Genomic DNA, 144,179 nt, shown 5'->3' with positions numbered 1-144,179 from the left:
ACCACTTGGAGTCATCAAATCCTATATGAAGGATGTTTAACAATATCTAAATGCAGTACTCAAGTGATTTAGTATTGCACTTCCATAAAGTTAGGGGACTCATAAGAGACTAAATGTAAGAAGGCAGAGATCTCCTGACTTTTACTCCCCAGTGTAGGTAAAGATGACAACAAGGCTGCATCCAGCATCTTTTGTCCTGTGTGTAACAGGCTGTCTTTTATACATTTGTAGTCTCCAATCTCTAGCTGAAATTCTTTTCTCAGAAAGCTCTTCCAGGGCCACAGAAGACACAGGCTGAGTAGTACTCCTCATGACTATGACAAGTTCCTATCCTTTTTAAGATGCTACTGGCCTTTTATCATCTCATAAACCATACACTATGCATGTCCCACATGAAGTATTCAACTTTAAATATTTGGTGGAGAATACCTTGAATGTTTTTGCTGTTTTTGTCAGTGTTTAGCACTTTTACAGCTACTCTAATCACTTGTCTGATTTAGTGTTAGATGCATATTCAAAAGGCACTTTTTGGTATTTTTTCAAGAGCGCTTGCTTGCCAAGTTCATCATAGCCCAGGGTATGGATTTGATATGGGGGGGGGGGGGGGGCGTTGAAAGAGAGAGGAGAGGGAAGCTAGAGAGAGACAGAGGAGGGGGGGGGGGGGAGGAGGAGGAGGAGACCAGGAGACATCCCAGCCCATTTATCTGACAGCCATTTACCACAGCGAGCCAATGTGCCATCAGCTCTGTGCCTGCTTCATGGTAGACTGGCTGTCCCTCCCCTTCTCTGTCCAAAGTTGTATAGGCATACTCTGTGTCTATACTTAGCATTAGGCTGAGAGTGGGGAACACATCAGAGCCTGCAGGGTATCTGAGGGGACAGATCAGCGTCTGTGAGCCAGAGTCATGGCTCTGCTGCTGGACAGCTCTCGCACCACAGCAGCCTACTGCTGCCTGATCCGCCGCAGGTTCAAGAGGAGGAGGAAGAAACGGTCCGAGCGTAAAGGTATTCCTCCGTACTGCACCTGGTGCGTCCCTCTGGCGTCTGTCAGTCTGTTGTGTGTGTGTTAGAGGACTAGAGTGTACTCTATACTGACTTTGGAACAGCGCTGCCGTTTGGAAGATTGTGTAAGCCCATCGTGGGAAGGTCAGATGAATCCCAGAGGGCTGCTGTTTGAAATGATCGGTGTGTTTCGGAGCTGCTTGTTGTCCTACACTTTATGTTGTGATGATTCCTGCTGTATGAATGCGCTGGTTAGAACAAGGCAAAACTCTGAAGTATCTGACATTTTAAGTTTTCATTGATCTAATCTCTCATGTCACTGGTTACTGTGTTTTTTCTTTGCTTTTTTGGTGGTTGTCTTTTTTTAAACTTATTTTACCTGTAGGCATCAACTTTAATGGCTTTATCATGGAAATTGCACAAGATAATAGTTTTCATCGAAACCCAGTGTATTTAAGGTCTTTACAAGGCATTTATGCTTCTGCGACTATACAACATCAAAACAAACATGCAAAGAGAAGCATTTTTGTTATTATGTCAGTTATTTATTTATAACGTGTCTTGATTTCTTAATTTACTGCACAAAGTCAAATAACAGAAACATAAAATGTGATATCAAAACAGAAAAATAAATCATTTGAAGTGTATTGCATTGACATTAGTACCCAGCAGGTACTGCATATAAAGTTTAAGAATGTGATAACAACGGCCCATATTTCTTTCTAAACATGAACACATGAGGTAAACATTTTTGTTACAGACCCTCTCAGAAAAAAAAGATGGATTTTATTTTCTTAGTTTTTTAGTTATACATCTCGTTTAATTTAACAAAATTAAATATGTTACATATAAAAGGTATTTTTGTATGCAGATAGATCATCTTTTTGTGGTTTTATACAAACCATGGCTGACTTGTTTTCCTATTAGTATTTCCCATACACTTCAATCTCCCTAGTGATCAGAGTGAAGTTTGTCCAGTTTGAAGTTTGTGTTATTGTGTTTGAATTTGAAGCTTTGTTGAATTATTATTGCCAGTATTATCAGTATCAACCTGGATTGACCTGATTACTGAATGTATTGAAGTTCAAAATATCATAATGAGGTAACAGCTTTAACAAATATACAATCAAATAACATAGGATTTGTCGTAATATTCAGTTTTAGTTCAAAATAAATTTGGAATACCACCTTTAACATTAATGGATATTTCTACCAATAAGTCAAGCATGCGTTTGAAAAACGATTACAAAGTCATCGGAGTGTTTGCGGGGTATTCAGTTACATTGTTCTGTAAAAATGTAGTTAGTTAGTTATGAAAACAGGACACATGCTTAGAGTGATTTTTCTGCTGCTAACTTCCTGGACCAGGACCAGACCGAAAAAGGTCTGGTCCTGAAAACTGCAGTGCAATCTGGGAATTCTTTTGGCCTCACATACTTCAACCAAGTACTGGAGGGAGCTCACAGATATCACACCTCAAACACTGAGATGACCATAAAGGGTTAGAGAATTGTGGCCAACGTATCTACTCAGCAGGACATTTTAAAGTGTAAAAATCTACTTGTCAGAGCTCTCTGGTGGACAAAGTCATGGAGACGTGTTTCCGTTTCTGGCATTTCTTCACTGGCATTCCTTGTTACTATTGGCTGACACATGGGGCAATATGATGTACTGTATTTGTGATAAGCTAATATGTGCCAGGGTTCACCTGCCATGTTGCACTTGAAAATAAGTGTCCTTCTTGTAGATGTGAACTCAGAGGTTATACATGCATGTGCCCTGGTGAGGATTTTAGAACTGATATGGGTCAATTAAAGAAAACAAAAAATGCTCTTGATCCTGAGCCTGATCTTGCAGATCAACTGGCAACATTCCTACTGAAAACTATACCTAGATCACTTGTGCCAAGCACGGTCGCCTTCCTCTGACATACAGGATGAGTCCCTGAAGTAACCAACTTCTGGGTAAAGGGTTTCATTGCATTCATTCCAGCTTTCTACAGTTGAAAAGTAACTCAAACATCTGCACAAAAGATGTTTTGTGCAGGCAGTCTGCCCCTTGTGTATTGACCATTATTGCAAGAATACAAACTACCACTATCCTATAAATCCAAGGGATTGTGATATACTGTATTGCAGAATGGCTTATTGTCCCTTCCCTAGTGTGTGTATATAAATGTTAAAAGTTTGATGCCTAATATCTGACCTGCATGTCACCCAGATATACCCTCATAATTCCAGACTGATAACAAATAATGGGCATAAGGAAATGACATTTAAGAGTTGCTGAATTTAAAGCTGCCTTCTCAGTATCACACGTTTGATGTGAAACTCAATAAAAGCTGATAGACAGTCACAGCTCGTTTGAGGTTTGACTCCTATTAAAGCTCTGAAGTTGAAATGTGAACCAGAGAGAGGATTGGCTTCAACACTTAAAAGTATTCAGACTACTAACCAGTGATCACCTGCTTTATATATAATGGGTTAGGGTTAGGGTTAACACTGAATTAAGCATTAGCCAGTAGTATTACTGCATTTCCTTGCTTTACTAGTACTGACAGAAACCCTGCTGCTCCCTGCAGCCACTTTAAGTGTTACATCCTGTTTTAATTTGTTTTTTCCTGTTGATCCCTCTAGGTTGAGGGTAGGTCTTCTGACTGGCAGGCACCTGTGCTGACTATTGGGCTGAGTCTGTACCGGCAGGCCCCGTTGTTCAGCTCTTTATCTCACTCCATCCTGTTGGAATCTGTTTTTTTTCAGTTATTCATTAATAATAAACATGCAGTAAACTTCTCTCCTGGTATTGTGTCCATTGTTATGTTCAGTGTTATAGCCGGCCATCACCGGGACCTAAACCAAGTTTCTGGTTAGTTTGTGAGGTCATCTTTGCACAGCCTCATGAGGTGGTTTGTTGAACTTGCCCAATTGAGTAAGCAGGCGGGTGCTGCAGAGGCTAGCACCACTTTCTTATTTTTTTGTGTGATAGCCTCACTGACGATAAATAGGTAAAGTAAGGTAGTAATCCTGCAGGTAAATGGGGAACTGGGTATAGTTCTAGAGTAGTTTTGCAGAGCCAGACCTATCTCCACACTTCGGAGAAAGGTCAGGTCTGGCTCAACTCTTTGTCATTCTGGGATAGAGGAAAATATGCTAGTTTATATTTCTTAAAACCAATCACAATCGTCTTGGGTGGCACTAGCCCAGGATGCAGCGATGGTGCCCTCCCAAAACAATAACACATAGATTGCTGAAGGGGAGGAGAATTCCGACTGAAATAGTCGCCCAATGGCAGACTTATCCCGACAGCCTACATTGGGTGAGTCAGACTAGCTTTAGAGTTAGACGTGTCTTAAGGGCAGCATGTGGCATGATGAATATTTGGGGTTTAGCGTTGAGCATTCAAAGTAAAGCTGTTTCACATGTTTAACCCTTGCACCTTTTGTGCGAGGCTGGTAATTTAGAAGCAATTTTGGATTGTGCTCACTTTTCCTTGTGAGTTTATTGTGTAGTCTGAATGTGTGTTGTACTTCAAGGGGTATTGAAAGTACTGACGGTACTTTAGTTTGGGTGACAGGTTCTTGACACTCATTTGTGCTTGTTAGCTGTGATTTGCTTGTGGCTTATACTCGCCACTCGTACAGCTTTTGTAACCCCTTTGCAAGCTTGGAGTCCCAGTGGAGACATTTGTGGTTTGGTGGCATTTGTAGTTGATGAAACGTGACATTGCATGGTTTAGCAGGCCTGAGTGTTTAACTTCAATGTATATGCTACTATCGTGTCGCTCATAGAGTAGAACTACAGATTGAGGCAAAGGAAGGGGAGCAGGTAAGGCATCATGAGCTGGAACGTGAAAAACTGAGACTTGCACGTGATACAGAACTCAGGGAGATAGAGTTACAAGCAAAGGCGGAAAGTAGAACGACTGATAAATACACAACTGGACATTGCTGTTGCAGTGTGTTCTTGGTGGTAAAGCTCAGGAGCTAACTTTGGATAAAATCACAGACTATGACACTGTTAAAGCTATTTTGCATTCCTATGAGTCAGTGTCAGAAGCCTATAGACAGCGTTTTTGTAGCCACTCCAAAGGTGAAAAGCAAACCTTTTGTTTGGTGCACCTCACAAAACGTGGAGACGAAAGAGCAGCTGCTACAGTTGATTCTTCTGGAATAGAATAAAAACTGTAGAGCACGCTGCTGCATATGCTGGTGAGTATGGAGGAGTTCCAGCCTGACACTAAAACCCATACTCTCTCTCAGCGTTCACGCTTTTCCAGCAAAGCTCCTTGTGGTAATTCTACTCTTTATGTTTCCGGTAGCAAAGCCTCCAGTTCTAGAAGTGGAAGCTCGGTTAGCGCTTGTTTCTACTGCAAAGCGGAAGAAGCAGAAACCTAAACTTGTGGCTTTAACGTGCTCCGCCAGCTCCCTGCTGTTGACCCTGAGCAAGAGCCATGCTGCTCAGACGCTTCTGAACCCTCAGGCTTTGAGTCATTTTTCACTGAAGGCTTTGTAGCGATGTCTGAGTCTGACCGCGCCATACCCTTTGTAAATTGCAGGATACGTCTATACTCCTGCATGGAGTGTTACTCCTGTCTGAATAGACTTTCTCTGGGCACCTCTGTATGCAGTTTACTGAGTACTGGTCCATGCATTGTTGGCTACACAGCCCGCAAGAATGCTACCAGACAAGAACATCTCCTACCCATTCTTTCTCGCCGTCACCTCCTGCCAGCGTGTGCAACAAGTGACAACCTTACTCCTCTTCATGACCACACACATCTGCTCAGCTACTAGATTAACATATCAGAAATATTTTGGGGGTCTGAATGCCCACTTACTTCACAATGGCAGATAAAGAGCAGCACACAGACTTTCCCCCAATCTTTTCAATAGGAAGCATCTGATACTGTGTTATACAGTGGCTGACAGTCCCAATCTACAGTGTCAATTGCAAGAGTGACTCGCACTTCTGAGTGATGTGAGTAGTTTTTATCAAGAAACAGATTTCTTACAAAAACACTGATATCATCGCTCTAATGGCAAAGTCTACAAATGCTCAGAAGTCTGTCACCACCTCACCACATCCCTGTCGAACCCTGCGCACTCCTCACAGCATTCATATCATCGAACTGTGCCAGATATTTTGAAAAAGAATCAATTAATTAAGAAAATTTTGCAGAAGTATTTACTTCATCACTTAGTAAATGCAAGATGTGTGTGTGTCTAGTCTTTGGTGGAGTGTCCCTGGTTGAACATGCGTTTGCTCTTGAGATACTGTCCTGAGGCACAGACCAGCACTCCAGCTCTGCTCACATCATTTTCTGTTCCAGCCTGCTTCATTGGCTCTGTGCATGATTGCAAACGTCTGCTAATATTTTCACTGGCTGCAAAACTCAAGTGCACTTAATCCTCACATTAATTCAAATTTCAGCTATCGCCACGAAAAGCCAAAGCAGCAGGTGCACTGCAATTTTTCATCTTTTTATCCCACTCGGGAATATTCAATTTAGCCTAACTGTTATTCATGGAGAATGTGGTAAACAGTATTAATGTGTTTAAAAAAAAAAATAAAAAGCCATTGTACATACTTTGCATGCGGGGCGAGTAAGAAGCCCATCATTTCCGTGTCCCTGCTAAGCGGGGTGTTGTGAGATGAACTGAAGTGTGAGTTTAATCTACTGGGAGCAAAAGTGAATTTCAGACGAGGTATAAGCCGATGTGCTCTGTGAGGCGTGTACGGCACGCCGCTGCTAAGGGATGTGTCTGTCGGCCCAAAACCGCAGCCGCAGATCTCTGTCTGGCAAACAGCCGCTGCTCTGTGATGTGGAGGAGTTGATACAGTCCCCCACCTCCCCTTACCACTCCTCACCCCCCACCCCACCCCTCCCTCTGCCCTGCAGCTGGGGTTTGGCCTGAAGCTCTGCTGATAACCCAGACTCTCTTCTGAAACCCCCGAGGCTCAGGGATGTGAGCTCTGCTGGGGGCTCTGACACCCCCCTCCACCCCCACAGTCCATCCAACGCTGCATCAGACAGGTAGAGAAGGAGGCAGCGCCACAGCATGACAGACTCATGTATCAGTTTTACTAATATTGACTTTTAATTTAAGACAAGATTTCCATTTACAATACACTCATTTTATCAGTTGAAATCAGATGAGCCGTGACAGCAGATTATTCCACTCGTCACTAATAAAGATACACCATATGTAGTTAAATTGTCCTGTCGGGCGTCAAATCCTCTGCACCAACATAATAATGAATCAGAACTGAAGAGTAAAATACAAAGGTAGCTGCAGTCACATGAACCAGTTTTCTCTGAAGTTTCAGACTGTAAATCATGCAAAAGTGCTCAAAAGTAAAACCCAAGGGGATTTTTGGTGATATGAGAAGTATTGTGGCCAAAATGGAAACACTTTTAACTGTTACCTTTAAGCTCTCGGTCTCTCTGAAACGTGGCTAACTCCAACAACTCCATCAGGTGTTTTTTAGCATTCCAGGTTATAGTGCCTATAGACGAGCAAACATGATGTTATGATCTATGTTAATGAAGGCATTCGGTGTAAACAAACTGCCGTATGATACTCCAGAATGTGCTGGAGTTACCAGTACTCTCTCCCCTGAAATGTCCTGTAATGTAATTGCACTGCATCGACCACAAACTGGACAAGATGTGTTTATCTGATGCTCTCAAAAAATTGAATGGCAAAGAGGTGCTGAGATGATATATAAGCATGAATTACGTTCTCTAAATCAGCATGAGATAAAGACGACTTTTGATAAATTTCTGAGTTGAAGAAAGCAGGACTGCATGACTCTCTTTACCTGCTCCTCAAAGGTTCGGTTACTGTCAAAAAACGCTTATATTATCCTACCTAAATCTAAACCTACCATTACCATGAGACTGTGACAGAGCGGCTTATAACTAATTACTGCACAGTGGCAGAAATTACACTAAGTTTTACAAATATAAAAGCTCCATGGATTAAAAAATGAATGGACTAATTAATGACCGGGTTAATGGACCTTGAATGCAGTTGGAGGTGTCCTGTCAACAGTTTTACAGACGTCTCTTTATAATGGTGGTCTAGGGGGCTGAGTAGCTGCGCTGTGTCCAGCTCTCTTAATGCATCCATGATCCATCTGCCCGACCTGCTCCCTACATGGACTTTGTTGCTCTGTAACATCACCTGACTTCCTCCTTTGCTCTCGTCATCATTACTATGACCACTAGGTGGGCTGTCACTTGACAAGAAACGGTTTTGGGGCACTTGCTGAAACGGCGTTCTTCTTGGGAGGACAGTCTCACTTTTTTTCCATCCTTCATAGAGACACCTGGTCACCATAACCAGGCAGCTCCCAACTCGCGTTTAAACTCAGGTGGGGAGGAGGGTCACGATGGAGAGATGGCTGACATGCATTGACCTATTCTGATCCGCTGCAGCAGAAACCAAACTATTGTTTTTAAATCACTGAGCAGAGAAATCTGTCCTTTTGTGGTATCGGAGGGGTTAACTCAACAGTGTGTAAAACCGGCAGTGAAATCAGCATCTTTGGTCCATGAATCTGTGTGACCATGTGTCCGCCTTTAAAGAACGTAGAAACAAAAGAAAAAAAGAGAATAACTGGCAAAACATAAATGGCATGTTCATTAATGTTCTAACTGCCTAAGTTGATCACAGCTGAGACATAGACAGTAACTTTGAAGCGTGCAGAGACATACCCTGCTTGTTAGGCATCAGTAGATAGCACCACCACCCTCCACCTCCACCTGCCCGTCCATCAGCTCCCGGTCTCGCTAATCCTGAGGCCGTGGGGTGTGAAATTCAACATCAGCCCTGAGCTTCCCGTCCTAACCCCTCTCTCTCCCTCTCTCTCTGGGAGATAGCGGAGGACCTGGCCTTGCCTTGACTGGGGTGAGGAGAACAGTGATAGCCATCTGTCGTGCGCGGCGAGGCCGGTGATGCAGAGAGAATGGGGTGGAGGAGGGTCAGCGAGTGCAAGGGGGAACTTGAATCTGTCGCGCCGACCTTCTGAGACCTTCTGAAAAATAAGAAAAAGTCAGGAAAACAACTGAGTTAAGCAAAGGCAAAGCATGCCGCCTCAGGTCAGCTGGTCAGAGGGGGCATTGATAGACATCTGTCACACGGGCATTAAAGCCATCAGAGTACAACAGTTTCATTATGCAACTGATGCTCATGTACAGAGTGACTGCAGCGGCAGAATTAGCTTCATTTTGTAGAATAGTGCTACAAACTGTTGAATTGGTGAAAAGTCAGGCTCTAGAACTCCCACAGATCTCTTTCATAGTTGTTAAGGAATATGAAAAAGCTGCATTTCATATAAGTGTCAGTTTTGGTGTTCTCAAAGCAATGCTTCAACAATTTGGGAAATTAACTTACCTGCATTCAGAAAAAAGAATCCAGTGTGTGCCAGACTTCAGTCAATTCCTAGTCACCACTTACATCAAAGAGTCAGCTAGATTTTGTTCAGAGTTATGATGGTGTACAAACCTGGCAGCACCCCAGTCCTGTTCGGACCTTTGTTATGTTGAGCTACTGTAGGTCTAGGAAACATTTCAAAGCCTAAGCTTATTGCTCCTGAAACCAAAACAAATTCTCGTTTTTGATTTCAACACGTGTTGAATACGTCTTTATTAATTTATGTAATGGCAACCCCTTGGCCTGTCAGAGAAAATAACCCTATAGCCCAACAGACTGACTTCTCAATTGAGCTGAAACCTGAGGCTAAAAACCTTTTCTTTTACAAAGCGGGAGTTGTAAAATTACCCCTCTAAGGAGATGTACTCCCATGGGGAAACACTCTTGCTCTACTGGTTCCTCAGCATGCGTGTCTCCATGTCCCAGTTGGCCACCACAGGCGGAGCTTTCACAAGCATGTAGTCGACAGCAATTTTCAGGCCCAGGAGGCCCAGGCTACCTGTGCTAGCGTTAAATGAGAGTGTGTGCTAGGGGAACAGTAGGGTGGAGGGGGAATAAACTGGCAAAGTATCTCGAAGTAGACAGCAGAGAGGCCTGAGGCTGACAGGAAAATATCTCACTGCAACACAAGCGTTCACAGCTGCAATAGAATTATTGAAGGTTTACAAACCATAGCATACCAACGTTTTGGTCGATTAAGGGATGTAGGATGTGCTGCACATTTTTGTTTTGCAGCTATGCATGCTTTATACATTCAAACATGGAGAAAGAAAGCCTTTGTATATCCAGAAAGGAGCATTCACTTTACAAAGGGACCTCCAGCTTGACTCTGTCAAAATTAGGTGACAGATTGGGTTCAAGCTACAAAAAAAAAAAAAAAATGGTGAAAAGCTGTATGAAAAAAGCAGCAAGGCTCAATTGGTGTGTTCATATTTGCTTAAGTCATTGAGTCTGTATTCATGGTAGGAAATTGAAGAAACCCAATTAGATTTCTTCTGGAGAATAATAGTTTATTTGACAGAAACACACATAACTGAGTTTCTAATTGTCATGCACATGGGTCACATGTCAAAAGCCAAAGACTTCAGACAGGGTAAGTGACAGCAGTGCAACAAAATGAAAGATAATTACAGCATTTAGCAGTAAAGCATTTCAAATAAAATGTAGTTTAATTTAATATTCTGACTTAAACTGACACGTAACTCATTTAGTTCAGTTTCTTTTGCGCATTTAACAATACGGAATGTTAAAACTACACTAAACAATGTTTTTATATTAACAATGGATCGAATGACCTATGTGTAATGTGAAAGGAGTAGCTTGTAGTGGTCTGTGAATTCACAGAGAATTATCACCAATTCTGCAGGTTTAGCCACTTTCAGCTCATTGTTTTGGTTTTATGGCCGTGATCTGCAACATCCCCACCTCAGATGACTTTGAGCTAAATACATAAGCTTATAAGAGACGCATAAGTCACTCATGTGCTCATTGGCCCTGAGGTTTCATTTAAAATGCGCTATCAAAGCCCTCTCTCTTTCTCGGTCCCCTCTGCAGTATGGAAGTAGATAATCCACTTAATTGCTTTACCTTCAGGAAGGCTGGCACTTCTCCTTGGCCCCCAGTGGAGAGGGCACTACAATGGTTTGAATAGTTTGCTGTCAGCAGCACAAATGTCTCTGGGAGGGCAGGGGAGGGTGGGCAGTGCGATGGTCTGCATGGAAGCCCTGTTGGTTAAGTGAGTCGCATTAGCGTGTGGAATTGATACAGCATTCGCCCTGCCCCTCCAGCTACTGCCAGGGCCACACGGCAAATTAAAGCCGTCATAAAGATTTCACAGAGTCCCTGTGAAAATGTTAGAAAGATGGCCGAAGCCTGCAAGTGTCCTTGGGAGGCAGTGGGGGATTTATTTTCTGTAGTTCAGCAGCGCTGGTGCAACACAGCTAAATTAGAGGGCTGTTTTAACACTTAACACCAAAGTTTTTCTAATATACAGAGACGCAGTGGAGACAAAACCCACCTGAAGTTATTGTAAGCATATTTTTATTATTACAGTAGAGTTAAATGAGATACTACCTTTTAAGTCTTTATGACATTAGAATTGTAGCATCAGATTACTAGTGATAAATGAGTAGAAGCAAATGAATGATTGTAAATATATACTGTATATACCCTGATACAAATAAGCTATACATCAGCTGGGTAGATACAGAGATCAAATCTGCAAAGGTGACCTCTAGTCACTATTCTGTCCTAATGTCAAGGCAAACCACTGTGAAATAGGATAAGGTAAAATAAAATGAACACTTATAACTGCCAGTGTTTAACCAGTGGCTGTGTGATTAATGGCTGTTTACACACAAAAGTCACATTGTTATAACCCCTCAAAAACAGTCTTAGGGGAGTTATTCGGTGAAGATGTTTTGGCATGCAAAAGGCTTTGGTCCTAGAAATGATCTTTATAGAATACTACATTGTTCTCCCAATTCCCAATCCAATGTGGGTGTTTTGACTTGCATCATGTGTTGGCCTTGAGGTATTGATCCAGTGTCACTTTCCCACATTGTGAGGCTGAAAATGATTCACAGCTATGTGTTTTTGTGTTACGCCTGCTGCTTTATTCATTTATTTCCTCCTGTGATTGAATATAATGATTTTGCAGTTACATTAGGCAGATTCCGTTATGATTTTCTTGTAATCTGCTGCAAATGTCAAATTTCCATCCAGCTCCAGACGCCTGTGAAAAGTTAAGTGAATTTAAAACAGAAACTTCTGGAGAGGTGCAGGTTAATAAGCTTTCTATTTGTACCTTCTAAGCTGAAAAGGTCAGGCAATCATTTGTTGAATTGAGAAAACTTTACTGAAATGTCTTAATTTTGTGATAGTCAAAATGTCATGTTTTTCCAAAGTTGAATTACATTTATATTCTGGTACAATACCAAGCTGAAGATCCTATTTGATTTAGGGCAGTTAGATTATGGAAAGTTAGCCCTATCCAGTTTTTAAGCTCAATCTAATTGAGTTAAAAACTCAATTAGCTTGAGTTTTGTAAAGGATAAACAACATTTTCACCATGTGATGTGACTGTATGATACTGCCAGAAACTTCCCTCCAGTGTTTCCAGGTTTTTCCTCTCTGTTCCCTCTCATCCACCATCTCATCACCTCTCCCTGGCCTATCAATATGTCACACTCCGCTCCGTCAGGGTCCAATTTCTGCACGTCTCAAAATGCCATTTCATGGGGAGAAAATGGAGTTTGTGTGTGAGCACAGTGCTGCCGGCAATGTTAAAGAAAGTTTTTTTTTTTTTGTCTGCATCACATGTTTGAGGCCACCGCTTTTCCCCCTCATTGCTGTCTGCTTCTCCTCAGGATCAATCCATCTGCATTAGGCCACTAAAAGAGTTCTCTGACAGCTGTTTGCAGTTGTTTTCCCTCTCGGGCTGTGAGTGTAACTCGCTTCAAGCACCAGAAAAAAGCTCCAAAATCCATTTATCACTGTCGGCTCAGTCGCTGGTTACCGCTGATGGCTGATGTCCAAATCCTCTGTTCTTGCTGATGGGGTTCCCCGAGGGCTGCACGAGAGGCTGACATAGGCTATTGCCCCAGAGGTCGTGTTTCTGACATGTCTACGAATGTATGTGAGTGTATTATTTGAATTTCTCTCCCCACAGGAGTGATTAACAAAGCCATGACAGAAGGCATTTGATTCATTGGTATATTTAACAGGGACAGTGCACATTAATAAACATTACTGTAAATGCACCAGAGTTAGCCAAGAGGCTATTTTTCCTCTGTAGTCCCTGGGAAGATGTTACAAAACCCTAAAAACTGAATATTATAATATATATAGATTAAAATTAGAACGTTATTGAGATAATTTATAAGCATGCACAGCAATAATAAAGAGAGAAGAAAAAAAGTTAAAAAAATAAAAACATCATGCATGACATTAGATAACATTGTGAGGTAATATTTAAAAATGCAATACAGAGGCTCATAATACAAAGACATACAAAACAATGAATGGGGGATATTAATCTTAATAGAAATATGCACCGAATAAGACAACGTTTTGCTGCGTTAATAGACACTAACTGAAACATGCAAAGCACATGCAATATATAAAATACATAAATCTCTCTGGCACAATAAAAAACAAAGCCACAGGTACATGAGGGCAGACTTGCGATAGCAAGATAGCGACAGGTGACAGCAGACAGACGGGCACGTTCACAGCACAGACAGGCTGAGGTGCCAGTGAGTTTTAGTGCTGTCAGAGTTGAGTGCTAATTAGCCAGCTTAGAGCACATTTAAAGAAATGGTATGTGTCCAGTGGAGCCACTCCCAGTTAATAAGCCTCCCATCAATTCTCAGATTGATTTCCTTTCCAGGCAGCCGTTAGTTTCCATGAATTTCCGTAGACCATGAAAATCCACCCACAGGAATTTACTAGATCTATATTATTATATTATCAATCCTCGACGTCCGAAGTTCAAAGAGTAATTACAATGTATTATAACTTCTTATAAGAGTCTTATTTTTGTACTTTTGGCCATCATCTTTAATAGTAACATTATTCTCACTGAGTTTCAATTACTGGGCTCTTAGAATGTGGCAAAGTAGCTCAAATTAAGTCCAACAGGTCAAGAAACACAAGCAGTCAGACACTCGCAGGTTAGACAAACTTATTTGAATGAAAAAAGTGAAGATGAACAGTAAAATTACAACAGTCTGTTGTAAACATCAATCGCAGTTTACAGCCTGACTGCCTGCTTCACATTTGACTGACTACTTGTGCACTCTTCGTTTTCTTATTCAGTGCTGTGTTACTAGTTACATTGCTCGTGGTTCTTGCTCTGTTGGACCCGTTTTTAGTGATTTGCAGTGTTCCCAGATCTCAGCAACTGCTGCAAGTACAGTGTTATCATAACAGACAAATGATGGAAAAAAGCTAAGGAGACACATCTAAGACACCAGATGTGTTTGATGCAGTCGGCCCTCGTTGTGATATGACAACACATCTGCTCGACCAATCACGGTCGACAGCATTGCCAACTACCCCTGAAAGTATCTGGAACTTGGTTTTAGTATCGCCTCCTGAGCAACAAATTTAGTTCCAGGAACTTATCCTCAAAGCAGGCGGAGGACAGTGGAGACAAAAGCACAAACGGTGACAATGGATAGACAGATCTGCCTTGTGATAGATAGATCTGTCCAAGGTGCACCCCTGGGCGTCTCTCACAATGTGAACTGGGATGGGCTCCGGTCTCCGATGACCCTGAATAGGATAAGTAGAAAAATGGATGGATTTTCACCACATCCATGTTTGCTTGTTGCTTGTTTTTACTTGAAGTAGTATATAAGGGTTTCTAACTCAAGTTTATTCCACATCATAGTTGATTTTCTCCTGTTCCAGCTGTTTAAATGTACACAGTGTCTGTCTTCTCTACTCAGAGTATAAATGTGTTTAGTTCTGAGGGCTGTTGTGGTTAGTGTGCTGTGATGCATGATCTGAGGCTGGAGTGTGTCGGAGCGTGGAAGTAGGCAGCGTAAAGAGATTTTTATTTATTTTGTCCTGCTTGTCTGATAAACGTATTCTCCATAAGACATGGATGGTAGGCAGTGAATTCCTTTAATATACATGCCCCTTTCCATTCCCGGCTGTTTATTCTCCCCAATTACATTTTCTTTCCAATTTGTTGATGGCGCTTTGTGTTGCTGCTCAACAAATAATGGTCCATATGTATGTATATGTGAAACAGTGCATGTAAAACAGTCTGCATCAGATAAATCAGATCATGTAGCGAATGGCAACAAGTCACCATAACCTACAGTATGTGATTCAGACAGTAATGAGGTAAACAAGGTTGAATGAGCATAATACAATTTTCAAACCCTCAAAAGTTTCTGTTTCTGTGACAAGCCTTCCTGATAACTACATTTGTTGACATTTTACTTCCTCTGAGTTAATTTTGTTCTTCCGTTATCTTAAGAAAGGAAACCTAAGCCCTGTTCTCCTTCCACCCGTTTCACACAATAGAGCCAGAGAAGCCTGATAACATTGTCATTTCTAATGTTTGGAGCCACACAGCTGAGTGGCAGCGGGGCAGGAGGCCATATCTGCCAACAGAGGAGCGATTATACAGACCAAGTACGAAGCCTTTCCTGTCAATCCCATTGGTTTGGAGTTTCGCTCTGTTCTTCTTCCAGAGGAAAGCTGATTAGCCATTTCATTGGGTCTAATTGAGGTCTTCTTACTTGTAGCCGAGTATAGCAAACATTGTGAACCAACAACTTCTGTAAATGGATTTCCTACAGAGACAAAAAAAAAAAACATAGCATCACAGAATTTCATGAAATAGGCTCAACTCTGTAGACATATTGCTCACATAAATAGTGCAAAAGTTTCTTCACCATGAAACATTAACAAAGTTAGCTAATGGGTTGAGTTTAACTAACTCAAACTATTTGGTTCTGGTTGAATGGGTAAAGAGACTTAAGTTATCTTCAGTCTAAACATTAAAGGCTTAGTTAGATTGACTCACACCAAGTTGTTTTCATGTATTTGCAGTCACTCTGAAGAGTAGGTCTGAAAGTAGTGTTCATGGTTTTAAAATGTCATCAAGGGACCTGTTAAAGGGGCACTCCACTCAGTTATGTGAACATCAGTTTACAGTAATGGTCACTATGGCTCAACCTGTAAAAAGAGTTGTATATCTTCTGTGACTATTGAAGAGATTTGTCAAATTCTTGACCTTGATGACATCATTTTCTCAGCTTGGATTTGAAGACCACAATAGGTGCTGTAAAGTTTTAAGACTGGGAGCCTGACAGGGAGGGTGTGGTGTGGTCTTGACCCCTACTAGTGACTAAAAGTGTGTATGTACAGTATGTCCAGCTACCTCTGCAGCTGGATCGTGGCAACTCTTTTTGTATCCGTTTAAGTGCCCCAACTGGAGTACTTTTAAAGGTGCCCTGTGGAGTTACATTCAGTGTTCCTCAGCAAAATGCATTGTGTGTATCATTGAGGCCTAATTAACATTTTAAATGCATTTCCCTCCTCATGAAACAATTGCAAAACAGATTTTTTTATTTTATACCTGTATTGTTTACAACCATGTTCACATTGGCTAGTAGTCTTATTCTTCCCAGCCTTTGCTGGTGCATTGCTACGCCTGTTGGCGCATTACTGCCACCAACTGCCCATCAGTAGAATAACAATCGTCGGCAGGAGCGACTCTTTATGCTCATGCACATGCATGGGAATCCATGCTCTCATGTGGGAGATGCAAACAAAACGGGGACCTGTTTATTAAAACATTGAATTCAGCCTTGTTTGATTGTGTAATATCCACTCATCCATGTTAATGGATGGTCTAAAAGCACATCCTGTTTGGTACACTGCCATTGTTTGGCAGAAATGCACAACTAACTTAAATACTCGTCTAAAAATATCCACTTTAATCAAATTAGCAAAACTGGACATATTCCAGTAAAAACCGACACTGTCCAACCAGTTAGATCCCCACATGATTGTATAGCAGCACAGCTGACCATGTCATCTCTGTAAATCGATGATAATTATCACGTAATTTCTGCCGGCGTCAGTTTGTTTATTCATGTCCAAGGATGGCACGTTGAGTGACAGTTTCCTGATTAGACTGGAGGAAATAATGGCAGCTCAGTGTCTCTTATCAGCCTGAGAGACGAGTACCTCTGTTTGACAGGAGTAGCTTAGGGCAGGGTGGAGGTGGAGGGGGGAGAAGAAGCCGGGTGATGACTTGTGACATATGAGCAAAGGAGGTGTTGAGGGAACGGGGATGGATTGGTTCAATGTTAGATTTGTTATAACAATATTTCTCAAAGGTCTGTAAAGAAATCTACACCATTGACCATATAGCATGATGAAAGTGATTGCTCTATTTTGTGTCATTTGAATGGATCTCGCAAAGAAAAATGTCAAGCAAGGAAGTGTCTTAATTAAAATGTCTTTGATTTGAGTTGACATGATGGGATGTTTTTACAATACAGTATATTTTATAAAAAACAAATGTATAATGGTGGTAAACTGGCAGTAACAGCCAGTAACACCACAAACGTGTGAGTTCTCTCTGACTGGGTGCAGTGTTACGAATAATTCACCGACTCTCAATGGGATGCCCAGACACACAGTCTGTAGAATTTTAAACCGATGCTTTGGCTTACACTGTATAAGAGAAAAATATTATAAATGTATGTTGAAATATACTGTATAATGAACTGATGTTAGAATATCACAAAATTGTACTGGGCGGCATGGTGGTGCAGTGGTTAGCACTGTCACACGGGAGGTAAAGCTGGTTCGAGCATGTTGTCATGTCGAAGTGTACTTGAGCAAGACACTGAACCCTAAGTTGCTCCTGATGGAGACCAGCACCTTGCCCGTGTAATCGGAAATGACTGTCTGCTGGAAAGAAAGCGTGGCGATGGAAGAGATGTGCATTCTCTGTCGGCCAATCAGAGTCGGCTTAGATCATGCCCTCTCAGACGACACTGGGCAAGAACAGAAATAAAAGTACTCTGATTTTCTATTATTGATTAAGATTCATCCTCTAGGCATGTGAGGTAATCCATCCAATAGTTGTTGAGCATTCCAGTCTGGACCAAGGCGACTATGCTGATGTCTATGTTGAAAACAGCAATCAAACAAATGAGGCATAGTGTCAGTTCAAATAGAGCACTTGCAGTAGTTCACACTGGCATCATCTGCTTCATTCATGCTGCATAATCACTGACTTGATTATCAGCTGCTTGGCTATCAGCTGATTAGTCACATCCAATCATACATGCAAGCAGGTGTACAGTGCGGCTATTATAACTTGATACTTGTTGAGTATCTGTAACTGTTTGTTACTCATTCTGAAGTTTGCTTCCTTGATGAAAGCATCTCTGACGTCAACTTTGTGTGTTTCCTCAAGGTCGAGTGGGAGCTCGGCAACCTCGAAACCAACCGAGGCTGCTCACCATAGAAGGGGACGAAGTAGAAAGCATGAGTGAGTCAGAATTTCCATTTCAAGTCTAAACAAGATGTCAATATCTGATGTCAACATGTGACTTTTACCAAAAGTGTCTTTTTCAGCTCAAAATATAGATTTAGTTTTTATGAACTTCCTCTATGCCTGAGAATGATACTGGACCTCTGCTTATGTCCAGGTTGTGTATGAGATGCATGCATATTCGTGAAGGAAATACAGAATCCTGAGCTTAAATAGTATTAAATTGTATTCCTCTTGGACTGTCCTTGAAAATGTCCCATCCCATTCCTTTCAGCCAGCTCAGGAGGCAGGATCAGAGCTTAATCTCAGGGTCAGAGTGTATCTACTGTGAGATTTCAGTCCATTTTGACGGCCGATTCTAAACTTGTTCCCTTGCTCTCAACAAAAAAAGCTTCCTAAAGCCCCTGAGAGCCACCTCTGGATTTGGAACGTAGGTCTATTTCGGCCCTAAAACCACCTGACCCATGATAAGCCTCAATAGGATTTCATGGAAAACATGGCTATAGCACAGTTCTAAGTGAAGTTAATATGCAGGGCAAAACGCATAGCTTTACTTTCATCTGACACCATTCACGTGCCTGTTTTTGCCTCTAAAAGCTGATGGTTTACTCACAGGGAAAGGACGTGTGGTTTGATAAGTTGGCTATTTATTTGCAAAAATGATACGATCAAGCATCAGGGCTGAGGCGACATTCCATTTTCAAGAGTGAGCGAATCAGGCTGTTTGTCAGGTTAAACTGAAAGGAGTCAGTGTGCTTGAAGACATGAACCAGATAGCCAATTTTGCATCGTGATTCGGCCTGCTGATGCTTTACCCCAAGACTAACTGATGGGGCCTCTTTAAACACTTTTTTATTTGTCTTCAGACAGCAGTAATCCTGTCCCTGCTCTGTGTAAGCCAAAGTGAAACCAGTCGGGAGAACATGTGGATTATGGCTGACAGTGTAGGGAGAGTTGGTCATAGGCTGATGATGGAGTTGTTCAAGGTTGTTCAAGGGCTTTTTGCTAAAATTATAAACAGTAAGTCTTGGAAGAAATCAAATATAGACGCCAGGTAACGCATTTAGTACTGACCTTCCAATTGGACATGCCAAGACACATTTAGGCTCATAGACAGTTGACCTTGCAGTTGGACTTGCCCAGTGGATTCACTTCTGCTGCAATCTAATGAAGGGAATTTCTGTTTCTGCTTCGAGTGAATGTTTTTGCTTGCTGAGCCACAGTACTGGCTGTTTCAGTGGAGTAATAATAACAATATGCTCCCTCTTCGCCAACAGACTTATAATCACTCTCCCCCTCTTGCTGCTGAGGGCATTATCTGCTATTGTGTTTTTCATGTTCCATGTCCCCCTCTTGCATGCTTGTTACTTACTTTGCCTTCAGTAGTCAACTGGCTGTGACTGAATGCCAAACTCAACTCTGTCCACGCACTGTACACTTTGGTTAAGGAGGAAGTGACTTACAATTCATGTTGGAATGCATAAAGCTAAACTTGGCTTATAATGACAGTCGGCTGGGGATAGGGTTCTATAGCATGTTATCCAAACTGAGTCCGCTAATCGAATCCAAACCCTTTCTAATCCCTTATCGAATCTTTTTAGATAGTTCGTTTGGTCGGGAATGAAGACATCTTATTTAAAAACTATGTACTGTGAGGGGCTATACTACAGCTGCAGAAGCCATTGATGCTTAAGTAAAATCAACACAGTGGAAATATTAGTCCACTTTATTTTTATTTTTGTCGTGAGTTGCTTGGTTGACTTTGGTGAAGCTAGCTAGCACGTGAATGCCATTTTTTCCTTTTGGGTCAGAAAGAGGCTAAAGCGTCTGTCAAAGATGGATTGTGAATGAAAGATTTGATAAGGGATTCGTTGGCTGTGTAAATCTGTGTATTTCACCAACTTGGAACAAGATTCAAAATGGAACTGGTTATCAGAACCCATCCCTACAGTTGCCACATAAATGTGTCAAATTACATACTGTTGGTTTTACATGCTGAAAACACTGCAGTGCCTGAACTGTGATTGATTGTTTTTTAAAATATTTTTTAGCACATTATCATTAACTACTATTCTGTATTTATACCAACAATTATTACAATGTACAGTAGCTTCTGTTTTATGTCTGAAGTGTCCATATTTAACCAATCAAATGCTCAAAGCTAATATGATTTCTGGTATCTTCCTTCAGGCTCAGTTGAAATACAGAATTATTTTGGGAAACGTTGACACCCTTTTTTGCACCCCCATCTTCCCCCACAACTCCTCTAAACCTGCATTTTATAGGATTGTTTTCTGTCCTGAGCACCGAAAGGAGTAACCTATCGAGCTTTTGCTGGAGGATGTTATAAATGGAAATTTACATTAAGTTCCATCGGCTTTGTTAACAGGGCCTAGTGATATGTGTTCCCAACACACAAAAGATTGTCCAGATGGAAAATAAGGAAATATATATTTTTGAAGCTCTTTGTGTATACACAGTTTGTCCTGTAATTTGTTAAATTTTGGCATTGCGTACTGCAACAAATAGCTGAAATTAATATTTTGCTTTTCATACCAATTTCATGCCTTACTTTGGTCAGGAGCATATTAAATGTTGACGGTTTCCATTGCTTAAATGTAATTTCATCAAAATTCTCTCCCAGCACTGTACACAGAGTAGTCCTGCTTGTGTTTTTGTTGTCATAAATTAATGAATGTGTCTAGAATAAACTATGAATAAACAATGTAATTTACTGCCATATATTTTTATAATTCCACCACAAGTATTGATTAAGGAACACACATCACTTGTTCAGTTGCAAAGAGAGATAAAGGAATCTCTAAATTTTACATTTACAAGATCCTGCAACGAAGGCATTGTAAGTTACTCTTTCTGGGCACCGCAGGTTCATGCAGCACAGATGTTAAGGAAAATCGGAACTTGGACAACCTCTTCTCCAAAGAGGGAGTTGCAGCTGAGGCTGCTCAACTCCCCAATGGGAGTGCTGGGGGTGGGAGGAAACGTCCCTTAGAGGAGGGCAATAATGGGCATACACATTCAAAGTACAGGCCCAAGAAGCGTAAGAAAGTCCCCGGACCCATTCTGCCTAAGAATGCCCTAATGCAACTGAATGAGATCAAGCCAGGGCTGCAGTACAAACTGCTCTCTCAGACCGGGCCAGTCCATGCACCCGTTTTTGTGATGACTGTGGAGGTCAACGGGCAGCTCTTCGAGGGTTCAGGTCCAACCAAGAAGAAAGCCAAGCTAAACGCTGCAGAGAAGGCCCTGCGCTCCTTCGTCCAGTTCCCCAACGCATCTGAAGCCCACATGGCCATGGGCCGGACTCTGTCTGTTCACACGGACTTCACCTCAGACCAGGCTGACTTTCCGGACATGCTCTTTAATGCCTTTGAGACATCCACTCCTGTAGATGACCCATTTTACCTCGCATCCAACAGTAATGGTTCCTTCAGCTCATTGGGAATAGAGTACCCGTTGCTACCCTCCCCAGTTCCAAACCTGGTCCAGGGTCCCTTACCGCCAGCCCCCTCCACTTTCATCTCCCCTCCAAGCGGCAAGAATCCTGTCATGATCCTCAATGAGTTGCGCCCGGGCCTCAAGTATGACTTTGTGTCAGAGAGTGGGGAGAGCCATGCCAAGAACTTTGTCATGTCAGTGACGGTAGATGCTCAGAATTTCCAGGGTTCTGGACGAAACAAGAAGCTGGCCAAGGCCCGGGCTGCCCAGGCTGCTCTGTCTGCTCTGTTTAACATGCAGCTGGATCAGGCTCCATCAAGACAGCCTATACCCAGAGAAGGACTGCAGCTTCACCTGCCACAGGTAAGCATGGAGGAAGGTAAATGACTATTGAAAGACTCCATTAATTTGAGAGTATGTGAGTGTTACTTGATGAATGGCACCAGCAACGTGTTCCATTTCTTTTCAATTGTTCTGCGCTGCTCAGTTGTTCTCTCTGCTCTGCATGCCCTGGGTGCTACAAGTTGAAAATATACAATGCAAAGCCCATTATGTATCATGTGTCAGACATCTGGAAGAAAGTGGAAGTGGAAGTAATTTCTGACAGTTGAGTAACTTTAAAGTTCTGTTCCTGTTCCCTGATGCATAGAAGTATATAGGGACTGATGAATGTCAGTATTGTGTTATTGTGTGGTTACATGAACTTGATTTATGTGAATTCACTAGATTACTTAATTCAAAAAGCCTCAGTACCTCTTCTAGAAACTCTGGTAAATTATGTTTTTTTCATTGCTGCATCCCATTTAAGTTGTTTTCTCTTGGTTTTCTCTGTCACCCTAAGTCCATTGAGGTCTTTTTGTCAGGCATTCTTTCTTTCTGTTCTATTCTCATGGTGGACTGGAGTCATTTAATAGTGTAATACGTTCATGTTACATCCACACTATAAACATAAATGTAGACACACTTTCACGTCCACATCTATAAGCTATATAGGGCTGGGTATCTAACCTTTTTTGGTACCAACTGTCATAGAACAGCAGTACTGGCAAAATGACTTGTTAGGTCTAGGGGATTTAATTACCACCAAGCCTTACGACTGTACCAGCTACTGACTGTGTTCATTTGAGCCAGAGTCACATCTGGTATCACAAAATTTATATATATTATATACTTGTTGTTAACATCATAACTAGCCGTGGTAGTCGTAGTCAGGGCTTTTGTTGATGTATTGCCAAAGTTAGCGTGCTTAGACAGATACTGGTCTGCACTCAGTACTGCTTGGGTAGAATTTATAACTCTTGCTGTGTCATCGTTTGACTATCTTGACTGGCTCTCTTTACCCTTTTGTAATTTGCCCATTAATGTAACCTTACTAACGTGACCTACTGTAGACAACTAGCAGACAGCAGGCATGCAAGCGTCACATAGTCATCACACAATGCTCCCAAGGTAACATGATATCATGTTAGTTATCAGTTATCATGAACCAGATTTTTTTTTTTTATTGAAAAAGATGGTTTTATAAAAAAAAGCTGTAACAAAATAATAGAAGCTCAAAGCAAAGATACTTTTATACTGGCTTTAGAAGCTTTTGCTGCATTTTCGTGTGTTCAATGTATTGTTTTGGTATCGGCACTGAAACATGCCCTATAACATTACAGCTTGTGAAAATACGATAGCACATGTGAGCCATTACAAAATCAGCATTACAAGAGAAATGCATGGAAATTGTTACATATAAAGATTTTTTTTTTTTTAAGAAAAGCCGTAGCCTGAAAGGTGCAGTGGCTTGTTTTGCTCGTATGCTGCAAAACACTTACTTGTTAGATCTCTGTCGTCTACAAAAGGCTGGTCTACAAATACCTGACCATGTCTGATTGAAGATGGAGACGGCTTCAGGAGAGACACGTTCGATACGCTGGGAATCTATTTACACATAAACTAATCCCTGCCTGTAATCCCTGCACTCTGATAACAAAGCTGCTATCTTAATTACCATCACCCTCTGAGTGCTATTCAAACACCGCTGTTCATTATACCAGCCTTTCCAAGTCTCTCTGCTTTACTTCCAGAGCAGTCAGTGAAGCAGAGGATTTGACTGTTTTAAGCTGCTAAGATCCCTGCCTGTCATTCACACCAGTGCAGCATTTCAAATTGAAATATTCAGTAATATTTTCTAGTGTGGATAAGACAAGCTTGCACTTGCTTTTTATCACAGTTTGGCATTGTTGTCGCCTCCTTTTTGGTCATTTGTATTACGTAAAATCAGATGACGAGAGTCAGAGTGGACCCACATTTTCAATCTGGTTTCCTCTGTTCAAACAGCTCTACCTTAATTTTATGTCATCCTGTCATTTTGCTACACCTGTAATTCTTTTTCATGCTTGACCTCAGGTCCTGGCAGATGCCGTCTCTCGTCTGGTCGTCGACAGGTTCAGCGAACTGACGGAAAACTTCACGTCCCCACATGCTCGACGGAAAGTATTGGCAGGTGTCGTCATGACAACAGGTAATTTTCTTTCGTCAGTCAAACAGTTGGTTTGGAAAACCTCCAACCCTCATCCAAGAAGATTTTAGAAGCTCTTAAAGGGGATTGGATATTGTGACACTGCAGCAGAGTATTTACATAGAGTCAAGTGATTAAAGACATGAGACGTGTCTCAACTCTGTAAGTATCAGCATGGACCTGATTCACTGCATTATTTGTGAGCTGTAAAATGTTAAAGCTAACCTGACTGGTATCCCAGATTTTCTTTCACATATGTAAGGAGACTATATAAACATTCTGTCAGTCTCTGGTTTCAGTTTGAGTTGGAACCTCAGAGTCAAAGACACAGTTTGTCACACTAAAAACAGACTGATGCTCAAAAAAATATATTTTTCCTTGTTTCTGAAAAGGCTATGACATGATACTTGGGTTTTCTGTATATCTTCTTAAGCCAAGTGGGTATCTACTGCTTTGCTGGATGATAAAAGTGTTGAGTGTTGACCGAGGGTGGTTATTGACCGCATGTTCAGCATCAGCCACGGGTGTGTATTTTAGTGCCGGCAGGCAGGCTTTAGGAAGTCAGATGACATATTATAAAAAACGACATTTACTGTTCATTTACTGTTCAAGTCCTGTGTGTAACTGAAAGTTAATGTTGTTGTTTTTTAACCCAAACCATGGTCTTTTCCTAAACCTGACTAGAGGCTTTCTAACACGTGGCTTGTAAAATGGTCGCACTTTGGTCAGATTCCACCCCAGGTGCAAATAGCATTGTTGGTTACTGACACCTGGGCGCAAATAAAACTGACTTGACTTACTGAATCGGCTAAAACCTGCAGATGAGCTATGAGTCAAAACCTTACAACGTACCTACACCGGGACTCCCTTTAACACCTTGTGAAAAGTATAAACACAGCTGAATAGATGTAATCAAAACCTCATGGGAAAGGCTGGATTATCTTGCTGGTCCCACAAGGGACCTTGAAAGTCTAAGGTTTACTGACTGTCTGTTGGTTTCTGGACATTTGATTAACTGAATATTTGGTTGAAAATATGCACCACAAAACTATATTATTAACTAAAATGATAAGGGGTTTTAGGTGGGTCTTACATTATGTCCTAATCGTGAGGCCCTGTCTGGTTGAGGAGATTAGTCTATCTAGTTTCACATATTGCGAGGGCTCCAGCTAAATTTGATTCATTGGTGAAGATTTTCACATTTGAGAAGCAGAATTTAAAGGATTAATTGATTATCAAAATGGTTCTGAATGTTCTGTCAGCCGATTAATCAACCAATAGTTTTGAAAGTACCTTACTTAAAGAGTTCCTTAGCAGCAGGCTGAAACACTGTGTCTTGCTGGTTGAAAGTTTCAGTCCCGTCCATCTCTGATGGATGTAACCAAACCCGACAGTAAATGGTAAATGATCTCACTTATATAGCGCCTTTCAACCTTCACGGTTCCCAAAGCGCTTTACAGCTAAGTCTCATCTGCTGGTCTCCATCAGGAGCAACTTAGGGTTCAGTGTCTTGCTCAAGGACACTTCGACATGACGGGGGCAGCCGGGGATCGAACCCCCCCCAACCCGCTCGAACCAGCTTTACCTCCCGTGTGACAGTGCTAACCACTGCGCCACCATGCCGCCCAGTGACATGTCCCCTCCAGGACCCCATGACAGTGATGTCATGGGGTCCTGGAGTCCACCAGTATTGAAAAGTTAAACCACTAGAGGTCAGAATGTTACAGTACACGTCAAGCACAGATAGCAGCAGGGGCGCACAGGCCTTGAGAGCTTAGGATGCCCAGAATCATGTTCCTGCTTTTTTGGAGAACTGTTGAAATAAGGTGAATATGATATGGCAAATTATATTGTCTGGATGAGGTTAGCATTGAAGGTCACTGATCTTTTGGTCTCTGTACAGCAGTTTTTGTATGGTGAAACCAAATCAATGTCCATTTTTAGACTTAAATCTTCATACTTTCTTGGGCAGGTACTAATGTGAAGGAGGCTGAGGTCATCTGCGTATCCACGGGGACAAAGTGCATCAATGGTGAATACATGAGCGATAGAGGTTTGGCCCTCAATGACTGCCATGCTGAGATTGTGGCTCGTCGGTCCCTCATCAGGTACCTGTACTCCCAGTTGGAGCATTTCCTCAGGTGAGTCGTAGCACAGCAGAGAGCTGATGGCTGTGTTAGTTTGTAACATGCATCCTGTACATTTACGCCAAAGTTTGCATCCACCTGCCAGGTCTACAATGTTAGTGACATTAAAACCGTTTTAAAGATTTGGAATTTCTTTGAAATATGGAATTTTGAGTGAATTTCGAAATGAGAAAGTCTCAGGGAATATCAGAGAATTATATTAATGTTTACATTACATTAATTAATGTATATATTCAATGTATTGCACAAACACGTTAAATAAATAAACATGTTTCAGAATGAAAAAGTCTTGAATCCAGTAAAATAAAGTCTTATCATGCAACACAGGGTTTTTTTTTCTACTGCGTGTCAAACCATGACCTGATATGTGTGAGCCATTCTCAAATATAGGCCATCTGACAGCCAATCAGAAACTTTCGTTTGTGTTCCATATGGTATAATGTCACTTGATTTCACATTTGTGTCTCCAGTAACCACGAAGAGGAGCAGCAGAAATCCATCTTTAGCAGGTGTGACAACAGACAAGGCTTCAGACTGAAGGAAAATGTTCAGTTCCACCTGTACATCAGTACCTCCCCCTGTGGAGACGCCCGCATCTTCTCTCCTCATGAGGCTGGAGTGGAGGGTGAGCGGATGAAGAGCAAAAGAAAGGCTGTGCATGTTCAGTATGGCCCTGATTTGATTTGAAGTTTCTCAGATTAAAAAGAACATATTACCTAAATGTTCGTGTGTTTTTTTTCTCCTGAAAATGAATCGTTCACTATAAGATCCTGAGTGTGCCTGACCTTGGTTTTCTATCTCAGATCAGGGAGACAGACACCCGAACAGAAAAGCCCGTGGGCAGCTCCGCACTAAAATCGAGTCTGGTGAAGGAACCATCCCAGTACGCTCCAGTAACACCATTCAGACGTGGGATGGGGTTCTTCAGGGGGAGAGGTTGCTCACCATGTCCTGCAGTGATAAGATAGCCAGGTATGTATTGTTTCACTACCTGTTCACACACATTGTTACAGATGGCAAATACCTTGCTTATACAGTCAGGAGCTACAACTCAACGTCTACACAGGCTGGTTAGTGAAACATTACCAGGATAGCAGCAGTGTCGGAGGAGCTCGACCCCCCTGCCAGCTCACCTGTTTGTACATAAGCAACGCCTTTCCTAAAACGGACTAAATTCTGGCTATTTAGGACATGGCTTGTGATCACTTGCGATGTTGAAATTGTAAATGAACTTCTCTTACACAGCACTTTTCAACCTTAACGATTCCCAAAGCACTTTACAGCTTGGTCTCATTCACACACACATTCAACACCGATGGCCACCAAGCTGCCATGTAAGGTGCTGGCCTCCATCGGGAGCAGCTTGGGGTCCAGTGTCTTGCCCTAGGACACTTCGGCGTGTGGACCGGGGGAGTGAACCACCAACCCGCTCTACCCTCTGCACCACCATGCCATAAATTTACTTGATCTGCTAAATTTTAGAAAAGCTAAATTTACTTGATCTGGCCAGTCACCTTGTGTTTGGGACAGAGTATAACCTCTACTGTAGTATTGCCGGCATGAGCAATAATAGCAACACTGGCTCAACACACAAAAAGAGCGCCTTTTGCTCTGCCTAAATTTGGCATTGGGTCCATTAGTGTCCAATAGAGTAATGGTGCATCCATTAGGGTGAATACATCATGTTCTGATTAAGGGGTGTGTGTGTTTACATTGAAATGTTCCCCTGTGCACCTTTTAAAATGTCTTTGTAAAGGAAAACATACAATATGACTATACAGTATACAGTGAGAGGAAATGAATCAACATTACCTGTAATCTATTATCTAGCTGTAGTCTCCACCTTCAACATATTAAACATAGCCCTGCAGACTCACTTGAGGAGTTGAAGGGTGTTTCTGAGCAGACCAGCAGGAATCCTGATGATTATCTGCATGTGTAAAGAGGCTGAATTATCTCGGTGCCATGCTGCAATCACTCACACACACATCCCTGTCAGCTGCAGTCCTCAGGTGTCATTAGGCCACTGGAGCCTTGATTGGGCTTCTTGATGAATCAGCAGGAGGCCGCTAACAGCTCGCGACTCCTCTGAGCTGGAATCAGATTTGTATTTTCAGGAGAATTAGTCAGAACAATAATGTTGATTTTTGCAGATTGAATGCTTGCTCAGGCTCCCTCAGCTTTAACGTCCTTTGTCTCTTTGTCTCTCTAACCATAATCCATAAGTCTGGTGACAAACTGGACGGGTGTTGGCCTGACTGAATGAAATTTTTTGTTCTGTCTCTCTCCAGGTGGAACGTGGTTGGATTCCAAGGCTCTCTGATGAGCTACTTCACTGAGCCCATCTACTTCTCCAGCATCATTCTGGGCAGCCTGTACCACGCTGACCACCTCTCCAGGGCCATGTACCAGAGGATTACCGAGATCGAGGACCTGCCACAGTCCTTCAGCTTAAACAGACCACTGCTCAGCGGTGAGAAACACTGCACTTTCACAAATGACTGATTTATACTGATCTGTCGCCTGTTTTCCACACTGACAGTAGTATACCAGGGCATCTGTAGGTCCCTCAGAAATCTGAAAGGCAGGGTTCTCACTGGTCATGGGTTTTATAGAATATCAGGGGAGCTTGAGGGTTGTATTTCAGGCAGAGATAGTAATAATTCTGTGGGAAAGTCAGAGTCAGTTCATTGTATTAAATGAATCAACCAACTGGAATTAAAACAACAAAGTTTTAAGAGATTAGGGCTCAGACTTAAAATCATAAAAATGTATGTCATGAAATTTTGATAAATGGCTATGGTGAAAACCCTGTGTGGTGATCCTGTCAAATCTCTTGAAATATGTGATTCAATGCAAAGCTATTTGAGCTATGTACAATATACAATAAAGCAGAATCTCAATTCTGGATGGTAGCTTATAGTCATTCTTGTTCATGTCCATGTCCACTGAGAACTGACACCCGGTCATGTTTCCATGTTCTGCAGGAATAAGTAACGCAGAGGCTCGTCAGCCAGGAAAAGCACCCAACTTCAGTGTGAACTGGACAGTGGGAGACCAAGGCTTAGAGGTGATCAACGCCACCACAGGGAAAGATGATCTGGGTCGACCCTCCAGGCTCTGTAAACACGCTCTCTACAGCCGCTGGATGCGCCTGCACTGCAAGGTACCATACTGCTGACACTCGGCATACTTTTACGTTGTTTAATGCAATGTGGACCTGCCAGAATGATGCAGAATGACAACTAGTCCTACCATCACTGCCAGGCGGGATATCCCAATCCAAACTCTTGTCCTGTGTGCTCCCTCGGTGTTGGAATGAGTTACCAACCAGTCAGCAGAATCCCTTTCTGTCTATAATATCGTCCCCCACTTCAATAGACCCACCTCTTCCGAGAGCACCTCTTTCTCTCTATCTCTCTCTCTCTCAGAAAGAATTGGTCATTTGCAAGGCACTTCCATGTTCCGTCATGCACATGCAGCCTTGTGACACATTTGTCAGGTGGAACATGGAACTGACTGTTGAGGCGCTTATTCTGTGAGGCTTCTCCTTGATCTACTGTGGCTTGGATTGTACCTCATGTACGTCGCTTTGGACAAAAGTGTCTGTCAAATGAATAAATGAAATACTGGTACATTACCAGCAAGCAAGCAAAGGGATTATGTAGAACATTTCATCCCAGGGAAGTTAAAGTTTTAGTAGATGTATTTCTATATACTCTACATCAGCTGATTTGTCCCCATGAATGTAAAAGGAAGAAAAAGATAAGTCAGTCAAACTGTAGTAGATTTATGTCAATGTCTGGCCACTTTACCGTTTTCAATCAAACAGCTAGCAGAAATGTAAGCTTAAGGGAAATAACAACAGTTAGGCCGAGGTAAGCATCCTCTATTTGGCAATCATGATTCTTACAGATAAGAACATTTTGTTGTCTTTCCAACTTCTGTCCATGTCCCGTAGCTCTCCTCCACCCTGCGGATCCGAACAGTGAGGCCCAGCAGCTACCACGAGGCCAAGCAGGCAGCGGTGGAGTACCACAGCACCAAGCAGACGCTCTTCAGAGCCTTCCACAAAGCCGGACTGGGCGCCTGGGTGAAGAAACCCATAGAGCAGGACCAGTTTGCACTCCCCACCTGAGTTAGTACTGGGCTGCTGCCGGTGGTCTTTGACAGAAAATGTCACACTGTCACACTGCTCGCTTTACTTTCTGAAACAGTTTTGGTCAGTTTCAGTGGTGGAATAATTTCCCTCTGGATTGTCATGGAGTGGACTGTGTGTGTGTTACTGGGAAGAAAGCCGCACCAAATCCAGATGTCACAATCCATGGATATAACATTCCTACTTCATTTTTACAGCCTCATGCTACTCTCAGCCAGCACTACACATTAAAACAAGATTATTATTCAGTCAGTTATGCAACTTTATACAAAGGACAAATGTAAAAAGAGACTTTGGGAATGGAAACTTGTAAACAGCATTGTTAGTTAAAGTGGCAGTTGTTTATATAAGAATAGTGATATATTCATTTTGCATGTGTGATTATACCAAATTCCTACAGTAGGAAGTCTACAGTAAAAGGTTTGTTATCATGTTCAGTATTGTGATCTCAAATTATCCGTGTTGTGATAACTTGAGAATGTCCTCCTGCAGTTTGTTTCAGGTCACAAGGATATTTTCTTTTATTTGAAGGTAAAATGTCTAAAATGACAGAAAAGACTGTAGACATTAGAAGAAAGTCATCCACAGCTCCACGCTCTATTTCAAAGACTTTACTGTGATGTATTTTTTGTCTGTGGTACAAACAAAATGTACTGGACGATCCTGCCACATTAGGTGGCGGGAAGGTCAAAACAAATTTGATTCCATTTGATTCTAGCTAAGTATGGTGGACTTGCTTGTGCTGGTCTTGTTCAGAATTGCTTCTATGCTGTAAATGAGTTTCAGTCCAGACTGTAAGATTACATAGATGAAGTGTCTGTGGCATGACACACAGGTTTCTGAAGAGATCTTTTAAAGGCTCTGCTGCTATCTTGCCAGAAAATCCAAATTTGGTCAAAGGGGAGGAAGCCTGGGGTCGAGCTGATTAGAGGTGCAAATGGCAACCATCACGGCTGACTGGGATAGGCTGACACACCTGTCAATCAAAAACATTGTTCTGTTAAAGCGAGACTAGGCCTTTCTTAATCTGCGTTCTTATCTGTACTTCAACATTTAGGCGAGTTTACTCTCCCTAGTCCACATTTAGTCAAGACCTTACAAATGCCCTCAAGTGTTCTTGCTTTGTCCCTTTTTTATCCAGGGTGCGTTGGGACTTGACTTGTGTGTGTGAACTTGGGGTAGACAAGTATCCCAGCATGCTTTTCACATCAAGCACAAGCGATGGCAGAGGACAGCCAAACGCACAACTGTTACAATTTTTCATCCTACCACTGTTATTGTGGCACCAAATTTTGTTCATTTTTGTCAATTGACCGTTTAGATTTCGAATAAGTTGTTGACTTGTTAACATAATGCCTAGTCGGAAAGTTGCTATGACAGATTTGGATATGTGAGGAAGCCCGCCAAGTTTCAATTCCCGAGTAGTTCAAACTTGACGCACTCTGTATTGAAAAGGGCTTTATGTGACTCTTGGTGAGTAGTAGCCAGTGTAGCGGCAATTATGAGATAATGGTAAATACTAAAACGCAGTATAAGAGTAGTGCATGAAGAGATGAGTCAGTGAACTGACTCAGCAATGTCAGTTACAATACAAATTACAATTACAGTAAGACTGTAGCAGTGAAAACCCCTGAGTGTATTGAACTGAGCAAGGGTTTGTTGTATTTCTTATGGATCCAATTTTCATTCACAAAAGGGAAATTTTGTTGTTTCTCCTTTAAAAGTTACACAGTCTCATTTTAAAGTGATAGTAATGCAATAATGATAATCAATTTCGCCGCTAAGATGGTTCAAAGGAAGTGAAATGAGCTACCGAGACCCCAGCCCTATGTATGACCATTACAAGTTTTTGTATGAGAACATGAAATATTGGAAAAAAACAGCAATATAAATAATAAATAAAACATCAACTTTGGGAAAGGACATATGTCATTTAGGCTACCATGTTTGCTTGGGTAAGGAAATGGAGTCGCAACTTGGCAAACAGTAAAAAAAAAAAAAAAAAAAACGTCAATATTTTTTCATCCAGATGGTTAGAGGAGTCTCTGTGGATTCCGGAAATAAATGCTTTCTAAACAGCGGTAATTGTTGTTAAACGACCTTTTGGGTTTATCAAAGCTTGCTGGAAACTTATTTTGTAGAGAAATTGGAGAAACGGACGCCTAGTGCTGTGATTTGAATGTAATGGTACAAACTGTGGCTACTGAGATCCAAACTCCAAACACAAATTGTGACTATTTCGAAAGAGGAGCCGGGACCTTTGACTACAATTAAATACAATTTTATTGTCATACTTTTCTTGCAGCCACAGGTAGAGGCACTCAGCCATGGTGGTTGGTCCAGATAGATGCTTCACTTGGTTCGGTTTGCTAGTCAAAGCAAACAAATTGTTGACCGTCTGTCTCCTCGTACCCTTTAATTCTTGCAGTTTGGGGTCATTTCCTCTGTTGTATTACGCCAAACAGGAGTGACACTTTAAGGCCTCCTCATGCAGACAGTCAAGTATGAATAGCCTTGTTCACATCTAACCGAACAAAGGAAACACTCCATAGGTTGAACGAACATGTCGGGGGTGAACACACCCTTAATCGTCTCTCCTAATATGAGCCCTGTTGCACTAGATTAGGGTAACAACCCTTATGCACGTGAATCTCTAACTACAGTAAACCCAAATCCCAGGGCCCAGATCCTGCTAGTGTTGTTGGTCACATTTACCACCAGTCAAAGCTCACCAAAGATGATGTCAGCATCTGTCAAACTTTTAATTTTTTTTCTTTTCTGTGTTGTTTTCCACACATTCAAATGTTTGTTTTTATTACTGTAATCTGCCTCTGCAAATCTTGTATCTCAAACCACTCAGATGTACGTGTGTGATGATGTGTGAAGTGGTGTTTTATCTGTGATGTTCTACTCTTTCAAACCAAACAAGACAGAATCCCAAATCACCTGTTTTCTCTATAGCAAATGTAAATTTTAACTTTCGAATATGTTTTTAATTTTCTAAATTCTTTGCTGCAAATGTCTTCTGGATGTAAACCTCCAGCCTCAAACACACATAGGGCATATTTAACTTATTTACTTCTAATGTAGGTTGAGTTTATTTCTTTGTATATTTTGAATGTGTATCCTCTGCTTGTATTTAATTGCTAAAAAAAAATGTCTTAACTTTGAGCATGTGCAGACCTGTTCCTTTCTCAACATACCTGGCTCCAGGATCGGCCCCTCACGGTTTTTGGAGGTGCCAGCCAATTACGTGTCCACAGGATATGCACATTTTAAAAAGGGAAACAATAATTTTTTTCATGGACTCTGAGGCAAAGCAAAAGTAAATGGCGCAATGGAAAAAGATGGTCCACTGTATGTCGATGCTCCCTATCCATATGTTGGTGGTTGGTGAGCCTCTACAGTTCTGATGGGTTCATGTACTATGTTATTGATTTGCCCCAAAAAATATAGCAAAACTGTGGGGCCGAATGCATGAGCTCTACATGTAAAGCATGGAAACTATAATAAAAGAACTAATATAAAATATGTAGAAACTGAGTCAAGTCACTGAGCTAGGGATTTAATAAAATGCTATTACAGTCCTATTTTATGGTTGTCTTTGGTTTTAAATAAGGATATGGCTATGGTGCTTTGACATGAATGTTCATGGGATACCCTTGGATGTTTTCAGTATTGAATATTTATTGTGGTTGTGGGAAAGGTGTACATTCACTTAAGAGCTACTTCCAGACAAATAGGAGGTATTAAGAAATTTACAAGCAAAGAGAAAAACATATATTTATTGTTCATTTGACCAACATCGTATGCAGCTTTAATACTGCTCCATTTGCAAACATATGACTGTGAAGGTGTAATGTCAAAATGATTGCATTAAGTAAAATCTAGTGAATGCTGCACTGCTTTTGTTGTTGTTGGCATAATGTCAGGCAGCTGCTGTTTATCTGCTGCTATCTAAAGCTGTCCTGACCGCCATCTCCACATGCTGTTAGAGGCCTATTACTTTGTGTCATATCAGCCACCGGCACCTGTGCAACATGAGAGAGCCAGATAATCTCACTGTGGATTACCTGTCCGCTCTGCATCACCAGGGGACATCCAGTCCCTCTGCAAAAAGACAGACCTTTCTATGTTGACAGGGTCTTTTTCTGCAAGAACCTCTGGCTCCATTCCCCTCCCTAGTCCACGTACAACTTTAGAAGTTGATTTCCGGGCCGTGGGAATTGAGCTGATGGAGTGAGGCTAAAAATTCAAGAAAAGAGAAGTCAAACAGCTTCAAGGTGAAGTGGGATTAGTGAAAACAGCTCCTCATACTTCTCCACCTTCCCCAATTTATCAGCAAATGATGTTCCCGAGCTAAGTCTTTGATAGGAGCCACGTAAAACAGACCTTGTCCTCGATGAAGTCCCCCCCTCAACCACTTTGTAATACTTTTGTTCTGAGGTGGTTCCAGTTTTTTTTTTTTTCATATAAATGCAGATTTACACCACTATATGGTTAAATAATCTGCATCTGTCGCAGTTTCTCATGCATGACCTCGTCGAGCAGGTAAATTTGCAGGTTTGTGCCCATTGCAAGGCCCGCCTCCTGCTCTTCCATTGGTCAGAACTGCCCTATCACAGCTCAGCCACTGTGAATCCAAGCCGACCACACTCTACTGTCCCTGAAAAAGCAAACGGCAAACCTTTGATCCAGGTGGTGAGTGTTTCACATACAGCACCAGCGGTAGTGGCATATTGTTGCAGGTAAATATATTTCTAAAGGCTACTGGTGAATAAAAAGGCATCACTTTTAAAAAATTACAGTTTATAGTTTGGGTTTGGAATTAATATCTAAAGAAGCATTTACATCTGATTAACACTGATTTTAAAAAATAAGGTAGGTATTATTCTACGTTCCTAAGGTCAACAAATCTCATGGAAAGGCTCACACCAGCAATGTGTTAGTCCGTCTGTCAATAATTTATGACTTACCTAGCCAATCATAGACTGTATATAAAGATGGACGACGTGACAGCTCCACAAAAGTGAAGCCAAAACGGCCCTCCATAAAACTACGTGACTCAGTGGCTAAAGTTGTCCATCCATTAGAGCATCTCCTCATTTGAAAGGGCTCGTTTCTGCAGCTCTGCACATGGGATTTGTGAATCAAACCAAAATTGGCCATTCTTTGCCATAGAATAGGACTATCTTATTGCCTGTTTTGTTCAGAGAACTCAGTTTTTTTAAATGAAAGACTGAGACTCCTGTGATTCATCCTCTTTGTAAATAGAATATTGTGGCAGAAGAATCAGATTTGGAGCAGAGCCTGAGAGTCCCACCCCCCTCCATAAAGCTATCTGGCTCAGTGGCTGAAGTTGTCCATCCATTAGAACATCTCCTCATTTGTCACGGCTCGTTTCTGCGGCAATCAAACCCCATTAGCCACTTAATGAGCCTCTGCATGAATTTAATGTACATACAGTCCGGCAGCACTCAGCAGATAGACAGAAAAATGCTCCAGCCACAGTTTGTTTTATGTAAAACCACAGTGGTGTTATCAGAACACACCAAGCATTGATAACTTACTTACTTTTACAACAACAGTAGGTCACACATTAATTTTTCTTCCCCTTTAAAATTAGGATACACGTGGCTAGGCTACCACACCTTTCATGAGGTGGTGTGATTAAAGTGGCAATAGATGTAGATAATCTGTTTTAAAGAATCTTTAGCCTCTCTGGGATAATGTAGTCCAGATTTGACAAGACAGTTAATATATATATTGTACTGAAAGATTGCTATATCTCAAATGTTGGATTGTGTGCCACTCTTTATTAATTAAGCACTATTAACAATCTGTTTAATGGTGACAAATTCAATTCAGTTTCATTTATATAGCGCCAATTCACAAGTTCACAAGTTATCTCATGACACTTATAAAGCAGGTCTAGACTGTACACAGTTCCCACCATGAGCAAGTTCGACTTTGGCGAAGATCATTTTTAATAAAGAGTGGCAAACAATTCAATATTCAAGATGTAGCAATCTTTCTGTATAATTTTGGCGAGCACATGCTGACATGGTATCTGTGCTCAGTCAGTGACAATTAAAGCAAAACACTTGTGATAGTGAGAAGCCCTTGTTATCAAATTCGGCACAAAGACAGTTCGCCTCATTAATACCGGGGGACGCCTCATTGGTGTTGATTGGTGATCAGTTTGCAGGCATGGCCAGTGAAATTGATCAGTCGCCATTGCCAGTGTAATATTTTGTCATCTGCTTGTAAACGTGGAAGACAGCAGACACAAACAGTTCTGTTTTTAGGCCACAACTCTTTTCATACTGAGCGGCAGATTATATCCACTAATGACACAAAAAGGTGACATGAGTCATGTGTCTCGTGCTCTGTGCCCTCAAGATGAGCTTACTATGGCGTCTATCAAGACGCCTCAGTATCAAGCCTATTTTAATGAAAAATTCCCCTTTTCTGTCCATGTTTGGACAGCACCTCTATCAAACACAGCTCACTGACAAACTGACCAATGCTGGGCCAGACTGGGGGAGAAATTAACTTAGTTTACTAATTTCAGGGTCAAGTTACCTGGATAGCTACAGTATATAGCTGTGGTCATACCAGAAAGTGGTATTCGCTCGTCCATGCGAAAGAGGCGTGGCGGGAAGCTTGGTGAATGGAATGGAATTCATTGAAATTGTGGCAACATTTCTCCGTTTAAAGTTCTGGTGTGACTGGGCTTTAAAACAAACGGGTAGGTGGGCACAGCCACAGGTGTTTTAGAGTAGTAGTTTGACATTTTGGGAAATACAGTTGTTGGCTTTCTTGCCAAGATTTTGATGAGAAAAAAACCCAATGTGCAATACTATATAATTCCTTCACCTTTATTACTTTTGTTTTGTAAATTTGTAAATTTCTAAATTATAGTTGTTTTTTTTAGTTTTAGTAGCTTTTTTGTAACAGTCTCTATTGTTTTTATTTATTATATCTGGATTTTTCTATTGCACTTGTATGCTGCTGTAAAAATGCAAATTTCCCCGCTGAGGGATTAATAAAGGATTCTTTTATTTTATCTTATCTTGAAGGGTACTCAGACTTGCAGTCACTGAGATCAGCTATATCTCGCACTGTTGGCCAGTGAGGATCGCATTGATACTAGGTTATCAATTCGGAAAATTCTCATTTGCTCCCGTAAAACCACAGCTAGTTGTGTTTGTATATGGATTAAACGAACAAGATCCGATATGTTAATCAGTGAGCTTTAGAGACATTGGTAGTCATATGTTTGAACTTTGGACATAGCCAGGGTGGTCCTTAAATTGACTCCAACTGACTGCAATCTGCAACACATTTTAACAATGTGCAACTTTGAAGATAATCCTGATAATCAGTGGAGGATACATATACACCAGTATGATTACTAGAAATACAAGGCATGCAGTCATGCTTCCAGAAACATAGTGAGTGAATATTGAATAGTGAAATGCAGCAATATTTGATCAAACAAAACATAAAAAGATAGATTGACATTAATGCATGAATGTCAAACAGCAGTTGACAATCCTCCTTGGGAACTCTTTTTAATGAACAAGAATGTCACAGAGCATACATGCTAAGATAACTTACCAACAGCATAATTTTGTCACCGTTTCTGTCCTCTTGTGCTTGTTGCGTTTCCAAATCATTGCAGTGATATCGCTGTGTTCCCAGATCTCAGCAGTTACTTTGGTGAGTTTAGCGTTGTCATCAACTGACAAATATGAGAAATCTACGAAAATAAGAGCTACGTTTTAATTAAGCGAGAATTGTTCTTAAGCGGCTGATGCTGGTCAGTTTCTGAAAGTGTCAGTGTGTGAAAAGCAAAGGAGCAGAAGAGAAAGTTTACTGTGAACATTACCAAGTGTAAGAAATGGTAAAGCTGTGGACATGCTGCCACGCTTGTTGCTACACTGTTATGCTCACATGAGAATTTATGTCCTCTTACCTGATTTTCATGGCGTGATGAGGGGGATGAAGAAGGTAATGAGGCATCACTCACTCCTGTTCAATATCCCAACACACTGCTACTGCATCAGCTGTATGATACTGCTGCTTCTCTTCAGTGCAGACGGTCACAGCTGAGACAGTTAATACATTTACATAATAAATGTACATGGAAATAATGTGTATTGGTAATTAATGGTTAATCTTAAGCTTGCATGTTTTCCATGAAACCACATCGCATAAAACCACCATTAATGGCGATGGCAGAATAAATGTTAGTCGTAGATGATATCAAAAATTGGCTTTGATATGATTATAACTAAAAAGAAAAGAAAAGACTGACAGGGGACTGAGTTTGGTCTACTTGACAGACAATGACTGACATCTGATCAAATACTGTAAGTGAGGACGCTTTCCCTTTAAGGACTTTATTATTATGACTGTGGTTTTAGGTTTTCCTAAACTTATTAATGATCAAACAGAAGACCAAAGGTACATTTTAGTGCTCCACTCATATTCAACCACAGAACATGATGAGCCAAAGTACTTCTCAGCACCACAGGACAATCAATGAGTAATGTAATGTAAGAAAGCCTCTCTAGCCATTTAACAAGCAGTGACGTCTTCACAGCCTGTGTCTACACCATGTGCATGCAGAGCAGAGGCAGAGCGCAGGTGGTAAGTCTGAATACTTCCTCCAAGTTTTTCCCACTATTTGTGTGAGTGTGAGCGAATGGGAATCATGTGAGCTGATTTCATGTTGTGTTGTGTGTTTTCACTTAGCACTTACAGCTGATGCTGTAAAGCTACATTATTGTTTAAGCCTAATTGTCTAATTGGTGTGGAGGGCACTGCACAGTTGTTATTTATCCTAGTTATTTTAGTGTGCTATAGTTATTTAGCCTTAACTATTTGTATTGTGTTTATGGACGGTAATGTTAAGAAATATGCAGTAATTGCCACAATGTTTAGTAATGTGCAGTTAACTGCAATGCCTACAAACGCCTGTGATTTGAAGGGCTACAGTAAATAGCTTTATTGCTTTGAATGTCATGTTAACTCCCATTTGTTGTAATTATGGAACATACTGTTATGTCTCTTTGTAGACCACAAACACATACAGATGCAACCTCTTGCTACCACAATGTATGTCTACTGCACGTCCTAAATAATGCATTCACCCGAAGATCCTCTCCTGCTCTGAATTTCTGACTGGAATCATCTCCATTATCTGCTAACCTAAACCAATTGAATTTAAGAATGTATATTAAAAAGTGTTTATTGTTGTGTATAATTCTCCTCCCCTTCCGCTATTTGCGCGTTACCGTTTTGCTAGGGCACCATTTTTTCCTTTATCCCTGAATGATAATGGGTTGAGCGACACCTTTCCGTGTGGAGATACAGTTAGGCCCACAAATATTTGGACAGTGACACAATCTTCGTGATTTGGGCTCTGCATGCCACCACATTGGATTTGAAATGAAACAACTAAGATGCAATTGAAGTGCAGACTTTCAGATTTAATTCAAGGGGTTGAACAAAAATATCCTATGAAACATTTAGGAATTGTAACCATTTTTATACAAAGTCTCCTCATTTCAGGGGCTCAAAAGTAATTGGACAAATTAACATTACCATAAGCAAAATGTTCATTTTTAATACTTTGTTGAGAATCCTTTGCAGGCAATGACTGCCTGAAGTCTGGAACCCATGGACATCACCAAACGCTGGGTTTTACAGAAGATGTGGTGTGCTTTGGATCATGAGCTGTTCCAATTCTTCTCCATACTTTCTTCTTCCCATCATTCTGGTACAGGTTGATCTTAGTCTCATCTGTCCAAAGAATGCTGTTCCAGAACTGGGCTGGCTTCTTCAGATGTTTTTTGGCAAAGTCTAATCTGGCCTTTCTATTTTTGAGGCTGATTAATGGTTTGCACCTTGTGGTAAACCCTCTGTATTTACTCTCATTAAGTCTTCTCTTTATGGTAGACTTCGATACTGATACACCTACTTCCTGGAGGGTGTTCTTCACTTGGGTGGATGTTGTGAAGGGGTTTTTCTTCACCATGGAAAGGATCCTGCGACCATCCACCACTGTTGTCCTCCGTGGACGTTCAGGCCTTTTTGAGTTCCCAAGCTCACCAGTGCGCTCTTTTTTTCTCAGAATGTACCAAACTGTTGATTTGGCCACTTTGGATTTGGATTTCTTCTTTTTTTTCAGCCTAAGGATGGTCTGTTTCACTTCCATTGAGAGCTCCTTTGACCGCATGTTGTGGGTTCACAGCAACAGCTTCCAAACACCTGGAATCAACAAAAAAGAGGTGGCTACATATTAAAGAGCTGTAATTCCTAAACCCTTCCTCCAATTTGGATGTGAATACTCTCAAATTACAGCTGAGAGTCTGCAGTTTAAGAGCCCACATTGATTATATAACTGTATCCTGAATATGTTTTCGTAAACAGCTAGAATAACAAAACTTGTGTCACTGTCCAAATATTTCTGGGCCTAACTGTAGGTCTGGCCAGGCGAGACTAATTGTTGTGTAGATACAGGCACATTAGTGACCAAGCTGTGTGATTGTATTTTGACATAATATCATCATCATGACTATTTTGTAGATACTCAGAAGCAGCAATTTATCTTTAACACAAACCAACTTCTAGACTTTTACCAGGTTTGGACTATTTTTAGCAATATGATCATATGTTCTGCCAAAGTTCAAAATTTTCATTCCGAAAGATTACAAGAAATAATTTCCAAAGAACTGTATTTGTATTACAATTTTGAGGAATACCTTTGGTAATTTCATGAAGTGGAAAATCTTTCAAATAGATTCGGTTTGTCTGTTATAGTATTCCGGAGGAACACCTGATTGGTCTGCTTGATCTTGGTCTTGATCTTAGTCAGTTAGATGCAGAATGTATGGCCACTAAAATCCTTCAGCATCCTTCTGACTCAGGCTACAGTGACAATAGTCAATATACAACTTTATTTATTTGCCTAATGTATCACTAACAGTAGAATAATGAATTTTACATCCAGTCTCTGACTAATAATCAATTAAAAAAGGATCAAAATGATATTCTAAACAATCTATTTTGAAATCCATGGTTATGAGTTGGAGCATCAAATGAGCTCAGTAGTCCAGGTAGCATTGGGGTGATATAATCACCTGCCATAAATCATACAGCACAGGTCAATGGGACCCTCGACTCTGTTCAAGGCCTTAATTTCCATTTTAATTTTCTGCTCAGTGGAGTTGATGTATGCAGGGATACAGTGAGTAGCCAGGCTCTTCAGTCCCTTCTATTCATTATTAAAGGACGATGACCTTTCCTTTCTGGATCCATGAAAACTAGACTCTCTCACATGAGGAGACAAGTAGGTGTGTGTACACACCAGACATCTCCTATCCAATGAATAGACATGTCAAACATCACGTACGCCTGGTTCTAGGTGTGGGCCCAGGGGGCAAAGCCCCACCAAATTCTCTGACTGCCCCACCAAATCGACCCTCTTCATCCCGAAATTCAAAAAGTATTGTATTTTGTCCTTGCCAATTTGGCATCATAAACATGCCACATCAAGTTTACTTATATCTGATTGGTTGGTCTGGCCATATAAGAAATGGAGGGGAGAGCACTTACTTCACTATAGTTTCACTTCTTTCACGTCACAAGTTGCTTATACTCTGGTTATCAGCCTAGTTTGCTCAAACTCAGTTAATCCCTGAGATTTGATTTGTTGCTGCATGTACAGATTTCTGGTTGCTAAACCTCGTAACGCCACTGTTACTATAACGGGGCCGCAGTCAACAGAGGCAGTTGTCAATGGTGTCATTTCACGGTACTGCTCTTCGACCCGACTCCTGAACCAGTAGCGCAATCACTGCACCCCTAGAGAGCATATGTGATGCAGCAATGGCTGATAACAACCATGGCTTGAACAGCCTAGCACTGTTGCAGCCCACCCTTGTTTTCTTGCAAGCACATTCAACTCAGTCCGGTGCTGTGGGAGACGATGGCTGGAGTACACTGCAAAGCCAGGTGTGTGCTTTTGTTTCCCCTGTTGCGAATTTGGCGCAAATAATGACTTGAGATTTTGCTTTTACCAAGCAAGGTTTTAATAATCGGAAAACTGCATTGGAGAAAGACTAGAGAATCAGGATCAGGATGCTTTCTGTATACTTTCAGACACTACCTGTGAGCAGTAAATGCACAGGTGGTGCTGTTCTGTCCACTGTAGGCCACGCCCAAGACCCTGTGACTCTTAGCCAGTCTCTGACAGGTAGTGTATGCAGTGACAGACTTTCTAATGAAATTCTTGTGGCAAAAGTCATGTTGGAGAAGAAGTTCACCTCTGTTGTTGCAGAATTCTCCACCGCCAAGGGTTTAAGGGTGCCTTTCCTGAGCTCCATCGTCTCATCGCTTAATCGTCATGTAACTTCCCTTGTGATTGGAGTCTCATCTGCAGCATACAAGAGCTCTTTCTCCACTTTGTCTTGTGTCCTTTCCCCGCATATTATTTACAAAAGTGATATAGGTCTATCAGCAGAGTTGTGCCGAGTTGCAGTGTACCAATTAGGTAAGTTACTTTTGTAGCTAAAATTCAAAACAAACACTTTAGAGTAGATAATTTAGGAGGACTCAACACAATAATAAATAGGGACATGGCTGATTTTACAAACCAATATCATTAAGTTAATGGTACTAATGTTTTAAGCTTGTCCTTGTGCTTCTTTTTCTGACCTCCAGGTGCCCGCTGGCCTAGCTTGTCATTGGGAGTTGAAGATCTGTTTAGGTACATGTGAGATAGGCATTCCTACTACATGGTCAGTCCATCTGACCAGTGGCAATGTAGTCAGTGCTTGATTCCTCTAGCACATTGATATTTGAGTGTTTGTCTTTCCAGCTGCATTTTTCTGAGACATCTTTAATGGTAGGACTTCTGGGCTCCGATGTGTATAGTAGCGGTGATCCAGGTCTCTGATCCATACAGTAAATTGGGGAAAAGCTCTTCAGTTTTCCAACAGGTCTTCCATGAGTCACACTTTATCTGGAACCTTCCCCTGCACCTTACCACCATGGGTGACCCTACCAGGAACTGAGCTCCAGGTGGCATTGTTCTAAAGTTCAAAGGAACACAGAAGATATCTACCACAACAAGGTAGTGACTCTCAAGTCGAGACCACATTGAAACGACTGACTCAGTTTGTTGTGTGATGAAATTGATAATCAGCAGCTGAAAAGCATGATTTGATTTGATATACTGCTGGAAAATCAAATCCACAAAATAAACATTAAAGCAACTACAAGGAGTTTTAACTGGTTATGAAACGGTCTCAATTTAATACTGATGCCTCTAGATGACCTACATAAGCAAAGAGACCATCAGCGAGAAGATTGGCTATTTCTACATGGTAGTTCTTAATGCCTGTCGCCTAGTTAAAAGGAAGCAGCAGGAGATTTTTCTTTAGAGAATTTTATTTTTCACGTTATATTTTGTGGTTATGGCTGATACTGGGGCAGGATCAGCAAAGAGAAAAAGGAAAGAATTGACCGAAGAACAAAAAGCTAAAAAGGACAGTGATAGAGCGCGGGCGAAAACAAAAGTCAGCCTTGGTCGGCCATTCAACAGATGGGGAGTATTGCAGGATTTGAAAGGATTCTGAACCAATCCTGAATTGGCCCTCTTCCTCCTAGACAGTTATCTATTTTATTCATGAATTACATTGCGAGACGTGGTTTTACATCAATATATGAATTCACGTTGGTGGCTAAAACAAAGCAAATAAGCACCGCAAAGCTTTCTGTGACCATGAGCATGATGACCAACATGCACCAGGCAATCGACAGAAGTGCATTTTTGTTGTTGCAAAGTAGACATGCAAAGTCTAATGCAAGGGTTGCGTTGCATCTTTCTTTCTCTCACATCCAAAACAAATTCACACACTAGCCAGATCAAGATCTATGTCACGACAATTCTAAACAAACCAATATCACAATATTACTGCAAAGAATTTGACACTAAAACCGTTTTGTGATGTTGCTTAAGGGTTTCCAAACCTTTTTTTGGTTGATTTATGTTCAATTCACAAATAAAATCCAGATTGTCCTTCTCAAACTCAATCATGCCTTTAATTTATATGGTCAAACAAACACTGATGTGATCATTAACATGATTCAGAGAAGATAATATTAAGAATAAATAATGTTTGACCTTTCCACTCAGCATGGTTGTCCACCAGTGGGTGCAAATGTCACCAATTTCAAGATAAATAAGTAACATCTCTGTGTATTCTTAGTGACATTAGAGTATTAGACATACACGACAAAGTCAAACGCTATTGGGATATTTACTGTACCATGCCACAATCTGTTGGAGTGGATATGTGAGTGTGATGTGAGACATGATGCTGAGATGAAATTGCAAACCAGACACCCATTTAAGGACATTTTCACATTTTGCTGCCTACTACACCTGCTGACCTGTCTGGGTATACATTGTTTTGAAATTATCATGTTTAATACATGATTAATAACCCACCACTGGCTCCCCCTGTAGAGATGATCTGAACAGATTTTGCATTCATTTGCACATTAATGAGGAAAAATTAATGAAACGTCTGCAGTGGCTCAAGGTTCAGTCAGTGTTAATACAAACAAAACAAGCATATTGTAAAGTACAGACATATGTTAATTAAAGCATCACTCAGCTTATTAAATGTCTTAATTAGCATGTTTTGTTTAACAGAATATGCGGGACAAAAGTCAGTTCAAGTCTCTTTTGTTTTACATGTGGCTGTCTAATTAGTGTGTGAGCCCTGAGGTGATGTCATCTGATATTTTTTCAACTCCGTATGCTTTCATGCAGCCTCACTGCACCTTTATTACGTTTTTTTTTCCAAGCACAGCTCTCTGTATTGGAAATTACATAATTATATAATAATTATCTGTACCAATTTCAGACTGAACGGATTGGAACATTTTCACATTGAGTGGTGAGATATTTGTTTAAAGGAGACAATGTTGCATTTTGAAGAAGAGCTGGAACGTGTTTGCCATCTTATGGTTACTAATGTTTATTACAGCGACAGTGTCACTGTGAACGTGCTTTGCTTTCCGTATTGCTGTGTAGTTCAAGGAGTTCTGACATAAATGCAATTAATGTCTTTTTGTTGTGATATTTTATTTCTATGTGAGGGTGTTTGTGTGTGTCCTAAAAGTGCTTTTTTATCTAAGGGATTTCTTTTTTCCTTTTTTGTTCCTTTTTTGCTTTGCTGTTTGTTATGTATTTTGTGTATAATGTTTGTAAAATGCGAACTTTTCATAATAAAAGATGATAGATGATGGCCTTGTTCATACCTGGAAAGTGGACAGCCAACTACGTCTGTGCACACTTGGCATTAACATGTGTCTTCACATATGTCTCCAGTGACCACTTGTGATCGAATCTCACAATAAACACAATTTTGAATTAGATTGGAAAAACAATATTGCTTTCTTTTAGTGTACACACTGCTAAAAGAATGTGGCCATATTTGGCCCTTAGAGCTGTCCAACTGTAATCAGATCACCCAGGACCAGGTATGAACAGGGCCTTTCTCTCCCCCTTTTCCTTTTCATACCAACATACACCACACGGCCCTCAGCTCTCCACCAGCTCGTCACTGAGTCTGCCATCCTTCCTTTTCACTCGCACACACACTGTCACACACATATGTATATACACTATATTGCCAAAAGTATTCACTCACCCATCCAAATAATTGAAATCAGGTGTTCCAATCACTTCCATGGCCACAGGTGTATAAAATCATGCACCAAGGCATGCAGACTGTTTCTACAAACATTTGTGAAAGAATGGGTCGCTCTCAGGATCTCAGTGAATTCCAGCGTGGTACTGTGATAGGATACCATCACCATATGCAAAAGTTTACTTTTTTATGCATTCAGAACAGTGGGATCTGCTTAAAAACCCATTTGTATTTATTACAGTCCCTGTAACATCCAACATCATTTTTGTGCAAAGGAATTTGCCTTTATCAGGACAAAAAAAAAATGAAATAAAAGTGCTTTCAGGATTCTTAGATGAACAAATTGAGAAAAAATAAATACAGGTGAACATGTCTCAGGTCCTTTTAACTTGGATTTCGCATCATTCCAGTTTGTATGTATGCCAGTACTTATTTTTTAATGTCAAGGTTTTTGTGGAGGAAGATGAGCTGGTCAACATGCATAGCTTTCAGGACACTAATCTGTGCGGTTACGATGTCTCCCGCCGTGGAAAAAACTCTCTCCGCACTAACTCTTGTGCCAGGAATGAACAGGAAATGCTTTGCTACTCTGGATATCTGAGGACACTCATGTTCGTGTTCCTTCCACCAACTGAGAGGATTTTCTGAGAGTGGCAAAGGTGCTCCCTCTCTATACCTTTCAATCTCAGCTGCAGCAGCATCATGTGCAGATTTTGGTGCAGCATTGTCTTTGGCAGAGGCAAACGTAGCTCCAAGCAACTCGGCTCAGGCAATGCACATGAACTCCTTGGTCTCTTTATGGGAGGCTGTGGGGTCTGGGCAGGGCCATCCTCATAGGTAGGTGGGTGATCAACCTCTTCTGACTGGTCAGTCTCCTCCAGCGGACTGTCTACCTCCTCTTGCTGCTGAAATACATAAAATCAAAACTAGTATTAATTTTACAATAAATGTACATAAATTACCACAACACACATTTCTATTTTTCTACATAATTATCCAAGTCGAACTATTAAAACTAAATGGTCATATATTTCATTGGTATTTATTTACTCAGATTCATACATTTATAACTTTTAATGTGTGTAATAAAAACAAATAGCCTAATTTATTAATTAATTTGCTTACATTCTGTTTCTTTATGTCAGCCACCACAGTTTGGAATAGGTCTCATTGGTCTCTACTTCAGGGAGAAAGGCCTCTGTTGAAAGGAGTGCTGCATAGATTGGTTGTTGTTCTAAAAATCTTCCTATCCTATCACAAGAGCTGTTCCACCTTGTGACAACGTCCGGGATCAGTCTGTGTTTTGATAGCTGGAGCAGGTCTTGCTTGTGTTTTAGCTACTCTACTGTTGGCAAATTTGCTTTCTGCGAGGCGAAATTCAGGCTGTGTGCAAAACATCTTACGTGGGTCATGTCTGCAAGTCCAGCTGCAATATTCATATTGGATGCACATATGAGTCCAGCTTCCACACATCCGTTATGTGATGCGCTGTTATGGTTAAGTACAATTCAGTGGCCCTTGATGTCCAAGATGTCCATTTTTAGCTCTTTGTACAACTGTGAACTTATTCCTGGGTAATAACTGGATATTTACATCCGACCCCAGAGACTATCTTAGAACAGAGATAGGGGGTATCATCTAAACATCATCTAAACTACAATTATTATCATTTTCCCCATTTTGGAAAGTCCCAGTCCCCTGTCCTGCATCCCCTGTGTATGCTGGAGCTGATTCTGGCTTATGTCAAAATTAAAAATATACTAATAAAATGTTAGTATAGTATATGTCCAACCGGTCAAGGCAGATGACCGCCCACCAAGAGCCCGGTTCTGCTTGAGGTTTCGGCCTATTAAAAGGAAGTTTGCAGCTCTCGCCAAGTGATTGCTCATGGTAGGTAAATAATATTGTAAAGAGTACAGTCTAAATGTCCAATTTTGTGCAGTTACAGAGAGTTTGCTGAATCCGACTTGGAACACTCATATGAGCAAAAATAATTAAGAGAGCTTTAGGATTAGAATAGAAGCATGTTCTTGCATGAGGTCCATGTAGAACAATAAAAAGTTTGAAAAGTGACAAACTTAGTTTATACAGAGCACTGTGTCCTCTATCCATCTCAGCTATCACTCTCTCTAGTATACCAAGCTGGGTAGGTGGATACTATGACACATTCTGTTCATATACGTATAATGTCCTTGATACATGTAGAGATTCATCCAAGGTTGCATTTTAGACAAGGCATTGATTTCACATTAATGAGACAGCAAGTTAAAGCCAAATCTACCTTTTAAAATGCTGCTGTCTTGACATGGTCTTCTTGTTAAAGATATTTTATAATTATAATCCTAATAATAAACACAATTATCTGTAGTTTTGTAGAAGTTAAAGTAAAAGAGAAAATGTCTCAACTATTCCAAGAGGCTCCAGTTTTACTCACTGCTGGGGAATCCTAGGCATTTAAACATCACCGGTCCTTAACACAGATTAGAGTCACTGAGGTCAAAGGAGTGATATGTATTGTGGTGTGAATTGCCCAGGAATTGCACGTATGGACAGGACAAAAAACTATAACACATCACAAAAATGTACTGAAATTAACTAGTCTATTTTCTTATAAGAGAAAGTAAATACATAGCTACAAATCGCAAACTGGTACTATAATTAACCCCAGCTCATAACAGTGAGTGTCAAATAAGTAATATGAAGCAGTATTGTGACGGTGGCTCACTCTATACTTGCTGTACTGACAGAGAGGTGATTGAAAACTGATTTGGTGCTGAGGGTTATATGGCTTATATAACTGCCTTATACAGCACAGTTTGGCACAGAGTCATTTCTATATCAAATGTCATTCTAAGCTGTATGCACCTGTTCCTCATTCCTAACCAGAGAGGGATCCGCTCCTGTCTTCTACGCATGGACCCTAAAGACACAGTCAGATGTCATCAAGCAAACATGAACCAGTGTTTCAGCAGTGCAATCATGTTGAAATCAGTCACACACACACATACATACAATGATTCTTTTCCATTTCCATGGTTGCTAATTCTTATAAACTTCTAATCTATCTGTTTTAAGGGATGAAGTCAATTAAATTATGTCAAATAAGTATGAGACACTGTGACACACTTTGTCTGAATTGCATCACACAATGTGAATAATGACACTGTACAAAATATATAGTAATGAATAAATCGGCATTTATGTTGTCCTATTGTATAATGACAAATAAAGCTTGAATGACGATAATAATGGTGTAAAAATGTACAATATGCTGAACATATTAACAATTGTGTTGTAGTACAGGTAATTCCTCTTCAGTAGCCATTTAAAGTGGACCAAATATAACCAGGATACAGTACATCAACTTGCTGTTCTTCTGGACTTGGTCCTCCTGCCAACAACATCACAAATATTTTCATACTAACACTCTCAAGGACTGACATATGGCTTGCCTACAGGTACTATTTCCTCATATTGTAGGTAATTTACAGGATTTGAGTCGTTGGGTAATTCTGATAACCAAATTCTAAGCTCCAAAATATGTACTTGTTAATAGCTTGTATATTCTCCACATTCACAGTCTAGTTTCAACCCCAGATCATCTGTGGTGAGCCCAACCACAGTAACCCCTTTCTTCAAACAAGGAAGCTCTTCCTTGTGTACCCAGCTCAGAACCCAACTCACATTCTCTCAAGTATGTGGGTCAGCTGAATGGCAGAGGTGGGAATCCATCTATCCTGCTTTATCTATTACATTTTCCGTAGAGCTCCCAGAATGTACAGGACCACCGCTGTGACCAGCAAGACTCCAGTAATAAGTCCAATCCGAATCCATGGGAGAGTGTCCCACTGGAGAGACTCAGATGTTGTCTCTGGGGTGCCTTGAAGAAAAGGGTGGGTAAATGGATGGAGAGCACACATTAAAGCATCTTTCTATCTTTATCTGTCTTTATACTCTTGCAACATAAAAATTGTGGCACGTGATATCTGTATTGAGGCCAATGTTCCATTTATGCATGATCATGATGAAATATCGTGTGGATATGTTTATTGATGCTTGATGGTTGATGCTAGCCTGAATTGGCGGGAAGCATCATTTGTGTGAGAGTGTTGGCTGTACACCATGTGTATGAATGCACAGACTGTTGGACAACGCTTTTAACTTGTGGACATGTTTGTGTTTATATATTCCTGGGTGAGACCGAAGACAATTTTTTTGCCTCGGCTGGACAATGAAGTTTATTCATTTCTATTCTATCACATCATAGAGAATACACAGATACATACAGAAAACACAACCAAATACAGAAAAAATGACTAAATACAGAAAAAATGACTAAATACAGAAAACACAACCACATAAAATACATGCTTAAAATACAGAAAAAACAACCAAATGCAGTAAACGCAACTAAATACAGAAACACAACAAAATACAGAAACATGCTTAAAATAAATAAGAAAAAACACAAACTATAAATACTTCTACGAACGTATAATTCACTGTAGGAGTTAAAGTTTAAGATACAATATCCTGGAGTCTATAAAGCTGCACTAATCAATATTTACTTATTTCAATCAAGGATCAAATTACTATCTGTAGCGTAAAAGGGATCACTCATAGTGATGAACCCACAGAGAATTACCACCAACTCTGCAGTTCCCCTCATGTCTACGGAGGGTTAAGTGTCTTTTAGCTCATTGTTTTGGTTGTATGGCCTGGAAATTTAACTTTCATCAGCGGTAGCAGGCAACTGGTTTCAGTAAAATAAAAAACACTGAACAAACCCACTGTACAATACCTGCTCAGCACCAAATTGGACATGGTGGTGACCAAAAAAAGACATGGTGGTGACTAAAAGAGAGTCCAAATGAATGCTGATGCTGTGTTTGCTGGATGTGTAAATAGACTAAATAAATCTGTTTACTCAAATGGTCACAATTCCAACAAGTGTTGTTTTCACAGCTTGTTCCATTGCCCCCGTGTGGCCAACAAAATAAAATCAATCAATCGAGTAATTCCTAGTTTTTGCAACAAAGGTGCTTGATTGGTAAGGTATCTTCTTCCACTTATCTACTGTATAAGTATCCACTTTTTCATATACATACTGACTGTGAATTTTTGGTTTATTGCTGAATGAAACTGGCCTCTTGTAACCTGCTTTTGTTTCATATCAAATTTTCATTCTTACTGAGCAAGGTTCACCTTTCATTGGCTGCGTGGAATCTTCCAGGAGAACGGGTGTAAGAACAAGTGGGGATTCAGTGGTTTCAACATCAGTCACCTCTTCTGTCCAAGGTAATGTAAGCATGTGTGGTGTACTGGTCCAGTCCTCTGTTCCTATGGTTGTCTCGTCAGGGTGAAAAACTGTATGAAAAAAGTGACCAAAACATTTATGTTTTAACAGCAGATGTCTATGAAAGTATGTGTTTATGGTTATACTAGTCCAATATACTACTGATGAAAATACATTGTGTTGCTGCAATTGGAAGAATAAGAATGGAGATTACCAAGACCTGTGGGGTTTGTCTCTAGCACAGTCAAAGTGATACTCTCTGGTATCCCAGGCCTGGGATCATCGGAATCCCTAAAAATATAATGAATGGTTATTAGTAGCATAAAGCCCATTTTTACTGCTGCATTTTCAGTGATATTCTATGTGCACTTATATAATGACTTCATGCTGAGGTACATTTTAAATGTCATTTGCCCTGTTGTTTAATCCTGTTTGATTTTTTTTTTATCCTACTTTGAAACACATCACTAAAAAATAAATGAAATTTATTTATTTTTTTCAACACAGTCCAAATTTCCTTTTTCTCAGATTTACATTTTCCCTTCTTTATCAAGCGGTAGCTAGTTACATGCGTTAGCCAAACCAACAGTTATCTTGTTGTAGCAGCCCCGAAGGACTGTTAAGCTAAAGGCAAGGATGGATTTGGACTGGCGGGAACAGATGGAGAGCTCCGCTCTGCTGGTGCAGCCTTGGGCTTCGCTGCCTCAGCTGTCCAGGCTGGACCCACGGAGGTGGCCTGGCGTGCTGCTGCACTACGTTCACCCGGGAATGGATCCCAGTATGGGTGATGGACTGCTGCATGGAGAATGTTCAGATGAGTCTGGTTTAACGTTACTTTAGCTACTCAGAGGTATGTTAATAATTAACCGTTTAACCATTAACCGATAAAATAGGAATTTTGACCGATTAATCAGTTGAACAACAAAAAAATAAAGCTTTACTCAATACCCGAGAAGTTCCTCTGTCTTGCTTCCCATCTACTGGGTAAAAGTTAAGGGGGTTAGCCCCGAACTCTCTGCCTCCCGGCGGTCCAAAGCTCCTGTACTAGCGATGTGAAAACACCAACACTCCTCCGGTGCTTTGAACTAACTGAGCTAACAGCAGGTATTATTACCAGCAGTTAGGGTTTACTGTAAAGCTATCATGAAGAAACTCTGTAAATCAGAGGGGGGGGGGCATTGGTGCATTGAGTGTACCATACAACCACATTTGTCAACATTATTATGGTGCCAGGGTGTGACTCACATTTACTAATGAATAACAACTCAGTCCTTATGCAAAAACAATATAAAACAAATACTCAACCGAACATTTTGTAGTCGGAGAACCAGAAAACTGCTTAATAAGGAAGTATTATGGTAACTATTATTTGCCGCCACAAAAATAACCCACTTTTAATTTTGCAAATAAAGGAGTCCATCAAACATACCTGGTTTTATACAAACAGCGATATTCTCCACTGTCACTCATTATTGTTGAGCTCATATGAAGATGAAATGCTTCTTTAGTCTCAGCAAAAAGATCAATCCGAGATATATCCTCAGAATTAGACACTACTGCAGTAGAGAACAAAGCCTGTGAGTGAAGAGAGATGATCAGATGAAAACATTGATGACAGAATACAAACCAACAACAGTATGCAATCCTAACAAAGAAGGCATTTAACATATAAGGTGTGTAAAGTGGTAAAGGCTGTGTGAGAATCTGAGGTCTGCCCAAACCAAAGATACTGTATCTACTTTACATTCTACCCTTTTCTTTGTTTTTGGGGTCTTCACAACTGCCACTATATGAGAGACAGAATCAGGTTCTTGGAATACATGTGGGCTGTGTTGCTGGATGACATTATTGTACTATGCAGCCTGAAAAAAGGTTTAGGGGGACTGTAAGAGGTTCTAGATAAAATAATAAAAAAATAGATAAATAAAATAAACCTAACCTAAATATAGTGGTGGATTGTCCTGACATGCACTGATCACTATTACACTAAAAACACTGCAATCCAGATTATTCCAGTGGAAAGGTTTGGAATTAATGCAATTCGATTTACCAGTACTGTCTGTATTGGGAAATTACCAACACCAAACCAATGGAATAAGGTGGACCTTAAGGTATGGTTTGAGAACTGCAAAGGTTTCACCTTGACAAGCATGTATGAATAATAATGGGTGGCATAAAATGCAGAGTTTAATGTGTGGTCAGGGCATTGGGTACAGAGAGGTGTAAGTGCTAACTGTACTATAACTTGTGATAATGGCTTGGAGTCTTTAAGACACCTCACATACAAATCATCAAACAATAGATAAAACATACCTGGACATTTATGAAAATATAATTGCATCTACAGTATGCATGATTGGCCATGTGCAGTATACAGAACCTCCTTTTCTGTTGACACTATCGTGCTGCCATTCCTGGTCCACCAGACTTGAAGATCGTTGGGGGACTGGCTTCTGGAGGTCTGAATATAGCATGCTAGATCCACCATGTCACCAGCAGACACCTCTAGGGAGCGCTCAACATGGGGCACTTGGGGGAGAAACCAAGAAAGTGGCAACAGGATAGCAGATGTGAAGAATAAACAGCGATCACGTCAATCTTATACATTTGCAATACATGAAAAATGTATACATCTATTGCTAATTTTGTCTTGAGACTACTTGAAGTCACTTTGAGAACCAATGCACTAGACCAGTCAACTATTCCAATTTCAGAACCATTTATTAATTTTACCCTTTGTAGGGAATTAATGCTTTGAAAAAATTCCTTCCAGTGTGGGAGGGACTGGGTTTCAATTAATTTTATGTATGTAGCAATTTTGAGAGCAGCTTGCTGTGAAATTAGACTGATAGGTCTGTAGGAGCCACACATGTCAAATGCCACAAATGACAGAGCTAGGCTTAAAGTAAGGGACAACTAAAGGAATCTGAGTGCATACCCGTGAGGTGCCCTACTAGCATCTTACTGAACTTTTTGTAAAACCGAAACCAACCGTTCCCAGAGCTTTTAACACCCAGTTTTCAATTCGTTGTAAAAGAATTGTATGTTCCACAGTTTCAAAAGCAGCACTAAGATCCAGCAATACTAAAACAGAGAGTTTGCCTGAGTCATTGTTCAGGCAAATGTCATTTGGCACCTTTATGACATCTGCTCGATAAACACAAAATATATTGCAGACATTCATGGTTCCTAGGTGAATCATACTGACTTTGTTAATCCCCTGATTTTTCCTCTAGCATCACCATTTGTGATTTTCTGTGACATGACTGTTGGATGGATTGCCATGAAATTTTCTATAGACATTCATGTTTCCCTCAGGATAAACACATTTCTGTACTTCAACATATGATTAAGATATGTTTCAAACTAAGTACATACAATGTGTCGTCCAACCACGTCTCAACTAAAACGTTTTTAAAGATGTTTTGAACAGCAAAATTTGGGGGGGGGGGGGCAAATAGGGATAATGGCACACAAATTTGTCTGTCCTTCAAGGCATTCATGTTGATGGAAGGGTAGAAAATTGAGGGTATCAATGCCTTCAGAAAAATTGGAGCCATAGTTCACTTTGTTTGACAGCCATCTTTCATCCAGGCATGTTGCAGATCTCCTACTTGATTCTAGGGAAGATGAGACACATTTTTATGTGGAACTGAATGTTGATAATGCTTATAATTAGGGGCTGGCTCCAGGGCCCTGGACCAGCACCTAGCTATGCTGCTATAGGCCTAGACTGCTGGGGGACTTCCCATGATGCACTGAGCTTTCCTCCTCTCCCTCTCCATCTTTACACATTCATGTCCCATCAGTGCATGTTAGGTTCCTATGGGTCGTGGTCCTGGTACACCTGGCTGCTGTCGCTATGGGCCTGCTTGACTCTCATGGCTACAATTATTACTGTTAGTCATAGTGCTGTTATTATTAAAGCTGTTATTGCTATTATTAGTCATATTTCAGTTATTATTACGGCTGTAACTACTATTATCAGTCATATTTCCATTATTATTATAGTTGCTATGGCTACTACTGGTGCTGCTATACATCTCTGCCTGTCTATCTGTCTGTCTGTGTCTCTCTCTCCCTCTCTGTCTCTCTCCCCAACCCAACCGGTCAAAGCATATGAGTGGCCACCTAGAGTCTGGTTCTGCTCAAGGTTTCTGCCTTTTAAAAGGAAATTTGTCCTTTTAAGAGTTTCGCTCACGGTGGGGGAACTGTTGGGTAATGATATTATAAAGAGCACAGTTTAGACCTGCTCCATTTGTAAAGTGTCATGAGATGACTTTTGTTGTGATTTGGCGCTATATATATAAAATTGAATTGAAATTGAATTGAAATGTGGATTAGGGACACACACACACACACACACACACACACACACACACACACACTGGATGAATTGATTTTGGGGAGCAGTTTCAACACCATTCATCCAAATCTGGCAAAACACAAAATCATTTCGTAACTAATGAACAAAGTCAGAGCAAACAACACAAGTTTTTTTTTACTGTGTATTTAGTCTGTAACTGAGAACAACCTCTTCCCCCCTCCAACTCACCCATGACTCTGAGCCACACTGTTGATATGGTTTTTCTTCCTTGCCAAATACACTCGTACATGTCAGTGTCACTGAGCATCGTGTTCTGAATGACCACAGACCAGTCTCCTTCCATGAGCTTCTCTTCTGAGGTTAACTGGACCCGGTCCTGAAAAGAATTATGGGGCTGTAAATCACAACTCTCAACTTTTCTGTCTCATCTGGGACCATAGACTGTATAAAGATGGACGACAGGACAGCTCCCCAAAAGTGAAGCCAAAACGTCTCAATCGCCCCCTGGTGGCTGGCTGCAGTATAGGTCATAAACCCCTCCATGTTAGCGGATGGGACATGGGCCAAACAAAAAAATCAATAATAATAAAAGTACATATCAAATACATTTTTCCCAAAGATGGGTTCTGTCATCTTAGGTAGTTCTTATCATGCTGATGTTTGTTCAAGTGTTTGTTTTTCTGATAAGTTTGGTTTCAATTTGATGCTAGAAAAACGTGGTGAAACATCATGATTCATAGCTGAGATTGACTGTGGTGTGCTCGCGATTGGGTCGGGCGGCTGTATGGGCGGGACCTTGCACCGCGGCTCCACTCGCAGACTCTGGCTACCAAGATGGCAGCGTCCGTGGAGGGAAATGGGAGGAAATGGAGACATGTCGTCCATCTTTATATACATTCTATGTTTGAGACAAAGTGGACTTGCAGCCTGTTAAAGTGGAGTTCAAACATGGGCTGGTTTGAATTTAATTACAATTACAGTTAATTACAGTTCATGTATTGCTTAATTTTACTAGTTGAATCATCTTTATCATCGTCACCATCAGATTAAAGTTTCTCAATATTCTTTTGTAATATTCTTTTATCTTGTTAAAGCATAAATAATTTCTCTTTTCTCAGCTGTCAAAAGGTTATTTTCATTGTATACAACAATGTTTAATACATTTCCTTGAAGGGAGGTTTATAGCTTAATTTTTCTCTCTATCACAGATCCTGGGACACAAACATTTTTATTCAAAATTGTACATAAGATATCCCTTGAGGTAAATGAGAGAACTTTTTTAACTAAAATACATTGTAAAATGAGTCATAATATAAAGACTCCATTAAAACACTCAAACACACCAAAACAAACTTAATGAAACTACAGCAGATTCCAGATGGTAAATAAAAGATAGACAGCACTAACCTTAAATTTGTCCCCCTGTCTTAGCTCCCCTTCCTGCAGAATTGCCACATCCTCCCCCATTGCCTCCCACTGGACACTCCCTTCCTCCTCTGGGTAGGCTGAGCCGTTACAGGGCAAGATGGTCGACTCACCGTACTCCACCTGAAGGTTCACTGTCTGCACTATATGAAGGGCTAGACAAAGGGAAGTGGGGTGTAAAGAGTAAAAAAGGAAGGTGGGAAAAGTGAGGATACAGATATAAGATTGAGGCCCAAAGAGGGTGAAAGGAAGACTGATGAAAAAGGATGGAATGGGGAGGAACGGTAAAAGGGGATGAACAGTTGGAGAGAAAAGGGAGGGGCAAAGAAGGCAAAATGAGTCATGGGAGTAAAGAAAATGTGAGGAAGAGGGAAGGAAAAGATCAGTAAGGCTGCATTCAGACCTAATCCAGCGTTATGGCGAGTAAGGCAGGGTTGTGCGGTGGCGCTGCATCTCTCCAAAAGTTGAACTGCTGCGTTTTTTCCTGACTACCCACATTTCAAAATGATTGGGAGGACTGCCGCTTTCGCCGCAACGCTGGATTTGGTCTGAATGCAGCTTAAGACAAGGGAGAGAGAATGATGTAGGAAGAAAAGCAAAGAGAGGCCTCCTTACAGTTATGGCTATATTTGATATTTTATTAAAAAGTCAAGCAAGCCCACTTCCACAGGCGCCTTGCAGGTGTTGGGTAAAAGGCTTTCAAACTGGCAACAGCACACTGGAAAACAATTCAAGGATATATACATCTCTTACATGCCCACATGCAGCCACTGATGTGGGCATGTAAGTGATGTACGCATGTGTGTTTGGATTTATGTATGTTTCCCCACTGAATTATGGTGTAAATAAAACATGGTCACCACACAAGTAAAGCTAAGTGGGAGGGGAGAGGAGGACGGACATAATGCAATGATGAACAGATAGAGTTAAGAGAGTATGGAACCTCAAAGTGTTTTGGGGCATTATGGAATAGAGAATGATATCAATAAATTGTACAGAATGTATAAATGAACCAACAGTTTTGTAAAATCATTGAATAAATTATCAATTCAACTGCGAAATGTTATTTCATCATTGATTTTTATATTACAGTTTTATTGGATAATATCTTCAGTAAATTTTTCATCTTAACATTTTAAAAAGTTTAAAAGTTTTTATTTCGCAACAGCATTTCCCCAATGACACTTTTATTTCATAATGTCACTTTTCATGACCCTCTCACCTTCCAGTGTAGGTTTGTCATGAGTGACCACTCTCAGAGAATAGTAGGGAGTGACAAGAAGGTACCGTAGATACATATATAGGTATTAAGTGAGTTTTATGGAGATGTGTCAGTAAGAGAAATGTAAACCCATTTGAAATTCTGTTTTATATGAAGCTATGCCACAAAGGATAATATTTGATTAAACATTGGTTCTGTTGAAGAAAACCCGATGTGTAAACCTTACAAAACATACTAAAATGTCTCCATGTCTCCCGGGCAGGAATTCCATAAAACATAACGACTCACCATTGCAGACCCGTCCACACCGAAGACACAGCAACATCATCAAACTCCACAGAGGAAACATCGCGTCCCTCCTCCTACACTGCTGAAACAGAAAAGCCTCACTCAGGATCCAGTGAACCTACCGTAGGCTGATATGGATTCTTTAAAGAAAGAAAACAAAACGATGCATAGTGAAAATAGCAGCCAGAAAAGTAAAACTAACCGGTTTATTTTATCAATAGCGTGTAGTCGTAGAACGTTAGGCGATGTGTTGCATTGTTGTCATTTCAGCACGCCGAACTCCCTTCTACACATCAGTCATAATGATGGATCCTCTTTTGGCAATTGCGCTCACATTAAAAATAAATAAATAAATAAATAAAACCTCTACCATAGCCTTTAAAAGTGGATATAAGGCCCTCCTCTTAAATCGGCATGGGAAAATAATCACAAAGCAATAGGTTTCTTACTCAAATAAATTTTAAGTCGTCCATTTTTAAAGTCTTTCCTAAAAAAGTAAACCTAAGTCGGAAGTGCGGCAGTTATGCAAACCACTTCCAACAAAGTTTATTGCTTCGTGATGCCAGATTAGCTATTGTTGAGAAAGTATTTTATGATATTCTATAGGCCTACTTATGTAACTGTAGCTAAGAGGGCAAACATTTAACTGTTGGATTTTTAAATGAAGTTCGGCGTAACTTTGCGGCATAGACGCAAAGGAATAAGTAAAACAAAAACTGGTCTTACCGAATAATGTAGACGAGATTGAAAAAATACACTGAGACGGGAAGATTACAGCACTGATGACACCACAGCCCTATGTGTTTTAAATAACCGCAGGTGCCTCCTGTCCTGTCACCTCTCCCATTACAAGACAGGCTTTAAATCTCAACGGCACCAGATGCCGCCTTCACGTACTGTGGGAAATATCGACATTATATAGTAAATTACTCAAAAACATGTTAGTGGGTACTTGGCGGATTAGCAGAGAGTAACACACACACACACACACACACACACACACACACACACACACACACACAAAGAACTGGGCATGAATTTATGGAGTTTCTCATGCCATATTTTTCGCGGTGCCCCAAATCCGTGTAGGCCTACACATACAAACTTATTCTTCAACACAAGTATAAATTGTATTGTAGCCTAATGCAAAGTGGTATAAAATGCAATTAGCTACTACCCTGGTTGGTTGGCAACTGGTTGGCCCAGGTACCCTGAAGTGCCCCTGTCCTGTTTGTTAGTAGGTCTATGTGTCTGTGACACTGGCTTTCTTGAAAATAGACACATAAACCTGTTGTTTAAATATATTCCATTTAACATACAGCCTACTTGCCCGCACTGCCAAACCCAGAGTAAACAAGGCCGCACAAGACCTCCACATTGTGCTTAGTTGGCAACCTGTACATGGGAACCGGACACCAAGGCACGTGGCAGAATTCACACTTGTCCATACTGGGGAATGTGAAGTGCACACGAAGCATCTGGATGGCAGTTTTGGACAAATGCAGTTTACAGTGTTGCAATATGACCTCTATCAGTTTTAATACAGCATACAGAAAATACAGCCGTATATATATATATATATATATATATATATACTGTATATACAGTATAGGAGTGAGGGAGGTTATGTGTCATATGTATGTAGATCATATCAGTTTTCTGAAATGTTAGAAGGCACAAGGCCAGTGCTGGAGTTCCACCACATGTGAATCCTCAGGGACGCTCACTGATGATGCATTCATGTTCCATGGGGAAAAGAGCACATACAAACTTTTAACCAAAAAGTGGGCTACTGTTCGCCTCCGCTATAGGGTTATTGTAGCTATCTCTGGTATCTGTTTGTGTTCATTGGCATTACTGACTGAACTCTTATGATTATAGTTATTCTTTTTTCACTTTGTCTTGCTAGTATTAATTTGTATACTCATATCTATTCTAATTTTCCTCTCAATCCTCACCCTTCTTTGTAAATTCACAGAGACGTATCTTTAAAGAAGCATAATTCAAGCTAAAACATGTCTCTTAAAGGTCCCATATTGTAGAAAGTGAGATTTTTAAAAATATAATGCAGGTCTAGGTGCTATATAAACACTGTGAAAGTATCAAAAATGCTCAGACCACGGAGAAATGCCACACAGTCCGTATTCAGACACAGTGCCTTTAAACGAGCCGTCAGGACTTCCATAAGGTTGTGATGTCACAACTATACAGTCAGCGCATTCAGCCACGCCCCCCAGCAGGTCATCTGCTCCAGGCACAGCACGGCCACCAAGTACAGGGACGCTCATCCACCTGTCTGTCTCTGTTATTTGACTCCTCTGCTCAGGACTACTTTTCAAGTTTTTGGAGGTTGCTCAGTTTGTCTAAAATGGCTTGTTTCAGACAGACGGTGAATTGAGGGGCTGCATAAAGGGCCAGTATAAGATAGATGAGGACTTTTTTGAAATGTGAATCATGCAAAGTTAGTCTAGTGGAATCCTAGAAACAAAAATATAGAGCTAAAATGAGCATAGCATGGGACCTTTAAATCTCTATAAGGGAGTTGAGTCGATGACCAGAGCATGCTGCCTGGATGGGTTTTAGTTTAGTGGTTTTAGTGGACCCTTGATGAACTTGATGAGGATGTCTTACCATCACTACTCCACCTAGTGCCTCAATAAAACAAAGGCCACACGCAAAGCTGGAGGGTGGCTGGTTTTAGGTGCCTCATTATATTCCTCTTTCTCAGAATCTTTACAGCCATATGTTAAATATGGTCTCTTTGAGCTCTTTAGAAAAGCCAAAAGGACCTATAATGCTTGCCTATAATTCATAGCCTAGCAACAGCCAGCCACATTGATTGATTGACACACATACAGACAAATCAGTCTTGAATTCAGACATGCCCTCTGCCGTTTCTGCAAAAGAAGCGAAAAAGCTTTCAGCATCCGGTATTCCCAGGAGGTCTCCAAGTACTAACCTGGCCCGACCCTGCTTAGCTTCTGAGATTGGACGGGCTCAGGGTGGTATGGCTGTAAGCAACACCTACAAGCTGCCTTTTAAAGATGCTGTGACATCACAGCATATGGCATATAAAGTAGCATAAAATTTAAATGAATTTGATTAATTTGAATTTAACTGGAGTACAAACCTGCACTCAAGTACAGTACCGCTGTAACAGACAGTCTTTATCAATCATGTGGGGAAATTGTATCACAACTTACACATTTGTTCATGTCCCTATGGACAGATACGCACAAGGATGTGTATATAAAAGCCCTTTATAGATCATCATCATCACATCTATTAATGTGATGATCGACATCTATAAAGGGCCTTTTTGTTAAGGTTGTGCCGCTTCAAGAGATCGGGTGTGTTTTTTGTTTTTTTAATCTTTTACTAGCAAACGCCAGAATGATGTTGAAGAGATTTGTATTTAGATCCTCCTTTCCCCCACACAGTCCTCAACTACAGGCTTCGTTATACACAGAGCATTCAGAGAAAAAGTGGCAAACTGGCCAAAGATCCAGCCATGATCCAGGATGCTGAGGGATTCAGACATGCGTGTCAGTAAGCCATGCCTCATGTTTAAGGTCCTGACATTTTGAATGATTGTGAAGAAAATCAGAAACTGGTTTAAATGTTACCTGACAAGCAAGAATTTCCAAATTGGAATGTTAAATGTTAATGGAAGCAGAGATCACCTGTAATCCTATGAGCTACTTTTTTTGCTCATCAGTCACTGACAGAGAAACACTATCTTAAGAGATGAAGACTAAATCCAGTGGCTGCAGTCGAAGACCAAAGCCACCATATACACTCTGTCAAGACATTAAACATAGCCTACACTGCTAATGCATTGTCTGTCTGTCTGGAGACTGAGGAGCCATCTTCTAACACCTCTGTGATTGTGCCAGTATTGCGTTTCTTCTATCAGAAATTCAGGTATGAAAAAAGCTTATTTATGCCATACTTGACATTCAAAGTGATATGTCTTTATTGACCAAAAAGTTAGCCATAGCTTACAGAAAAGGTTTACAGCACCGGGTATTCCCAGGCGGTCTCCCATCCCAATACTAACTTGGCTTCCGAGATTGAGTGTTTTGTTTTATTTTTATTTTTTAAATTTGATCAATTCAATAATATAAGAATGGGAAAGAATAGTGACGAGCTTGGAGAACAGAGTGATAAGAAGCAGTGTCCAGTCAGAACGTTCCAAGTTTAATGAATCACACAGAATATTTATAATCAGAAGCACACAACTCACACAAGGCTGGAGGGGACACAAGAGACTCAGGAGACCAGATAAGAAAGAAGCACCTCTATTATCCTGCAAGGATAAACTAAAGCCATTCCATGGTTGGACCATGTTTCCTTTACCCAGAATGAGGATAATCATTTCCCAATAACACAGTAACAACTTCTTACATGTGATTATATTTGTCCAAATAAAGTGTCCCCTATGATTAAGGATAGTATATTTACAATGTAGGTGATAATCAATCTTTTCAACATTAAACCTTGGCATGAGGCATTATGAGCTATATGTTTATCTTCTCCTATAAATAAAACCTGCCCTGGACAAGCACTCTGTATATAGTTTGTTTTCTTGGGAGTCGTGTCTGTGATCAGTACACTTCGCTAAACACAGTTGTTACACGGTGTCCTACACCAAGACTTGTTGGAATGGGTGATTCACCCAGTGTCTTCATCAGTTGAGTTGGAGACTGATGTTTGTGACGTTCTGGTGTCCTCTTCAGGCGGGTTGCATGGATCCACAGTGGTTGGGCCTCAGTCAGTAGTGAAGTCCTGGTTCCTGCCATGGCCTTGGTTGGTAGACTATAGGCTGCGTCTCCAAGCTTCATTCAGGATTCAGGGATTTGACCAGAACCAGGTATCATTTCTACAGAAGATTGACTTGTATTCATCATGGCTTTAGTCAGCTTTTCTTTAATACTCCTGTTCATCCTCTCCACTATGCCAGATGAGTGAGGATGGTAGGGACCGTGAAATGTCCAATCAACGAGACTGATTGAGTTCCTTTATCACAATTTGCCATGATTGGTATTCCATATCTTGGAATAATTAATTTAGCCAGAATTTTTGCCACTGTTTTAGACTTTTCTCTGTTGACTATGGAAAAGCTTCGCTTATGCATAACTAACAAGTATTTAAACTGCCCTCTTTGAGGCATGTGTCAAATCAATTTGCAGATTCTAAAATGGACCATTAGGTGGTGGTAGAGAGTCATGTGACACTGGCTGTTTTGTTACACTTACTCTCGCACAGGTTAGACATGCTGTCAAGGTAAGCTTTACTGTTGCTAAAACCTTTGGAATACAAAAATGCTGTTTTATAAGCCCGACGTGAGAAACACCATGAAAATGGCGGACAAGAATAGGCCAAATACACTGAGGAAGGCCTTCTGAGCAACGACATAGTCCTCTTCTGAAGGGTTAAGAACACCTTTAGAATGCCAGTATTCAATATCTGTCTTTTGTGCTTGAGACTGCAGTACTTTAAGATCAATAGTATGTTCTAAATAATGGCATAAAGGCAAGGAGGATGAGAGTGATGACAGCAGCATATTTGGCCACTGCGTCTGCAAAAGCTAGACTTCTCGCCTCCTCAGTGCTTGATGAACAAGGCAATGTTAGCAGGTAATGTTACAGCATGGAGAAGATCTGTTATCACAGAGCTGTGAGAAATAGGTTTACCATCTGCAGATATAAAACCCACTGGCTACTTCTTGTAAAAACTGCCATTTTGAATTTTGAAAATGTCAATGCCAACATTGTCCAAATTGGCTGACTTGGATGGGAGACCACCTGGGAATACCAGGTGCTGTAAACTTTTTCACTTCTCTCGCCAGACAGCGGAGGGTGCTGCTCATAGCAATGAAAAATGCAATAAAATGTAGTGGATTTCTAGAAATCTTTGCTTCTTACAAACTTCTCATCCAAATATGTATTATAAAAAGGGTTTTAACAATTTAAATGAAATTAAATACATTCCATGTTGACAATCTGTGTAAGTTTTATATTTTATAAGACCATGATACTGTTGAGCTTGAAGGTTCATTCTTGATGGTGGAAATGGTACTTTTTATAAACAGTTATTTACCCAAGGTCCACTTTCTTCCTGAACTTTCAGCATCATGTTGGGGTCTTCATCAGCAGATGGCGAACCAATCCTCTTCGATCTCTTTCGGAACTATCTCCATGGTAACTGGGCAAACTACATCTGCTGCTGAAGGCCACAACATGTGGTCCAACTTGAGTCAAGACTTCAAACATCATACTGTTGCTCATTTAACACCTGCACCCAGTGACATACTCTGAGGGAAAACCACTGGCTGTAAGCTGATGCACGCCTGTTGGTCTTGTTTGGAAATTGAAAGTGAATATATAAAGACACACAGATCACATTTTGATACTTGACAACACTTTTAACTGAACAAACCGCAGAGACACATGAACTTAGATGGTCAAATCTTTATTTAATGGTAATTCAATAACGTTAAATGACTTGTTTTCAAGATAAATGAACTTAAAATACCAGTAGTAAAAAAGTAGCTAAACTAACAGCCTTATGCAACCTCCAATCCTCTAATGTGGGAAAGATGAGCCGTCTGACTGGCTGGCAGTGCGTCATGTGCTTCACAGTGCTGCTTCCACAAGCAAACATCCCCTCGCCCTGAATGAAGAGGAAAAACTTGACACAAACATTGTTTTAAGCTTCACAAGTAAAACAACTGATAATGACTAGAAATAATTCTACAAGATGTATCTGTTAATCTACTGCGTACCAGTTTGATGATGCTTTTATTTCATTTTCAACTCATTTTCAGTTTCAAGTGGCATTTTAATCTGATCCATTAGAAGTTGTTACCACAAAAACACAGCTTCTTCAAGCCAAGACATGAGACAATACTGGCCACAGAAAAAGAAAAGAACCATTTTAATACACATGCAAAGTGTGTTCTCATTCATGTCATGAAAGTGGTCAACTGAAGACAGACTAGTTCCAGTCTTGAACAGTGTGCTGGACCATCAGGGTTTTCTGGTCGTTGTACACACCTGACTGACCGTCACTTTCTCACTATCTCTATTAATGTATGTACATGAACCACGTTGTAGTGAGGAACTTGTTCGAGGGTGTGGTACTATAAAATAACAGGCCTGCAGGTCCAGTTTTATTTCCCACAAGAAACTATTTTACACTTTTTTGACTGTTTCTATGAACTATGCTGACAGTTTCATCATTTGTTGAACTAGCAGGAAATATCAGAGCCTCTTCGAAAAATTTTCCAAACTCTACAAGTGATCAACACAAGTATGATGATTTGTGATGTGAGATGATCTTCCCTGTCAGCAGCATTTATTTATTTGTGCAGGGCCGAAACAACCCAAATAGGGTCCCCTAAGGAAACCCTGCTTGTCCTCCTCTCTGTGCATTTTGGATGTACTAAGAACAATTTTAGAATGTAGTGAAATGCACCATATAAGCACAATATACATTGAAATAATTGAAATATACAATTCAGGGCCTCAGGATTATGCAATAATGCAGAAAGTTCAATCATTTCTGTTTATAATGTGCTTTAGTGGTGCACAAACACAGACCAGTTAACACACAGTGAACCTGGAGCCTTGGGGGGCACTGTGTGTCTAGGGCTCCGGGGCAGTTACGCGCTTTCCCGGTTGGCAAACCAGCCTCGTTTTTTCCACCAAAGAAACTGATTTTTGTCGACTAAAATATAACTGAACATTAGGGGACTGGTCTTTCCATTTTACACTCTTCTTTTGTTGAGGTGACAATAGAGTGTTGTGTGAGATATTATTAAGATTTAGCTTGAAACTAATAAAGAAACAGATGGGAAGAATACAGTAGTAAGTCCAGAAAAGCTAATTGCAATGACAAACACATTTATCACCAGACACACACATCTGTGAAACCTTCAGAGGTGTTTTCACTCAAGTATTTAAAGAAACTAGCTGCAACATGTTAGTTTCTACACCATTTGATAAAACTTAAACATCATGTCATATGGTGGTCTGTGGTCTAATGCGGTCTACTCTAACCTCTGATGTAACTGTAATGTAACACTAATAAAAGCAGACACCTCCAATGCTAATGGGGAAGCAACAGTTAACACACCGGTCCGAACAGAAATAGACTCACACACTCCACATACACATTTCCCAACAGCCTGTGTGAATACAATAAGACATGAACTATGGGCAACACACTAATCTCCTCTCCTTAAAACATACAAGCACTCTTATCAAATGGGGACCCACCAGAAGAGGCCAGCAAGTGCATTGGGCCCTGAGTCATAAGTTGAATAACAGTGCTTCAGTTGTATTTTCCCACAATTTGCAGACTTTGCTTTTGGAATACTATTCAGCGCAATAATTACCTAAAAAAGGTTAGCCCTGTTTTGTTTAGTCTTTTTTACTGACAAGATACCATGGTCCTCAGAATAACCAGGGCTGGGTGTGCGCGTGGTCTACATTCAAAAATAAAACGCCTTGTAAAGCGAGCAAAGAGTAATTTAGCTCCATTAAATGTCAAATAGCAACAGTTCTTTGCAACACTACAACAAAAACACAGACAGACAGAGCACCAAAACTGAAATAATCCTCAAACAACACGGTTAGAAGTCATTACAGGAACAACACTGTGGGTGTTTCAATATAAGCACTACACAGCAGGGGCTTGCCTGTAAAATGTGAGGAAGGCGAGCTTTGACTTGAATACATGTCCACCACAGAACAGCTGCAAAGGTCAAACAGCAGTGAGGAGTAATGGGGAGCGGCAGCACCAACATGACCTCTTCGGTAATGACCACGCAGGCGAGGGAGATGTGAAAAAGCACATGCCAGCAGTGTGTAAACTCTACAGCGGACTGACATACTTATGCAGCATCCTAGCAGAAATCAACAGTGGGGAAGTTATGTTTGACATAAACCCATTCAAAAGTCGTTTCCCTCCTCAGTCTGTCAGTTACGTGAGGAAAACAAAACACGACCTGTCAGAATGATGCTGCATTCATGTCATGTGGGAATAACCAACATCCAAATATCTTTGGTGGTCTTTCACCGTCTTTATTTGCACCTGACTGGCTTCCTCTCACAAACACACACACTTAGTCATAGTACATTTCAGGTTTATTTTTTTTTTGTTGCAAAAATATCACCACAAATCAAACATCCAGCAAAGTCTTCTGCCACTGTACTTAAGTACAATGACCAAAACATTAGTCTACATTATTTCCTACACTTCAAAACTAATATTTCCTTCAGTTCAATCTCCAGACAATCTCCAATTCACACACAGTAAATAGCATCTGATGGCTAAACTGAGCAGTATTTTTCACTAGGATGTTCATATCTCCTGTCTTTCCCATGGGACATGAATGCAGCATTGGACACTATGTTTTCTCTCTCTGTCTTATGAAATGCTCATCTACAGGGCATCGCAGCACCCTCAGGCACCTTCCCAAAGTCCCCAAATCTTCTTCAAAGCTCTGAGAGCGTTTTCAGCTCTTGAACAATCGCTTCAGGATGAAACGTTACAGCCGTCACACTGACGCTCACTGCTCGACTCCGGGTGTGTAGTCGGGACGTCGCGTCTGGATGATCTTCGGTCGCGGGGGGCGGGGCTTGTCGTCTTGGTCACTGTCGTCAGGGGCCGAGCTGTCGTCGCGCTCGTCCTCGCAGACATGGACGACCACGCTGGGGGTGGTGGGCGTGGCAGTGTGGAGCTCGTACTTGTCCCCTGGGAATCACACATAGAAGAAAGCATAGTCACAATGCTGCAGCTTTTCAGATGTGGGACAGTATGTATGTATGAAGTGAAGAGATTACAGAAGACAAGAGAAGAACAGAAACTCCACAGGTTTGATGACTGCGGTACACTCTCAAGGCAAGAGACACAAGAGGGCAATGACTGATTAAAAAGATACAAGGTCTTCCCTCAACATTAAAAAGATGGCTGTGGAGCTCCTCATCATATGTGCTGTTTTTTTCTTAAGAAAGCATCACTACTTTACAGAGTTACTTCTTTGCCAGCTACTTTTAGTATGTGGGCCCTGATAATCCAATGATCGCACACATCTGAGTTCAGCGTAGAAGAATGTGCTTATCTACCTCTGTGATGTCAGGTGATGGTCTATGAAAATTACATTCACGTATGATAATTATTTGTAATCTGACCTCGTATTCAGACAGCAGGCTTGAAAAAGGAAAGCAGTGCGTGCAAGGCTTCTCTTGTAGCTGGTACACCAGAAAGGCCTGGCTAGTTGGATGCAGTCATGCTAATGTCTTATTTGGCTTTCCGTGCTTGCTTTTTAAAACAACAAGGACAGATCCAGCATGAACAGCTATGGGAGTGAGGATTTGAAGCACCTGTCTTCCTGAAAGTAAGGAAGCACGAGGACACCAGGGCACACATAAATAATTCTGTCAAGCTAACCATGTTAGGCAGAGTGAGCATCGCTACACAGCTGGCGACGGACACAGAACTACAGTAAGAAAACACAAAGAGGAGGTGGATAAAGACATATTTGATTGTGGGACTTTTGAGTTGGCCTTGTGTGGGCATGATGATGTCAAAAACAATACGAAACGAGCTGTTGGACTGCATGCTGTCAGTGCTAAAGGATTACATTCAGGAGGAAGTAAAGAGCACTGATTTTATCGCCATTCAAGCAGACGAGATGACTGACATTTCCACCCACTGCCATACCTCGACGCCAACAGTAACATCCAAGAGAAGTTTTTCGACCACACTCCCAAATGGACAAAAGGCCAACTTATCGCTCAGACTTTCGACGGGCTACTGTAATGAGGGGAGCATAAGCAGATGTACTCAAACTTTGACTGGTAGTGCACCTTTGTTCATGTTCAGCCCCAGTGTGGTGTTTTTATGCATAGTTATTTATGCATGTGCACAGTGTAAAACAAATCTCAAATAATTCCATGTGTGAAAGGTCAATTGATATTTACAAGATTGTTTATGTTTATTATTTGGGGAATTTCCTTCTGTTAATCTGTTTTGTATTGGTTATATGGTATAATTCAATTTAATTAATTTCTATGTAGGCCATGTTTATATTACAAGATGTTTTCAAGGATCCAGTGTTCATAATTTAGTATTTTATGCAGTTAATTAATGTTTGTGGATGTGTGGCTTCCGCCACCAGATGGTGCATTTTGAGTGAGGTGAAAGAGTTTTGAAGCAGAAGTTTGCTGGAGTTTACTATCTCTTTGTAATAGAAATTACACACGTTTGAATACCTTCACTGCACATGTAATCATGTTAATTTACATTATGTTTGATCATGCAGAATCTCAAACAATGTAACCTTAACAACTGGTCAGGTGTTAAGACTTAAAGTGAGACCACATACAGGCAGAGACTTCTGATGAGGGATGTTATGTCATGAGAACCAGGGCTGATGAAATGTAGGAGGGTAACACCACAGCTGGGAGGACAGAGCCAACGTATGAAGGGGATGAACAGCTTCTCATCTGTGTGCACATTACAAACTAACATTTGCCTTGTGCACCATGCTCTGAGCATTAAAAGTGTGACAATACTGCAAGAGATGTTTGTCTCATTCCTCGTTGTCAGAGTAGGATTACAAAATTGCCAGGACGGACACTCTACACCTCAGAGCCCTCGACTCCCATGCTTATTCAAGTCTTAATAACTTTATTCCGAATTGCACTTCATGTTTACTTATCTTATACTACTTAATATTTTCTATTACATGGTTTATATTATACTGAATTCACCTGTGTGGGTGACCACAATAATGTGTCATATACTGCTTTATTTCATATTGGAATAAAATCATTTTTAAATATTTAAGTACGTAAGTAGTTTAGTAGATGTGGCACAGTCCTACCTAGAACATTTTCCACCAGCCGCCACTGGCTATGTGGCAGCTGAACAAAGTCTTCATACCTTCACTTCAGCATGTGAACGTACCACCAGCAAGGCTTCACAGATCACTCCACCCCCTTTAACACTATTAAAACTCTAGAATTAAGTCACTTACTTTCTTTAAACAAAGCTCCAGAGCCCTACTTTTTGCTAAAAATGATTTGACTCATAAGTCAAAGGACCATTCTGAAGAACATTTCTAGTAGTAAGTCTCCCTCCAACTTCTATGTCCAACCTAAACGTAATATTGTTAGACCCTTTTACTCTAGCTCTAGAAAGTGTTAAGCTGTTACTATACCAAAATTATACCAATTATCAATATAACTGACCTTGTGTTCCTCTCACCAAAGTTTCTCATGAAATGAAAGAAACAATCCTTTTACTGTGGATGTTATGCCAACCTTTATCATTGCCTGTATGTGATGAGGACATTATGTTCAGACATGTGCTCCCCTACATCCCATGACGCACAGCTACAGCTAGGTCTGAATGACTACTATTTCAGCATGCTAATGTTGTGTGCCAACATAATACAGAATGTACACCAATCTTGGGTGGTCTGGACAGGTTGCCTTGAAAATAGAGCAAGCGCTGATGGATTTTGCACCATGTTTTGGTCAATAATCCCATCATTAAAGAAATGGAGATAAGACTGAGACGAAGTGGAGTAATCTGTTAACCATGCTCTATTCAAGAAAGTCCTGGCAGCATGCTGACTCTTCTTACTGTTCATTGCAGTTTTGACTGTAACTGACAGCTGTATGACTTGCAGGCTGTACTCTCTATGCTTGACATGATCAGACCTACACAGAGACAGATGTAGTACATCCTGATCAGACCTACAGACAGACATATGTAGTACAGCTTTTGAAATTTGAGGATGTTGTGTGATCAAAGAGAACTCCGTTATACTGTTTAATATACCTGGTCCTAACTTTGAGATGGCACACAGCAGGTCGTAGTTGACGACTGGCGTGGCATCTTGAGACTGTTCCCAGCCGACTGGAGGGGAGGCAGGGGGTGAGATCAGGAACTGCTTCTCTGGCTTGGGGGGCTCCAGCCGAGGACTCCCTATGTGGACAGACTGCAGACAAAAGGGCAGATGTGAGTCTTGCTGGCAGTTTGACTGAAAATACACTAAACAACAATGTAGGTCGCTCAAAACTATAGAGCCCCAAATGTTCAACATTAAATACATAAAAAGACAAAAAATAATAAAATTAGTCAGTTGAGTAAATGAACAGATGAATCATTCTTGAAATAATTTAGGAATCTATTGAAATTCATTATTGGTGTGGAAGCATTCAAAAACCTACATTATGACATGTTATTTTTTCACATATTTCTGTAATAACAGATTTATTGGAGTTCATTTTATATATTTACATTTTTATTTCGAGCTGCCCCTTTTCCAAAGTCTGATTTTATTTAATGTCAGCGATGCTGTCACCACTCATGCACTCCCTCAACTTTCAGCCAATTACAGCCCCCTTACAATCAAAACTCTGCTGAGAAGAATTGTGAATTAACTGGGTAATTGTTGTTGTTAACATCATCCAAACTCACAACCTAGCCTAGCTCCACTGTCATGAAAAGTGGCATTATCAAATACAAACAGATTTTTGAAAAGGGGCATGTTGCAGTAATGTTGTCTACAAAAATATGTAGAATGAAATAACATGTCATAATAATGCATTGAGTTATTTCAGAAATGATTGGTTAATTGATACAGTATATTTCACATTATCTATTCATGTGATTATTTATTTCGTTTTTTCAATCAAACACTTTAAAATGGCAGCCAGAGATGACTCTGAAAACCTTGTACAAAAAACAGCAAAGGCCTAGACAGATTCAAATGTCTGACTTGGCTTTTGTTTTGGTCAATGCAGCAAGTGGAAAAAGATGAATTTCAAAGGCATTACCTGGGCGAAGTACAGTCTCATCTCTTTGCCGTTGAAGTCAGTCTTGTGGAGTCGGAGTCTCGCCTCAGCTGCAGCCAGAGCATCACTGAAACTGATCCTGACCCGCCGGAAAGATTTGAAGTACTGGAACTGCACCTCCGGGTCGAATGAACGGAACAAGGCCTCAAAACTGGCCTGGAAAGACAGAGGGAGAGGGATGAGAACAGGGGGAGGAGACTGAGGAAAAGGAGACCAGCTTCTGCACCTTCTCCTCCAGTTCCATTCAATTTGTTCCCTTCAGCTCTTCTTATCTAAAAATACTAAACACTGTGAGCCAGAGGCAGCCATGAATACAGTTCAGAGACTTGAAGTCGCTATGAATAAAATGTATAAAAATAGCCTGTATAACCAGACACTATATCAGTGCCCCCTCTTCGCCAGAGAGAGCCTGCAGCCTGTGTGTGTGTGTCTGACTGTGTGTGTGTCTTACGTCAGAGAGGGAGAGCTATGGCCTCGATTTTAGATGACCAATTATTGTTACAGAAGCTAATTAATAGAAAAATGGACTAGACGGCTGACCTTGGCTATCATTTCCAAGAGGAGATACACACAAACAGACAGAAGTCCATTAATATAGACACACTTCAGATGGCAGCACATCTGAAATTATGGATGCAACTAATTACACCCACACCTTGAAGCAGCAGCTACTCACACACACTCAGTTGTTTAATGAAACGGTTGCCGTTGTAGAAACCATCCATCAAAAGCAGCCCAAAACAGACCACTCAAGTCTTCTCAATCTGAGGCTTGTTTGGTCAGTGTGTACACAAGACTAAATGACCCCAGCAGATAGCTGTAACAGTGCTGGAGTGCAAGGTTCCCCACATAATGATCATGTCTGCAGAGCCCAGCCACAGGAACGACTCCCCGCCTTAGTTAACTGCTGGTTTCTCTTCACTTCATGTCTCAACAAACTAGTTAAAAATATATAATACAATTAAAAAGGAACATTTTGGGAAACATCAGATGAGAATGTCATTTCAGACTCTGTTAGCACAGAAACTGGAAACAAAGGGGAACCCACATGCCTTGTTCCATCAAAGTGTAAAAATATCACAGCTTGTTTCATATAGATTATTAGTCAAGTAAAGGTGTAGTCAGACTGAACGCAAAGCAAATTTTAGAGGTGGTACGATTGCAAATAAAATCAATCCAGACAAATTGAGGTATAGACAGATCTGTGAGAGTTGAAAAAATGTTTTTTCACTTCTTAAAAGGAAGAGAAACTTAATGGATCTACAATTTACTAACACTTACTCCAAAAGGTCTGATTGATGAATAGCTATTTACTGACTAACTAGAAACAAAACAAAAAAGAATGATCAGAAGCGAGGCATCAGAGGCTTAGATATCCTGACTTTTAGTCCCTATGGGTCAAGCTGGATCCTACAAACTGATTAGCATCTTTTAGTTAAACCCTCCCCCTGCCCACATCTTTCAAACTCCATGCCCCCAGTTCATAGGGCAGGTTCCTTGTTGTAAAATTGTAGTCTCCAAGCCGAGACTATAACATCATCATGGTTATTTTCTCAAAATTTAGAAGACATGATACTGTTTCCACAGGCTATGCTCCTCACCATGAGTAAACTGTCCGTTGTGTGTCAAATCAGTGGAGTGCCAGCTTAATTACAAAAATAAAATGATAGATTAATCGGTAATGAAAATAGTTAGCTGTAGCCCTTGTTAATGCTGACAAAAACTAGTAAAGACTGATGGCCTCAATCCAAAAATAACACTATTTGTTGCAGTTTTCAGAAAATAAATGCACCTTTGCAAAAGGAGCAATAGAAGCAGACCGCCCTGTTACCTGTGCCTCAGGACGGGTGAACACTTCCTGGTTGGTCACTGAGGCGACCAGGCAGAAGCGGTTACACTTGGTGGTCTTGATGTGCATGACGGGCGATCCGGGGAGCCGAAACCTTTTCCACCTGGTACCTGAGGTCAGGGTGCAACGGGACGCTGACACAGTCTTCAACGGCGGCGAGGATGACGGTGATGAAGAGGAAGGGGGAAATCGGGGAGATCGGAGGAGCGTTGCCTTCCCCAGGGTGACAGAGGAGAAGGAAGTAATAGATGCTCCTTAACAGGAAACAGGTCAGTTTTTATCCAGCACCGCCTTTTTAACGTGGATCTTCTTTTGTCGCAGTGAAGCGGTAGTTTCTCTTCTTTTGTCTTCACACTGAACCAGTCCACAATGTTTAATAAACACTATGCTAGTTGTTGGTCAACACATAGCCTCCTAACCCACATTCCAAGGTTATCTAGTCTGGATCTCCTGCCGCACACTGCAACTGAAACACAAAATCCAACGTTCAGCGTTTGGCTTCTTCAGCAATCTGTCCGGTTAAATGTAGCCTTTTCTTTCCTGCCTCGGGGGCCTCAGCTAGCTGGCTCTGCAGCAGCCTGCAAACTGAAGGAATTTTCCAGAGATTTGGGTGTGGAGAGCTGAAAATGTCATTCAGCCTCCTCTAAGCTCACTCTATCTCCCCTCTCTCTCTCCTACTGCTCCACAGCTGCTTAAATGAGCCCCTGCCAGCCGATGACGCATTACCCACAATCCCCTCCCTTTCCTCATCCTGGTCTCATTCATTCGTTCATTCACTGCAAGCCAATTGGCTGTGGAAGAGGGAGGGACAGCCTCTCTTTATTTTTTTTCTTCCTATCCCTCTACTGACCGATACTAGCCAATGCTGACTGATCAGACAGAAAGAAGGGCAATGTGTGTGTGTGCCAGAGAGAGAGTGATCGAGAGATACTGGAAAATGACACAACCACTGAGCAAACTGACGCATTAATCTGCTTTCTGTTGCATTTGAACTCAGACAAAACTCCTTTGTTGAATGGAAAATATGTGACAATGAGCCTTTCATCTTGATTTCACACACACACACACACACACACACACACACCAAAGACGTATCAGCTGACCCCCGAGTGCATGGAGCAAGACGTGGAAAACGCGTGATGAAGCCGAGAGAGACAGACAGAGGCAGACAAAGGGAGAGATAGAGGACAGCTGACAGACAAAGAGGGGAGATAGGAGATGGTGGAAAGAGAAAGAGAGACATAACTGGTGAAGAATGCAGGATGGAAGGATGAAGGGATAAACAGCAAGAGGTGGGAGAGAGGTGGTGCTCATGGAAAGTATGCAGTTGGATAACATGCTTTTATGAGGTATAAATAGCAGAGAGCTTGAAGTGGAAGGGAAGTGTGTGAGTGTGTGTGCAGCCGGCAGTTGGAAAAACAAGACCAGGCTGTGCAGCCAATTCACAAACATTTGCACCTGTGTGTGTGTGTGTGTGTGTGTGTGTGTGTGTGTGTGTGTGTGTGTGTGTGTGTGTGTGTGCGTGAGTGTATGAGTACTCAAACACTTCTTGGTTGGGAAGAAGCAGTCGACACAGTTGGGACAAAGCACAGTTCTGTTTTGTTGCATTTAGCCCTCTACAAAATCCCACATTTAAAATGTAGAGCTTTTATTTTCAACACTAACATACAAAACAGCGCATTCTTCTTCCTGCTGAATTGATAACATGTACTCGTCACCACAAAAAGCTTTTACGCTCGTTTTTGTGGTGGAACATTGAGCATGCAATAAATAGCAAACACTAAAGCATTTGACTTTGTTCTTTGATACCTGCCTGTAAACTGTTTGCCCACTACAAGATATCATGTGGTTTCTAACACATCTAATCATTCAAATGAGATGCAGAACCTGAAGCAACACACCCACACCAAAGTGACCCCTTGTGTTTTTTACTGCAGGGCAGTTTTTGGGTCTGACGGCCTGATAAAACGCAGGTACAGTCAAATTTACACCTGCAGAAAACCCATTCACCTGCTGCTACATCTGTTTGGATACTGGGAGGAAACTGGAGTAAGTGGAGGAAACCCATGCAGACAAACTCAAACACAAAGGGTCTTCGCAGGGTTTGACCCCAGGACCTTCTGGCTGTGAGGTGACAGTAAAAAACATCTGGCTGCTGGTCCGGTTGGAACATGCCCATCATAAACTATTAGACTAACATGTCAACATACTGTACATGATTACTGTGGCCCACTGAATGCAGGTGTTAATGCACGCTGAAATGACTAATAGCTCTGTCCTGTGTGTGCGTGTGGAAAATAAAGTGGTGTAATGTTGGTGAGCCTCCCGACAGTGAAGCTGATGCTCTCATGCAAGTGTTGTTTGTTGACGTTAAACATTACCGTGTGAGTATGTGTGTGTAGGTGCTAATCATCTCCAGACCTCAACCTCACCCCTCTGTGGCCGCTGTGTGTGAGGGTGAGAGAGAGACACAGAGAGAGAGCACGCTCAACCTTGCATTTTTTCCATCCCTATGTTTTTGTTTCATCTTCCCATTTTTTCCATTCCCTCATCAGACAGACAGGCAGGCAACAAACACAGACAGACAGGTGTGCACATGCACAGATCCTGACTGCCTCACACACACTGGACATTTTTATTGCATCATGCTCTTCTTTCCAACACTAAGGTGAAAGTTGCATGGTTCAACTAACAATTATAATGTGAAGGCTTAGAGTGGGGCACACTAAAGTTTTAGCCATACTGTCTTTTTGAGGACAATAGCAATATCTGCTATCAATATAAACAAAACATAAACAATAGTTATAACCCTTAAAAGGAGTACTTCAACTTACGGAGAGTTTGATGAGAAGATTGATAAAACTCTCACGTCTTGTGTAAATATGAAGCTACCATGAGGAACCGGTTAGCTTAGCATAGTCATTGAAAATGAACTGAGAGGTTCCAGACTAAAACCAGGCTAACTGAGAGACGGACTAAAGCCCTCTTTGTACTTTTAGGTGGATTCCATTTCCTTCAAGTAAAATTCCAACAGCACATTCTTATTTTCAATCTCCCAGCTCCGAACAGTTCTGTGAACTGTTCTGCCACGAAATCCCCTTTCAGCCAGACGGGCATCAAGTTACGGAAGCCAGATCCACTGACAGGCTGTTTCCTTGTGGCTCTAATAAAATTCCACATCTGAACAGGAAAAGAGGGCCTGGAGCATGATGACAGATCTGTCCCTTTTCCAGCTCTATCCGCCTAACACTGAAGCTATGGACAATTCCAGAACAACAACAGTAAATCTCTTACTCTTCCATGGAATTAAACTAACTCAGTGTATGAATCAGTGCACGTCCAACACAACAAAACCACTCAGATTTTCCATTTGGCCCAAAACTCGTTTGTCTGATGCGAGTTCTCCATCCATGTCTAACCTACTTATCCTGTAAGACATATGTGTCAAACTCAAGGCCCGCGAGAGCTTAAAAGGTCTGAGTGTCTAAAAATAAATAGGTCAAAAGAGTGCTTTGACCAAAACTACATTTCCCACAATTCCTGTCGACTATGATACCCGCGAAGTGACGGCTCACCGCCACTACACGGCAGTGTTTCCACATCAATGCTAATGAGTGGAATTCAGAAATAAATAATGATCCCAAAATGTCCAGGAAGAGAAAAGTTGATGCAGACGGAAGACTGTTTCAAGAAAGATGGGAAGGCGAATACTTGTTTGTGCTTCAAGGAGAAAGACCGGTATGTCTTTTGTGTTACGAGGCGGTGTCGGTTGTCAAAGAGTACAATCTGCGGCGGCATTTTGACACCAAACACGGAGCCAAGTACGCCAAAGCTAGCCTTCAAGAAAAGCAACAAATTGCCCAAGAATTAAAAGGCAAACTGCGGTTGCAGCAGAGTGTGTTCACGAAATCCACAGCCAAAAACAATGCGGCCGTGAAAGCTAGCTTTATTGTGGCTGAAGAAATCGCCCACGCTTCCAAGTCTTTTTCAGAAGGAGCGTTTTTGAAGCAGTGCATGCTGAAGGTCTGTGAGCAGGTGTGTCCCGACCAGTTACAGACTTCAAATGTCAGTTTATCAAGAAACACCATCGCGGACCAAGTTAAGGAACTAGCAGAAAATCTTGCAACACAGCTGGGCGAGGAGACACGCAGCTACACAGCTTTTTCATTAGCTGTTGATGAAAGCACAGATAACACGGATACAGCGCAGTTATCAATTTTTATTAGAGGCGTGAAGTTGGATCTCTCTGTCACTGAGGAACTGTTGGATTTAGCTGCAATGCATGGGACCACGACGGGACAGGACATTTTTGATGCGGTGGAGAAGTCTGTAAGTAAAATAGCATTGCCCTGGGAAAACTTGGTGGGATTAACTACAGACGGTGCACCGGCAATGTGTGGAGGAAAAATGGGCTTGGTTGGACTAATGAAAATGCAAAAAATGAACTGTCACACGCCTCTGATAACGTATCATTGCATTATCCATCAAGAAGCTTTGTGTGGGAAGGTGCTGGGGATGGATGACATAGTGACCACAGTCATGAAAGCAGTGAACTTCATTCGGGCGCGAGGTCAGTTCCAGCTGTTTTTGCAGGAGATGGGCTCGGAGCACGGGGATGTGCCGTACCATACAGAAGTGCGGTGGCTGAGTAGGAGCAAAGTCCTCAAGCGTTTTTTTTGAGCTCAGGGAGGACATTGCTCTTTTTATGCAGAGTAAAGGAAACCCCTTGTCTGAACTGTCAGATCCAAAGTGGCTGTGTGACTTTGCTGTGTTGTGTGACATAACCGAGCATCTCGCCCAACTGAATCAGAAGCTGCAGGGACGCAAACAAGTCATCATGCAGATGTCCGACACGATCACGGCTTTCCAGCGCAAACTGGACCTATGGATGTGCCAAGTGAAACAGGACAATCTTGCCCACTTTCTTGTTTGTCAGAGCATGTCAGCCTCATTTCCCGAGACTTTTTCATGTGCTCAGTTGGCTACCAAACTGAGCCGGTTACAGACTGAGTTTGATCGGCGCTTCTCTGACTTCAGAGCACAGCAGTCTGGCTTTGACATCTTTGCCAATCCTTTCACCACCGATGTCTGCACTGCACCCCAACACCTTCAGATGGAGTTAATTGAGCTTCAAAGTGACAGTGGCCTGAGAGTAAAGTTCCAGGATGCTGCAATCCAGGACTTTTACCGTCTGCTGCCCCCTGGTTTGATGCCACAGCTTCGACTTCATGCTGCCCGTGTTCTGTCCATGTTTGGGAGCACCTATCTGTGCGAACAGATGTTTTCCTTAATGAATCTGAACAAAAACAAGCACAGATCACGCCTCACTGATGACAACCTCCATTCTGTTCTACGGATTGCCTCAGCACAGGACCTAAAACCAGACATTGACACACTGGTAACGGGAAAATGGTGTCAGACATCTGGTCAGAAAGCACACAGGTAAGCATTTTTAAAAAACTTAATTAGAATATAATAAAATGTAATTCAACCAAGAAGAATAGTTAAATTCTGTGTGCAATTTAATGATTGTGCTTGCATTTTGTTTTGTGTTTGTTATTTTCAGAACATGATCAATGGATGGTAGAGAGGGGATCCACTTGGTGTGTTCAAGGACAGGAAGCATCTCCTCTTCAAAAACCTAAAAACTTGACCAATATAGTTGTGAACTGAGTCATCCTTTATTTTGTTATTTTTAGTTGATTACATATTATTTATGTGTAGCTGCTGTTGCAATTATTTAGTGTTGCATACTGAGCTGACAGGACGTACAGGACGTACTGACGTACTGCTGTAAGCGTATTGCTTCACTTCCGGCTTCTGTGTCATTGGTAGCGTGTGTGTTTGGCCGCTCTAAGCTCAAACAAGTTATATTTGTTTGGTATATATTTCATTACAGCGGCTAACTAGCCGCTAACCACTTAAACGTACATTAGTTTTGCTTAACACTGATAGTTCTCTCCTTCTTTAGCGACTTTTTCGCTAATCTCACAGTTGTTTACACACTATTCTGTCTGTTACATTAGCTTAGCAGCTAGCGATGGCTTCTCTCTCTCCTTCTCGCTCTCCTTCTCGCTCTCCTGCTCTGTCCTGCTCGGTGTGTCAGATGTTTAGCTATTCCCCCGCCTCCTTTAGCGATAATGGTAAATGTAATAAATGTAGTTTATTTAGCGTGCTGGAGGCGAGGCTCAGCGAGTTAGAGGCCCGGTTCCGCACCATGGAGACGGCTGTAGTCAGCCAACCCCCAGTAGCCAGTGCGGACCGACTCAGTGTAGCTCCTGCTAGCCGTCCCCCGGCAGCTCCCGAGCAGCCGGGAAGCCAGGGAGGCTGGGTGACTACCCGAAGGAAGCATAGCCCTCGGCAGAAGCCCACGGTTCACCACCAACCACTTCATGTTTCTAACAGATTCTCCCCACTCAGCGACACACCCGCTGAGAAGCAGATTCTGGTAATTGGCAGCTCCATAGTCAGAAACGTGAGGTTAGCGACACCAGCGACCATAGTGAAATGCATTCCTGGGGCCAGAGCGGGCGACATTGAATCAAATTTAAAACTGCTGGCTAAGGATAAGCGTAAATACATTAAGATTGTTATTCACGTCGGCGGTAATGACTCCCGGTTACGCCAATCGGAGGTCACTAAAATTAACGTGGAGTCGGTGTGTACGTTTGCAAAAACTATGTCGGACTCCGTAGTTTTCTCTGGGCCCCTTCCCAATTTGACCAGTGATGACATGTTTAGCCGCATGTCATCATTCAACCGCTGGCTGTCGAGGTGGTGTCCAGCAAACGATGTGGGCTTCGTAGATAATTGGCGGACTTTCTGGAGGAGACCTGGTCTGATGAGGAGAGACGGCATTCATCCCACTTTGGATGGAGCGGCTCTCATATCTAGAAATCTGACCGACTTTATTAGTGAACCAAAACCGTGACAACCCAGAGTCCAGACCAGGAGGCAGAGTTGCAGTCCTACACGCTTCTCTGCGCTTCCATTAGAGCAGTTACCCACCCAAAACCCCATAATGACTGTGTCTGCCCCCCGACCACTTAAATTAATTCAACCAAAGTTAAACAGGAGAGGAGTCATTAATAAAAACTTAATAAAAATTAAGACCACTACTGCTATAGGCCAAAACAATAGGAAAATTAAGTGCGGACTGTTAAATATCAGATCTCTGTCATCTAAAGCTGTATTAGTAAACGAGCTAATATCAGAGAATCATATTGATCTACTGTGTCTGACAGAAACCTGGCTGTGTCATGAAGAGTATGTCAGCCTGAATGAATCCACTCTGCCCAGTCATACTAATACTCACATCCCTCGAGGCACCGGCCGAGGAGGTGGAGTTGCAGCCATCTTTGACTCAAGCCTGTTGATGAACTCTAGACCTAAACTGGATTATAACTAATTTGAAAGCCTCGTTATGAGTCTCTCACTCCCAACCTGGAAAACACTGAAGCCAGTCTTATTCGTTATAGTATATCGCGCTCCAGGTCCATACTCTGAATTCTTATCTGAATTCTCAGAGTTTTTATCAGGTTTAGTCCTTAAAACAGAAAGTCATTATCGTAGGGGATTTTAATATTCATGTGGATGTTGATAAGGATAGCCTTGGTACTGCATTTACCTCTTTATTGGATTCGATTGGCTTCTGTCAGAGGGTACAGAAACCCACTCACTGTTTTAATCACACCCTCGACCTGGTTCTGACATATGGACTGGAAATTGAACATCTAACTGTCTTTCCACAGAATCCTTTGTTATCGGACCATTATTTAATAACTTTTGAATTCCTATTACTGGACTACACGCCATTAGGCAAAAAAGTCTACACCAGATATCTATCTGATAGTGCTGTAGCTAAATTTAAGGAAGTGATTCCATCGGCATTAAATTCAATGCCATGTCTCAATACAACTGAGGACTCCTATGCTAACCTTCGTCCCTCTCAAATAGACAATGTTGTTGACAGTGCTGCAGGCTCAATGCAATTGACACTTGACTCTATTGCCCCTCTTAAAAAGAAGATAATAAAACAAAGAAAGTCAGCTCCATGGTATAACACCCAAACCCGCAAATTAAAGCAAACAGTGCAGAAACTTGAAAGGAAATGGCGCTCCACCAAACTAGAGGAATCACGTTTAATTTGGCAAGATAGTCTTAGAACTTATAGGAAGGCCCTCTGTAAAGCCAGAGCAGCCTATTACTCAACATTAATAGAAGAGAACAAGAACAACCCCAGGTTTCTCTTCAGCACTGTAGCCAGGCTGACAGAGAGTCACAGCTCTATTGAGCCATGTATTCCTATAAGCCTCAGCAGTAATGACTTCATGAGCTTCTTTAATGATAAAATTCTAACTATTAGAGACAGAATTGATCACCTCCTGTCTTCAGGTGGTACCTTACCTTCAAACACAGGAATCTCAGAAATAGCTGTAAAACCTGATGTATATTTAGATTGCTTTTCTCCCATTGACCTTCACCAAATTACTAAAACTATCTCTTCATCTAAGCCATCAACTTGTCTCTTAGACCCCATCCCAACCTGGCTGCTCAAAGAGGTTTTACCTTTAGTCAGCACTTCTTTACTAGACATGATCAATCTGTCTTTATTAACAGGCTACGTACCACAGTCCTTTAAAGTAGCTGTAATTAAACCTCTTCTTAAAAAGACCACTCTTGATCCAGAGGTTTTAGCCAACTATAGACCTATATCTAACCTCCCCTTTCTCTCCAAGATCCTTGAGAAAGCAGTCGCCAACCAGCTGTGTGACTTTCTACATGACAATAGGTTGCTTGAGGACTTTCAGTCAGGTTTCAGAGCTCATCATAGCACAGAGACGGCACTGGTGAAAGTTACAAATGACCTTCTCACTGCATCAGACAAAGGACTTGTCTCTATACTTGTTTTGCTAGATCTTAGTGCTGCATTCGATACCATTGACCATCATATCCTATTACAGAGACTGGAACATTTAATTGGCATCAAAGGAACCGCACTAAGCTGGTTTAAGTCGTATTTATCAGATCGATCTCAGTTTGTACATGTTAACGATGAATCCTCCATGTACGCCAAAGTCAGTCATGGAGTTCCACAAGGTTCTGTGCTTGGACCAATACTATTCACCTTACATATGCTTCCTTTAGGGGATATTATTAGAAAACACTCCATACATTTTCATTGCTATGCAGATGATACCCAGCTATATTTATCGATCAAGCCAGAAGAACCTCATCAGTTAGCCAACCTCCAAGCATGCCTTAAGGACATAAAGACCTGGATGACCTGTAATTATCTGATGTTGAACTCAGACAAGACAGAAGTTATTGTTCTTGGCCCTGAACACCTCAGAAATACAGTATCTAAGGATATTGTTACCCTAGATGGCATTGCCCTGGCCTCCAGCGCCACCATGAGGAATCTCGGAGTTGTCTTTGATCAGGACATGTCCTTTAACTCCCACGTAAAACAAACTTCACGGACTGCCTTTTTTCACCTCCGTAATATTGCAAAAATCAGGAAGATCCTGTCTCAAACAGATGCAGAAAAATTAGTCCATGCATTTGTCACATCTAGGCTGGATTATTGCAATTCCTTATTATCAGGCTGTCCCAATAAGTCCATGAGGACTCTCCAGCTGATCCAGAATGCTGCAGCACGTGTACTGACAGGAACCAGGAAAAGAGATCATATTTCTCCTGTATTAGCTTCTCTGCACTGGCTCCCTGTAAAATTTAGAATAGAGTTTAAAATCCTTCTCCTCACCTACAAAGCTCTTACTGGTCAGGCACCATTATATCTTAAAGAGCTCTTAGTACCCTATTACCCCACTAGAGCACTCCGCTCCCAGAATGCAGGGCTGCTTGTGGTTCCTAGAGTCTCCAAAAACAGAACAGGAGCCAGAGCCTTCAGCTATCAAGCTCCTCTCCTGTGGAATCGGCTCCCAGTTTGGGTCCGGGAGGCAGACACACTCTCTACTTTTAAGAGTAGGCTTAAAACTTTGCTTTTTGATAACGCTTATAGTTAAGGGCTGGCTCAGGCCTGCCTGGACCAGCCCCCTAGTTATGCTGCTATAGGCCTACACTGCTGGGGGACTTCCCATGATGCACTGAGCTTTCCTCCTCTCCCTCTTCATCTTTGCACATTCATCACAGTCCAATGCATGTTACTAACTTTATTTCTTCCCCGGAGTTTCTTTGTGCTTTGTCGACTCATAGGTCGCTGTGGATCGTGGTCCTGGTACGCCTGGGTGCTGCTGCCGCCATGGGCCTGCCTGACTCTCATCACTACAGTTATTATGTTTAGTCGTAGTTCTGTCACTATTAAAGCTCCTACTATTAATCTCAGCTAACATTACAGCTACTTCTACTGTTAGTGATGCCATACATCTTTGCCTACCTATCTGTCTGTCTGTCTGTCTATCTGTGTCTCTATGTCTATCTCTCTGTCTCTGTCTCTCTCTCTCTCTCTCTCTCTCTCCCTAAAACCCAACCGGTCAAAGCAGATGACCGCCCACCTAGAGTCTGGTTCTGCTCGAGGTTTCTGCCTCTTAAAAGGAAGTTTTTCCTCGCCACTGTCGCCAAAGTGCTTGCTCATGGTGGGAACTGTTGGGTCTCTGTAATAACATTATAAAGAGTCGGTCTAGACTTGCTCTATTTTGTAAAGTGTCATGAGATGACTTTGTTGTGATTTGGCGCTATATAAATAAAATTGAATTGAATTGAATTGAATTGTTTGCAGGTTTGATGTGTGTATGCAGACAAATTATTGTAATCAAACCATCAGTTGGATGCAAGGCTGTGTGCAGCCTTTTTTTTTAAATGCTACATCTGTCATACATGTTCTTAGCAGCTCACAATTGTTGATTTTACAGTAATTAAGTAATTAATTATCGAGTTATTTATTATGTTATTTTTCTTCATTCACTTGGATAGTTTGATCCATGATTGATGGAGTTATGTGGGTTTCATAAGCTGACAAATTAAAAGGATTTATGTTATAACAGAGCAACAAACAAACATATTTTTTCTATGCAACTGCAATGTTTGTGACTTGAATAAGTAATAAATTCAGAGTTATTTAACATTAAGGAGTAGTTACATTTATTTTACATTACATTCGATTACATTTAGTTACATTTATAAGTTACATCTGGCCCTTTGAGGACAGTCATTACGCTGATGTGGCCCTAGGTGAAAATGAGTTCGACACCCCTGCTGTAAGACAACTAATCACATTTATAGTCTTGATTATTTGTGTATTTTTGCATCAAAATAATACTGTGACCAGGATTTGAATTTGATTAAGTCTTTACCTTAAATCTTGATGATCTCATCCACAGCTGCTACTGGGTGTGTCCTGCTGGAAAAGTCCATGAGACTTCCCAGACTTAAATCCCTGAGTTTTCCCTGACCTAAATCTGTTCTTCCATACTGATTTATTAATGCTGTTTTTTTATTCTGCTTTATGCCCCAGTGAGAGATCAGTTCAACTTCCACAACACATTGAAAAATACACTTTTGCTGTGTTCCTGTAAAGTGACCTATTTGGGAAAAAAAAGCCCTGTTCTCTGCAGAGAATATAGTGGCAGTCATAGACGTGCCACTATAGCGGTTGTACACGAATGAAATATACTGTTGAACAACACCACCAACCGTTTCTATCAACATCATTACCATAACGACCATTTTTAGCAGGTTTCATTTGCACAGCGCTCCTGCCTTTGTTAGCAGTTTTATTTGGTTATAAGGGAGTGCCTTTCAACTGGTCAAACACAGGCAGGACAATCACAGCAGGGCCTCCAAAGTTTCTGGCTAATGTGGCCATAGTTTGCTATGCTAACACTAGCTGGTTGACCACATACCATTTTGTGGGTTATATTAAATGTCCTGTATGGAGTTTTCAAAAAGTTGTTGTTTTTAACAACACTGGTGGCCGCGAAGTAAACGGCAGTCAGCACTGATGCTTGTGCCTGCAATCTGTAGGCGAGCAAGCCAAAACAGTGAAGTGACATACACCAGACTGATTTACAATCATATTTAGAATAATATTACTATTACAGCACCGGCACTGTTTAGTGGTTTTTAGGTCTGACAAAATCCAAGTCAAACATGGTGTAAAGTCATTTGACTAGATTTTAGTGCTAATATTAGTATTTCAGGAAAGTTTGAAGAATATTGTGATAATAGCATTTATATTTATATTTAACATGATACCTTCCTTTTTACTTAACATAAAGGTCCATCCACTGAAATACACTAATTTCTTAACAGAATCAAGTGTTCTCAAGAATTCATGAAACATTCACACACCCTCAGTGGAATATTCTGCCATACGATATATCAGCTGACCATCAAATCCTTGCAGATGCCCAGTGGAAAAACAGCAGGATCGTGGAAGAAAGGTAAGAAGGAAAAAACAAACACAAGTCATTTTTTCACCAGATGCCCTTTGCCCTCTGTTATTTTTCCTTTTCCACCAGCATCAGCAAACCCCTATAGCACATCATCAAACACTGGCTCATCTCACTGCCCTCTGTTTATGTGGAGAAATTGCAGAAACTAAGAAAATGAGAACACTGTATGTTAAATCGCCCTATTTAGCATTCATAAGCAGTATATAAACATTTAACACATTATTTTTATCACACTTTAATGTAGTTGTAAGCAGCTATATGGTAATTTTAGGTGTTTATTAATGTACAGTATTCATCAACAATTATAACTTATGATGACACTTTTCATATTATTACAACTGTGTTTTACTATATTGTCATTCATTATCTGTTTGTACAGCCGCCTCCACTTATGGGCCTGCACAGGAGGAGTTACAGTCAGACAAATATATTAATAAATATATTAATAAACACTTACAACTACATTATAGTGTGTTATAAACCATGTATTACATATTATATACTGCTTATAAATGCTTAATAGGGGAACTTAAAGTAAGGTGTTAACAATTTTCATTTATATTTTAGCACACAGTCCACACATAAACCAACTTAACACCGAAGCAGTATATTTTCCGCCTGTCAGTGGATTCAAACACAGGGGGTTATTGCTGTGAGGAGACAACGCTAACTACTGTGCTACTCTTCAGTTTTATTTCACAAAGTGAAAACTAACATGACAAAGTGCATTAATAGAACTTTTGACCTGACAGATGAAAGGTCAGGGGACCAGGCGTCAGGATTCCTCCTCTGGGGACAATGAATATTTGTACAAAACATACTTTGTACAAAATCCATTAAAAACATTACAATAGCAACAGCATCCAATCATATTATGAAACTATTTTTACAGAATAACATGTAAATATGCCTGACAAAAAAAACAAATAATAAAAGAGCCACCAGGCCACTACTTAACTCTATAAAACATACTACATACATATTTTCTTGTTCAGTTTAAGTATAACACATATTCAGTGTCATACCACCAAAGTCCAGCTAGTGGCAGAGCATTGGAAATTATAACAACTAATGAGGAGACGTCTGCTGCTGTGACGTAGCAAAGACGAGTTTGTAACCGTCATTTGAACAAGTTTTTATAAATTGACTTAGCCTGTAAAACCTATTGAAAACTGGTGGTAAATGTCAAATGTCTAGTCATTTCTGTAAACACTGCTGCAGTCATAGAATTGACTTCACTCATCCACTAGGGTGAAGTAGATTACGTCTGTAGAGACCTGCTTGAGCTGTGTTGCAGTGCTCTATTGTCACTTTCCAATGAGTCATAACTTGCACTTGCACCTATATTCCATTCAGAGACTCATTGCTGTCAGCTGCAGGGTTTGTGAACACTTACTGACACCAATTGGTCCTTGAATGTTTTGTATGTTGGTTTACCCATTGTTCAGTGTAGAAACCGCTGGTTACTAGTGCTGTGTATAGTTTTAGTGCCGATACCAAAACAAAACCTTTTTGATACTTTACAGTGAGAAGAATCCATCTCAAATGTTAGGCTAAATGTTGTCAGTAGCAGTACAATAAATAAAACAGCAAAATTCTGGTTTAAATCAGAAAGGATCTGATCAAAGAATAAATAACCATGAGCAAGAAACTGACTAGTATTTGACACTAACTTTCTGTAATCTACAGAGACACATTTCGGTTGTTACAGAGGAAGTATTGAGGTTAAATACCTTCTGATTATGGTTGTTGTGATGAGGAAATATGTAATTAGCTATTGCAATGTTTTCAATGGCATGGACTTCTTGTAAAATTCAGTAGTTTCTGTAGTGAAATTCAAACTGTATGTCTCCACCATGTTCAACTGTTTCCAAGGATTTATGATAAAGTAGGCTGTGTTTAACAAAGGATTCAAATACCCATTGGTTTTATAATGAGAAAATCTTTAGCATGAGTCATGTTTCTCCTTTTTGATCAACACTAAGAAATATTTTTACAGTTAACTTCAGCTACATAAATCAACACCCTCCCAAGGTTAACAGTCACAGGAATACAAGTGAAACCCTAGATCCATATATTATGTGTGTCTTATACCTATGGTACTTGTCTGTGGGCGGTTTCCAAATCTGTTGTTCAGTGTTATACAAGACTGGTAGCAAATGCCAACTGGAAATTATTGGAAACTTTCCAATGATGCATCTGTGTGTCTGATGTCATTCTTGTGACTTCTCCACTAGAATGAAATTAAACAGTTGCAAGTATAGCTCAGAATGACTAAGCAACCAGGAAGTGAGTATTTCGGTTGACAACTTAGTCACAACCATAGTGGTATTCTCAAACTAGAAACTCCATCTAGTGGTGAAATGTGTGATGTGTGTCTGCACAGTACTGAACCAAACTCAACAATCAGGTGTTCCACCGTTTCCTTGCTCAATTTCTTGGTCTTATTTCACAGGACATTACTTTATATTTTACAAATCCAAAACCAACACTGTAACTAACACCAGCATAGATCCATTACACAATAAGGCACGCACCTGAATAAAATGTCAACGTTTGTAAATGATCCACCTTGCAGCTATGAGCACTGATGCACAGCATTTTGTCCTTACCTTCAGACTGCCTTCATTGAACAAATCCTCCGGTACTTTGCAGGCTATCAGGGCGTTCGGCAAATCGGTAAACTGCACGTCTACCGTCGCCTCCTCTTCACCGCCATTCTCTGCCTGTTGCATCACGACTAACGAGTATCTAGACTTCTTCTGGGAACACAGGAACGAAACCATTCCAGCAAAGCAAACACATGAATAATCAGACTTGCTACCGCCCACAATCTAACCCTGTCTTAGCTGTTATAAGTTAGCTAACATAGTGGCTAACACAGTGATTCATTTACTCTTATACGTACCAGTAAAGCTGTAGAAGTTATTTCATGATAATGTGGTGTTAAACAGCTCTGTGTACGATGTTTTCCTCCAAGAATCAAACAGAAGTAAAAGCTGCCAAGCAGCTCGAGTGCATTAAGTTAGCTTACAAACTGCACTAAGCTGGCTAGCTAGTTATGCTAACCAGGATCTGGAATGATGCTGCTTAACAAGCAAAACACACGATATTCCGTAAATATCTTCTCTCGGTTGATTATGAGTTAAGGTGGGCATTTGGCAGTTGGTATTGTCTTAAACAAAAACAGCTCAATATTTTCTAATATTAGCTGTAAATAAACCTCTCGGATAAATGTGTTAGCATGGCGCAGAGGATAAAGGAGATGACGTAAATTGAACAGCAGCGTTTCCGGTTGTGCAGTAGCCTAGTTATTTTAGTTGATTCATTTATTTACTATTAACGATATTTAAACAAATATTACAAATAGTTAACTTGAAAGATACACAATATGCAATTTATATATGGGCATTGTTCCAAATTCTGTTCAGATGCAGCTTTCATATTAGAGTTGTATGGAAGGAATTAAAAAACGATTTATCAAGCTTTACATTCAAAAACCTGCCTCATCAACAACGAGGGAGAAGAACATTATGAATATCACAGAATAAAGAAGTGTACTTCTTTGCTTTAGTTTTTAATAGTTTTTCAGGTGTCCAAGTTTTTAATATAAATATGCCAGCATATTTATTTATTCAAGTTTCCCCCAATGGTACGTCTAATTAGGATCAACTGTTTCAAAATATTCTGATGTATGTTACATTGTTTCTGTTGTTGTTGTTGTTGTTGTTACATTGTTCTACTCATTATGTGGTCAAGATATTATTTGAAACATTCTTCATTCTCTTGTGGCAGACTCTACTTATTACAGGTTTTAAGAACATGCAGTTGTCACTGTAATATTATTTATATAGGATAAGCATGTGTAGTAATAATAAAGTGAATATGGAAAGAGAAATCTTTTATTCATTTAAATAATGATTATTTTAATAGGCTACTGAAAGCCATGAAAAACTTCAGCAATGTCAGTGCTGTAAGCAAAACTTTGAAGGGTATGTACAGCTAAAAGTTTGAGTTCACTGTATGTGCTTCTGTGTCTGTCTGGTGTAAGTATTTGTTCTGTATGTAATGGTAATGTGTGTTTGTGTGTTTGTGTGTGTGTATAAGGAACTTCAACTCAAGAGGTGCTGGTCCCTGGGTGGCAGAGGGGTTTAAGTTCCTGGTCATGTGGGGATCAGCCTCGATTTAATCCTCTGGGGAGAGAGAGAGAGAGAGAGAGAGAGAGAGAGAGATTGCATTTATTGATGACTAACTCTGCTTAAGGTGCAGTACTGATTTGAGAGCCCCATAGCCACAAGCTAAGAGTAAAAAGAGAAAGTCCTTACAAACCCTAAACCTGTACGTCTGAATAATATATATTGACTGAAATCTCAGAATCTGGATTTTCTTTACTTTGCCTGGAAATTTGGAACTTTCTGGGAATCCTACAGGCCTTTTATGATCTTCATAACTTTGCTTTCAAGAACCTTGTAAACATTCTGAGATTCATCTCGGAACCACTCTGGAAACCCGGACTCATCCAAAAATCCTCCTTCACATAGCAACTTGGGAACTATTCCAGGATTTGAGTCTTCTTGTGACCTTGGAAACACTACTCCCAGCCTCTTGCCTTCAAACATCAGAAACACTGTGAGTTCCTTTTTGAATATATTCTGGAATACTGGGTTTATTTTACAATCTTTGGAAACTAGGCTGAGATTCCCTTTTGGACCTAATCTTGAAACTGGAGCCATTCCGCAATCTCAGCCTGAGTATCTCTGTTTCTGGAATATTGGGCCCACACCACAAACTTGGCATCTCTCAGAACTACACATAGATCCTGGGAAATTCTTCCTAAGTAAGTGTCCTATCATTCATTTTCCCCAATGGCTCAGTCAGGCTCCTGCCCCAACCCAGACCTGTCAAATGGCACCGTTGTCCACAGCCCACTAGGTATTTCTTCAGACCTGGATACCCAGAGAGGAAGAGAGGATGAGGAAGGAGAAGAGGAAGATGAGGAGGTGGAACTAGCCGAGGAGGTAGGAGAAGATGTTTTGATGGCTGAAGCAGGAGAGGGGCAAGTCGAACAAAAGAGCAGAGACCAGAGTGAAAGGGAGGAAGTGAGGATTATCGAAGTGGCCCTGTTACCAAATGGAGTAATAAGAGAGGGGGAGGGAGGAGGTGAGAGACTGGAGGAAAATGGGGAGGGAGTAGAAGTGGGGGATGAAGAGCACGAAATGATAAATGAACAGACAAGAGAGAAAGAGGTAGACAGGAAGGAAGAAGAAGACACAAAGACAGTGATTGAAAATCCATGTCACTTTTCAGCATTGATAGAGGTTGAGAAAGGTCAAGAGCAGATATTAGACAGCAATGAAGACGACAGAAATAAACAAGAGGCAGTGATAGCAAGCTCAGAAACAGAGGTAAGGGGGGATAAGACCAATGATGCAGACAGTAGCCTAGAAGAACACCACGTAGCGTCCACTTCTAATGACGCAGAGCATGTTCAGGACTCAGGCTATCTTGTAGAAGAGTCAGGAGAGGGTACACAGTTGTCTGTTGATATCACAGACAAAACAGAAGTTGTTACACTACCCACTAATGGTGAGGTAACAGAAAGTGAGGATCCAACAATATATATGACCCCTGTGACAATAGGTGTTATATATGACAATAAAGATGGAATAAAAAACAGTGACGAGAAGGACAACTCAGAATCCAGCAAACAGGAAGTTGAGTCCATTAATAACAACATCACCTGGCAACAGAAGAATTGCATAGAGGCAAATGTTGAGAATGAGGAAACCAAAGAGTTTGTGAAAGATGCAATGTTCACTTCTGATGATGTTCTAGACATAGGGGGTGAAACAATTCAAGAGGTAGAGCAACCAGACTTTGCCTTTGTACTCTCTGAAGAACAGTCACAGACAGAAGGAGGGATTGAGGAAACAAGAAAGGTAGGGATCAACCAGCAGGAGCAAGAAGAAGAGCAAGTGCGACAGGTTGGGGTTAATACTCTAACAGTGATGGATAGGGGAAGACAGAGTACAGAAGAGGAGGGGAAGATGGGTGATAATGTGTTTAGAGAGTCAATGGGTGAGGAAGAGCACAGAGGAAAATGTGATCTAGAAATGCAAGAAGAGAAGATTGTTCAAGGTCAAAAGCAGGCTACAGAATGTCTTCAAGAACCAGTACTACAGTGTTTGGAGGAGGTAACTTTAGACACACAGCAAAATGTGGATTTGGACGTGGTGGAGGAGGCCTTTGAACTGGAGGAGGGGGGTGAAGTTGAACCTGATAAGCCAGGAGGTGAGGTCACAGAGAAGAATGAGTCTACAGCAGAGGAGGGAAGTGATTTGCATGAACATCCTTTGCAGCTCTCCAAAGAAGCAGGGACAGACTGGGTGGAAACCTTGAGAGAACAGTTAAGACAGCAGGCCCTTGTAGAAGATGAGAAGGGAGGAGGAGCAGAAGAAGAAGCAATGGATGGAGAATTAGAGATGGCGGAAGAGCCTGTGACTGTTTTAGATGATGAGATTGAAGATATAGAGGAGAGTCTGACTAGAGAACTTGAAGAACAAAAGCCTGCCACCATTACAGCCCCTTCTGAAGATACTGTTGTCAAAACAAAAGATGAAGATGATAAAGCACTGCAAGGAGAGAAGGTTGAACCCAGTAAAGAGAATGATGAGAAACAGAAAGATGAAAAAGGAGAGATAGAGTTGGATAAAAATGGAAGAGTTAAAGGACTGAAGCAAGCAATGGAGAATGGGATCTTGTGTCCTGAGCCGCAATCGTTTAGGAAAGAAGAATGGGGGACAGCAAGAGTGCTGTCATCCAGGAGAAAAGATAATGACTGGATTAAAAAAGATCAACCAGAGGAAGAGAGAGCACCAGACATGAAAGACTGGAGGAAAGAACTGAGGCCTGTGAGAAAAGACATCTGGGAACCTGAGAGGGGCAGAAAAGAATGGTCAAAGAAGGAATCATCTCCAGAAGAGAAAAGTCCCCCAAGGAAGGAAGACTGGATAAAGGAGTTGAAGTCAGTAATCAAAGACGAATCCCTGCCCAAAAAGAGGGATGAGCAGCTGAAGAAAAAGCGAGTGGTGCTGTTGGAGGATGGCCATTCGTACATCCCCCAGCGGGAGGAGATGACAGAGGAGAAGAGAGGGGAGGTGAAACTGATCTCACATAGGAGGGTGGGGAGCCCTTTGCCTCCTGTGTGCAGGAACAACAGAACGCCCCAAGACCAGGACTACGAGATATCACTCTATGTTAAGGTAATGAACCATATGAACCAACTCTTCATGAGAAAAACAAGGGTTCTTCCATGGTTCCTTGGTCAAGGTAACAGACCATAATAATTTTAATGATTCTAGCACAGTAAAATGACTTTATGCAGCTGTATCTATATTGACTAAAAAGTCAAATTCAACTCAAAGCTTTGCGATTAAAAATTAAACACAGTATAAAAGACAGCAATAAAGAGATGATAGCTCATCTAGTGAGTTTAAGGGCTGTGGTCAGGCTGACAATAGTACTGCATTTAAAAATACAACTTCCTCATTCATTCCAAAGAAACCACTGCCTTGGTAGAGAAGAAGTCCAGATGCAGAGGTCTCTGGCTAAAAATGCAGACATCAGACATCCATAGCACACACAGAATGCGTCATACAAACAGAAGAAGTAGTCAAGATAGCAGTAGTCGAGATGTGCCGTGCACAGAGTTGATGCACATCATTTGGAAATAGAACAATGGCATCCACTGACGAGTTGACATACATCAACCCATAATGAAGTTTACCGAGATGCTGATTCCCTGTTTGTGTTTCATCATCTCATTGGTACCTGAAGCAACCAATGCAGTTGCTTATATTTTTTTTACTACTACTATTTTTGCTCTGATTGATAGGGAGTTAACACTGACACAGAAACAAACTCCTATGCTCCATGCAATATTTCCATTGATTTGTATTGTGCTGAATGTGTTGAAGCCCTGTGATCGACTGTTGACCTGTCCTGTCTCTTGCCCAATATCAGCTGGGATCGGTTCCAGCCCCCCCTGACCTTCTAAAGGATGAGCTGGTATAGGCCAATGGAACCTTAATATCTTTTGGATAGAACACAAACAGCCAGATGATTTGGGGCAACTGCAGCTGAGTGGCAGTGCACTTGCATGTTCTGGCACTGGAGGCCCAAATGTGAGCGGGCTCCATATATTGCTGCCTTAAGGCAAATTCTTTGAGAAATGTAGACTTTGGACAATTTGGGCTGAGAAACAACATGTTCCAATAGGCAGCACATAAACAGCTCTGGACCAGTAAACTTGGACCAGTTTTGGAGCATCATTCATCAGGAGCCTGGCATGACTCTGGCAAACACAAATGCCGGATTTACACTGCTGTTGAGCCAAGCCATTTTGGCTACAGGGTTATGGACATAAGCCCAGGCAGGCAGTCCCGTGGCATGCCTGTTGATAAAAAAAGAGCAGCACCACACATGGCGTTCTGAGTGGAGGAGTAAGAAATAAACAATATAACTGAAACAAGTAACCGTACTATCATGTGAATGTACATTTATGTACATATATAAGATAAGGTTCCAGGAAGTTCTTGGCTGGCAATACATCCATGGTAAATACAGAGAGACAGAACTGCGATTTTTGAGTTTTTTAATTAGTTAGAGAACAGAGTTGATGCAACTCTCTCTCTCTACATGGCTCTGGAATACAGAGAAACCTGTAGGTATACGCCAGAAGGGGGAGACAAAAGTTCTTTAAAAAGGCGCCTGTTTTTGCTGTGAGTTAATACTTAATAAAAGTATTGGCACAAATCTGCATATTTCATGCAGACAAGAGATTTATTAATCCGACACTACAATGGTTGTGTGAAATAGTTACTTTTTGCCTTCTGATTACAAACCCTCTGGGGTGCTGTGGTTATCTTTGGCATAGATGCTGCCCTTATTGGCACATGATTGTGTGTGTGTGTGTGTGTGTGTGTGTGTGTGTGAGAGAGAGAGAGAGGGAGAGAGAGCAAGTTAGAGAGAAACGCCATCTTGATCTGCTTACCTTATCCCATTAAGACAGTGATCCATCAGGCATGGTAGCCTACATTGCTTTGTGCATGCAGTTCTAAAGGAAGCTTCTAATGGTTAGGTCTTGTTTTTTCCACCCTCTACATGCTTGTGCTTAAACTTGAACAATGACGTACATGTCATCTTAACCTGCACACATCTACACACACAGAGGTCAATTTTGTTCTCTGATTCAGCAGCACATTGCTAACTGAGGCAAGAGTAAAAGAGGGCAGCCTTCTGACAGCCAGCAGAGAGGTTTAACGCCAAGGAAAAATGTACTAATATCTGAGAGCTGCTTCACACATACACACAACAAACTTGTTCTCTGTGGGAGCTAGCATTGAAACAATGGCCTCCTTTGTCAGGGACTCTGTTGGCAGCACAGACTGAGGTAGATGGAAATATTATGGAAAGGTTCAAGCGTCCCTCTGTGACATTGGACTCAATGGCACTCAAGGTATGTCACTGACTAGTTCTTTCAAAATTACATGATTACAGGGACAAGACTAACTATTTTGATTTTGACTTGAAATATAGTAAATGTATTTTCTGTTGTTGTCTTGTATGACACGGGGCTAGTTTTAGGGCATCAATAACTGAATAACAGTGCTATGCTGCTGCCAGTAGCATGCAGGGTTAATCTCTACATTCTCACTCTGTAAGCTGATTAGCCGGCTGTTTGGTGCTGAGAGCTGTGGGCACAGCGTTGCTGAAAACAACACATGCTCACCTCAAACTAAGCATGTACAATATCTTTAATAGCAAGGAAACAATCTCAACAAGTACCAAGGTTAGACTGATAAAGGTTTACTGGGTTTTGATATATAAGGCTGATATAGGGCATCTATTAAAATCTGATCTGTTCCACTTGCTGTGGTTCACTGCTGATCTGTTGATCCAAGCTGTCCCATCTACTTGCACTTCACTCAGCCTCACCCCCTACCTGGCCCCCCTTCCTGTCGACAACCTTTGTTGACTTTTTCATGGACCTAATTTACTTACCTCTCTCTGGACTTATTATATTGATCTTTTAATTTGATCTTGTTATTTCTAAAATGGACATACTATAGCTCAACTTTCTTCCATTTTCTCTGTAGATTTTTTGTGAAGCTTTCTTAGTCTTAGGAAACCATTACACATGGCGGGTTTGATGGCTGATTCTAATATTTTCAAAATAATTCACAGGCTTTTATCAGTGGCTCGTCAAAAATGTCTTCGCCATGTAGGGTTCCAGTGGAAAATTAAATTTAAAGGCAATTGCTTCAATAAACTAAAGGTTTAAGCTAACAACTTACTTTACACTTAATAGCATCGATCATCTCAGTGGTCTCTCTGGAGCTTCTCTCTCGTCTATTTTATTTTGCAAAATATTTTTCTGATTGTAATTGTGATAATAAAAATTTTAGAGAGTTTTACCGGCACAGCACCTCTATCTACACTATTTTCCCTGGAGATTTTGACTTCTGACAAGTTATTCTGGGTACAACTAGTGGCCGCTTCATGTGTCAAGTAAAAAAGTCCACATTGAATGTACTCAGCATAGACATAAAAGAGAGAAAACGAAAGAGGCATCTCAGCTGCTGTGGGTGTGAAAAAGATCTTTCCATCCCTGCTGCAACTCACACTCACACTGTAAGCATTGTGTGTGTGTTTGTGACGGAGCAGAGATTCCACTGCCACCCACTCCTCTGAAAAAAAAGGATCTTTTACACTGTTCTGTGCCTCCCAACTTCATACAAACACTAACCTCATATCAGATTATAACGTCTATGTAAATTGAGACCTAATCACAGCAGAAAGTGGTTTAGTGACTTATTGCAGGGCTAGCTGATGATGTTACGGCTAATACACAGGCAAGCAGGGAACATGCTAGCACTATTTAGTCACAACATCTGTCAGCTTGTTCATGTTTTCTCTGTACTGTAACTAATGTTAACAGTCAGTTAGTTAACTTGTTGACTTGGTCGACAAGAAAATAACTTCACACAGTTTATTCATAAGACTCATTTTGCTACTAATAAGCTACAATAGCTTCCTCCATTTTGGAGTCTCAGGCTTCCCATTACCTCAAAGGTCAGCTCTGTCAAGACAAATTGAAATGAATTGATTCTGTCCTGAAATTTTGCAGTTTTAGATCTTGTGTGTTATCATATATGTTCAGTACATGATAACACCACAACCCTTATCGTAACCTCAACCAGAAACCACCATTCACCCCGGAATGTAGAGCTTCGCTTTTTGTCCCTACAGGGACACACACACACACACACAAACACACATATTTTCACTTGAGACAGTGTTTAATATTTTCTCTGACAAAGAGGGATTGTGTGTGGAGGAGACACTGACATACCAGAGAAAACAGAAAAAAATCAAACAGGCAGTCCGAGGAGCTGGCAGATGGACATAGAATCAGATGGACACACAGACATCGTGCTGGTTGGTGGTTATCATGGCTTTGTTGGAAGATAACAGGACTGCTTTCATGGATTAACTAAACATGGATTGCATTATATTTGTCCTGAGCTGAAAATGTAACTTTTGGGTTTGTTTTTTTGTTTTGGTAAGAAGTCTTTTGAGTGTTTTGAGTGTGAGCATTCACTCAACATTTCAACCCATTTGGACTAGATTGTTCACCATGTCCTGGTATGAAACTGCAGTAAGAAAACTGGGCATCCCTACCATTGAGCTGTTTGTAAAGGTAAGCAATGTTATAAACCTCTGCAAATCCTCTCTTAATTCTATTAGGTGTTTTTGAACAATCACTGCTCATGCCTTTCAATTATTCATACAGTATCCATACATGGCATGTATGGTTGGGGTATGGTTAAGGGTAAACAAATTAACTCACATGGTTGAGGTTAAGAAAAGGTTGTTAATGCCGCATTAATTGTTACATTAGCCAATTGCCTACTTCTGTCCACCTGATGAATGTAGGTCCAATATTCACTCTCCTTTTAGCTCCGGTTTGGTCTCTACCAACTCCTGAGGAAAATATCTGGCTGTTTACAATGCAATACAATGACTCCTGGTCCCTGACCTTTGACCCCTTCCAAGTGGATGCTGGTGTTGTGACCTAGAAATATTTGTACCATGGTTCATGGAAACATAATAGACCATGCATTTACAGAAGGCAGAAGGATCTAGTTTTACTAAATTTTTTACATTATTTAATTATTGTTTTGGTCAATTCTCTAATTCTTAGGCAGAGAGTGTATTGTTATAAAAAGTTCTATGGCTCATTATTCTGGCCATTATTCAATGCCATAACTCAGCAACAGAAGGGGAGATATTTCACATTTGGTTGGATACTGAATTAGTAATCTTGTGAGCACACCTTGAAACTGCAGTCATTGTATACATCTTCTGTGCTGCCGGGTTGAAGATGTATGTGTTAAGCATCCACATTTTAGAATTTGCAGCTGCATCCATATTTGAAGCATTTTCTACTGTCATGGCTACAACTTTGTGTTCTATCAGCATCAGCTTTATTGGCCAAACATGTGACCACATTCAAGGAATTTTACTCTCAATTAACTTACACTAATAGACGTACAGCAGAACAAGAACAGCAAAGCTTAACAAAGTCAAGTCAAATCAATTTTTTTTATATATCACAAATCAAAAAATTGCAGAGAGAAAGAGAGGTACAAACGTCCACTTGGACTCAAGGATGAACTGATTAGAATTTAGTGGTCAAAGGTCAAGGTCACTGTGACCTCACAAAACATCTTTTTGGCTCATGAATTGATGACCATATTTCACAGTTTGTCGGACAATGAATTGATGACACTTTTAACTCAAAGGTCGAGGTCACTGTGACCTCAAAATGACATTGACAAACACCATAACTCAATCCATCTTTACATAGTAATCAAGTACATGTGTACCATTACAAAATCTGAGCATGAAATCAAGAAGTCATGCTCTCAAATTGAAAGACCACACTCTTGAATAAAGGTAGGAAGAAAGGCCTATGCCCTGCTAAAAAGGCAGACTGGGCAGCACTTTGTCAGGCTTACTAACACACCATCCAGTATCTTCCGGTAGTCGCCTACGTTCACTTTCTCCAGAGTTTGACCCTGCTACACAGTTGATCCGTGTGGCTGGCCGGCTCAGAGCTGCTAGGGACTTGGATCAAGACGCTGTTCACCCCATTGTTCTCGATACACATTCCCCCATTCACCAAAACTGGCCATACAAGATTGTGACCAACAGCTGCGTCACGCTGGAGCAGAAAGGGTATTTGCAAAACTGCGTAAGAAATACTGGGCTCTGCGAGGCAGGGAAGCAGTTCGTCGACAACAACAAAAGTGCACAGATTGTCGGTGCTGGTGTGCCAAACCCTATCCACCCAAAATAGTGGGCAAGGCTGTGTACCTTTAAACTAGTGTTCTATTCAACTGGGGTCGATTGCTTCGACTCATATCTCATAAAGGTAGAACGAAGAACAGAATTTCTTTTTCAAGTATTTGACCCTTTGAGCAGTATACGTGGACTTCTCTCAGGCATAGACACTGACTAATTTCTCATGGCCTTTATCGCCAGACAAGGACAAAGACATTTTGTGTGATCAGAGAACAAACTTTAAGGGAGGAGAGAAAGAGTTGAAGGAAGCCTTTTCTGCCCTAGAGGTAGAACTTCAGGCTAAACTGACCAGTGAACGGATCCAATTTGCCTTCAATCCACCAGGTGCCCCACATATCACCTGGTGGTTAGGAGAGGGAAACCCATTGTCTCAATTTGGGTTATGATAGTGGTTGATTTATTCCTTGCATAAGACAATATCACAAACCCATAGTCAGTGTAGTCTAAAAGATCACATCGTAATGACTCAATGGTCAGTAGTTGGTAGTTCACATGCTAACAGATTAGCTTGGCCACACAATTCTTTCCTTGCAGGTCCATTTAGAGTCTCCCTTCTGTCTTTAGGGTGTACCAGCAGAGATCTCAAGCTTTTTTTAAGGTGATGTCAAGGTTATGACCACTCCCTTACTGAACCGCCTGTTATTCAGTGACCAACATTCCATACCTAGGTCACACAAAGACAATTGAACCAATAACATGGCAACTGGGCAAACTCCATTTGCTGTTGAAGACCCTTGTGCTTTGGATACATTGAATGCATAACGTATGCGGTCCGTTCGCGGAGCGGATGTGCCGTGGAATGAATCTTTTTACTAGCTACACCTGCAGCGCACGTAAGCCATGTATAGTGCAGCACTGTGAATCTTAATTCACGGAGTTTGCGTAGTATGAGTTAACATCTACAAACTACATGTAAGGGATAAAGTTACTAAGCAACCGCCAGCTGGTGCTGGCAAAATAAGTGCTGACGATCAACGGGTGATCAAGACCCCACAGTGGAAGCCCTGTTTGATACAAAGTAACAGATATACAGTAGGACTACGTGAAATATAGACACTTTATGACCCATTTCTGTGTAAAAGGACCGGACTGACTGACCTATTTTTATGTCTGTAGAGTAGATCTCCGTGGCACATATGCCGTGCTGCTCTCATGCCTGGTGTAGCCAGTTTCATTGATTATAGTGGAAGTCTAGTGTTGCACCATCAGCTCCACAAACGATCCGCATACTTTACATGCTTAATGTAGCCCGCCTGTTAGATGCTGTTGAAAACTTGTGTATCATTGTATTATATTATTCCAGTGTTCAAGTGTTATTTTAAGTGCTGATGGATCCTACTTATTGTCTTATGATACACCCCTGATGGGAAAATTAATTCACTCATGTGATTGGGAGTGCAGATGAAATCCCATTAAACTATTATTACATGTGTTGTTTCTGTAAATTCTTTTGTGAGTTTGTACTTATTCTGCAGCTCATTTTAGGCACTGACACTCACTTAGGCTTTATATTTGGTCTAATGCATTCCCATTTCTTCACTGGCATGTGTCATCTCTTTATGTGCATGTATGTGTGTGTGTGTGTGTGTGCATGTGTGTATAGGCGGGAAGTGATGGGGAGAGCATTGGTAACTGTCCATTCTCTCAGAGACTCTTTATGATCCTGTGGCTTAAAGGAGTCATCTTCAACGTCACTACTGTCGACCTCAAACGGTAATAGACTACACACACATATGCCCTTAATGCCTGTTTTCCCTCTTGTGTACAATTTATCCTTAGGGACATGCAGAACATTCAGTGAAAAGCTTTTATCCTCTGTGCACGTACAGTCACTCTGGTTGAAATAAACATAACCAAGGATGTCCAAGGGAAGAGTAATGGATATAATTGTGCTTCAGTATTGGCATGAGGAAAATATATAGTATAAGTATATTTGAAATCCAAAGTGATAACTTGATAAACACTAACAGTGATATATCTCCATCCCCATTACAGTCTGTTTGTTTTGTGTTGTGTTGTGTCAGGAAGCCGGCTGACCTGCAGGACCTTGCTCCAGGAACCAACCCTCCTTTTGTGACCTTTAATGGTGAGGTCAAGGTTGATGTCAACAAGATAGAGGAGTTCCTGGAGGAGAAACTGACCCCACCACGGTACAGAAACACACATGTACATATGTACACACAAACTGAATATACAGTAGTTGGCCAGTGGAGGCTTAAACTGGAAATATGCTTCTCTGGGCTGCACATAATCAAACGTGTCCTTAAGGCATGCTTGGAGCTTGGCTAACTGATGAGGTTCTTCTGGCTTGACCGATAGATATAGCTGGGTATTGTCCGCATAGCAATGAAAATGTATGGAGTGTTTTCAAATAATATCTCCTAAAGGCCAGCTTAGTGCGGTTCCTTTGATGCCAATTAAATTTTCCACTCTCAATTTGAAGGTCATTTGTAACTTTCACCAGTGCAGTCTCTGTGCTATGATGAGCTCTGAAACCTGACTGAAAGTCCTCAAGCAACTTATTGTCATGTAGAAAGTCACACAGCTGGTTGGCGACTGCTTTCTCAAAAATCTTGGAGAGAAAGGGAAGATTAGATATAGGTCTATAGTTGGCTAAAGCCTCTGGATCAAGAGCGGGCTTTTTAAGAAGAGGTCTAATTACAGCTACTTTAAAAGGACTGTGGTACGTAGCCTTTTCATAAAGACAGATTGATCATGTCTAGTAAAGAAGTGCTGACTAAAGGTAAAACCTCTTTAAGCAGCCAAGTTGGGATAGGGTCTAAGAGACAAATTGATGGCTTAGATCGTGGGTCACTAACAGGCAGACCGCGGTCCGAGTCCAGACCTAGACGCCGTCCTATACGGACCCTGACCTATGATCAATAAATTGTTAAGGGATTTTAAATTTTGACGGGCCGCTGGTTTTGCGGATCAGGAAACTCACAGACCAATTGCATACAAGTTACGCCAGCCCACGTGATGCTACTCAGCCAATCAAATCTGTGCACGGGAGAGGTGAGAGGCGAGTGAACGACACAGGGAGAGAAGACGGAGAGACGAGTGAGCGGGAGGGAGAGAAGACATATTATTTATTGTGAAATTGGTTGAGACTGTTAAGATGTGAAACAGTTAACAAAGAAAAAGGGAAACTCAAGCTGCTGCTACACTTTATTTTGTTTTTCTAAAATTAAGCACTTTGTTTTAAGATGCACATTTTTTCAAAAGCTATTTTATTTATTTTCTCTCTTGTATTTTTAAATGCAGCCCTTCTTTTAGTTAATGAGAGAAGAACATTATACATATCTACAGTATTATATATCTGTATAGTTCAATGTTAAGTGACAATAAATATTGTCAAAATGTTTTTGAATCGTACTTTCTTTATTTGATTTGACAGTCAGTTGTTGATCACATGCAGACGTTGATACAACTGCTACGCTACTTCAATATATATCACACTAAATCACAACACAAGTTAGACATTATGATGTTCCGGACCTTTGCTTGGGGAAATTTTCTCTAACTGGACCTCTTTTTAGTTGAATACCCCTGGCTTAGATGAAGAAATGGTTTTAGTAATTTGATGAAGGTCAATGGGAGAAAAGCAATCTAAATATATATCAGGTTTTACAGCTGTTTCTGAGATTCCTATATTTGAAGGTAAGGTATTTTGCCTAATGGCGTGTAGTCCAGTAATAGGAATTCAAAAGTTATTAAATAATGGTCCGATAACAAAGGTTTCTGTGGAAAGACAATTAGATGCTGAATTTCAAGTCCATATGTCAGAACCAGGCCGAGGGTGTGATTAAAACAGTGAGTGGGTTTCTGTACCTTCTGACAGAAGCCAATCGAATCCAAAAATGAGATAAACGCAGCACCAAGGCTATCATTATCAACATCCACATGAATATTAAAATCACCTACCATAATGACTTTGTCTATTTTAAGGACTAAATCTCATAAAAACTCTGAGAATTCCGATAAAAATTCAGAGTATGGACCTGGAGCACAGTACAATATAACAAATAAGACTGGCTTCAGTGTTTTCCAGGTTGGGAGTGAAAGACTAAGAACAAGGTTTTCAAATGAGTTATGATCCAGTTTAGGTCTAGAGTTCATCAACAGGCTTGAGGCAAAAATGGCTGCAACTCCACCTCCTCGGCCGGTGCCTTGAGGGATGTGAGTATCAGTATGACTGGGCGGAGTGGATTCATTCAGGCTTACATATTCTTCATGACACAGCCAGGTTTCTGTCAGACACAGTAGATCAATATGATTATCTGATATTAACTCGTTTACTAATACAGCTTTAGATGACAGAGATCTGATGAACAGTCCACACTTAATTTTCCTATTGTGTTGGCCCATAGCAGTGGTGGTCTTAATTTTTATTACGTTTTTATTAATGACTCCTCTCCTTTTTATTTTTGAGTGAATCAATTTAAGTGGTCGGGGCAGACACAGTCATTATGGGGTTTTGGGTTGATAACTGCTCTAATGGAAGCGCAGAGAAGTGTGTAGGACTGCGACTCTGCCTCCTGGTCTGGACTCTGGGTTGTCACGGTTTTGGTTCACTTATAAAGTCGGTCAGATTTCTAGATATGAGAGCCGCTCCATCCAAAGTGGGATGAATGCTGTGTCTCCTCATCAGACCAGGTCTCCTCCAGAAAGTCCGCCAATTATCAACAAAGCCCACATCATCTGCTGGACACCACCTCGACAGCCAGTGGTTGAATGATGACATGCGGCTAAACATATCATCACTGGTATCATCATAGTTTTTGCAAACGTACACACCGACTCCACGTTAATTTTTGTGACCTCCGATTGGCGTAATCGGGAGTCATTACTGCCGACGTGAATAGCAATCTTACTGTATTCACTCTTATCCTTAGCCAGCAGTTTTAAATGTACATGTCCACTACAGAGACAATGCCACATTTAGCGATAATAAATAATAATAATAAAGAAAATGTAGAAGAAATCGGGAAATAGAAACCAATGCCTCGAAGAGGAAGTATTTTCCTGGGCTCTGCTAGAACATGTGTGGCAGTACTTAAATGTAACTATGCCCAAACTCTGAAATAAAACATAGAGAACACCTCCCAACAGGATGTTTGATCAACCAATCAGATTGCTTGATGCACAGGTCTGTACTCCCTTCTCTGCGCAGGTTCACGAAGACGTTAACTTGTGTCTTCGCAGAAGCATGATTTCAGCTTCAGTTAAACAATTACAGTTACACAAATAAATGGTGGGATTATGGCCCTTTTTGGTCTTTTTTTTAATGCAATATGTGATGTGATAGATATGATACTGCGGGATTGATTCATAATCATTCCAGATCAAGTAGGGTTTGGGGTATTAGTAGAAAAGTAGCAGGCCAGTAGGGTCTGTGTCCTGAAGCTGAACCGTGGAAGAAATGGCTGATAGAAACTGTATGGGCAGTACTTGCATATGAGTGAATAAATGATGCGCAATGTGAAATGAGTAAGGACATTCCTAGGAATGGTCTAAGGAAATGTTAAATCCATTGGATACCTTTTGACACTATATCCACTGTTTGATTGATAATACATTAGGAAATGTCAGTACAGTCCATGAGCATCAATTGTAAAAGAAATTAAATTCAACTGACTTCTCTTATGTGTCTTTAACATCAGCTACCCCAGACTGGCTCCCAAACACCCTGAATCCAACACAGCTGGCATCGATGTGTTTGCCAAGTTCTCAGCTTACATCAAAAACCAGAGGAAAGACACCAACGAAGGTAAAAGAGAGGATGTGTGAAGTACTTCTTCACTAATCAATATTTTTATATTAACAGTGAATAAAATGGCGGTGTTGCTTGTTGTGACCAACTGTCCTCTTTTAGCTTATTGTTTTGGTTTTCTGGCCTGCAAATCTCATCAACCTCATTTCCAGCAGGCAACTGTTTCCCGTGAACAAGAGTAAGAGTTTACAGCCATGCTAGCAGCTCTATGAGGCTGCACTTACACTTGTAGCACTTAGAAGTGTCCAGCTTTTCCACTGTGGTTTGTTCCCAGCTCCCTTGTGTGGTTGAAGTAGTAAGCACGCAATATCTAGTAGCTGTTCTTATAAGGTGATAATATGTCAGTATTGAGTTTTCTGCTTGTTCGGCTGCCCCAAAGTGGCCAAAAACATGCAGCTTTATAGTAATATTTGCATAGCTTTGGTGTGGTTGAGGTTCGAAGACCGAGGATGATTGTAGGTGATTCAGGATCATGTGATGTTCACATTGTCCCATTAGTTGGCCTCAGGGAGCAATCATATAATCTGATAAAGCAGAATCCATTTAACAACTACGCTTTCTCTCTGTACCTCAAACTGCAGCCTTAGAGAAAGCCTTGCTGAAGTCTCTCCGGCGTCTTGATGAGTTCCTGAGGACTCTCCTGCCTGAGGAGATTGATGCTGATGCCCCAGGAGACCTGCCTGAGTCCTCCAGGAGCTTCCTAGACGGGTCTGAGCTCACTCTGGCCGACTGCAACCTGCTGCCTAAACTACACATCCTCAAGGTTTCTTCAGCCTGATTTTCATATTGTAGGGAAAATTGTGATCTACAAGGTTCTTATTTGCTCCAAATGCAAGAGCTAATAATTTTTCTGTTTGCAGGTCGTAGCCAAGAAATACCGTGGCTTTGAGATTCCAGCGGAGATGACAGGGGTGTGGAGGTATTTAAACTGCGCCTATCAGAGGGAGGAGTTCACCAGCACCTGCCCCATTGAGAGGGAGATCGAATTTGCCTATCTGGATGTTGCAAAACGAATCAAATAAGAGGAAGAGTGGGAAATGATGGAAAGAATTGGGGTATATTCGTGGGATAAAATAGAGAGGAGGAAAATTACCCCAGTAAACTGTGGAGAGATGTTTCATGCTTACTTGTAGAAGTTGTACAGACAGTAAAAAAAGAAACATGACAAGAGAGATGAGTCAAGAAGAAGTAAGACATGGGGGAAAGTGGAAATAAATCCAACTGGTGGGTATTTTGGTGAATCCTGATGAATTTACGTGAAGATATAGGGGAGGAGGCTAAATGCATATAGGCTAGGCTGATCCAAACTAAAATTAAAATATCTATCAACTCCTTTTTAAATTTAATATATCTGCATCAGCTTGGAAGTGGAATGTATGTGTGTATATGTGTGTGTCTACAGTTTGTGTCTACAGTGTGTGTGTGTGTGTGTGTGTATGTCTGTGCTCTCACAGGTTGGGTTGCACAGTCTACTGTATCTTTATGCTAATCACTTTACAAATAATGACAATCAGTAATTAGATTCTTGCAGAATCAGAATTAATTCCAGATTTTTTTCACTTTTCAGACAATGGCAGGGCCAGGTTCACTGCAAAGACTAAATAAATAGCACAATGGACAAGCATTACTATTCAGTATTACTGTATTAGAAACCATTGAGTCAATTTTTAGCTAAAATTATTTAGACTGACAATTAGGGCTTGAATCTGCTAAATCATTTTATTCTATTTTTAAATAATTTCAACAGTTCTCGTGTGAAATGAAAGAGCATTACACACTATGTACTATCAATTGCATCCCTTCACTATATGCATTAGAGGAATTTTTGTTTGACATTTTGGGAAAATGCACTCATTTGCTTTCTTGCTGAAAGTTGGATGAGAAGGCGGCTACCACTGGCATGTATGTGCACTAAGGCTAGAGCCAGGAGTTGGTTAGCTTAGCCTAGCATAAAGACTGGAAGTAGGGGGAAACAGCTAGCATGGCCTGGAAGTCACTGGTCCGACCAACAAATAGTTCCACCATGTAACTCCTTGTAAAACCACAAACTGTTTTTAGATTTATGTTTTTGAACAGTGCATGTTAATTAGTGAGCTCTAGAGGTGCTGGTCGGTGGATTTGTTTTTTTTTACCTTTGGACAGAGCTGGGCTAGTTTCCAGTTGTTATGCTAAGCTAAGACCTGCTGGCTGTAGCTTCATATTTAGCGTACAGACATGAGAGTGATTTCATCTTATCTATAACCCCTAGCAAGAAAGTGAAAATGGTGATCCCTTTAAATGTGTCTGTAGTGCCTGTTTTAGTCAGAGCACTAGAATCCATCCATCCATGCAAGCTACTATGTTATCTTGTGTAATCTATGGTCTTGACCCTAATAACTGTCTTCCTATACATCTGGGTTATTATCACCATCAAACTATGAATGTGAAGCCTTTAGGGTTTTGGGGAGCACTGAAATTTCACATCTAGTCTTCCCGTGTAAAGGGCTGAGGGCTTATAACCAATAAACCTGAAACATTAAATATTTCATAGTATGCCTTTATAACTGCTAACTGAGTTATAGGTTATTTTGGTCCCAACATGGCCCACTGGACACTGTCTTCTATGCAATTATGTCCTAGCCTTATCTCAACCTTTCATTAAAATCTGAAAAAAGTTGTCCCAGTTAAAGTTTAGGGATTTTTGATTTGGTTTTGACCCATCAGACAACAAAAAAATATGACCCAATTTGTAATAAACTGGAATGATCATTTAAGTTTTGCTATTAAAAAGTGAGAGAAACACTGCAGCTGGAATGGGAGCAGAGATTTCACAGGCAGCAAACATTTTATTTTAATGTAATCCCCTACCAAATGTTGTCCAAATGTTATCTAATCTGCATCAGCCTGTGCATGACAAATTCAGCTCAAATTCAGTAATTGCAGAAACTACCAAAATAATAGTCAAGTTGTAATAAATCAGAATTATTATTTAAACCTTATTTGATGAAATCCATTAATAATTTTACAGACAACTGAACCGTGAACTGTGTTCAACAGTTCCTGTTTATGGTGTGCACCTTCTGCTCCCAAGGTCCAGTTAGCTCCTCCCACTGTAAGTGTACGCACACTGTATAAAATACATCATCTGATTCCATTTTCTTCATTGAATATCTCTGTCTTAATGTTAATGATGAATCAGTAGTCAGTGTTTAATGTCAAGGCCTGAGCTCAGAGCCTTTTCTATTTGTACATGTTATAAGCAGTTCATTTTACTGGATGTGTGCTCTCTGTACTAATGCAATGATACTATTTAGTCATATTGTGATCTTCTATGACTGATACTTATTTTGTGTCTAATGCTACTGGATGGCTGAGTAGAGGCAGGCCTTGGTGCTGGTTGGTTTAACTGGTGATGATGACATTTTGATTGACACATTATGTAGTTCAAAAGACCACCATTATAATACTGTTTTACTCATCCAAAGTCCTTGCTCCTCTCTCTCATATTTTTAGTTGTAGTAGAAGTGTCCCTTTCAGCATTCACCATTTTCAGTACAACATAGGTGATAGAGTTATATTCATGTCATACAAGATTCACCTTTATCAGTTAAAAACAGTGCCTCCTGCCTTGGCAATTTACACATTTTAGTAACAAAACGATTTCTATGATAACATTTTTTCTTTTTTATTGTTTTATTTTAATTAATTTGGTATTTTATCACAGGTATTTTGGGAATGTCAGAATTCAGGAACCCCACCCCAAATAAAAAAATAAAATATTTTTTGATTTAATTTTTCTGTCTTAACTAGAGAACACAAATGTTCTGTTTTATCCTAGTTCACTTGAATGCAGCTTTATTTCATTAAAATCACTTGTTTGATTGTTGGACAGACGTGGTTTAGTATGTTTTTGCACTAAACCACCACTTTGATAGAAGTTTTCCAGCCATTCAGTGTTTGGCAGAGATGTGTGAGTGTGTTTGGCCTTATATCCTCTCTGGGGAGAATCTTTATTAAACTGATTTTATCATTATGTGGATTGTCTGCAATGTTTTTGTTGTCTCTGTGTTTCTTAACAAGAAATAATTGGTGTATAATGTGAATTGCATTGAAAAGCCATATATCGCTCAAGAGTAATATATACTTGTTGCCAGCAAGTGGAGTAGTTAATATATTGCAGTGTAAAACAATAATGTGAAGTAGAGGTGTTCATGACATTTACTAGCAAATCTTTAACACAGAACCTTCAAGCTGAATCGTCATGGTCACTGACTGAATCAGCAGCTTTTTAGACTGGAGCTCCTCTCAGTGGTGACTTAAAGCACTGTTATCAGTGGATGCGGAGTAAATTAAAATCTCAAAGCTTATTGGACCAAGACCTAAGGTAGAGCTGCCTTCTAAGGTTGGACTCAAAGTCTCTCTGGATCTGACAGCAACATCAGTTGTAGTAGAATAATCGTAGACCTTTACAGTTTGAAATTATTACCAAATAGCAGATTCACATTAATAAATATATTATGAATCATGAGCTCAAAGAAAATTGAATTTGAAAAATGATATATCTATTTCACTCCAACCCTATATCTTCAAACACTGAATTAATCATTCATCATTAATTCATATTGCTGAAGCCATGTGTGATAACTCTTTGCTCAAAGAATCCAAAATTATTGTACGTGCAAGACCCAGTATATTTAACACATACACACACGTAAACACTGGAACATGTGCAGACACTCACATTCATCACTGGGGCGATAGTGATAGTGACTTCTGAAGAAACCCTCTGAATGTAATGACCCAGAGTTTACACACCCAGACGGCAAACACACACAGCTCAATTACCATAGAAACATCCAGAGGAGGAATGTCCTTGTGCTCATATTGTGGTGCTGTGAACTAATAACACTGGGTAAAGTCACACTCCAAATAGTGTAGAGTTGTAGTACAAACCACAATATACGGACAGCATGGGAGACAAATGAGTTAAGTTCATCATTCAAGGTCCAATTTTTCAGTTATAGTCTTGCTTCGTTGCAGATGTAGGCAAAAACTAAAGGTTTCTGTATTTCAATATTTGAATTGCAACTGATTTCAATTTAGCAACCAATGGTAAGTGATGTAACATGGAGGTCCATGTTCCAACACAAATTCACATTTTGTTAAATTATGTACAGATGTCTATCTACCATGCCTTGGATTATGTGAAAATACCATAAAATAGACACAATTTTCAATCCTTGAAAAAGTAACTCTTAGTAACACTAACCCATGTTATCAGTTAAATGAGCTATTACTACAACTGCAACTATGCAACTGTGGTGGCCTGGAAGTGCAAAACACAACATTTCAAGAAAAACCTGAAAGCCAAAATTTCAGGAAAATACATTTTACAAAACAAAATAAGAACTCTAAACATACAATGAAAATTTTACAATTTAACAAAACTGAAAACATTATTTTGTGAAAAACCCTCAACAATTCTACAAAATAAATTCCACACACTATAGAATAAGTGATGAGTAAAACTATCAAAAACAACCTCCTGTGCAATTGTGGGACATTTATTTAGGTCATTGTACCAAATGGTTAATTTGTTTTGTGTTGTGTGTGTTTTGTGAATTTTTTTAAAAACACCAACCAAAATTTCACAAAACCAATTAACAAAACGCAAAATCAAACTAACGAGAGATACTGTTTATGCACGTTTTCATGTAGAATTGAAATTGTTTAATTCTCACAGGACAGGAATGATTTAGCAAGTGACCTCAGAGTCTAAGTCTGTCAACATATTGACCAACTAAAGAGAGTGTAACTGTATAAAAATGAAATATCAATCTTTATTGTCACATTGGTTTTTGCCATGCTTGAAATCCACTTTATTTTAAAGTTGGCACACACATACAAAAACTACATGTGTCTGTCTTTTGAGGAAAAGAAAGGGTTAACAGGGGTGTTTGTTCATGTGCCTGGCCACAGGCACACATCGTCTTCTTTGATTGGTCAGTCTTGTTAATTGATGAGTGAATGAAAAGGTCCGAGTCAAGGCTGGCGCCTGTGTGGGGCTTCCTGATGTCACAGCAACAGTCTCCTAGCACTCAGAGATCAGAGAAAAGCCAGAGGAGAGGAAGGGAGACTGGATGGAGGGATAGATAGATGGGTGGGTGGATGAAACCAAGGGTCAAGCAATAATATTATGATGACCTGCATTGATATTTTAGGGTGGACATGCTAATAATAAATCTTTTGAATGACATTTAACATCTTAAAATGTAATACCAATAAATCCAACCAACCAGTTTTATAGACATAGCTGATACAGTTCTGCAGGGTCTGTTCACACCATTGCCAGCAATGTTAAAGGAGTTCAGTAAATATGAAGCTACAGCGAGCAGCCATTTAGCTTAGCTTAGCATAAAGATTGTAAACTGCTAGCCTAGCTCTGTCCAAAAGTAACAAAATACACCTAATAGGCAAAAACAAAGTCTAAATATCTCGTCATATGTGTTCTTGGTCACCAGGAAGTTAATGGTCCCAGCCAAGAAATAGCCCGGTGCATAACCCCCTTTAAAACCACAACTTTTTATACTTTTTACAAACCACGGAGAGTCAGGTAGTTTAGTCAGGTAGCTTACATTAGCATAAAAAATTGGAAAGAGGAGAAAACAGCTAGTCCGGCTCTGTCCAAAGGTAGAATCTGCCTACTAGCACCTTTAAAGCTCACTAAGTATCTTCTTACAGGGGGCATGCAACTTCCTGGCGTTCGGTTGACCTTTGCAATCTTGCACAGAAGGAAGACTGTGGTGGATTTTGTGCCCTGTCACTTATAGTGTAGTCACATTGAGAAGGGATCTCTTGAGATCTAGCACAGAAACAAAGCCACACCTATCTTTTTAAGTTTAAACATAAAGAACATTGCTGAATAGCATGTGAATCAGCACCAGGCAATTTTAGTAATTTTGAAAACCTTCTGTGCTTGCTCAGTCTTGCTATAACTGAAAATGCTTCCTGTGCACTGATAAATACATCATCTAACTAATATGGGAGAGTGTTTTTTCTTCCCTTTTTGTGACAATGCTGTATTACAAGTGTTGAAACATTGTATATGAGGGGGTTGCTTAGATGGATGGATGGGAGAAGATGATGGGTGGGTGAGTAGGAAAAGGTGGGAGAGCATGGAGAGGTGACCAACGGTGGAAGGGTCAACACTGGTTGAGAGACAATCAGTTCTGGGAGCAGTACTTCCAGAAACACACTGTTGGAGATAGAGAAGAAGAAGCAGAACATTCGGTTACAAAATAGTGTCAATACTTGCATGAAAGTGGAAGTGGATTGTCAATCATGAGTACACATAATAAACATTTTTCGACTGTTGCTTGCCTTTACATTAAAGGATAATTCTGGTTTATTACAACTTGATCTTAGCCGATAATGCATTGTTGAGTCACCTTTGACTTCCTTGTTAATCAGCGCTTTCTGTTTATGTAACTTGGTCTTCTCTTTGTAGTTAACCACTATGTAAATTGTGGTGTTGTTTCTCCCATAATGTAGGCAGCAGTATAAAAAGCCTTTCTAATGAGAAGGAGTGAAAATCAAAAATGGGGCACCATTACTGTGGACAGGCTTGTATTACAGTTAGGCCAACCAGAGGGGCACTAGGACCCATCTGGGTTGCGCAAAAGGGGTATGGACAAGCCACAGGGACATTAAGGGGGCACTTGGGCCAATGATGGAATCCCCTAATTTTTGTCCAAATGGGACAAATGCTGCTGTGCTTTTAAGGGCACAGCCAAATCCTGCATAATGTATTTACTTTTAAAGTAAAAAAAGGAACTTTGTTACAAGGGACAAGTAGTGTTGCTTGTAAAGATACTGAGGTAAGGTGAAGTTCAGGCCCTTGTCTTTCACCTCTTTTGTTGCTCTTCTTGGTCTGAGGTGGGAGGGACTTCTTGAAGTTTCGACCCGTCAGACTGGGAACAATGACATCTGCACTTGCTCTGGACGCAGTGCTGTCGACTGCTGCGGGAGGTACAGTGGTGGGCTTCACCCCTCCCTCAGCAGCAGGAAGCTTCAACCACAGCAGCAGAAGAAAGAATTGAAAGGGGGTGATTACTGAAACCAAGTATGCTGAACTGAAAAGTTCTTGTACACTTAGTTTCAATTGATATGAGGTTCCAAACACAATCAGCAATTTACAAGATGTGTTTACATCAATCAATAAATTAAATAAAACGTAACCATTCAACTGTTTAATCAAGTTTAAACAAGACTGTAAAACAACAGAAAACAATCTTCAAATACTAATTCTGGCATAATTAGTTAGCAAAAAAGAAAAAGAAATAATCAAGGTAAAGTATTCCTTTTGAAACGTATAAGTGCAAATATTTTACAGGAGCTTACCACTTTATTTTTTCTTCCTGAATTTCTGCCGCTTGCTGAAGTGAAAAACAAAACAGGCATTTTAGTGAAAATGCCCCTGATGAAGAGCAGCACATTCAGTCCTGGGTTTATGTGGAGATAAAGACACACTAGATAGTCAAAAAGTCAATGTGATCATTCCTTAATAAACCTGTCACAGGGTGTTTTCTGAGCATCAGCCTGTTGCTGGGAAAGGTTTCAAGCCCTGCTGACCCCGACCCCTGGTGAGGAGTACAAGTAAGTGTGTAGTGAAAATGTCAGAGATGTGAAATTCTGTCTGCATCTCATCAGTTAGTTAAGGTGCACATAGCAACATCTATCTATTTTATATAGGGTTAATGTTCTTTGTACATTGTCCCTGTAAATAAATACCAAAGATTACCAGTGTTTGAAACTGGCTGAGGTTTGTCATCCCCTGAAAAACAACTGGGACCTGGTGGGTAAAGTGAAAACAGCGCCTGCCCCTCCCTCATTCCGCAGTGCCCTTGAGCAACCCTTAACCCCCAACTGCTCCAGTGGAGCTGTTCATTGGCCTTTAGATTAGACTGGGGTTGGTACTGGGCAGCTTCCAGGTGTGAATGTCAGTAACTGCGAGTGTCATCAGGGAAGAGCTCGGCTCTCAGTGAAACTTGCCTGAATGAACAAAGGTTAAAAAAAAATGTAAAGCGAGAAACATTTATATTGAATTAACTTGCAACAAGACTAAGGGTCTGCAGTCGCTGAGGCTGTACTTAGGCATAGAAATGCATAGAAGTTAAGTCAAATACCAGCATGAGATGAAAAGTCAGAGGAAAACCAAAGTCAGTAGGATTAATCCTCTGGGGACCATGACTGTCAAAATATCACAACAGTCCATCCAATATGTCTAATCCATCCAAGTGATCAACCAACTGTCCAACATGGCTTAAAATGCAATTACATGTAATTGCAGTGTTGAGTGCTAAAGCAGGAACTCTGCAATTACTTACCAATCCAAAGGGTTTTGCAAAGTTACGCAAAAGTAATTTATAGGTTCAAACATATTGCGAGACAACACAAAAGTAGTTCAGAATACCTTTCGCACTGTGACATTTCAGGAGCTCCCTACCTGTACACGACACAATGTGGAGCAAATTTTAATTTTGCTTCATGCAGGTGAATTTGAATTTGCTGGAGCCCTTTTGCAAAGTGTAATACAATTTGAGATTATTGCTTTTCTTTCAACTTTTCGCTCAAGTTGAAATATTCAAAGTGGGCCTGTCATTGCCTCAAGGCTTTCTTTCGGCAACTTTTCACATCTTTCCATTGACTTTATCTGTACTCATCTTTAAGCTCACAGTCTTCTGTTGCCTGCCCCCTCAGCCATAAACTCTCTCACAGAGTGAGAGTCAGAGTTTCAAAATGCCATCAATTAGTAAACATGTTCACAGCATCCTTACCTCGTGGTATGATGGTGATCCGTGAACTCAGTGTGCTCCTGTGCAGCTCCTCCAGGGCTGAGATCATCTTCAGCATCTGGGCTCGTTTATCTGGACCGGCTGTCTCAGTGTTGGCCCCTGCCCTGATGCCCGCTGTGATAGTCCTTGTAGTAGTTTTGTCACTGATTCTTGTTGTCCCATCCACTCCAGCTGCTTTTGTACTCAGAAACCAATGTTTCAGGTACTGGCTTGGATTTAATGCTGAAGACTTCTCTGGTACAGCTGATGCTTGAGTGAGACTAGGAGCAGGATGTGGAGGTTTCACAAAGCCTGGGAAAAAAACATTTATAGTAAATAGCCAAAAATAGATAGATAGCCAATTTTTAACAGCCAACTATACATAGTAGACATGAGACCATTGCAAATTTTGGTATGGGTATCACATGATAAGATTCAAACCTTAATTGACAAGAATGTGCACTGTATCAGAATCAGAATCAAAAATACTTTATTGATCCCCGGGGAGAAATTGTACAGTACTGGTGCTCCCATTCAAGATTAGAAAGCAGCATAAATTTAGAACTAAAAGTATGTACAAAATATAAAAATAAGAAATAGAAAATAAAAATATACACATTTACAATATTTAAGTGAAAAATTAAAGTAAAAATATATCAGCAACAGCAATGTATATGTATGTCTATATATATATATATGTATTGCACTGTCATTTAAGAATAAGTAATAGTGATGTAATATATGTAGAAGATTTCCAGTCTGTTTATTCTGAGTGTCAGTGACAGGAGTTGAACAGTTTGATGGCCACAGGCAGAAATGATTTCCTGTGGCGCTCAGTTGTACATTTGGGAGGAATGAGTCTCTCACTGAAGGTGCTAAATATATATATGCATGTATATGTATATGCATATGGTGACTGCTCACTATAGTTTACACATGGCCCTCAAATAGTCCTACACACAGGCAAACACACACTATGCTATTTTGGTGGGATTCCATATGCTTTGCTGGTTGCTATGGGACATAAGAGTTGTATGAGTTGTGTTTATGTGTGTGCATAATGACGTCTGAGTTTTTCCAACAATGTTGCTTAGTGTGTTTGTGTTTAGACAAAATGACACCTCCACACACACACACACACACGTATGCACACACACACACACACACACACACACACACACACTGGGAGCAAATTAATGTTTTGCATCATGTTCTGTAAAGAATGAAAGGAATGTCAGTAGGTCACACTGAACCAAAAAGTCCTGGAGTTACAACATTCCTGTTGTTCTTTTTAACAATTTAATTTAGTGTCCACATTTTGTCATAAATTTGTCGCTTTCAGGATGTTGACTGATGATATTTTGAGCACCAACAGTCCAGTTCAAGCCAAATCTGTTCAATTGCTATTGTATGAACACATCTTTCCAACATATCCAAAATCTCATATATGTTTTTATCTGTTTAAGCCTATATTATTGATGTCTGGCTGAAAGATATTGTGAAATATATGATAAATATGCCATAGATCTGTATCACTATTTTTAATCAGTCAATAAATTGTGGCTAATTCAACCCATGTTCTGCATATAGGCACTGAGTTTGAAATAAGATACAAACCTCATTCTCTTTCTTGTTCCATAGCTGAACAGATCATTTACCAGCCTATTAGCAACATTTACTGTATGTGTGCTTGCCATATGTTGCTGATTACGTAATAGTATATATAATTACATAGAGGCTCTTAGACCCACGTAAATGATTGTGTTATATCTATGATAGCCTACAGTATAGATAAACTAATTGATGCATGTTAATATCATAGTCTGATTTCATAATTCTTGACAAGTGATTCTTGATACTGTAATTTAGCAGCTTTTTATTTACTTTGTTTGTACCTAGCAAAAACACATGACATACTATCTAACCTATGTCATTGTGTGGAATGTTAAGTCTCTTAAACATATAAAATAAAATCTTTGAGAGAAACTTTGTTGAGAACCATCCAGCTGCAATGTTACTAGTTTAACAGCCTTTCGTTTTTACGCTAGTTCAAGCTATAGCCACAGCAGCTACTAGCTTAACATATTTTGATTTTTAGTTCAGGATTTCATTTGTGTAACTCAGTCAAGTAACTTTTACTCTGAAGACATGTTACATTAATTTCCCCAAAACTTCAAGAAAATTTGTTTAAGATATTTGCTGGGCTATTGATGATTATATATGTACTGGTATCTTCCTGGTCAAGATGATTAATAGCAAGGGTAAGCCAACCCAGAGACCATCCAGAAACCATCACCAGACAGAGCGTTGATATTAGACAACTCTGCAAAATCCCGGATTGCTTTCAATGCTTTGTAACATTGAAACAATGCTGGATTGAAATTCAGATGTGCTACAGGTCCATAACTAATTTCCACCTCTCTACATGAAGGGAATGCTTCTTCTTGCATTGTCACTGGCATGTCTAAATCGTCCAAAATGAACTCCTACGATACTGGCTGAATAAGCTCAAAAAGTTTGGTGACCCAATACCAGCTTTTAAAACACTGCCAAAAACCTTTTTTAAACTGCAACAATCTTTCCCTAACCTTACCCATGTGTTTTAGTTGCCAAACCGGCTTAACCGTAGTTTATTTCCACAAACCATTATTTCTCCCTAAATTTAACCATACCATAGCTCTGAGATTGTGTAGAAATGAATAATTTTTGAAAAAGTTGGGCCTGCCAGCAGCACTGATCTCATTTAGCACCCTGAAAAGCTTCATACCATTTCTATCAGTATTATTTGCTCTCGCCTGTTATATCAACAGCTTCCTTACCTCTCTCAGAGGGTGATGCCTTCACTCCTGTCCCAAGAATCATCAGCATCATCATGACTACGTTCATCACAGACACAAGTGCTGCACTGTTAAGCATGGCGGCTGTTACTGAGCACTTGAAAAGAATAGTAAGCTATTTACGTAGCACAGACCTATTATCAGAGACAGGGAATTGACTTTCTTCTTAAGTTTTGAACTCTGCGTCAGGATTTTGTTCCAAGGCTTCTGCTATACTGGTTCTTAAACTGTGTTCTTTCTTCTTATACTCAACTCATCCTTCCGATTCTTCCGACTTTCTGTTGATGTTGGAGATGTTGCTGATGGTGTTGACATTAGCAAAGATGATTTTAAAGTTGGTCTATTGATCTCAAATCAGACAGCTTGTTAGATGCCTCCTATTCTGTTGTTTTGAATTATTTTAGTTGCTTGTCCTTTGAAGTTCTGTTGATTCCGAAATACTTGAAAACCTCTTCAGTTGTTCACCAAGTTTCTAAGCTTTTCTTCTGTTTACCTTAGCTCCTCGTCTTTACTGTTAAATATCTTTCCTTTTATCTGTATAACAAAGTTAGTCTCTCTGTTCATTTTCCATGGATGCGCCTCTTGAAGAAGGCTTGTCAACAGTGTGTGGGATGCGTTCCTTTTCCTAACGCACCCGACCAATCTTTCTTTTATAAATGTGAGTTTGCCCCTGAATGACTGATGGCTCAGCGTCAACCAATGACTGGTCTGAAAGGCTCTCTAGCCCCACCTCTTCCACCTCGATGGATCGGTGACATTTGGGGAGTTTGGTGGCAAGCTTTATGTGTTTGGAGTCAAAGCTATCTTTTTGTGAATGTGGTGTGTGTATAGGATTGTATTTAACGTGTGTGTGTGGCCCTGGCTGTATAAGCAGTGATAAGGTAGTTCTTAATATGTTTGCTCAGGGGCCACAGAAAGAGAAAGGCCCTCTGACGCATGAGGGCCTGGAGCCACACTGACTGCACACACACACCCACAAAGCTCGCAAATACAACAGTCAAACACAGAAAACGACATGGCAAACTCATGTACACACACAACACACACACACACACACAGATTGTAAAAAGAAGCGTGGGATGCACATCAAAGGGCACTGAAAGGCCGAGAAGTCGTGTCCAAATGACAAAAGAGAGGTTTTTCAAAAGACGGTTTTTGTCTTTTCCTTTGTTCTGCATTGTGACGACTAATCCTGCAGACAGGAAATTGACAGAGTGACGGTGGGACGCCACCTCCACAAATACCTAAACCCCCCCAACACATGTGATGGAGGGATGAAAGAATTAATTTGGGAGTCAGGGTGAAGGAGAGGTACAGTGGACAAAATACTGAACACGCAAAGAGTAAGAATAATATGAGGTGTGTGTGTGTGTGTGTGTGTGTCAGTTGCTGGGCAAAGAGAATTCAGCTTAAGAACATCCACTCATTCATTACTGCTCTGTCTGTCTGTAGAGCTTTGATGCTAACACACTGTGTGTGTGTGTGTGTGTATGTGTCCGCATGTGACAGAGATGAGAGAGCAACAGGAAGTGAAGGAGTTTGAGAAAAATAAAGAAGCATTTTCTTCTTTCTTCCAGCTCATCCATCTTCTCTGCTCTAGAAACCTCCAGTCTGTCTGTCTTTGTCTGTCTGCACGTCCCGCTTTTTCTTGTTATTTATCTCTTTCCCTCCTTTATTCCTCCTTTGCTTCCTCACGCAAGGCAGCAGCAGCTTTTCCCTTCAAAGAAACAAACAATAACATCAGAATCAGCAGGTTCTCTGGTTAAAACAAGATTTTTGCAGTATTCTCAAGTAAGTTAAAATTTTGTTTTTCCAAAATGTCCTCCAAATTAAACATACACATATACAGTGCATCTGGAAAGTATTCACGGCGCTTCACTTTTTCCACATTTTGTTATGTTACACCCTTATTCCAAAATGGATTAAATTAATTTTTTTCCTCAAAATTCTACACACAACACCCCATAATGACAATGTGAAAAAAGTTTTTTTGAAATTTTTGCAAATTTATTAAAAATAAAAAACTAAGAAATCACATGTACATAAGTATTCACAGCCTTTGCCATGAAGCTCAAAATTGAGCTCAGGTGCATCCTGTTTCCACTGATCATCCTTGAGATGTTTCTGCAGCTTAATTGGAGTCCACCTGTGGTAAATTCAGTTGATTGGACATGATTTGGAAAGGCACACACCTGTCTATATAAGGTCCCACAGTTGACAGTGCATGTCAGAGCACAAACCAAGCATGAAGTCAAAGGAATTGTCTGTAGACCTCCGAGACAGGATTGTCTCGAGGCACAAATCTGGGGAAGGTTACAGAAACATTTCTGCTGCTTTGAAGGTCCCAATGAGCACAGTGGCCTCCATCATCCGTAAGTGGAAGAAGTTCGGAACCACCAGGACTCTTCCTAGAGCTGGCCGGCCATCTAAACTGAGTAATCGGGGGAGAAGGGCCTTAGTCAGGGAGGTGACCAAGAACCCGATGGTCACTCTGTCAGAGCTCCAGAGTTCCTCTGTGGAGAGAGGAGAACCTTCCAGAAGGACAACCATCTCTGCAGCAATCCACCAATCAGGCCTGTATGGTAGAGTGGCCAGACGGAAGCCACTCCTTAGTAAAAGGCACATAGCAGCCCGCCTGGAGTTTGCCAAAAGGCACCTGAAGGACTCTGACCATGAGAAACAAAATTCTCTGGTCTGATGAGACAAAGATTGAACTCTTTGGTGTGAATGCCAGGCGTCACGTTTGGAGGAAACCAGGCACCGCTCATCACCAGGCCAATACCATCCCTACAGTGAAGCATGGTGGTGGCAGCATCATGCTGTGGGGATGTTTTTCAGGGGCAGGAACTGGGAGACTAGTCAGGATAGAGGGAAAGATGAATGCAGCAAAGTACAGAGACATCCTGGATGAAAACCTGCTCCAGAGCGCTCTTGACCTCAGACTGGGGCGACGGTTTATCTTTCAGCAGGACAACGACCCTAAGCACACAGCCAAGATATCAAAGGAGTGGCTTCAGGACAACTCTGTGAATGTCCTTGAGTGGCCCAGCCAGAGCCCAGACTTGAATCCGATTGAACATCTCTGGAGAGATCTGAAAATGGCTGTGCACTGACGCTTCCCATCCAACCTGATGGAGCTTGAGAGGTGCTGCAAAGAGGAATGGGTGAAACTGCCCAAAGATAGGTGTGCCAAGCTTGTGGCATCATATTCAAAAAGACTTGAGGCTGTAATTGCTGCCAAAGGTGCATCAACAAAGTATTGAGCAAAGGCTGTGAATACTTATGTACATGTGATTTCTCAGGTTTTTTATTTTTAATAAATTTGCAAAAATCTCAAATAAACTTTTTTCACGTTGTCATTATGAGGTGTTGTGTGTAGAATTTTGAGGAAAAAAATGAATTTAATCCATTTTGGTATAAGGCTGCAACATAACAAAATGTGGAAAAAGTGAAGCGCTGTGAATACTTTCCGGATGCACTGTACACATATACAAAAGCAACAATGAACAACAACATACAATGTATCCATATACAAGTCAAACTGTTTCTGAAAACAATAATACAAAAATGCAACAGTGCAGAGTGCTGGAATAAATATGAAATGATAATGTAACAGGCTGCTTTATATACATGATGTAGGCTATGTACATGTCTCTATACAGTATATACAGCATGCTTAGATTTATATTTGACATTGATGAGACGTATATGTTTTAAAACAAAAACAATAAAATGTAATTTGTACAGTAAGCAGATGTTTAGTGTTACAGGGTTATTGCACAAGGATGGTTTTCTGACACTGTATGACGGATGTTAACAGTTCATCAGACTGATAGCCTGTGGGGAGAAACTGTTCTTGCTTCTGGTTGTTTTGGCGTACAGTGCTCTGTAGCGCCTACCAGAGGGGAGAAGTTTGTGCCCGTGGTGTGATGGGTCTGCTGTGATGTTTCCTGCCTGTTTTTCAGAGTTCTGACTGTCTGTTGTAGTCAGTTCCTGTCCTGTTTGGTGACTGATCCAAACCAGACAGTACAGTGAACAGACTGGATTGTTGTAGTGTAGAACTGGATCGGCAGCTGCTGAGGCGGATTGAACTTCCTGAGCTTGTACAGAAACTATTTCCAATGAAAAATTGCTAATTTTGATGTCTGAAGTTTATCCAGAGTGGACAAGATTTTATATATATATACCTATTTGTATTATGTACCTAAGTGTATTGAGCTGGAGGCATAAATGTCAAACATATATGTCAAAACCTGAACACATCAAACCAAAACAATATTCATACCACAAAAGGAAAATAAGAACGTGTGAAATAATATTCAGCAATTTGGGTGAACCAACACTTCACTAAATCACTAAATGCATAGCATACAATGACAAGACCATACCAGTGGTTCTTCATGTTTTAGCCCATTAACTGTAAATCAGCTATTCTTTACATTAAGATAGCAAATGTGTACATTAAATAATCTGTATTTAGCTGCTGCCGTTCAAATCTGATTTGTCACATACACAAAAACACACAATGTTTCAATATTTCTCATCAAATCTCGGGATTATGATCTCTGAACGTTACATTACATTGTACTTCTGATGATTAGTTTGGTTCATTCATTTGAGACATGTCACCTGCTTCCAACTCTATGCTTCCTCCAGACAGAGAAAGAAAGGAAAGGTCAGCATGAGCAAACAGGGCTTTCATTCGTCATTCCAGTATGGTCAACATATTTGAGGCTGTTTCCCTTCAACCAGCTCATCAACCTTGTGGCATTTCATCCCCGTTTCTCCACCCAGTTTTTGCCAGATTGTACCTTACTACTGTGGTAGTACATGCCTCAGGCAAGTTATTCTGAAACCTGCTCCTCGTGTTTTTTCAAGTTAGTTATTATCTGTTTTTTCCCTTGTGTCTCAGCCTCACATCTGGCTTGCTTGCTTACCTGCCCCCTTGCCTGCCTGCAATCCCTGCACCTCTCCAGCCAGCCATGCTCACACTCTTGTCTTCGTTCCTGTCCACCATCACCGACCTGTCCTCGGCCTCAGCCAACCATCATCTCCTCTCCATTCCCCCGGTACCCCATAATAAACCTTTATAACTTCATCTTACCTCTGTGTCCTGTTCTTGGCTCAACCTTGCTACACCATGACAGAACAATCTGGCTGAACATGGAGTCAACAGACACTCACCTTGCCTGCCTCTCTCCTGGCACAACTTTGGAGTGATGAAGGATGTTTTATTAAGGACCCAGACTTCTCGAAGGCCCTCATCATCTTTTGGAGGACTGATACTAAATTTGGCCATATGGTGGCATTTAACAGGTGGAAGTTGTATCCTCGCACTTCTCATCTTGTTTCTCCCTAGTCTGTCACTCCAGCTTTCTCTGCACCTAAGCTTCAGCCCTAGCCCCAGATTTCCAGCTACCAGCCCAAGTCTCAGCCCCTGATTCCCAGCTGTCAGCCAAATTGTCAGCCAACCTGCCCAGTCTGCACCTCTGTGTGACAGCAAATCACTGCCAAAATCTGCCAAATGAGATCCACGCCCACAGGTCCTGAATTAAACACATTTTTTATTCCGGAGCTGATGATGCCAAAGTAGCTAACAAATGAGCCATCTCGCTTCCTTCTCACCTCTGTTGAGAGTTGCACATGTGCAGTACCAATCGGGCAGGAGGTATGTTCCACCCACTTACTGCCAAAAAGAAAAAACACTTGGGAGCGAGCAGGTTTTTGTCAGCAGAATAGCAATGAAAGTAGATGCGTGCTTGGGGATAACAGTCACGCGCGCCTTCCAAACATGGTTTTCTCCTGGCAGGCTACAATATTGCTCACGCTAGCAGAGATGTTCTGTGTGCGAGTGCTGTGAAAGTGCAGCAAGGATTTTAGCTGTTGTATCACGGTCACCCTTGGCCAATACCTGAATTTATCCATGCAGAGTCCAAATGTTTAAAAGCACACACCAAATACATTAAAAGCTAACCAAGTGATTAAAATTAAAGGGATACATATGGTCTAACAGCAATACAGGTAAACATGTCAACACAATCAGAATCAAAATCAGAATCAGAAACTGTTTATTGCCAAGTAACATACATTACAAGGAATTTGCCATGGTCTGATGGTGCTACATTTTTAACATATAACATATAATCTGACAGACAACAAGCATGTAAAATATAAAGGTAAAAGAATAAGATAAGATAAATAGCAAACAGTGCAGTGACCAAAATAAAGTGTCCAGATAAAGTGTCCAGTAGGGGGTGTGTGCATTAATGTAACGCAGGGGGGACAGGGGCGGTATAACGTATAACCTGTGTTTGTGTTGGGGGGGGGGGATCAGTGCAAAACTTTGGCCGTGACAACACGCAAGTGGAATAAAAACAACATTCAGATAAAAACATTTCATTTTCATTTCATTTTCAACAGCAGGGAGCCACTAAGAGAAAAATATAGGACAGAATCCAGTCCAGTTCCCTGAGGCCAATACCTTCTACCTCCCTTAACTACATTCTACAAACTGTGAGCATGAAGGTAAAACAATACCAGAGCACATAATTCTTTTTCTATGGTGTCTGTGTTCAAAAACAGACAGAAGCCTCCTCCACAGTATTTTTAATCAGTCACCTTTAGATGGCAGTCTTTCACTATAGATGACCTCAGTACAGCTGCAGCGGTGCAGAGAACATAGTCGGAATCCTTGAAGCAGCTTGATGCACATTACATGGGGGTCCACCTCGACCTGCGTTTAAATTTTAGTCTATGTATTAATGAATTCATTCTTGAATACACTAGGGTGCACAAACTGTAAAAAGTATTTTTTTGTATTTCAAAATAAAGTCTTGCTTTTCTTCCGGAGCCTCTAAAACCTGAAATGAATGTAAATTTAGTTCAGAACCCTAAGATGGTTTCACTTACACAATTGATTGGGATTTCAATAAAAAATAAAACAACTAAATGAAAATAAAAACAACATGGTTTTGCTGCTGCAATGGACGTATTTGCGATGATGAGGATAAGGGTTCTAACAATACAGTTATTTCACTGATATCTGGATTGTTCCATCCTTTAAACATACATTTTTAATGACCATTTACATGCCAAGAAATGAAAAGAATTATGGGCTCCAACTGGATTTTATAATCTTCAGGTAAGAAAAAAAGTTTTGCCTTTTAAGTCTTTGGAAAATACAACCTTAACATTTTCATTGTGATTAATTACATTAATCAAAAATCTACATGCGTTTCCTACTCAGGTGGCAAAGTGTAATAGGATGTTAAACGTTTATAGGAATCGATAGGAATTTTTTTTTGGATATGTATGAAACTCCTTGAAACAATAAACCAGCATGGGAACAAAATGTGTTATAATAATAATAATAATAATACATAATAATACATAATTTGAATGTAATGAAAATGTCTCATTACACTCTCGTGTTTAAGATGTAGTATTGATCAACTAAACAATAAACATGAAGTCAGTGAAACTATCCTTGTGGACCAGACCTGTATCTTAATAAACAAAATAATAATAATAATATTAGCTCTTTCTAGTCTTCTTTTCTTCTTTCGACCATGTCTTTTTCCTGTCATTTTATTCTGAAAGTGTACAAGTGAAAGGATGGAAACAATGCGGCGTGTTGAGACCGGACGCAGCTTGCAGATTAAAAAGAACCAGCTAAGATATCAACTGAAGCAAAATTAGATATTTATCATTTAGAAAAACACGCCAACGTCTTCAAATTTAGTGATAGTCCTCGATTGACTAAATACACTTCCTGACTGGAATGGAATGTGGAAAAACATCAGCTAATTAAATGTAATAATGTAATATGCTATCATTAAACGTCAACCAAATATTAAATATTTGACAAGGCAGTAAAGGACAGTGCTCTTTTTAGTGAAGATGCAAATGCAGTATTTATTACAATATTAAGTTGAGGTGTCCATCAACAAATGTGACTCAGTAAAGTTAGTGTATAAATAATATAGACATTTTTAGCATTTCTTTGTCTTTTTAAATTGTATTTTAAAACTTTCTATTGCAAGACAAAAGATGGAACATTGACAGGACAATATGAGGAAATCAAAACAATAAATACAAGAAAATGAAAGATCCCCTCTAAACATTGCTATACTTTGAATAATAATTTCTATCTGATATGTCCTTTTCACAAAAAAAAGTTATTATCTTGAAATGAAATCTAGTCCTCCTCCGTCATTAAAAATCCAGAATGTATAAACAGAAATTTTGCTGCTGGACAGCAGGTGTTTCCTGCTTCACTGTAAAGTCCAGCCTCAGTGTGTGTGCACTGGACGCTTCAAGGATTGGCTTCTAAACTATTTGTCATGTCACAAATCATGCTTGTAGGCACTATAGTATTACCACTAACACCACTAACAATAATAACAATAATAATAATAAAAAAAGTATGGGGGTTGCTAGCAGCACTTCCGGCCACTGGCAGTGAAGCAGGGTCGGGGGCTCCAGAATGGGTCAGCAGGATCAGGCATGCTGGGTCAACAGTATTATTGTTGTTTTTACCTTTAGTGATTTAGTTTGAATATCATTTCTGCACCGTCATTCCAATGTTGTTGTTTTGTTTGTGGATACATATATGATATGATTACTGTTTGCACTATATAACAATATAAAAGGTAAAATACAGTAATAATTTTGGATTTTGCCAGACAACGTGGAATAAGATGTTTGTAACAGCATTCAAGCTTCTTAAGGGGACAAGGGGCTCTCCTTGATAGGATGACCAAGTTGTCAACAACAATGCTAATAATGCTAAGACGAAATTATTTATGAATAAGAAAATAATGCAACACAGATTTATTATATATATTATATATTTACATTATAAATGACAAATAAAATTAAGATAGCTAATAACAACAATAGAAATGTTTGTATTATTTGTACAAGCTAGATTGTATAGCTATGCTAATTATAATAATAATAATGCATAACCTTTGCCATTATGTATTATTATATGTACTTTGTGTACAGAACAAAAAACAAGGTTCTTTACAGACACAAACAGATAAAAACAATGAGAAAATAATGCACACAAATACTACAACTGTAACTTCTACTAAATATACTACTACTACAACAATAATATTATCATTTCTAATACAGTCATAACAATAAAAAAAGTAGACTTTGTATCCGTTGTCCATTTTTAATTAATAAACAATAACACATTATTTTAGACAAAACTCACAAATGACTCATTTCAATGACTCTTATAATGTGACATGTGTCACAGAGGTGAGACAAGTTAGAAAAAAACAGAGAACAGAGTGATAGAAAAGGAGCGATAGGATGGAAATAAAAGGATGATGGGCTGAGTGACGGGGAGGAAAAGGAGAGCACCCATGGGAGAGAGATGGGAGAGAGAGGAGGAAGGTCAGCGACGAGGATGATGAGGAGGGAGAGGGTGAAAGAGAAAATGGTAAGAGACCAGGAGAGTGTGCAGAAAGAGAGAGCTGGAGGTGGAAAAGAAGCGCGCGCGTGTGTGTGTGTGTGTTTGTGAGTGAGCAGGAGAGAAAGAGAGTGATTTGTTTTCAGTGAAAGGTGAGGCCACTTAGCCGAGGCGTAGAGCTACAGCGGAATCTATTACCATGTGTCAAAGGAAACCTGAGAAGGGCATGACCCGACTGTGTGTATGTGTGTGTGCGTGTGTGTGTGTGTGTGTGTGTGTGTTTGACAAAGAGAGAGAGTGTGGGTTAGAGCATGGCTGTGTTTGATATGACACAGTGTGTGTGTGTGTGTGTGTGTGTGTGTGTGAGGGAGAGATAGTGCCCACTCTGATTAAAATTATAGATACAGTGTGTGTGTGTGTGTGTGTGTGTGAGTGTTGCGTGTGTGTGTGCAGTTGTAGCTTAATGTGACTGATGTTATGGCTGTGCTGCATTCTGTTAGATAAAAGCATTTGGATTGATGGAAGGTGAAGAGTAGCCTTTAGAGAACATGCAGGGTGTGTGTGTGTGTGTGTGTGTGTGTGTGTGTGTGTGTGTGTGAAAAAAACATCTCAAAATGTTCAGACACAGGGTAATGCTGGCCACCTAACATTTGTTAGTGGATTATGCTAGCTAGAATCTCTGGTCCTAATCCACCTGCTGTTTGTCTCACTTTTTAATAGCAAAATTTAAGTAGTAGTTTTGTCTATCATTTCCATCAATGATGACAACACTGTACTCTTCAAAGGAGACAGTTAATCCAGATTACCTAAACCAATGTATTTGGAATCTAGAAAATGAAGGCCAGCGCTGAGTGACTCAGCGGGAAGAGTAGAGGCGAAATGGCAGAGCGCAGGTGAAAAAAGAAACACTCCAAAAGTGATCGAAGGGTAAGGAGTTAGCCTATGTAGGAACTTTTCAATATTGGTTGAAATCGCCTGTTATGATGAGAGGTGAACAATGCACCCACTACAGTGCGTGAACTGTATCTGAAAATACATGCATGCTGTAATGCCTACAGAGGTTTGGTCTAAGCCCCCAATTTTCTCAAATTCTATAAACGCCCCTGGTTCCCATTAAGCGAGACATGGGACTTGGGTCAGAGTGGGTGCAAATTTTGTTCAGTCTAAGAATAATAATTATAATAACTTTTTTAACTTTCAAAACAAAGTTACTAACTGCTTTACATATTAGCACTTAAAGTGAGATTTCTGCCTGAGATCATCAGGCAGGGAGTTCCACAGCTGAACTGCAAGGATAGATCGGTGGTACCAGGCTTTAACGGGGCATATAGTTGCTCCACGTAGCAATAAAAATCAATATTATGTCTACACATGATAAAGGGCATGCATAAAGCAGAGGGATCCAGAGACGGCTTTTTTAAGAGGGATAACCAAGTGGCATGTTTAAAACTGGAGGGGTAAATATCTGAACCAACAGTCTTGAATAAAACTTTTAAAAACCAGGTTTGAAAGTGCAACAGAGCGTTCGAGGGCTGACAGAGAGACTTTACTGAAGTGGGTGCATGTTGGAGATGGGTCAACATCAAGTCCTCTGAAGTCTGTGCTAATGTGTTGCATCTTCACTGTTGACTGGGGAGGAGTCAACTGGCTGGATGAGCGTGGAACCAGTCACAGAGTTTATGGTTTTAAAGAGGATTCTGGGATTATGACCCTGTTTAGAAATCAGTTGTGAAAAATAATGGGGTCGGTATGGAACCCGTTGTACATGCCTCTTGGGTTTTAAGAACCACCACATTTTTGATTCGGGTGTACTTGGATCATGTCTGTGTCTTCTCATGTGTCTTTCTTTTATCAATGTTGCACAGTGGTTTGGTTCTCCAGTGGCCCATGAAGACTTTTGACTATTTGTAAAAAATGACACACATTGTACTCCAAATGCTCAGAAAGAAGTAAGGCCATGGTTGCTCAATAAGGTTGGGAGTAGGGGAATAATCTGGTCATAGACCTGTTGCACATTTTATAATAACCAGGTTACTACAGTGAATGTAAATGTACTCAGTGATTGGTTAAAGAAAATGGAGTCCTCCAATAAGAAAGAGACAAAGAAAACAGCTAATAAGAAAGATGTCAGCAGAATGACCTAATGCGTGTCAGGCTACGTGTTTGAAAGTGTGTGTCTGAGGAAAACACATTTACAACTTGTAGGTCTGCACGTTAGTTTATAAGAGAGAAAAAACGAGACACTATGTGTCTATGTGACTATAAGGAGAGAGAGAGAGACAGAGAGAGAAAGAGAAAGAGAGAGCTTGTCACTCTATACCTCATGGATTCTGTGGCTCACCAGAGGCCAGTGTGGTTCACTGGGGGCTGAAACACTCTAACCACACTGTGTGTGTGTGTGTGTGTGTGTGTGTGTGTGTGTGTGTGTGCCAAAGCCGCACACTGCTGGCCATCCTCTCTGTGTGTATACAATATTTCTTTGTGCCTGCTCACAATATCTGGGAATAGCACTCCTCGTCTATATCCAGATATTTGAAGTCCACACACACACACACACACACACCAAATACACTACTCTTCACCTTCCATCTCTCTTTGAAGCAAAACATCAGTCAAATTAAGCTGGAAAACACACACACTCACACACAATAGTACAATTATCTTTTTAGGGTACTTCATTGTAAACACTCTAATATCTATCTTAACACTAATTTTGCGAAATGAGAGCGACGTATTAAAATTTTACATACGTTTGAAGTGATGGAAATACATTTCCCCAGTAGGAAAGGCTTACCTGAAGTGGGCGTGTGTCTGGAAAGAAAAGTTTCAACCTGCTGAACTTGAAAAAATTGTAAATTGTACACATTCAGGACTGCAGATTATACTGAGACATTTATTGGAATGAGATGTTTTTAATGCTGTGAGCACCACAAACTAACCTCCATTGTGTTGGTGTGGAGTATTACAGTACTATGACAGTTTGTGTTTTTGTGTGTGTGTGTGTGTGTGTGTGTGTGTGTGAGAGAGAGAGAGAGAGAGAGAGAGAGAGAGAGAGAATGTGGCTGTGCATGCCCACTAATTAAAATTATAGATTGCAGCACAATATGACTGATGTTATGACTGATGGCTGTGTTGCATTTTGTTAGATACAAGCATTTCGATTCATGGAAGGTGAAGAGTAGCCTTTAATTTGAAAAACAGCACCTGTGGGTGCGTGTGCGCTTGTGTATGTGCGTGTTTGTATGTATAGAGGGAAGGAAGCTGTAAAAGAAATAAAGAAAAAAAATGAACATGATTATGACTGCACCCCTCTAATCCAAAGAGACGCTATTGGGTGTTTGGGTTTACATTGCTTCATTCATGTGATCCAAGTAATGGTGGGAAGGTTCACCTCATTTCATAACTGAATGTGAGACTATTGTGTGCATTCGCCGCATTGACGTTGTTTCATTCACTGTAGAGAGCAGAGATCAAGCGGAGGGAAGTTTGGTGATGGCTTTGCGAGGGGTGTGTGACTGAATAGAGATTACTGAGGCCTTTTTCAACTTGTTTCATGTTGTTTTCGCTCTCAACAGTCTCTACAGGCATCAGAATATTGTAGGATAAAACACAAGCAGCCAAAGCTGATCACTTACTGGCCTTGTTATCTCCACAAGGTATCTCTGTTGCCGCCATAGCCCTGACATGTTGTCACATATTGTAGGAGCTGTAAGTCAGCTACGGTGTAGCCTACGGAGACTACACAGTACCAGTCCAGACAGTAACCGCCCTAGGTACAAAGCAGAAGTACAAATCCAATTCCAAGATCCAAGAGGCTGCAGCCATGCTAGAAGCTCTCTAAGACTGTGCTTAGGCACAGCGATGCTTTGAGCTAAAAGCTGTCATGCTCACTATGACAATGCTAACATACTGTTGTTAAGCAGGAACCTTGAATGTCTGAACCAAAGTCCATGGCAGTCTATCCAATAGTTGTTGAGATACTTCAGTCAAAATCACAAATGTGAACCTCATGGAGGCGCTGCAGGAAATGCCAGGAGACCACCCAAGTCAGTACGACTCATCCTCTAGGGACCATGAATGGCTGTAAAAGATTTTGTGCCAATCCATCTAAATTCATAATTGAAAAGAACATGAGTTACAGTAAATATACTATAACTAGTACTTCTGCCACGTTGTGTATTTGAAATTTGTCACAACGTGGATGGTCGCCTGGTTGAAATAATATTTTGTCATTTTCCTGAGTCCTTCTTAGTGATTGTGTCTAGGAGCGCTGAGTCATACTGACAATATTTGTGAGTGTGTGAGGAGAAGCTGTGTCAGCATTTGGCCCCTTGGTGAACACTCCTCTGGGTTTGGAACAAAACAAGCAAAATGAGAGAGGGAGGGGAGAAGAGGAGGTGAAGGAGGAGGCGATGGGTAGATGGATGTGAAAACGAGTGAGCGGACTGACAGTCAGGGGAGCCATTGATTCTCCTCTCTGCTCCCTCCATCCCATCCTGCTCTCCATCGGCAGAAGACAGATAGTGTTGAGGTGGCCTGTATTGGATTTATGAGTTAATGGCCTTGCCAGGATGAGACAGATGGAGAAATAAGGAAGAGGAGAAAGACAGAGGGAGAGGAGGGAGAGAAGAAGAGCAAGAGATTATCTGTGGGGAGGGAGAGGACAGAGAACAGGGGAGGGGACAAAGAGGTAGAGATGGTAAGAAAAGAAAAGTTATTTCATTTTATTTGGTTTGCATGAGGTAAAGTGCTCGTTTTTATTTCGTTTATGTATTTATGTATATACACATGTCTTTGGTTGCATTTTCAATGGCTGCTACAAAGTCATTATACCTTGAAGTGTCAATAAAGTGAAGTGAAATAAAATAAAGTGGAGTGAAGTTGTAAAAAGCTAGGTCTAGATGACATACTGAAGTGTCTGATATAGGCATGTTAGGATAGAAACGTAAATATGAACGTAGTTAAAGGGTTCTAATGAAAGACTGTGACCATATAATATATTATTTTTCTTAAAAAGGGATATTTTATTGTTGTACCATGAAGTCACTTTGAAGGGAGATGATCATGTTCATGTGAGGGTTGATCCTATCTGACGGCATTGTCTTTGTGAGTTTTCAGAAATGTATTCATTCAACAAATGAAATGAATTATCATCCTCACTGTTTATCATCTCTTTCACTTGCACCTTCTATACAGTTTTCAACAAGAAAGGTATTCATAAGTCATGGTTGTTATTACATGAAAATAAATATACAGTCATGCAGAAAGAACTATCAGAGCAACCTTTGGTTAACTGATAATGCAAGTGATTAGTAGTGCATGTGTGTGTGTATATGGGGGGAGAGGGGGGGGGGGCATAACATCAACACTACAAGCTCTTAATTGTCCAACAAACTGCAAAAGAAGACGTGTAGTTATGAACCGCTATCTCCCAAACTTTGAAGATGATGTTTCTGCTCTATTGTTGATACATGCACACACACACACACTCTCTCTCTCTCTCACACACACGCACACAGAGAGAGAGAGATACATGCTGGGAATTGATTGCTTTACAGTTAAGTCTCATTCACTCACTATATATGTGTGAATATGATATGGCCCAAGCTGCCATGCAAGGTGCTGGTCTCCATCAGGAGCAGCTTAGGGTTCAGTGGCTTGCTCAAGGACACTTCGACATGACGGGGGGAACCCCCAACCTGCTCTACCCTGCTCTACCTCACCTGGGAGGTGCTAACCACTGCGCCACCATGCCACAACTGTTCTGCCATAGCTGTTTATGATGCTTGTTCAGTTTGTGCTGACACATATGTTTTAGCATTGAGTTAGTGGTGCAGTTGTACTTGACTGCATTATATTGACAGGGGTTTTAATATTCATGTTTGTAATTGGGAAGGACACAAAATGAGAAAGACCTCTAAATATAATTTTTGGTGAGCGTATCACTTTGTAACAAATTAATGTGAACGTGATTGTGAACATCATCATAAGGAGGGTAAGACCTTGAGCCAACAGCCACAAAGTTCCTCCACACAAGTCAAACTCACAGTATTTTGTATAGGACCGGTACCTTTGTTTCCCAACAACAAGTAGACAGACTTGTACTAACCTACATTGCAGGAGATCTGCAGCCTTTGAGCAAGGTTGAAAAGCCATTGTTCATCAGATTGATTACTGGTTTGCAGCTGCCCAGGCGTGTGCCTTCAAGAAGGCAGGTACAGACAAAGTGGTAAAACATATACTCACATTGTTTGATTGTGGAAGAAATTAAGGGGAACTCTGTGCAAACTGAACTTTGAGCTAGCTCTTGTGAAGTGTGAACTTGCACAACACTGGTCCAGTACAACAGCACCTTTAACTATGAACACAGAAGTGAATTTGGATAGTTCCTATAATGTTAACATACTGATGATGCCTTACATCTCCAAGTAAATAACAACAGATTCCTTGGCTTTTCCAAAGAACGGACTGAAAACAACAGGCAGTTTTTTATCTGCCATGTACCAGGTTTTCAGATTGTTGCGTTGCTTTCATTAATTGAATTTATGTATATTATGAATTTTGGTGTTCAGTTTTACTCTATAACATTTTACAACAATGTTTAAATAACATTATTTTCATTACCTTTACATTCAAGGCATCATCTCTTTAATGAACACAGATTTAGAACACCTAAAGAAGTACACAAAGGCATGAGGTGCAGAAAAGGAGCAAAGACGAAAAAATCAAGAAAATGTAAGACAAAAGATGGAGAGACATTCAGCTCCTTAATGACATTTGGTCCAAGGTCGTGACTCATATTCTGCAGGGAGTGACGAGTGTTGTAATCTATATCACTTACTGTGTCTGCTGCCTCTACTTGTATGTGCTTGTGTGTATTGATGCAGCATGTGTGTGTGTGTTAGGAGTTGGAGTGGCCACAGACTGTAATGATAATAAATATGATTATTAATAATGTTAAAGTGAGGTATGTTTACCCCAGAGAGATGATGTACTGTAGATGTGTCCTCTGCAGGTCAGCCCACTGCCATCTGTCTGACTGAGTTCTGCTATTAAAACCAACACCGGCTCCTGCGTCACTCTGAACTGTTTCTATATAAACACAGGGGAAGAGAAGTGTCATCCATATGCTCTTATGCAAAGTGCTTTTCAGTATGTTTTGCCATGGTGCTATATTTTATTCATAGTTTATGGATGTGATTTTATGGGCTGCAATGAGTTTTATATCATCTTGATTTGACAACTTATAAGCTTTCTGTTCAGTGTAATTGCTGGCTTGTAAGTTGTCAAATCAAGATGATATACAACTGGAATTAACAAAGCTGATGATAATGTTGTAATAAAATGCTAAATGTGTTTTGTTTTCTCTTGAAGAACAAGATTCTAAATCCATTCTGAAAAGGAGAACATGTGGAACAACTGTCAGGTTTCTCTCTGACCTCAGGGCAAAAATACATTTCTGAACTGCTGCTGCGTTATCTGCTTACTGTCCCCTGGGTCCAAACTGAGTGCGCAGATGCAGCATTCAGTCTCTGCACATATATGAAAGAAGGTCCCAGAAATCTTGGTCTGTTTCAACTCACTTCTTTAAAATTAAAAATGAAGTATGCTACTTCATTTTATTCAATTCTATTTGTGGCCATTCATTCTCTCACACTGCAGTGAGTTTTTATTATTCTGTTTATTTTTATTCTATCGTACTTATCTTTTTTATTTTATGAAATTTTATTTCATTCTTTTAAAATTCTATTCATGTGTCTTCTTGTGTATCACGTCCTAATGCCCTTTATGTCTAATGTAAAGCACTTTGCCTTGTTGAAAACTGCTATACAAATAAACTTGCCTTGCCCTGACCCAACTTGCAAAGAGGTGCTCACACAAAGTTTTTTGTTGTCAACAAATGACCAAAAATTCTAAGATCTGAGTGGACTTCCACCTTTTCTGTGTGTCCCTTTGTCACTTCCTCTGGGTGACACCTCCCGTGAGTGAACAATGACTTGTTTTGTCATCTAGTTAGAGGACTTCTAGCATCTCTGGAAAGCTAGCATGCTACATGAAATAAAATAAAATCATTTGATAATCAAAAAAATCTACTACTATTACTACTCACCACAAACAGAAGTGGTTTCTCAAATAAATGGAAAAATGGACAAACCTGAAAGTTTTTTTGGCCCAGAGTCTAAGTGCTGACATAATCTCACCTATCATCTTTGTACTCTGACGGTCATTTCAGACAGAAAATGGCTGCTGCCTTCACTGTTTTGAATGTAAACACGATGAGAGCCATGTTGCTGATGTTGCTGCCCTCTGAGTTGATGATGGTTCAGCCTTTTTAACTTGTCATTGCGGCTTGCTGTGTGACCATGGCATCCACAGAAAAGATACAGGATCGGATTTTACTGTTTGGCTATCTGAATGATATGCCTCTTCACCAGCAGTGACAGAAATGAAGAGAGCAACATCAGCTTCAGTCTGATTATCCCGTCTGAGCCAATAAACTCAATTCAGTTCAATTCAATTTTATTTATATAGCGCCAAATCACAACAAAAAGTCATCTCATGACACTTTACAAATACAGCAGGTCTAGACCGACTCTCTATAATATTATTACAGAGACCCAACAGTTCCCACCATGAGCAAGCACTTTTGCGACTGTGGCAAGGAAAAATTTCCTTTCAAGAGGCAGAAACCTCGAGCAGAACCAGACTCTAGGTGGGCGGTCATCTGCTTTGACTGGTTGGGTTGGAGAGAGAGAGAGAGAGAGAGAGAGAGAAAGAGGGAGGGGGAGAGACAGACAGACGTACAGACAGACAGACAGGCAGACAGGCAGAGATGTATGGCAGCACTAGCAGCTATAATTATAATAATAATGGAAATATGACTGATAATAGTAGTTACAGCTATAATAATAACTGAGATATGATTAATAGTAGCAGTAACAGCTTTAATAGTGACAGAACTACGACTAAAAATAATAACTGTAGAGATCAGACTCAAGCAGGCCCATGGCAGCAGCAGCCAGGCATACCAGGACCACGATCCACAAGAACCTGTGAGACAAGAATCCAGCCTAGATGTGACAATTGCATGGACTAATTCTTCTGCATCTGTTTGAGACAAGATCTTCCTGATTTTTGCAATGTTACGGAGGTGAAAAAAGGCAGTCCTTCAAGTTTTACGTGAGAGTTAAAGGACATGTCCTGATCAAAGACAACTCCGAGATTCCTCACGGTGGTGCTGGAGGCCAGGCCAATGCCATCTAGAGTAAGAATATCCTTAGATACTGTGTTTCTGAGGTGTTCAGGGCCATGAACAATAACTTCTGTCTTGTCCGAGTTCAACATCAGATGATTGCAGGTCATCCAAGTCTTTATGTCTTTAAGGCATGCTTGGAGCTTAGCTAACTGATGAGGTTCTTCCGGCTTGATAGATATAACTGGGTATCGTCCGCATAACAATGGAAATGTATGGAGTGTTTTCTAATAATATCTCCTAAAGGAAGCATATATAACAACCTTTAAGATATTAGTTAGCAAAACTTGCCATGTTAACTGTGTCATATTGCTAACTGTTATCCTCCATTTTACAGCAGCTGTAGATAAACGGTAGAAAAGTATGAAGTGTTGAGTTTAGGTAATGCTCATGTTTGCTCACTGGGTAGAAAATTGTAGATATGAATGTGGTGCAATTATAGGGGTTGAAGCATGCTTGAAAATATTTTTTCACATAATGATAATATAACTTAAAAATAAATACACACAATTAAACCATTACACCATTAAATGTAATGGATTACCTATAAGCAAGTTGGTTTTCAAAGCAAACTGTCTGCAGGGGAGGACATCAGTCTATACATATTGTTTGCTTTGGAAAATAGTGGGCAGTAAAGTATATGGCGTATAGTACGCATGGATTGTAGTTATAATATGTAAGTAATCAGTGTGGGGCTTTAACGTCAGCCAATGTTAAGTTATGCTGGCTTTCCATATTGCCATCCCTCTGTTCACCCATCCCCCAGCTGACCCCCGCTGACCCCTCCCAGTCTCTATATTCATCCACATTGAGAATTCTCCTCTCATTCCTTCATCGCTCCATCCTGCGCTCACGTCATTTTTGTCATCCATGGAGGAAAATTAAAAATGTAGATCTAATCGGAGGGGGGTTGTAATGTGATCAGGATGACAGGGGATCAATGGAGACTGTCACACACACATACATACACATTACAACCATTGATGCATGGCGTGGAAGGGAAGTATGGATGGATGGAAGGAGGAGACCAGTCTTGCTTTATCAGTGCTCTTTCTTTCCTTCCTTTTTTCTGTCTTTTTTTGCTGACACTTTTTCTAGGACAGTTTTTCGCAAAATTCTAGGAGTTAAATTTGGGCTGGAGTGTGTTCTTGGCAAACGCCAGAACTAGATATTTAAGGGGATTTTGTTGGACAGAGGTAACGTTATTTATCTGTTCGTTCATGCTACAAGGGCCTTATTAAACTTCGGAAATAAAACAAATGGTTTGAGGCTTGAGACTGAAGCAATGTTGACAGGGACCAGTTCCTATAGCATATTCAACTAAATATGGTTTTTACATGAAAGAGTGTTTTTGGGCGGCATGGTGGCGCAGTGGTTAGTACTGTTGCACGGGAGGTAAAGCTGCTTAGAGCGGGTTGGGGGATTGATCCCCGGCTGCCCCCGTCATGTCGAAGTGTCCTTGAGCAAGACACTGAAAGTTGCTCCCGATGGAGACCAGCACCTTGCATGGCCACTTGGTCGCCATCGGTGTGTGAATGGGTGAATGAGACTTAACTGTAAAGTGCTTTGGGAACTGTGAAGATTGGAAAGCGCTATATAAGTGAGATCATTTACCATTTACCAATTATTTACTGAAGGCTGGTCAGAACATCAGAGCCAGTGTAGCAAACTTATATCTTTATAGATTCATGACTAAGGATTCCTTTCAGTATGTTTCATTCAGCAGCAGCTGCCGTCCCCCTTCCTTCACGGCAAAGCTTAAACTATTAGAAGATTTTTTTCACCTTTTTGAACCCATTGATGTTTGCATGTTGAACAATGCCAAACGTCTGTTTTTAATGACATCTCTGTCCAAACAAAAACCTGTATCTCCAATTGACAACTTTTCATGACCTAAGAAAAATAGGCCTGTGTTCAGCTTTGTGATGATGCATTTTACATCTTATCCAATTGTGTTTTAATGGTTCACTTAACTTAAGCAAAGGACCCCTCACCCTCACCTCCGTCTCTCTATATGAACTAAAACACCAGGACAATACTTCCCTTTTCATCCTTTAGTTTATCTAAAGCAGGGGTGCCCAATACGTTGATCGCGATCTACCGGTCGATCGCAAAGGTAGTGTGGGTAGATCGCATGGCATTAAAAAAATAGACGTCAGCCTATCATCCATCCGCACTATGAAGTTTGTCACTTGATTGACATACAGGGCAGCCAGTCTGACATCTGATCTTTTCTGACACATGGGCCACCACGCATTTTTATAAAATATTATATTGTGCAATATGGGTTCATGCAGTTATGCAAGGTACACCAACATATATTGTACAATAAATAAATATATGTTTTGCATTTTTATAGTAGATAGATCATTTTGACTTGGAAGTAGCTCGCATGCTGAAAAAGTGTGTGCACCCCTGATCTAAAGGATAATCTCAGCCTGTCCCATTGTAACCAGTCTACTTGGCCTCTCTGTCCCACTATAACCAATCCACTCAGCCTCTGTGTCCCACTATATCCAGTCCACTCGGCCTCTGTGTCCCACTATAACCAGTCCACTCAGCCTGTCCCACTATAACCAGTGCGTTCATCCTGTCCTACTATAACCAGTCCACTCAGCCGCTCTGTCCCACTATAACCCACTATATCCCACTATAGCTTGCCCAGTGCAGCGGCATTGCTATGGGCGCCCCTGCCCTCCAGTGTTCAGGATACTTTGTTTTATGGTGTAGATCATTTAGTGCTATTGAAACCACGTGAGACTTTGGCCTTCAAACTTTGAACTCCAACCTGATGCAAGTAACACATCGATAGTGTTCCTGATCCAAATCTAATCACACTTTAATCATTAACTGTCCTCTTATCACACCCACACACCTACAGGACTACACACCCAGTACACACACACACACACACACACACACACCTCCCAAATGGAGGATAAATGAAATATTGACCTAGTGGTTTCATGCATACTCAACACTTTATGTGAGCGAAGTATGAATTAGATATGCTAATGAAGCTGTGCAGACTGCCAATAAGACATATGATGATGATGTGGAGGAGGGGAATCAAGTTGTTGGAAGTCACATATGCATCCCATCAGCCCCTTTCTTATTATTAAGTTTGAGCAGTCAGAACATGTCCCATGCGCCAGCTTGTTTTTAGATATAGAAGATTCATACCTCTACCACAGTAGAAATAGCACGTTTTACCAGTCACATTTATACAAAAATTATTTTAAAAGCTTTAGAAATGTGTTTATTGTACTCATTCGATACAATGTTGGATTGTAACACTGTAGAGAAGCAGGTTTTTGTAAAATCGGGTGACCTTTGAACTGGATCACAATGCGAGCCTGACCACCTCCGGAAGCGGTTTGGCTGATCCAGCTGCATTCACACTGTGTTCTGTGTACATTTACACTTGCACTTAACACTTAACATGCATTTTCCTGGTCCAGATAGGACAGCCAGGTATAGATTGCAGGTGTAGATGGAGCACAAGTTCCCTGAACACAACACAGGTATTTGCTGCAATGAGCACTAACTGTGCGTCTCAGGACTCAACAGGGTTTGTTTTTTGTGTCTCTGCACAGACACACAACTCAGGATAACCACACACTGCTCAAATTGAAACATCTACTTTGTGTCATTTTATACTGCTTTTTTACTCTTCTGAATCCCCGATGACATATTCACATGCACTTTAGTGTACAATTGAATTTCCTATTGGCCACTAGCAAAACTTACTTACTTTGTACTGTACTTAAAAATGAGTATAGACACTTCCCAATCTGAATGTACATCTTGTATTCTGGGATCATGCTTGATTACAAGTTTTTGTCCAGCCTGATAAAGAAGCGTTTTTCAAGAATTTCACAATTTGTGATCCAAAAAAAAGACATCAACACAAGAAAATCTGAGGTACTATTACTACTCTACACATAGAATATTAATAAATGACTGTACTGGAGGTAGGTTAGCCTTTGACAGCCTTTGACCTGGAATGACAACACAGACATGTCTGTGTGTGTCTATTTTGGTGGAGAGTTTTTGTGGGTTGTATAAATCGCCCAGTGACTGACCGCTGTGGTCAGACGCAGTGGTCAGTTTAAGTGCCCCCCCTCCACACCCCCAACATACACATACATACACACACACACACACACACACACACACACATCTTCATTAACAAAGAAACATTTCTATTGATCTGGTCTACAGCTCATGTTACAGCAAAGAAATATGTATGGGGAGCACTAAATGGCTTACACACACACACAGATGCAATGGACACAGACAGGTTGTTAGACACACACACACACACAGACATTCTCACATTTTGTCACATACACATTCACTTACACAAAACGGAAAACAAACACACTCCATCCTCTCTCTCACTTACACACACACGCACAAATAACACACACATGCAGAGTGACTGGTCAGTGCTAAGCAGGTTAGGGTTAGTGAATTAGTATTGACCAGCTCCTTACAGCATTATCTGTGGCTGCAGCTTGCCACTGGTGTCAGAACCGCTAAAATGTGTGTGTGAATGTGTGTGTAAAATAACATGAAAACATAGAAACTAATGATCTCATAATCCGTAGTTTTAAATTTCTCAAACTTTAATTCCACCTTTGATAGAGTTCTTACCTGTACGAGTGTGTGTGTGTGTGTGTGTGTGTGTGTGTGTGGATGGGTGGGTGAGACAGAGAGAGATCCTTTAGCATCATAACTGTCATAGAGGAGGTTCTCGAGAGACTTAATGCAGCCATCACTCATATACACTGGCAAGGAGTCTCATTTGAGTGTGTGTGTGTGTGTGTGTGTACGTGTGTGGTTGTCTCAGAGAGTTTTTATTAGGAGGATTAATCTCAGTTTGCCTGGAATGCAGACTTCCACACAGAGACAGAGAGAGAAAGGACTGATGTAGAGTGAGACTCAGTGGTAGTCCTGTTGTGTTCAGGGACCAGGGCAAGATCATGAAGAAAGGAGTCCCAATCTGTAACCTGATATTATGGAACAATGTCAATAAAAACATTTCTACTGAAGTGCTGAAACCAACGAGATATAATCAGAGACTGCAAGTACCTCTCCTGCCCTCGTCCTTATGTCTTCAAGGCAAACTTGTTCTATTTCCTTGAAACACACTGGTTTCCTTGAAACACACTGGTTTATAGAATCAGAATCAGAATCAGAAATACTTTATTGATCCCCGGGGGGAAACTATACAGTACCGGTGCTCCCATTCAAGAGTAGAAAGTAGCATAAATTTAGAAATGAGAGTATGTATAAAAATAAGATATAAGAAATAAGAAATATATATATATATACACATTTACTCTGCTTCATTCCGCCCGAGACTTGTTTGGGGTGCTTTGGTGATCTTTGGTGAAGCTGAAAAAATATCCTGAGAGAGAAGTTCAAACCCTGCTTACTTTCTCACCTGGCCAGTCACATGAATGTGTGTGTCGGTTTCAGAAAGTTACAAAGGTTGTCAGATGCAACCCCTCCATGTGCCTTTTTTTAACGATTAATCTGCTCTGTTTAAGTGTCCCAGTAAGCCATGACAGTGTGTCCGTGAGCCAGCATGTACAGTAGCAGGACTCTGAAACTAAAGCAGCTAAATGGAATTCAGATGTCATTCATTACTTGACCTACTGCTCTTTTCCTACTGTAACGTGTCAAAATATCATCAATGTGCATTGATAAAGGTATATTCCAATGTTAGAAAAATGTGAACAAGCTTTTCTGACCCCTTCAGAGCAAAGGACTATACTGTTGGTTACTTGAGGTGAACACTACATTTAAAGGTACACTTTGTGGAAAACAAAAACACCATGCCCACCCATTGACTCATGGGGGGCCATGGTTGCGCAGTGGTTGGCACTGTCGCACGGGAGGTAAAGCTGGTTTGAGCGGGTTGGGGGTTCGATCCCCGGCTGCCCCCGTCATGTCAAAGTGTCCTTGAGCAAGACACTGAACCCTAAGTTGCTCCCAATGCACCGCGCTATATAAGTGAGATCATTTACCATTTACCATTTACTCATAAGAAAAGTACCTGTGTAAGGTTTGAATTTATTTTATTTTATTATAGATGTTTGAAGTCCCTTTTACGACAGTTTTCTTGAAATGTGTGTAATGTAGATACTCCAGCTTATTCTGCCATCGTGGTCCTTCTTGATCACATTAGCTTAATGTCTGAAATGTAAAATGTAACATGAGACACAGTACAGTACAGTACATCTCTGTATGACAGATAGCCAGCACTGGACTTCTGCAGACATCAGTCAGAGCTGGCAATGCTTCAAAACCTCAAACCATGACACATGTCAACCACAATCACACACACCATCCACCCTACCACCTACACACACACGCACTGTCCGTCCTGTCTGTACGTCCATAGCAATAATACATCAGATCTACCTTCATTGGAGCAGAGCTAAAATCAAACCAGCC

At 40.6% G+C, this 144,179-nt stretch overlaps 4 protein-coding genes and 1 pseudogene across 6 annotated transcripts; 4 read left to right on the top strand and 1 right to left on the bottom strand.

Annotated features, from left to right (window-relative positions):
* The first annotated feature begins 905 nt into the window (after positions 1-905).
* Positions 906-30,723, top strand: LOC139306960 (double-stranded RNA-specific editase 1-like). The gene is made up of 11 exons (XM_070930924.1): positions 906-1,046; positions 3,639-3,645; positions 18,396-18,470; positions 21,361-22,295; positions 24,327-24,441; positions 26,411-26,579; positions 27,056-27,210; positions 27,389-27,557; positions 28,877-29,058; positions 29,573-29,751; positions 30,547-30,723. Exons 1-11 carry the CDS (start codon positions 906-908, stop codon positions 30,721-30,723), a joined length of 2,304 nt encoding a protein of 767 aa, XP_070787025.1.
* A 37,390-nt stretch (positions 30,724-68,113) lies between these two features.
* On the bottom strand, positions 68,114-90,151 carry LOC139306729 (calcipressin-1-like). Of its 2 annotated transcripts, XM_070930683.1 has the most exons (5): positions 90,090-90,151; positions 89,794-89,943; positions 72,899-73,072; positions 71,898-72,057; positions 68,114-68,801 (listed from the first exon to the last, which is right to left on the bottom strand). In XM_070930683.1, exons 2-5 carry the CDS (start codon positions 89,914-89,916, stop codon positions 68,617-68,619), a joined length of 642 nt encoding a protein of 213 aa, XP_070786784.1. In that variant the 5' UTR covers positions 89,917-89,943; positions 90,090-90,151; the 3' UTR covers positions 68,114-68,616. The 2 variants fall into 2 exon arrangements, with proteins under 2 accessions (XP_070786784.1, XP_070786785.1); XM_070930684.1 differs by lacking the exons at positions 89,794-89,943; positions 90,090-90,151 and adding an exon at positions 74,748-75,237.
* Positions 78,411-80,211, top strand: LOC139306950 (general transcription factor II-I repeat domain-containing protein 2-like; annotated as a pseudogene).
* On the top strand, positions 80,836-81,696 carry LOC139306458 (uncharacterized; the record flags this gene model as incomplete). The annotated part of the gene is made up of 1 exon (XM_070930314.1): positions 80,836-81,696. A coding segment is annotated over one exon (861 nt), but the record flags the coding sequence as incomplete, so codon positions are not given.
* A 3,881-nt stretch (positions 90,152-94,032) lies between the features above and the next one.
* LOC139306622 (chloride intracellular channel protein 4) lies at positions 94,033-107,404 on the top strand. Of its 2 annotated transcripts, XM_070930522.1 has the most exons (7): positions 94,033-94,070; positions 98,918-98,942; positions 102,213-102,322; positions 102,634-102,759; positions 106,273-106,379; positions 106,964-107,145; positions 107,243-107,404. In XM_070930522.1, the coding sequence occupies exons 1-7, from the start codon at positions 94,063-94,065 to the stop codon at positions 107,402-107,404; spliced, it is 720 nt and encodes a 239-aa protein (XP_070786623.1). In that variant the 5' UTR covers positions 94,033-94,062. The 2 variants fall into 2 exon arrangements, with proteins under 2 accessions (XP_070786623.1, XP_070786622.1); XM_070930521.1 differs by lacking the exon at positions 94,033-94,070 and having other exon boundaries at positions 98,880-98,942; positions 106,970-107,145.
* The last annotated feature ends 36,775 nt before the right edge of the window (positions 107,405-144,179 follow it).

This window comes from Enoplosus armatus, chromosome 24 (assembly GCF_043641665.1).
Source record: "Enoplosus armatus isolate fEnoArm2 chromosome 24, fEnoArm2.hap1, whole genome shotgun sequence".
Lineage (NCBI taxonomy): Eukaryota > Metazoa > Chordata > Actinopteri > Centrarchiformes > Enoplosidae > Enoplosus > Enoplosus armatus.
This window is presented reverse-complemented; position numbering and strand designations above follow the sequence as displayed.

Coding starts and splice junctions, on each gene's coding strand:
- LOC139306622 (XM_070930521.1), top strand. CDS start 98,880: ATGTCCTGGTATGAAACTGCAGTAAGAAAACTGGGCATCCCTACCATT. Junction 102,760..106,272: donor GAGAAACTGACCCCACCACG/GTACAGAAACAC, acceptor CTTTAACATCAG/CTACCCCAGACTGGCTCCCA. Junction 106,380..106,969: donor GAGGAAAGACACCAACGAAG/GTAAAAGAGAGG, acceptor CTGCAGCCTTAG/AGAAAGCCTTGCTGAAGTCT.
- LOC139306960 (XM_070930924.1), top strand. CDS start 906: ATGGCTCTGCTGCTGGACAGCTCTCGCACCACAGCAGCCTACTGCTGC. Junction 26,580..27,055: donor CAGTTGGAGCATTTCCTCAG/GTGAGTCGTAGC, acceptor TTGTGTCTCCAG/TAACCACGAAGAGGAGCAGC. Junction 29,059..29,572: donor AAACAGACCACTGCTCAGCG/GTGAGAAACACT, acceptor CATGTTCTGCAG/GAATAAGTAACGCAGAGGCT.
- LOC139306729 (XM_070930683.1), bottom strand. CDS start 89,916: ATGCAACAGGCAGAGAATGGCGGTGAAGAGGAGGCGACGGTAGACGTG. Junction 73,073..89,793: donor TCAATGAAGGCAGTCTGAAG/GTAAGGACAAAA, acceptor CTGTCTTTCCAG/GCCAGTTTTGAGGCCTTGTT. Junction 68,802..71,897: donor CATCTCAAAGTTAGGACCAG/GTATATTAAACA, acceptor TGTGATTCCCAG/GGGACAAGTACGAGCTCCAC.